Consider the following 121078-nt stretch of genomic DNA (forward strand, 5'->3'; position numbering starts at 1 on the left):
TTAGTATAGAGAGTAATAATAATATATTTCATATAGTGTTTTCCATTGCAAAAGCATCCCAGAGCACTTTTCAAACATACAGAGCCACTGAAATGCAGCTACCTCTGGGATGGAAGATAGCAGTCAGCACACAGCATAATATTGGAGAAGGGTCCATGTTGGCTAAGGACATCAGGGTAAATCCCTTCTCTTAAAAAATAATTTTTTTTAAAAAGTTATGGGTTATCTATAGAAGAGACAAGACATCATTCCAAGGTCTTCTCCACAAAATCCACAAAGAGTAAACTGTCTGGTTATTTATGTATCTACCTTTGGAAGATAAAAGTCTGAATAATAGATTCACAGATTTTAAAGCCAGAAGGGACCATTGTGATAATCTAGTCTGACCTCCTGCATAACACAGCTCAAAATATCTCACCCAGTTATTTCTGAATCAAGGCCATAACTTGGGTTTGAGTCATGGCATATCTTTCAGAAGGGTATATCCAGTCTTGATTTAAAGACTTCAAGTAATAGAGATTTCATGATAGCCCTAGATAAACTGTTCCAATTCTTATTTACCTTCATGGTTTAAGTGTGCCTTATTTCCACTCCGGATTTGTCTAGCTTCAGCTTCCAACCATTGGATCTTGTTATGCCTTTTCCTGCTAAATTAAAGAGCTGTCTATTACTCTTCCTCATGGTACTTTTAGACCATAAGGAAGTCACCTCTTTATCTATGTAGTTTATTCAAGAAAAGGTTGCGCTTCTTTAGTATCTCACTACAAGGCACGCTTTCCAAACTTCAAGTAATTTTCATAGCTCTTTTCTAAACCCAGTGTTGTTGGGATTTGAACATATTATGTCAGGAAGTCTAGCCGGTATTCAACATACTGAAAAAAATTACATTGATAAACAGCCCCTCTCAGACAGACTATAATATCTTTCTCCATTCACTAATTCTCTCTCTCCTATTTGCGACTATGGGCCTAATTATCCTCTATTTACATGAGCAGAAAATTGATGTAAAACCCTTAGATTTCAGTAGTTATTCCTCATCTAGTATTAGGGAGTGGTGAATCAGGATCTGACTCTTGTTTCCTCTTGCTCTTTGACTCTCTGTTTCTCTGTCCCATGAAAACTTTTTTAAAAATTTAAGTTACATTTACAGAATACATTTTTTCCAAACCAAAATTCTTTCTGGCTTGCCATTCAGCTCAGAAAACCAGTACTCGTAAACAGATATATGATGCAGCTACCAGATCATATGCTATTTGTGTGAAGTTTTCATCTCCCTGACACTTGTAACTGCTTGTTGCCCATACACCAACAAATCAGATGTTATTCACACTAATGAAAGCCCTACCACCTGACATTTAAAACAAGATGAACAAAGCACTAATCAGGGACTTCCAAACTTTACCATAACTTAGGCTGTATCTTAATAGAGAGAATGTCACACAAATTACCTCCCCTCCCATTCACAATCACACAGACCACTTAGCTCTCCCATTGTATACAATGTAATTATCATTATGGAATTTCTTAGAGTGCGAAAACAATGTGACTTTCACAAACTGGCTTTATTTGAAATTCAGCAAGAATGAATATCTCAAAACTTAGAACTTAGCATTAAAAAGCATCTTTTGCTTTTACATTCTGTGATGTTTGAATCATTTTGATCATTAAGTTAGCAGTTAGTGCGTCAGTGCAGTTTTGATCACTTTTAGAAAGATTTCCAGTCAACTCATAAATGTCCCATTGAATAAAAGAAACTTTTTGATAATTTATGTAATGAAAACTCTGTAATTCTCTGTTAGAGCTGCCATTAGTAGATTGAATGAAACTGAATTAAAATATTAGACCTTATAGAACAATGTGATTATTACATTATATTTTTTCTCCTAACAGCTATAAGGAATAAAGCACAGAATGAATTTCCTTATCCACACAGACATAAAGGCAATATTCAAGTATTTTATATGGAGTGGAACAGCCTACAGACAGTTTGTGAATGGTGTTAGTCCCAAATAAAATTTATTTGCATCAAATTCACAGATAGTTTCTGGTTGACTGAAACTACATTTTTTGGCAAATAAAATATTCATCTGAAAAATTTCATCTTGCTCTATATGCACAAAACTCCTATTGACATCAGGTTCCAAGTGAACAATTTAGATATTTTAACAGTTCTTATGAGGATGGAAAGAATGTGCTGGTTTGACATGGGACCGTGCAGAAGTCTCAAAAAACACTGCAAGTTTCAACTCACTCAGGTTCCTTCAGATCAGATCTTGAGCTATTTATGGAAAACTAAGATATTCATTAGGAGTCACAGTACTTCCATACAACTCCCTCAGACTCTTGTTCCTCATGGTAGTGCTGATCCCTTTGAAAAGGACAAAAATACATCCTCTTCCCCTCCCCCATGAGGGTGGGATTCCAAAGCTAAGAAGGGGAGCAGAATTAATATTATTCTTTATAAGAAAACTCTTGCAGAAACTTTCCCCTGCCCTCATTTACAACATGGTTCAAACACCTGAGCTGAAATTTCCCCAAGAAAGTTATAAAACTGTGTTTACGCGGGCAATAAATATTTTGTATTATTTATAACACAAGTTCCTCTAGCCAAGGCAGAGAACTGGGTGTTCTCATGTTCATTCTTGTAGTGTAGGTGGACTCTATGCTTTTTTAATATATCAAGCATGTTGTCAGTGTTGAAAAAAATATTAATAATAGATAATAATTCTTGTTTGGAGGAAGAGAGACGAGAAATTACAAGGCATTTTATCTTTACGCAACCCACTGTGGTAATCTGCCTCCCTTCCTTCATCAGGTTGTTACAAAACAATGTCTCATCATTCTCTGAAGTCAGAATTCATACATAGGGTTGAATAAGCAGCAGTGAAAGGAAGTTCTTATCAGATTTAGTTTTTATGAGTTTAGTTTTACTATGGGCTTTACCACACTGTGGGCACCACAGTGGCACAACTAGATGTGTAGATGCTTCCTACTGCAACAGAAGGGGGTTTGCCATCACTGTAGATAAGCCATCGACTTGGCTGCATCTACACCAAGAGCTAGGTTGGCATAGCTACAGCTCTCAGGAATGTGAATTTTTCACACTCCTGAACAACATAGCTATGTTGATCTAAATTAACTGTAGACCAAGCCTGTGACACATAGCTTCCAGAAACTTAATTTTAAAAAACTGATTTACAGGTGGGGACATTTATTTTAATTATCTAATTTTTAACATAGAATTTTACTCTCTTATGAAAAACACTTTTTCTCACCTAAAAATAGAAATTTCAAAGGACCATCCCTCTTCCTTTCTGGATATGAGGGATTGGCTCCAAAAAAATCTTCAGTGTGAGGTTTGGGAATGAGACATTTAGAAAAAGTATGTAATCAGAAAAGAAGCATCGTCTTGTGGTTAAGCTTCTCAGGAGATCTGGGTGCAGTTTCCAGGTTTGCTGTAGACCTCCTGTGTGACCTTGGGAAAACCACTTACGGCCTTTTTCTCCTTTCACTTACACTGGTGAAAATTGGGAATTACTTCACTGAAGGTAATGGAGTGTCACTAGAGTAAAAGTGAGGGGAGAATCAGACCCCCAATCTGTCACATGGAGATAATATTAAATTTATCCCACCTAGAAATATGCAAAAAATTTCAAATATTTTTATAAAAATTTTGTTTCAAATTTCCAAATTTTCATTGATTTTTCATTTTAGAATTTTTTCACAAAAGGTTTAATTTTAAAAAATTGTTTGACAGTTTTCATTTCCCTTTGTACATTTGTTTTTCCAAGTCTTTTTCAAAAATCTTTTTTTAAAATGACTTGGGGGAGAGGAAAAAAAAATAATACAAATTTTGAAAAAAATAAGCGACAAAATTCATTATTTTTTAAAATGAAAAATGAATAATTTTGAATCCTGAGAAACAAAAACAATGTTGAAAGTTTTCACAGTATTGTTTATTTGTTCATTTTTTGACCAGGTCTATTCCCATTCTTTGTTTGGGCTAGTCTCCACTACAGAGGCTTTGTTGGGATAGCTATTCCGGCTTATACATCGGCAAAACGCCCTAGTGGAGATTCAGCTTCTAGTGGCAACAGTTATTTTTGCCTAGACAACAGCAAGGAGCACTTCAACAACAGGGCTCAGCAGGTGCCGAATGACCATTGAATGTGCCTTTGGCCGATTAAAAGGTCGCTGTCGCTGTCTTTTTGGCTGGTTAGACCTCAATGAAAAAAATATTCCGATAGTCATTGCATCCTGCTGTACTCTTCATAATATTTGTGAAACGAAGGGGAAAAAGTTTTCTCCAGGGATGGAGCACTGAGGCTGATTGGCTAGCTGCTGATTTTGAGCATCCAGATACAAGGACAATTAAAGGGGCTCAGCAGGAGGTTATTTGAAACAGGGAGGCTTTCAAGGAGCATTTTGACAATGATTCCCTGTAATGTGTGTTTATGTGATGCGTTCAGCCAGTCAGTGTTTAGTTGCCACCTTGAATTACTCCTGCAGTAGTTGCTTCCTGAGCATTAATTGTACTAAGTAAATATTCCTATCAATAGCCACTCTGTTTGAATGTTAGCACTGACTGACGTGTGTGACACAAATTAAGACTCATTTTATTTCAGACTCAAGTTTTAAAACAAAACAAAGCACACATTTTTGGTCAAACAGAGGACATGACAATAAGAAACAGTCTTGTGGTTAGGGCTCTCACAACTGTGTGTAACTCCAGCAATCGTTGGGATACCAGTCACTGGGCGTGGAGTGCACAAGATGCTGTTTGGGACTGGGAACACATGAGGAATGTGGTGGGGAAGTTTGGGGAGATGTGACACCCTGTGTCTGAGAACAACAATCCCAGAAACTCCATATTGACCAATGTCATGTAATTATGATATGTTCTGTACAAAGTACACCTTGTTTGGTATTATTTTAAAAGTCTTGATCTGCTGAATATTAATACCTTGTCAGATTGTATGTGCTATCACTGTATGTGAAGTTATGAAATATTATTGAACATGCTATTGGAACATGTTGCAAAGAGGGAAAATCCCACAAACTGCCTATCAGGCACAACAATGGAGTGTCCAGAGAGAGTTAATGACTCTCTCTCACTCATTCAAGAATAGATTCCACTAACAGGAATTGTTTACAGTAAAGGCTTCACTGTAGGAAGCATGTTCACAATGGGTTTTGAGTGACCAATGAGGATGCCCCAACAGGTCACAAGCCCGATTGTTCTAGCAAACTGAAACAGACTATAAAAGGAGTGTGACATCTTCACTGAGCTCCATTCCCATTCAACTGAACACCTAAAGGATCATCTGAAAGACAAAAGGACTTTAAAAGGGGAGTCCCAGGCAGGGAAGGTTGTCCAGACTGTGTTTAAGAAACTGCTTGTACCAGCTAACAAAGGTGAGACATTGCTAATTCAAGAGCTTGTTAGTGTGTAGAACTTAGACTGTGATCTTATGTCTATTTCATTTGGTAACTACTTTTAATCTCTTTACACTTGCCACTTATAATCACTTAAATCTATTTTTCTGTAGTTAACAAACTTGTTTAATGTTTTATCTTAACCAGTGTGTCTTTGACTGAAGTATATAGACAAAAGATGGTGCACATTCTTTCCACTTTGAGGGAAGGGCAAACTCAATAATAATTTCCACTGGTCAGGCTTTTTGACCAAAGTAGACAGTATAGTCCTGTGGTCCTGGGCTGAGGAGCCAGCTGGAGTTTCTCTATTGTTGATTCGTGAATAGTTGGAAAGCATACATTGAACTAAGCTGGGTGTGGTCCCTGCCTGTGGAGGGTGTGGAGGGTTGTGTAAGTGCAGTATTTGTCAGAGGTTTGTAACTTTTCACAGCATCACAGTGTGAGAGGGAGCCCAAGCTGGTCAGACAGAGGGCTCAGTGGTATCCCAGCTACCAGGCAGTACCCCAGGGGCCGTGCATACTATCACAAGAGGGCATGGACCAGAGTTCTGTAGTGGCTGCATGGAGAGTTACTACAAGTGGCTAGGGAGGCTATTCTGAATATATTCCACAGGCTAGGGTAATCAAACGCGATATCTCTCTCCTAAGGGTAACCCAGAATGCAATGGTGCATCTCCTGCATGCATGTCAGATCGACTCCGTATGCTGCTTGCCTGTGTGCCACTCTTGTCCCTGCAGAAATAATTGCTGGATGGTGTGGCAAAGTTTCCTAAGTGGTGGGGAGAAACAAAACAGTTCTACCAAGGAACCTTGGGCAGAAGATTGCAGAATACCTACAGGAAAGTTTCCTAAAGATCTCTATGGAGGATTCCCAGGACATCCCCATGTATATTAACAAACTTTTCTGCCATGAGCCCACTGTGCAGATAGACAGGCTCAGTTGTTAATTTCTGTCCTTTATCCCTCCTCTACCATACAACAAAGTACATCAAAGCTCACTGTGCAGTATCAAAGTAAAATGAGCACTTACTGGAACTCCCCTCTCCTGTATCACGTGTGCCAGAACCAGAGTGCTGGGACTGGCTAGACCCCTTTGGTGTGGAAAAGAGGTCCTGACTCGCTGCACCACTGGACAACCCTGCCACATCATCCTCCAGCTCCACTTCCTCATCCACCACCTCTTCATTGGAATTGAGTCCGATGAATGCTGCCTCCAGTCCTGCCAAACAGGGTTGCCACTTAGGATGGCATGCAGCTCTTTATAGAAGCGGCATGTCTTTGACACCGCACCAGAGTGACAGTTGGCCTTTGCTGTTTGACAGTTGCTGTTGCCTCTTTTGAGTGGAGACATGAGTCTCTCCCTTCTGACCAGTGTACTTTCAGCCTAGGGAATCCACTTCACACGTATTGTTCCACAAAGACCTTTGAACTTCCTCATACTTTTCAGAGATTAATTTTGTCTTCTGCGAAAGAAGTTCTATACAGTTTCACAATGATACATAAACATTTGCATTTCCAATAGAATGTACCTCTGACATATTAAAGTTAATTCACTAAGGTTAAACTTAATTCAGAAGGGTTATTCAGGATCTTATAGGATACTGTCAATCTGTCACAACCATCACTAACTATGTGTATGTATAGTGCCTTGCAGAAGAGGGCCCTTAGCTTTATTGGCACCTCAAGCACTATACTAATACATATACACTATTAGAATTCTATTGTTGTTAGTCATGCTAATAATTTCACAGTTGGACAATAAAATGTACAACTTGATGTTAGCCAATGTCTTTAACACCATATTTTTTGTGTTCCTTCTTCTTTTCTTTGCAGACATTACACTATCAAAAAAGGTAGCATTTCATTAGCTTTGCATAATAGCTGGTTTTCCCAAATGTTCAGCAAGTAAGTGCCATGTGTGAACATGCCGTTGATAGTTTGGTACATTTTCCCTCCATCAATTAACATTGTTTGGATTCATTAAGCCATTCCTGAATTTTAGCATTTTTCCTATGGTGTGATCCACAGTGGCCCCAATACTCAGTCAAACTTTCTTTCCTTTTTTAGCATATTATTATTACCCAATAACATACAAACAAAAATGTGACGGATGGAATCATATATATATATATATATATATATATATATATATATATATGTGTGTGTGTGTATATATATATATTCAATATATAGCTTAACATTTGGTAGTATTAGCTGATCTTTTCTCATACCAGATATTGGTACATGGAGAATGTTACATTTATTTTTAAAGGGTTGTCTGAAGTGTTCAGTGTATCATTTAAAGTAAAACTGAATAGGATATTCATTTTGATTACATTAATTCTATCAACCAATGATGGTGTAACTTTCCCCAATATTCTTTTGTTTGCTGCTTCTAATTCAAAGAATGAGAGAGACTGGCTGAGTCTCATTACCAGCAATTTTACTCCAGCAATTACCATTTTCTTTGATATTTCAGGATCAATTTTTCCTCTGTCTCAGTTGAGGACTAATATTTCTGATTTGTCTACGTTGAGTTTTATAATCTGATATTTTGACAAATTCTCTCCAAGTATAAAATCATGGGAAAAGTGGATGGCAGCTATTCCATATATATACTGATATAATAAGTGTATTTGGAGGTGTGATGGGATTTCTCATTGATTGAGATACCTTCTATCATGCACATTTTCTGGGTCAGCAGTTCTTCAAATGTGTGACTAGTAAAGGTGAGTCAGTTTGTAATTTTTAATATTAATGTTGTAGGTCAGATTTTCACAACTGTAAATATCATAATGACTCTGCCTGTGATGGTTTAAATGACTTTAAAGATAGGGGAAGTGAATTAATTGAGTGTGCTAATGAATTGATTAAGAAGCAGGGAAGATTTTAAAAAAGAAACGAAGCTGCCCTTAGCGTGGTTTGGGAATGAAGTCTTTGTTATTATGTTCTCTGCCTGTGTCTTCCCTACAATAAAGTTGTATGAGAATAGCTATCTTGATGTCAAAATGCACATTTTGCAGAGAAGAATATAACCTGTGATAAAAGGTAGAATTTTCTGGGCTGCAAAGCTCTATTTCTGTGGCAGAATTGGGAAATGGAAAGGCTGTAATTCAATGTATAGTATTCCCGAATTTAGGATAGAGCATTATATCTAATTACTTACCAAAAATTGCATTAAAAGAACACTGAGGCTGCAAAGTCAAGCATTCAAAAATTAGGAAATGCCAGAATTAAGTTTGCTTGTTCCAACTTAATTTGGTCTCCTTGTGTGTATGGATGTTGATACAGTCTCTAATTTCCTGATCAGACACTATTTTTTTCGCAGAACCCCTGCCTCATTCAGTGCACAGAATGGATGGTGCTCAGTGAATAAGCTCTTATTCAGTATTCTGTTTTATCCTCATTGTTCATTGTATGGTCTGCGCCTTATTTACTGCATACTATTCAAATCCTGCTCTGAATACAGAATTATTAATTTCCTCAAGGGCTCATCAATATAGCATTGAGTGCTTTACAAATATTAAGTTATCTGCACAAGATCCCTGTGAGATGTGGTATATCCTTCTTTTGCACATGGGCAACTGTGGTACAGAGAATTAGGATCGAAAGTATCCACTAATATTGGGTGCCTAAATAGAGATGGCCTGATTTTTCAGAGAACTTAGCATTTTTGGCACTTTATTTGTACAGAACAGCTTTCCCTGTGACCTCAGTTGCAAGTGAGAATTCTGCAGAACAGACCCAGATGTCTCAAGCCGGACACGCAAAATATGGTTACACCAGATCTATGCTACAGACTTCTGCCGATATAGCTTGTTGTTTGTGTTGTTAAGTGCTGCTGGTTTCTGGAGCTCCTGTATACTCGGCACCAGCAGAGACTGCAGCATGTTGATTCAGCAGACCTCAGTGTTACTCAAAGAAAAACCACAGGCTTGGTTCGGTGGTGAAGGCACTCGTCCAGCACAGTACTGGTGCCCTGGCTCAATGGTTTCAGGTACACTAACATAACACATGTATGCCTGTGACTCAATCAGCATAATATAATGCTGTCCCTTAGACTGGTATAAAGATGTCCCTCCTTCCACTCTTCTTTTATATACTGATACAAATAAGTTGTGTATTACATTCCATATGCTTTTTGTCATGGGCACCTGGTGCATAAGTCCAGGGAAGGCTTAGCCTTCTCTGACAGCCAGGCTGGCCCTGCCCAGACTCTGCCCCTTCCTGCTGTGTCCCAGGGACTTGGCGGCAGTGGCAGGGCACACTTAGCTGGCCTGGCCTCTCTGCTGAAGCGGCGCGGGCTGGTAGCCACTCCAGCAGTGGAGCCGGTTGGCCGGGCCAGTGCTGTAGTGCAGCACGGGCCTGTGGCAGGCCAGGGGTGCTCGGGCTGGTGGCACTCCGGGGGCTGGGGTGGACCGGCCAGCCCGGGGCCAGGGTGGGTCTGCAGGCCAGCTGGCCACAGGCCAGCCTAGGGGAAGGGGGAGGCGGTGCTCAGGTGGGCCGGCACTGTAACGTGGCTTGAGCCTGTGGCACTCTGGGGCTGGGGGCACTTGGGCTGGCGGTGCTCTGGAGGCTGGGGTAAACTGGCCAGCTCAGGGTCGGGGTGAGCAGCGCTAGGGCGCCATCTCTGGGGGCACTCAAGCCACCCACCACTGGTGCTGAAGTGCTCCTGTACTGGGGTCTGGGGCTCCTGTACTGGGGTCTGTGGCCATCCAGCCAGTCTGGCTGGTGCTCTCCGGCCTCCTGGGGCGGGGATCTGACAGGAGAGGGGGCGGAAGGGGCGTGGTTTCAGATGGAAGGAGTGGGACTGGGAGCTAGCCTCCCCGAACTGGCGGTTCACAGGCCGGCCATGCTTTTTGTTATTATCCTGCACCTTGTACCTGCTAATTCGAACAAAATATCCTCATCCATTATCCTGTCATTCCATACTTATCTTGCAAGAGGTTGGTGTGTTCCTGTACCATCTCTTGGGAGTTTGTAGTTACTTGAGAACTCTGGGTGTTCTTGTTCCATCCTCTCAGGTCAGGAATGTGCTTCCTAGGTTAGCTAATATATGGTGCATTACTATTCTGCCACGGCCAGACTTACTTTGATTCATACAATTAACCATGCTTATGGCTCCAACAAGGCCTACATAGCTATGTCAGTAAGGATGTGAAGAAGTGTGATCCCTGACTGACATAGCTGTAGCGGAAGAATTCTGCAGTGCAGATACAGTTATACTGACAAAGCTGTGCTTTTGCTGCCATACCTTGTTTCGCTTATGGGGGTGATCTTATTAAAACAGTACAAAGCATGCTTTTGCCAGTATAGCTGGGGCCTCCTTAGGAATAATCTGCCAATGTACAGGTATTCCTGTACTGGTAGAGTGTTCCTAGTGTAAACATGGCTTTTGTGACCCCCTGTGAAAAGTTTGGTTTAAGTGACTTGGCCAGAATCACATAGAAACTCTGTAGTACAGACAGGGATATAATCCATTCCTCCAGGGACACATTAAACTGCATTAACAGTGAGATAATTGTGACAATCAGAGTCCACATACCCAAGGGGAGAACAGAAGGTTTAAACTTCACAAATAAGCAGTGAAATCAACTGATTGTATACAATGCTATTGTACTGTAAAAATATATTGAGTAAGCTGAAAGCTTGCAATGTTCTAAACTCAGTAATCATTATGAAATATGTATAGAGGCTATGGTTATGAATGTATGTATGTATCTGTGTATATAGAGAACTGTGCTCACAGCATGGCAGTGAGTGATCAGACAGGGAGAGGCACCTCCCAAGCCAGGTATTACACAAAACCGGACTCCAGTAATGGTCCATTGTACAACCCAGATAGTGAAGATAGTGATGGTGTGACTGGGGTTGCTGGAGGGGGGGCACACTAAGATTGCTCAGTCGGAGCACACTGCAAAGAATGGGGCAGATGATCCCCAAAACTGGTGGATATTTTAATAATTAGATTCACCAAGACAGCAACAAAACAGCTTCTACAATACCTTACTGGTTACCCACTAGCTCAAAACACAGCTTCCTTAAAGCAATCCAGCCTTGGGCTCCCACCCAGAAAGCTAAGTCAAACATGGTGAGGATTATTTAAAATCTTATTAACCACATATAAACTTCCACCAGTCCCAAGAGAGTGGACACATTACCCACCGCATCAATGAATATTTCAGATCTTACCCAAATACACACTTTCAGTCAATTCTTATTAATTAAACTAAGATTTATTTTAAAAGAAAAGAAAGAGTATTAATTAAAAGATAATTATGCATACAGACATGAATAAAGTTCTTAGGTCAGTTTCTTAGTAGAGATGGTGAGCTACTGAGTTCCTTCAGAATCAATTCCATAGGTTATAATTCAATAAGCAATCTATATATAGTTTGTTCAATTCTTCCATGAGAATTAGCAGGGTAATCCAGACTGGAGCTGGAGACCTTAGTCTTGCGACTCAAGTTTCTCCTGACCAAGTTTAAACAGATCTGAGAAGACAAGATCAGGGCCCTAGAATTCTTTTGTAGATCTCTGGCAGGCTATCAATAGCCTCCTGACAGCAGGTATTCCTTGGGTGAAGAATAGATAATCACTGTGGCTTCTATTTCCTATGTACACCCAGGTAATTAGTTGCATTCATCTGCATAAGGTAATTATCCATTAAGCAGTTCATAGACAGTTTACTACAAACTTCAAAGAGAAACATAGACAATGATATTAGTACACCAAAGTTTCATGTAAACGTTAATATCTCCTTTTAATCTCTGAATCAATAGAACAGAGTAACAGACAGGAACTGATTGGTTACACTGTTAACCTCTAACAAAATATAGATAAACACAAAGAAATACAATCACTACCTTCTTCCAATTCTCTAGCAATACAAATCTACCTTTCAAAGCTCTAGTCTATCTAACATGGCTTTGTTAGCTATTTATAAGGAACAGCCCTAATTACCACTTATATACTTTTTTAATATGACTGTAAAGGTTGAATTTGGATCATTTAGCCTGCTAGTTGCTTACCCCTTTCTGGCTCTGTGTCAGAGATGGGCCATTAGAGTTAATGGAAAGATATTGAAACAACTGGGAATTTACCCACTTTGAATATCTAGAGTGACTGAAAAAAACCCCTGCAAGCCCTTTTAAAATGGAAGGGGTTTGACATGAAATCTATCCAGAACCTGATGGACAGCTTCTAGCCAAGAAGCTATCTGTGAAACACTGGATCCCCTTTGTAGCCAGGGCGTATACTAAGAAACCGATCAAAGGCAACAGATATTGTATTAGAAGGGATTTTACAGAAGTGAAAAGCCTGAAGTTGTGTCTTTATGTTTATTTTCAGTATATGTTTGCTTTCCCTCACTATTTTATCTTTGAATCTATGATTTTTCTATAAAATAAATTTTTACCCGCAAGCAGGTCTCTAGTGTGCAAACTACGTGGAGTGTGTGTGACATACAGAACTGGTGACTGAAGAACTAGTTTCATGCCTTTGGGGGTGACGAGCCAGAGAGGAATGGGGCAAGAGGGGCAGGAGAGGCAGGGAACAAACAGCAAAAAGGGGAGACCTGTGCTGGGAAGGTGAATACCAAACCATGAGGTGGGGGCGTGGACAAGGCCAGTACCAGACAGCAAGAGAAGGATGCCTGGGTGGGGCAGGGAACAAACAGTGAAGGGGGGGCTCTGGGTAGGGCAGGTGACAAAATAGTAAAGTATGGGGCAGGATGGACAGGCAAATATATTGCAATGGGGGTCTTGGGCAGGGCAGTGGAGGCAGGTAACAAACTGGGGGGGAAAAGGGTAGCAGCAGACTGCAAGGAGAGGGAGAGCACATTGAGATAGGGACAGTGAATTTCATAGGGGGGGATTGTATGAGATTGGAGGGGTTGCAAACCACAAGGGGGAGGGGCTGGTGGGCAGGCTTTTCTATATATACACCCTTGATTTGGAACAAACAGAAATGTGTTTTATTTTGGATAATTAGGAACATGTAAAGGATTTTAGAAATCAGAGAGGAAAGCAGAAATATTTGTTTGGTTAGCGTTTGCTATCTTTGGTGATATTTAGAGCATGGATGCTTATTAAAAGAGCCAACTGTATTCTGTAATTAAGTAATTGGAGTTGTCTTAGTTCTCCCTTTTTTTTTTTTTATTGGTAGGATTTTTTCTTTTTCCTTCCTTGGGCACTTTTAATATATCTTGGATTAGACACAATTTAACAATTGCTTAATGCCTAACTCCCTTTCTCTTTAATGGATACTGTCTATTTTCTTCCTCGCTTTTATTTAGGGGTGGATGCATTTCTGAATGTCTGCTTACTTTCCCAAGGTGTTTGTAGTTCTGTGAATCATGTTTGTATCATAGGGGTGAACTCCTGATTTAAGGCTTGTTATTGCACTGTTGATGTCCAGACTGTTTTGCAACTGACTTCAAGGGGAGCATGATCAGATCTTTTGCATATCCATTTCTGTTACACTAGCTATGCTTTTTATGTAGCCCAATCATCATGGCATCTGAGACCCCCACAAAATTAATAAACTGTAGTTGTAAAACTATATATTCATAGATTTTAAGGGCAAAAGAGCTATTATGGTCATCTAATCTGATCTCCTGCGTAACATAGGCCAATTTCCCCAGTAATTTCTGCACCAAACCTATAACATCTGGTTGAACTACAGCAAATATTTTAAAAAGACATCTAATCTTGATTTAAAGACTTCAAGTGATGGAGAATCCACCAAATCACTAAGTAAATTCTTCCAATGGTTAATTACCCTCACTTCTCTTTGATAAGAAGTTTAATCTATTTAGTTTATGTCTCTTGCAAGGCAGATTTTTTATGCCTTGAATCATTGTTGTGGTTTTTGTTTTTTATCTGAACACTTTACAATTTTTTCAACAAATTCCTTCTCTCTTCCATCAGGGACTGGGCTTTGTTAATTTTGCTTTTCCATGCTGTCAGGATGGCATCACTGTTTAAAAGGCAAAGGAAAGGTCAAAACACTGGATTTTGCAGTTTCTCTAAGGGTGTGAGGAGTGTGATGGTGGCTGCACCTTCCGCAGTCTCGGTCTCCACTTTGAAACCTCTTTGGCTGAAGTGGCAGCTTCACAATAAGCTACAGCCAATCAGACACTCCCAGTTCCAGGATCAGCTCCAGAGTTCTAAAGAGGGGCTGTTGGAGGTCCCAACTGTCACCCCAGTGGATGGTGGAGAATTTAGTTGGCCAGTCCCTGCAATGAAGCAGCCAGGACAAGGCTTCCTGGCCTCCAGCCATCGCCCACTGCCAGCCCTTCACATCCCAGCCGACTGTCACTTGTCACCTACTCTACCTTTCCCACCCAGCCATCGCTGACCACCTACCCTACCGCTCCCACCCAGTGTCAACCATCACCCACCCTCTCCTCCCTGGCCACTGCCTGCTGCTTACCCTGCCCTTCCTGGCTGGCACCTGCCACCCACCTTACCCTAGCCTCCCTTCCCAGCCATCACCCACCCGTTCCCTTCCCTTCCCTTCCTGGCCATCGCCCGACACCTACCTTACCCTTCCCACCCTGGCAGCCATCACCCACCTTTCCTGCCCAGCCATTGCTCATCGCCTATCCTTCCTTTCCCTGCCTGGCCGTCGCCACCACCTACCCTTCCAAGGAGGTAGCAGCCATCAGGTATGTGACAAATATCTGACTCCATATATTCAGTATGAAAGCTGCTTTGGCATTAGTTGCTGCTGGTTCAGGCTGTGCAGCACTTCTGCTCTTCAGACCAGTAGAGACCAACAAGCAGGGAAATATTGTCTAACTTCTTCATTCCAGTTATTGTAATAATCCAACAACTCTCTTCTAGTACCCACTTCATACTTCCCCTTTGCTATCTTCCTGTTGATAAGCAGACAATATGTTCTTCCCACCCCACTCAGCCGTTGAAAGGAGGAGTTAGAAATTCCCACCGCTGGTTAGTAAATATCTGGTAACACTATGAATGAGACCTTGCCTTTAAACATCTGACCTGTGATGAAGATTTTAAAAGCTGCCACAATTGTCCTGTAGTGCTGACTAAGAAAGTAATAACCACTAGATAAGTAACAGAAGGAAGATGGAGTATTACAGAATATTATCTATATACAGTGGAATCCTGTTTATCCGATCTAATTGGGACCAGGGCCAGCTCAGATAATCAAAAATTTGGATAATTAGGAAAATGGGTGAGGCTCAGGCTGTCAGCCTTGGGAGCAGCGGGGCTCATGTGCTGTTAGTCCCACCACCTGAGGCTGAAAGCCAGACCCCTGCCGCCTGGGGCTGACAACCCGAGCGCTGCCACCTGGTTCAGTTAATATGGAGAGCCAGATAATGGAGCTCGGATAAACAGGGTTCTACTGTAATTTTGAGGGTACAAAATGGCAGGTAAATAGAGACAAGGGCCATGTCTACACTAGGTATACCAGTATATTATCCGAGCAAAGTGTGTTTACTGTGGTTACAGTTTATACCAGCAAAACTGCAATTTACCAGCATATTTTACATCCCGCAAGTGAAACAAGTGATACCAACAAAAGTGCAGTCTGCACTACAGATCATACCTCTTCCTAACTGTGATCAACATAGCTAGGCCAGCAGAAGTCTATGTAGTGTAGAAAAGGCCAAAGTGTGATGTTAAACTGAAGCTAGGTCCAGATAACTTACTTCCAAGAATTTTTAAAAAGCTGGCTGAGGAGCTTGCAGGCCCTTTAATGTTGATTTTCAATAACTCTTGGAGCACTGTGAAAGTTCCAGAAGACTGGAAAAAAACTTACGTTGTGTCAATTTTTAAAAAGGGTAAACAGGATGACTTAGATAATTATACAGCCTGATATCAATTCCAGGCAAGATAATGGAGCGACTGATAAGGAACTCAATTAATAAAGAACTAAATGCAAATTAGCATTGTTTAATGGAAAATAGTTCCTGTCAAACTGAGATGATATATTTTTTAATGAGATTACAAGTTTGGATGGCTAAGGTGATAATGTTAGCGTAATAGGCTTCTGTAAGCCATTTGACTTGGCATAACAAAACATTCTATTAAAAAAATAGAACAATATATAATTAACATGGCCCACATTAATGGATTAAAAACTGGGTAACAGATACATCTTAAAATGTAACCGGGGGAATCATCATCAAGCAGGTCTGTTCCCAACAAGGTGCAGTTCTTGGCCCTACACTACTTAATGTCTTTAACAATAACCTGGAAGAAAATATAAAATCATCATTAATAAGGTTTGTGGATGACACAAAAATTCAGGGAGTGATAAATAATGATGACAGGTCACTGATACAGAGTGATTAGGATCACTCGTAAACTAGATGTGAGCAAACAATATGCATTTGATTACAGCTAACTGCAAATGTATACATCTAGGAACAAAGAGTGAAGGCTATACTTACAGGATTGGGGGGAGGGGAGGCTCTATCCTGGGAAGCAGGGACCTGAAGAAAGATTTGGTGGTCATGGTGGATAATCAGCTGAATGTGAATTTCCAGTGTGATGCTGTGATTAAAAGAGCTAATGCAATCCTGGGATGCTAAACAGAGGACTCTTGAGTAGGAGTAGAAAGGTTATTTAACTTCTGTATTTGGCAATGGTGCATCTCATGCTGGAATACTGTGTCCAGTTGCCCACAATTGAAGAAAAATACCAATAAATTAGAGACAGTTCAGAGAAGAACTATAAGAATGATTAAAGGATTAGAAGACGACATGCCTTATAGTGATAGACTCAAGGAACACAGTCTATTTAGCTAAAAGAGAAGGTTAAGGGTGATTTGCTTCCAGGTGATTTGCTGTGTTATACAGGAAGTCAGATTATATGATTACAATGGTCCCTGCTGGCCTTAAAATCTATAGCTCTAGCCTGGCTATATAGAAAGCAGTATTTAATGGCCAGGATTGGGAAATCAGTTGGAGTTCTGAAGTGTTTGGTTTGGGAAAGAAGTGGCTGCTTGCTGAATGGAAGATATATAATATGTACAACAGAACCATTCTACATGTACTACATTATATGGAAATTAACAATACTGAGAATGTAATAGTTCTTTACAAATATTGAATCCCTTTGATTTCCCCTCCCTATGTTTAATAACATTAAATCAATAGGCCATTTATTCATCAGTTCTATGAAGATGAGAACAGCTGGAGTGGGAGGAAAAAAATCTTCCAGTAGTCTACCTAGGGCAGGCTTCCATGCCCCTGGAGGAGCATAATGCTGTCCTCCATTCTAGTGCATATAAACCCAGATACGGTGTGTGAACTATCACCTTCCTGTTCTAGTGAGGTTACTTGCAAATTGGAAGAAGACAAACTGATATGAACAATTTTAAGCTTGTTTCTAAATACCTTGGTAAAAAGCAAAAGTGAGCCATGATTTTTAAAATGAGTGAAGTTCACGATGGCTTTGTTGGGGGACATGCATCCACCCCTAAGAAAGATCTGACCAAAGTCAGAGCAGATTGTAATTACTTAAACCTGGGACATTGCAATAGGCAAAGCCTTAAGGTTCTGTTTCCTGGCAGCAGCACTCAGTGTTTTCTAGGTCAGCTGGTGCTCTGGAGGTGGCAGGCCAAACAGTGAATGCTCCCTGACTTCACCCAGCCCTTCTTCTTTCTGTCCCTTAGCATTAGGCCTTATCTACACTACAAAGATAAGTCGACCTATGTTAGGTCAACTTACAGCTGTGATTGATGTCCACACTACCCTCCTTGGGTTGGTGGTGTGCATCCTCACCAGGTGTGCTTCCATCACCAAAGAGAGGCAGTGTGGGGAACTGAAACCCAGTCTCTCAGCTCTGCTGGCAGCTCCATGCTGGAGCCTGGCTTCCTCACAGGTTCCTGGACTCCTGGCAGGCTGCCCCCTCCCTCTTGTCTCTCCATTCCCAACCAGGACCAAGGCCCAACCACCTGGACTTCTTGCCCTGGCTCCCAGCCTGGAGCGAGGTCTAGCCACCCAGCTCTCCAGAGAAGCAGAGGGTAGCTGTGCTCTAGCTGTCAAGCTTTCTTGTCAATTTCACAGTAAGAAATTGACAAGAATGACAGCCAACAGCCAACATGAGGGATGCAGGGTCTACCTTGAGGCCTTGTCTACACTAGCACTTATGCTGCAAAACTTTTGTTGCTCTTGGGTATGAAAAAACCACACCCCTGAGTGACATAAGTTTTGTTGGCATAAGCACTTGTGTAGCTGCCTTATGCTGATAGGAGAGCACTCTCCTGATGATATAATAAAACCACCTAAACAAGCAGCAGGTCTCAGAGAATTCTCCTGCCGACATAGCACTGTCCACACAAGCACTTATGCTGGCAAAACTTACCTTGGCTCAGGGTTTTTTTTTAACCCTCCGCCCCAGTGACAAAGTTTTGCTAGCATAAGTGCTAGTGTAGACAAAGCTTAATGCTGCATTGCCCTAACTACACCAATATAAGCCCTCTGCTTGAAGTGGTTTTATTATGTGGGCAAAGCAGGGGAGTTACAGGGGCAGGAGGAGCATGTCAGTGTGTACATCTCGGCTGTTTTGTCCACAAAAGCTAACGTTTGTCCACAAAACTCTGTAGCGTGTAAACCAGGCTTCAGTTGCAGCCCTACAGAGTCTGCCACGCTCCCTCCCTCTCCCCCAGTCACGCCGCCAGCCCGCCACCTTCCTTTCCTCCCGAGCCCCATCCCATCACTTGCTCCCGGCTGCTCCTGCCCCTTCGCTTAGCTCCTCCCTCCGCTCACACACTGTCCCAGGGCGCAGCGCAGGGCTGACATCACGCCCGGGGTTTCCATCGGACTGAGGGAGGGGGAGGCTCTCTACTGAGCGGCGAGAGAGCGTGATGGCGGCGGCCGGGAGGACCTAAGCGGTGGCGGCAGCAGCGCGGCGCACCCCTGGTTCTCCTCCCCTCCCGGTTCGGGCTTCATTGTGCGAAGCGCCGCGGGCCAGCCCGCCGTGTGGGTCAGCGAGGGGCCCAGTGCGCCGGCGGGGCAGAAGCGGCCCAGGCCCGGCGACGGCCGGAGCGGAGCAGCCCCCGAGCCCGGGCTGCAGGCAGCACTTTCCTCTCCGCAGGGATAACGCTGCGCGCGGCCCTGGGGAGGCCCGGCCGGGACACGCCGCGCAGGTAGGACGTGGCCTGCCCGGCCTCGTTAGTTTCTCGCAGGTCTGGAGCTGGACTCGCTGCCGGCGGCTCGGCGGCCAGGCCGGGGGCTGAGTGGGAAGGAGCCGGGAGCGGGGCCTGTTTGCCGCTTCCAGGCGGGGCGGCGGTGATGATGAGCGCGAGGGAGCTGGGCTCCGCGGAGGGAACGGCCGGGTTCGCTGGCTCCGTCCTCGAGCGGGGGCCGGCTGGGAGGTGGGAGCGCGGCCCTCGCGCTGCCTTGGCGCTCGTGGGGCGCGGACAGCGGCGGCCCGCGCAGGAGGCTAAGCCCGGCCGGGGAGCCGGGGCCAAGAGCGACGCCAGTGCAGGCCGCGCCGGGAACGGGGAAGCGTCCACGGAAGAGGGAGACCGACCATTGCCGGGAGAGGGCGGTTCTGACCCGGGCGCTCCTGGCGGGCGGCTGGTGATTGGGAAAGGCAGAGGCCGCCGCTGCGGGCGGGGGGAAGCGCTTTGGCCAGGGGGTCGCACAGCACAGCCGGCGGGCGGGGAGGGGGAGCTGCGAGCCGAGTGGGCGAGGGTGAGCAATTTGGCAAACGCTAAAGGCCGAGTGACCACCCGGCCTGGGGGTGCCCCTGAGTGGCTTCGGCATGGCAGGGCCGAGGAGCCCGGCTCGCAGCGGCTGCCAGGCCTCCTAGCGGGCAGCTTTGTTGAACCAGTTAGACCCCACAGGGCTGGGATCGGCAAGGGCGCTCCCACCGCAAGAGCGCCTGGCAATGCTGCGGGAACGGGCCGCTCCGCAGACCCCGTGCGCTTTGGCCCCTCGAGAGCGGCCTGTTTGTCTCTGAGCGGGTTGGGTGGGTTTGTGGCTGGGGCAGGATTATCGGGCTCTTGGTCGCTCGTTCACTCCGCCATGTCCTTTGTGTACTGGCCTGGATGAGAGCAGGCTGTGCTGCGGGAGATGCCTGACTCTCAGAGTAGCAGTAGCCCGAGGAAACTCCCAAGGAGTCCCCAGTTAGATACACTGTGGGCAAAACAGGAGGCATCCAGACTAAATGGGGCGGGTGGGTGAGCTGTGTGTGGGACCCTCGTGTCATTCACACCCATTCCCGGCACTCTTCATTCGCTGATTTGTTAGGAGGGTCATCCTTGCACTTGAACACACACAGCTCTAATTATCGTGGTATGTGAAACCATGATCATTCCAGCTGTGGGATCTTGGTTTAGATTTGTTGCTGGATAACTCTTGACAAGCCTAACTTTTTAAATGTGTGGCAGTTAGGCTGTCTGATAATTAGCTAAAATGTTATGCCTGAACCTGGAAATGTTTGCAGTTTATTTATAGCATTTCTTTACTAACTGGATTATTGTTCCATTAATTGAAATAAAACACTGGTCTTTTAAACCTATACTTCTTGTTTAACGTTTAATGTAGTAGTGTCTAGAGGCCAACTATGTCTAAATCACATTGTTCAGCCCTTGACACATACAGTAAATGACAGTGCCTGCCCTAAAATGTTTAAAAGTAGCACCTCTCACTGTAAATTAGAAAAATACTGTTCTTAATTTTCTGTTTATTTTGGGCTTGTCTCAATACTTTGTAGTCAGTTTTACAATTCCTTTGCCAGTCATATTCTGTTCTTTGTGTGGGCTTTTCGCAGAGAATAGGAAAAAGAGAAATGTTTTTTAAAAACAGGAAAGTGTGATTACAAAACCAAGAACAATTGCAGCGTGTAGTACCAAAAACTACTTTTCACTTTTTAATCGGTTTCATATTTGGTGCTTTTATATGTTATTTTGTTAAATCAGTTATCTTTAGCATCCTTAGAGGTTGTTTGAAACCATGCAATATTTCAAATTATATTCTTAACGCTTTCATATGTCCGACTCTATTTTAGGTCATTTGGGAAAGGATCTTGAATACCTTTGCTGAACAGTTGAACAAACAAGCCACTTGTAAAACACGTGGAATACAAGGGAGACTTTATAGGGGACTTTTAATATCCAGCTCATAAACTGAGTGGACTTATATTTTAAACTTCTGAATATTTTACAATGAATGGGCACAGTGATGAAGAAAGCATAAGAAATAGTAGTGGAGAATCAAGGTAAGCACAGATCATTTCAAGACTCCGCTATATGGGTTTGTTTTAAGTCAGCTTGAATTTATAACTTTATTGTGGATAGCTGAAACTCTTTATCATAGATGCAGTACATAGTTTTGAGGTTTCATTCTGTCCTGTTCAGCTCCTTCTATCGTGTCTGTCACATTGGTATCTTAATACATGTTGTATTATAAGCATACAGATAGGTCAGTCTAAACGCCAATAAACTATCTGACTTGGCAAAAATAACTTGCTTGGCATTATTCATTAAATGTCAGCATTATTTCATAAGAACTGTAGACCTTAATTAATGAAATCATTTTAGTGTGTTAAAATTAGTATTTAGGCAATATAATTGGTCCAAGAGAAGAGCTTTTCTGTTTAAAACCAAATTTTGTCTTGGCTAATTAAATTAAATATGGAAAACTATATTCAGAATATCAAAGTAGAGCTAAGGTATTGGAAATGCAAGCTATGCACTCAGATACCCTGGTGATAGGTGCGGTATAAAAACCCAACCTAACCTACAAGAGGAGGTTGATCTTTGGTTTTGTTACATAATCTGTAGTTTTCCTGAGTTGCTGAGCTACAAAAGCTTTGTGGGCTTCACCAGTTTGACCTAACTAATTCTGATCCAGCTATTGCCTGGAGATCCAGATTGCCTTCTCATGTATGGCCATTGATTCATTGCCATTTTGAATTGTTTAACAAGCTATCATTTAGAAATTACTAGTTTCAAACTTTGTTTTAGTGCTTGAGGACGTATATTGCTTTTAGCTGTTTAGAAGAAGTTTCTCTTGCAATAGGCAGGTATATTTAGTATAATGCAGAACCGTAGTTGTCTTCCAAGCCATGGTAAATAGCCCTCATGGAACCTCAAGGCCTATTTTTTGGTTTTCATGAATTGGAATAGGAAAGATAAAACTGTGTGTAATTTCTGTAACCTGTATATTTAGAATTTTTCTGCATTTCTGATAACCTCCATAGCTGTTTTTATGATAGGAAAATAAACTTTAATCTAAAAGATTATTTGCCTGGTTGCAGAGAAATTTGAGCTAAATTGGTTTTGGTTGGTTGGTTTTTTATCATCTTCAGACTGAAACAGTTATAAAGGAAGTATGAACTGCCCCTTTCTTTCAGTGGGATGTTAACTAGTTCTCATTCAAGCTTCAATGTGTCAACATAACTATTTAACTAATCAATTTAACAGAACCCCTCAGCTAAAGCACTATGGACTGGAATTAAAATTTGTGATCCTATAAATGTGCTTTGTATGACTGTAGGAAGTTCAAAGATTTTCTATTTAAATTAGAGTAGTAATATAATGCATGCTGGCACATGGGAGAGGACAAAGCATGTAAAAATGTATTTACACAGTAAATGTTATCATGCCTCTGTGTAATGAGAACTTCAGTTATACCTAGAATTAATAATGTATGTGCATTTTATGCTATCATCTAAAATGACAAGTTTCAAACTTTTGTTTTAGTGCTTGATGATGATGATTCACTGTAATGTTTATGAAGCTTTACATTATGACTAGACAACTATCATGCTTTCATTGGAAGCAGCAAGGTTGGGGGATTTCTGCTGCAGTTAATACCATAATGTTTCACAAGTTCAGAGCTATGCTTCTTTCCACTTTCTCAGAAAAAAATTGCTGTCAACAAAGCTTGGCCTTTTGGATTTCAAAATGTTGTAAATCAAAAACTGGTTAGCTTGTCTGGAACATAATCAAATGTTTTTGCAAATGTATGGGATTACATTGCCTACCTAAAAAAGAAACCCAGGCCATCCTAATTAAAGATAATGTAGGAAGAGAGATGCCTCATATCAAACTAAAACACTGCACTTGTTGTATAATGTATATAAAATGTCTATGTATGTTTTCTTGTTTAAAAAAGTTACATACATTAAAATATTATTACTAGTAAGTAAGTTGTTTCAAATGTTTCCAATAACCTGATTAAAAGTGAATATCAATCAGAGATTCTAATATACTTAATCAGCTTGATTATTACCTGTGGAGTGAGATTTTATGCTGCATTTAAACATGCTACTAAGTATGCCCAAAATGTATTTTACAGCTTGTCTAAATATATTATTTTAATAACCTGTTAGCCTAATAATGCACCAACAGAGCTTGAAAAATCCACCTGCCTACTTGCAAGTTGCAAGCTTGTGAATACTTGCCCTTTTGAATAGGAGATATTCATTTTCATTTAAAAAAAAAGGTTTTGATCCTAGTTGTGAAGGTAATCTGAACTGAATGTAAATTCTAGCAGTGCTGTCTAGCTAAAATCTAACCAAGGATTATTAAATGTATGGTGCGCCCATGTAATTTAGTTATACTGTGATGCTTTTCAGAGTCTCCAGAACCTAAGCTTTCATTTAAAAAAAAAATCTAACCCTCCTTATTGTAAAGAGAAACTTCCAAATGTTAACTAATGCAGTGATATCTGCATTCAGGCAATAACAGTGACCCAGAGATATGAACTCACGTGTTCCCTTTTAATCTGACTAGAAGATCAGCATTAATGCCCAATGACACTTCAATGTCAACATTAACTGTTTAATCACAGATCATTTTAGTGCATGGAATGGGGGTGGGAATAGGAATGAAGCACACTGGGTAGGAAATTGGGAGTTGCTGCAGGGAAGGAAATGAAGAGAAAAGGACAGAGAAGGTAATGAGAGACCAGGAATGGGGAGAGAAATTGAGAAAAGAGGTTCAGGAAGGAAGAGAAATGAACAAAAATAGCAGTAGGCCCAAAAGGGCCTTTTATCTTAGTGAATGATAATCCAACAAATAAGGCATTGAACAACATTATTAACTAAACATCAACTTACTTTATAAAGAGCATGTTCTTCCCTTGAACTCTGTACAAACCTCGTGACATCACTGTATGTCGCAAGAAATAGCCCGGAGTTTATATCCCAGTCCATGGACCATAATTAAACATAAAAATGATTCCTCTCCGAATGAGTTTGACACTCTTGATTTAGAGTGTTCTTGCAAGTTGGGAAAGTTGAGCAGTGATCAAAGACAGTTGGACCTAAAACAGAGGTTGTAAAGTAGCAGCCAGAAGGCAGGATAGATCATTAGATAACCTCTTTTGCTGTCTATCATAGTAATTCGAAAGCTCTGTAGTGGGAGCAAGAGGAACAGACAGAGTGTGCAGCTTCTTCCGAGTAGTTGGAGAGACTGGGGGAAACATTGGTTGCAGGCTTCAAATTTCACACACCAGCAAGAAGCTGTTGCATAGATGAAGCTCTCAAAGACTGTTCCAGCAACACCCGGGTAATGGAATTCCAGCTATTTACTATTCCCCACAGTTGGTGATGGGGAAGGAAGGAAGCAGGGGTCTTGCTCCTGTAGAGTGCAGATCTCACTTGCTTTTGTGTCCAATCTTCACACCATCCTTCCATCTACAGGCTGATAAATTTCATCGTTTGGCTTTTCAATCCCTGTCCACCTATAGCAGCTGCCAGTTAAGAAAACTTGATTTTTGCCATTTGTGGGGGGGGGATGTAACTTTATGTTTATAGTCCAAGCACTTGCCAAATATTGCATAGGAACCTTGTCTATGCTAGCAGCCTTTGTATTTATAATTTACCACTGATGCTAGCAATGGTGGAAGCTGTAGGGTGGACAAGACTAAACATCCTGTCATCTAACTTTGCTCTTTGTCATCCCAGTGTTCTGTAACATAATTATTATGGAGATTTCTTTTCTTTCTGCTTATTCCACTATGTAAATTCCTCAATCCTGTGGTATTATTGTACATGTCCAGAGCAGTTAACAGTAACATCACAAATATAGTTCCTCTGAGTAAGAAGGAAGCATGAGCAGATAAATTCAGTAACAATAATGCTGTCTTTGTGCAAATCACCTTTGCTATAAAGGAGGAAGGAAACATTGTTTGAGTCAGGTGTTCTTGAAAAAGTTTTCCTTTGAGGATCAGTAGCTCTTTTAGGGGCTCAGTTACAGTTGCCTGCTAGTTAATAGCTAGAAAAGCTTAGTGAGCAAGTTAGGGCAGCCGCTACCGGGAAGTTCAGTACTCCATTCCCTGCTCCTGAATTGCATAAGCAGACAATCAACACTAATGGGCTGAACAGAGGGTTGCTGTGATCTGGATACCATTTTTCTGCTCTTACTACATGCTTCAGGTAGAACAGGGAAGTGAAGCATTTTGTTGATCAACCCTCCCTTTCTCTGGGTGAAGAGTGGGCCACCTCCCATGCATTCCATGGGGTTGGGGGAAAGGAGAAGTGTCGCTCTTCCCACTAGTAGCCAAGAATTGACCATGGCTAGTGTTTTTCCCCCAACCCTCTCTGTGAGCATTGTATACACTTACTAGTCAGAGAACTAATTCTGCTAAATGAGATGCTCTACTTATATTCTACTTTAAAGCAACCCATTCCCCTGACCCAACTGGAAACATACTTTTTTACGGGAGTGGGGGAAACAAAACACCTGTTACTACAGACAAGACATTCTGTGCAGTTCTAACATAAATCAGAAAGCAAAAAAAGCCTGATGGATGAAGCAGTTTGTAGCACCTGTTCATCAAAAGAAGATTTCCTATTTAAAAAACCTCTTAAAGAAGATGTTATCAGTTTTTCATTTTATTACATGGGTTGTCTAAGGGCAACCTCTGGGCTTTATGGATCCTACTGAGTTTCATCATGGTCCTCTACATAGGGGAGAGACTCTTTCCTGCAGCTCTTTCTCCCTTATTTATGTAACATTGGTGTTGGTGAACTGAGTTTAAGATGTGTTGGGGAGAATTGGTACCTCTGTTCAAGGAGCCTCTAAATTTCAAGTGCACTGTCACAAGTTTTGTTTTTACAGCCCACTACAACAAAGCTAAATCAATGAGAAATCCTCCCATGTCATCTAATGCCAGAATACGTTTTTAAAGGTTGGAGAAACTCAGACTGGGCAATTGAGATACAGAAGTTTAAAAGAAAGTGAGTTTTTCCACTTTTGAGGTGGTATTAATGGATGGTGATGCTTATCTCAAACAGCCAAAACTGGCCCTTCCAGTTGTTTAATTATACTGGGTTCAGTAAGGACTGGCACCACTGGCTAGGAGTTAAGTTTAACTACTGCACAGTGTATTCAGCTTCATTTGATCTGATACAAGTATTCTAATCCAGTGTAGGCACGATCTAACGATCCAGCTGTAGATTGTGGTCCATGGGCTTCTGGAGGCTGACTCCATATACTGAAGGCCAGTGAATCTGATCAGACTGTCAAATGGATGGCAAGGAGCCATATAGAGATAGAAGAGTCTGGTGGGTTGGGGGGAGAAGCAGAGGAAGAGAGCCACCTGAGGGTTTTATTTGTTTATGTGGACATTGCTTTGGAATTTCTAAAGTGTGTGGTTAAGAGAAGTAACAAAAGTGGGAGTATCTGTAGGGAGGAGAAACAGAGTTAGTTTTTCTGCATGTGGGCAAAGCAACAGAGGATCAGAACAGAAATTATTAATGCTGCCATATTTATTTTAGAAAAAGTTTTAAGGTTGAACATTCTTATTGGTAACTTCAGAGGAAAATGGCTTAAGGATACTGCTTTTTTTAAGGTAGGAAAATCAAAATTTACACTTAATTTTTTTTTAAAAATTGGAAGTACGCAAGTGCATACTACTGCCTTGTCCTCTGTGCTAGGAAGCTAAATCTTGCATAATGTACTTACACAGAGGAAAGCTAATTTAAAACTTATGAAAAAGTTTCTAGATGAGTTTCCAATTTTTAAGCTGCATATGTCTGCAAAATTTTGTATATGAAATTATGTCAAAGTGGTATACTCACTTTGACCATACTCACGTTACAGATTTCAGTTTAACAGGAATGCAGTAGCAGCTTACTTAGTCTTGCTATGGGAGTCTCCACTCCTTCTGTTTACTCTTCCTGAATTCCCTAATAATAACACAGTTCTTCTCATTCAAGTACATTCTCCTTCTTGGGATTCTAGTTTATTAAAATAATAGTTCAATGTGAATGCAAATCAAAACCTGTTTTTCCCAGACCCTACATTCTTCAGACTCTTGCTGCTTCTTTTAATCTCACTCCTATATAAATTCAGGTTGCTCTTGTATGCGCCGGCAGACCTGGCTCCTAGTCTCATACTCCCATCAGGTGACCATTGCACTGAGTTGTAAACTAAGTCACCAGTGAGGCAGAGTCCAGGATTCTCAAAGGGCGAGCTTCCCTGTGACAAGAAGTTTTAAACATATATTTTGTAAAAATCCCATTGAAATGGCAATTAAAAAAAACCAGTATAAACTGTGAGTACTATTTATTTTTCATTGTAGTTTGATGAAAAATGGATTGATACAGAAGAATAAGTTAAAAAATCTGCCAACTTTTCACTGGATTGTTCTGCTTTTTTTTTTTTTTTTTTTTTTTTTTTTGCACTCCTCTTTTGCAAGAAATCTAAAACACTTTGGGACATGTTCTTTGTTCACACTGTTTCTCCTTATGCTGATTATGAAAATATCTATTATATGTGGGTAATGTTATGAAATGTTCTGTAGATAAACTTTTTCACCATGCATTGTGAACTTGTGCACCAAGCCCAACTCGATGGGCATCTGGTGTGATAGAAATGCTGTTACTCCCTTCAGAGGAGCAGTGGGTGGGAGGAAAAGACTATCCCAAGAAGTATCACTAAACTCCCCCGAAAGATTTATTTCAATTTGCCGCCATGTTAAAACTACACTGTGCCTCATGTAGGCTAAGATTTTTACCTGATGAGTTACTATGTATTAATTAATGTGAGGTAAGAACACAGTGTTTTTCGTGGAGCAAGCTCATCTAGTGCCTGTACAAGCATTGTCGGCTGTCTTGGCAGTTGCTTGGAGCAAGACTTGTCACTTCTCTATCTTGCATCAGGACTGAAAACAATGGCTCTGCAGCTGACCCATTGCTATTTGTCCTCCCTGCATAGTCTCTCAGTGCACCTGTAACCATCCTGTGCATTGCTTATGTCTCCTGTGCTCTTAGTCACGTTTTTGTTTTGAGCTCATGTTTAATAAAGTGCAGTGCATGCATCTGAAGTTTTCCTGTTTTTAAAAAAATAAAGAATATCTTTATCAATAATGTTGCAATTTAATTTTACAGAATAAATGTTTTTATGTATCAAAAATGTTCATTTCCTTGGTTCACATTTTTTAAAAGAAGTTTGTATACCTCTCCAAAGAATTGCAATTTCTGTGAGTCCATACTTTAGGCAACTGGAACAGGCACCTAAAGTGTACTATTACTCAACTGTTGCCCTACAGTGACAACAGATGGTGGCTGCCCACTTCCCACGCAGTTAACATTAACAGTGCCTTCTTCCTATAGTTTAATGTGTCAGTGAAGAACATCAAGAACTTTTGGGGTGGGTGGTCCCACTCCAATATCCCTTTCTTTCCCTGTATGCCTTTGAGTTCTTAGTTTCTCTTGGTGCCTAATGGGATGGGTGTCCGTCTGATGGGGGAGAGTGGAACATGAGGGAAGAGGAAACAAGGAAGATGGAATAAATGAAAGGGCTCTTTAGAGGAGGAAGTGTAATATAAGATAGAGGAAGACAACGTAATGTGGAGATAAAAATGAAATGGCAGAAAAAGAAACAAGAATAAATGAATACTGGGTTGAATGGTAATAAGAAAAAAAAATAGAAGGGGTTGGGGAAGAAAACATACAAGTTCTGGCTCATCACTTTTATTTATGCTACAATGAACTGATACATGCAGTTCCCCCTCTAAGGTTTAATTCACCCGTTGCAAATTTCAAGTGAACACATTTTATTGTCTTATCATTCCTTGAGAGTGCAGCTCTGATACAGAGATTTAACAGAGTACAACTAACTGTTCATTTCAAAATTTAAAAAACTGCTGTATTATATGAACCCCACATAAAACCTACTTTACTGAAATTCAATTCCCACAGAAGAGGATGCTTCACATTTTGCCTATAATCTTTTTAAGTGGTTTCAATAAATGGGACTGACCTACTAACAGGGGTTCTCAAACTGGGGGTCGCAACCTGTCAAGGGGTTGCAAGGTTATTACGTAGGGGTCGTGAGCTGCCCAGCTCTGAAGGCAGTGCCACCATCAGCAGCAGTGCAGAAGTAAGGGTGGTGATGAGGTGCTAAGTCGTCTGTGAAAAGTATTATTGACAGTTTCTTCGCACCTCCCACTATTAAACAGTAACTATTTAAAAAAAAAAAACAGCCTTTCTACTTACAACAATGATTTGATAAAAATGTGTTTTAGTCTTAATTTAAAAGAAGTGAGAAAAGGTAAATTCATTTTAAATGATAGGGTTATCAATTTAGTCTTTAAAATAGTGTTAAATATAAAAAATGTATTTTTAATTTACAAGGGAGGGTCATACTTGCTGTGTAAAAAGGGGTCACCAATACAAAAAGTTTGTTCGTTTCACTCCACTGCTGTTGTGTTTAAGAGCAGCTGAAGCAAAGATACAATCCTTTGCTTTACTGCTGGGAGGGCTCTAAGGTGAGGGGGAGGCAAATGAGCAAACTGCCCATCTAACCTGTTCTTTCACTGCTCCTTCCTCACATAAGAACACTTCCTGCAGCAGCGGAAGATCACAATCCCATAAAGAAAGGGTAGCAGAGTGAAAACTTTAGGTTCAAGTTCATTTCCTGATTTTAAACAGCATGAAACAGATATGATCCTTGGGCAGTAGGACATGAGTTGAACCCAAATATAAATTAAGGAAAGAGGCAAACATAATAGAAAAACGGCATTGGTGACTAGGGCATGTTCATTTGCAGTAGTTCTATCTAGAAATATTTGTCAGACTTGTGTCAGACCAAGTGTCAGATTTGGTCTGTTTGCATGTACTAGAAACAGTGATGACAGCACTTCGGAGCTCCTGGGTGAAGAAGTGTTTCAGTGATCCTTTGAATGATGAGAATGAAGGGGTACAGCTCTGGAACACTAACTCACAAAGAGCAATACCTGTTCAGGTGAGTATTCCCATGGAGTTCCATGGGACTATGCATGAGTAGATGGTATTCATTGTGAGAAAGGGTTGCAGAATTGGGCCCTAACTAGTTGATAACAGTGAGCAGTATCCATCACCCTTCAGCTAAGAAAGGGAGTTGCTGCCATAAAATGCCTTTGGAGAAAGTGGGGAGGGGTAGAAAAAAAGGGAAAAATGAAGAAAGGAGCCCTGCTTCTAAAGCAAAATAAACCTCAGGCAAAGGAACCCTTAAGATATGACTGTATTTGTTTACAGCTGTTAGTTTGGATTCACATCTTAACATTTTTGTCACAAAGGGAGTTGAGGTGCTGTGTACTGTTTCACTAATGTTAACACAACTATCATGTTGTTATGGAGTTCTTCTCCAGTAAAACAATTATTTTAAAGGTCAGGTTTTGATGTTGTGTGAAACACTACCAGTAGTAGTTCAGTTAAAAATGGAAGCTTGTAATGATTCTTGCTTAAAACACATTGATCACTTCCCTTCTAACATCATATCTCTCTTTTTCTACTTGAAGAAAGATTAAACCATTTATGGCACTGTGATACAACTTGGAGAGAGGAGGGTCTTTTAGTTCTGTAAATCCTGCTTGTCCATATTTAAACTTTTTTTCAAACTGATTTAAATTGGGGTGGTTTCCTCTTTCTCTTCTGGAACTAAAAATGTTGGAACAGGAAGTAGTTTAGAAGATAAAGTAAATCTCATCTGCAGCACTAGAAATCTGGGTGTTGAATTTCTTATATCTGTTTTTCTGAGATATATATTTATTAAGAAAGCTTACATGCTAAGGGTCTTCAACCACTCAGCAAACATTTTGAAAATCTGTTAAAAAATTGAATGGATGCACTGCTTTCCAGTCGGCAACGAGATGGATGTGGAATGTTGTCCTGGGCTGATTTGGGGTGGAAAACGCACTGATCTTGACATGCTGTGTCAAGACAGTTGATCGAGTTAGGTTTTGTTCTCTAGGCTCTAAGAAAACTTGAATTTTAAACTCGGATCACTTAACACACACCTACACCTAGCTGTTTCCAGTGGTGTTCAAGTGTCAATAAAAACCTCTCTTTGGATGGGAGTTAGTTCCAATAAAGCCAATGTGCTAGTCTGTGCCAATTAGTCCAAGTGAGAATGCAGAGAATGTTAGTATCAGTGTGAATGTAACAACAGCAACAGTGGGACATTCTCTTAGTGCTATCCTAGAATGCCTTTACTCATTCTTCACTGACAGTTTTGATGGCTCAGACCACTGTCTCTATCATCTGTCAAACTGACTACAGATAGGCATGCAAACCAATCGAACCCAATCTCCCTCTCCCAATTCAATGCTTGCCTGGGAGCAACCAAGATGGAACTCTGCTAAAGCTGGCTCCACATCCCTTCCAGTGATACATCCCAAACTCCATCTTGCAGAGAAACAATGAAGGGCACAAAAACAGCTTGAAGTACAATGTAATTTAAACATGTAATTTTTGTATGCGTATTTTACTCGTGGAATTCAACCTGGAAGCTCTACTCAGGAAATTAGGTTTTAGTCCGAATTACACATAGACTTTCCCCTCTCTCTATTCTTGGGGCTTCTACAACTTTCAAGTCTTTTTGTCAGGACTATATCCTCTATCTGGCTGTGAAAAACAGAACAGAGGCTTTAATGCATATGCACCAGCCTGTCTTAATTCCTCTGTCTCTGACTACAATCTCAGCCTCTCATTTGCCCATTTCCTCTTCTCATCTCTCCTCTCCTTCCCCTGCCCCTCCTCCATCCATGCCTTATGTTACCACCAAAGGCAATGGAGGAACTGGATGGGCTTTCATGGAATGTGGTCAGCAGAGGTTTAGAGAATTCCTGCTTCTCTGCCATGGTACTTGTAGTGAGTGGGAGGGCATAGCTTCTGCCTCTCAGCATCACACGAACCATTCCTGATGCAGGACAGCACCATTCAAGAGTGACGATTAAAACAAAAAAGGATGTGAACAAGTGCAAATATATACACTGTATACACCTGCAAGGTGCAGTGCTGGGAAATGTGGAATAGGTACCCAGAGGGGGGAAGGAGCTGCATCAGTGGACAGAACACTAGTGTGCATGTGAGGCAAAAATGCAAAGAACCTGCAGTTGAAACAGCCTTGCTGATGTGAACACGCTGCATTGTTGGTACTTATGTTGTTGCTGTTCCACTGGTTCAGTTACCAATGTCTCAATTCTCTTTTGTACATGAGAACAGGCACTGGTTGAAGAGAAGGCTCAAAGGCCAGGGGCTGGTGGGAATGGGATCGGACATATGTTCTCAAGTTCTCATCAAACCCTGATGTTCTACTCCAGTCTGACCATCCCAAATCTCCAAAACCTTCCCAGGGCACGCAGGAAAAATCCTTTCTTTCATCCCCTCCTAGACAAACCCTCCAATCAACACTCCACTTTTGTTCCTCCAGGCAAGTCCCTGCAACTTATGAAGACTGTCTGGGTCTTGGAAAACTTATCAGCTCTCCTTTGCCACAAGGGTTATTTCAGAATTAAATTGAATACACCATCAACACCAGTGTTTGTTGACACAAATTACACACTGTTCTCAATCCCTATAAGCCTCTGGAGTGAGAGTCTGGGCTAGAACTATTTCTTGGGAGTGAAATGTGTAGAAATTTACTTTTAACCTTACTAATAATCTTGAATGGTTGGCTTTTCATTAGTGATACTAAACTATGGGAGTCAGGATGAAGTTTTAAAAGTAAATAAAAAAAAAAAATCTCTTGACTTTTGCCAAACGTTCCATCTGAATTCTCTTCCTTTCATTGTTTCTGGTGATATAAATGGATTCTTCTCTCTCCCCCACCCACCTTTTCTTTTCTCCATCATCTTGGTTAGGAAGAACAAATCTCTCAGCAAGTGTGTGAGCTTGAGAAAAATAATTACTGTCATATTTTAGGCAGAAGCTGTGAATTGAAATATGGGTCAAATGTTAAGTTTCCTAAGCTAAATCCTTTCTTCCCCTCCCTCTCTTACATACACATTAAATAATTTTTAACACTTAAACTTTCATAGTACATTCATATCTCAAAGTAGTTTAGAAATGTAATCATGCTTCGTTTGTTAGTGGGGGATAAAAGCTGACTGTTCCTTTCTGGATGTGAAGGATATTCTACCATCAGAAGAGCTTGTGAGAATTCAGTGATCCCATAGAACCCAAGAACAAAAAGAAGTTTTGTTGGGATTGTAGTCTCAATCCAAAGGGATGCTACAGTGGTGCATGTTGGCATAAACTATTTATCAGGTCTTCAATGTACTAGAGCAGTGGTTCCCAACTTTCTTGAATGTGCGGACTTCTTTTCAACCTCCAAACATTTCGCGGATCACCACATGCTACTAGTTTTATTTGAAATTGTACATTTCCTTGGTGAGGATGTTGTTGTCTTTCTTTTCCAGGGACCCCCTGTAGTAGCCTCGCAGACCACCAGGGGTCCGCAGACCACAGGTTGGGAACCGCTGTACTAGAGCACAGTGATCCCTCTCTTAAAGATAAACTGAAATGGGGAAAAAAGGATTTGTCCTTTTTTTTCTGCTTTATGGTGTATTAAAAAAATGTTTTGTTTTGTTTTTTGCATTAGAAACTTAGATCTTGTCTACCCCAGAGGACTGCCTCTATGGTATGTTTTGCCTCACATTTTGCAGCTAGGAAATGACAAGCCCTTGATCAGGGAATGGGGAAGTTTAGGAACAGTCTCAGACCTGGTCTATAATAGAGAGTTTTGTCAACCAAAGTCAGCTTTGGTCAACAAAACAAAGGTCGTGTACACACTGAAATCAACCCTCCGCGGACAAAACTGCCCTGTTCTTTTCAACCAACTTAAACCACATCAATGAGAGGTTTAGGGCTTTTGTCTGCAAAGTGAGGGTGACATAGTGTTAATGTAGACACTGTCCCCTTACATCGGCTGGGGCTGTCATTCTTGTCAATTTCACTGTTGTGCCATGGCTGCTGTTCTCTGCTCTAGGCTGGGAGCCAGGGTGAGAAGTCAAGGGGCTTTTCCACCTTTCCACCCAGGCAGCCTTGTCAATTATATGGCTGAGACATGAAATTGATATGGCTGCCCCAAGGGAGAAGTCCTGTGAGGCTTTCCCTGGCTGCTGGCAGGGAAAGGGGGAGGGGAGAATCTCCTCCCCCCCGCAGCTTCTCCAGGCTCTTGACTGGGACTGGGGAGTGGGAGAGGAGTCCAGGAGCCTGTGGGCTCCGGCAGGGAGCTGAGAGGGCGGTGCTCTCAGTTCCGTCACACTGCCCCTTAAGTCCATGGCAGTGCTCCTGATGAGGACTGGCTGTAAGTTGACCTATATTAGGTCAACTTATTTTTAAGTGTAGACAAGGCCTCAGTGCCCTGCTTTCTTTCCTGGGTAAGGGTGTGGAAGCTCAACAATAGCCAGCTTTTCCACACCCCCACTTCAGGACACTGAGGCCTTGTCTACACCTAAAACTTAGGTCAATCTAGCTACATCTCTCAGAGGTGTGAAAGGACCCATGGCAGTGAATTCAGAGCCTAGGACAACCGACTTAGCTTGCAGGACTCAGGCCACAGTGCTAAAATAAAAATAAATATAAATAAAAATAAAAATAGCACTGTAGACTTTGGGCTCAGGCTGGAGCTCAGGCTCCAAGACCCTCCCATCTCACCAAGTTTGTGTGCCACAACAACATCTGCATTGTTGTTATTAGCCCCGCAGTGTGAGCCCAAGTTGGGCTCTGAGACTCACTGCCATGGGTCTTTTTTTTGCTGTGGAGACATGCGCAATGATCAGTTTATGGAAAGATCTCATTGTTCCTCTAGACAACAGAAAGATTGTTTCTCTCCCAGTGGGCTATACAAGGTGGGAACACTAGTGTAGCTTTTAACATTGTCCTTTAGACTTGCTCTAGGTTTAGAGACCCGTAGAGAGAATGGAACTGTTGGGCTTCACAGCTCGTAATGGGGCAGTTATAGATAATAGGGCACTTACTTTACTCCAGGAGTTCTCAAACTTTTTTTTTCTGGGACCCCCTTTGAGAATATTTCAGGCTGTGATAAACCCTGCCTCCCCTCAAAGTGATGACCTTCCTCCGCCATGCCATCCTTATTGGCATGCATAAGGGGATGACAGCTCGTGACCCCCCGCCCCCATAAATAACCTTGTGACCCTCTGCAGGGTCACAACTCCCAGTTTGAGAACCCCTCCCATAGTATGTATAACAGCTACATCAGGAATACTTTACACTGCACGAGCATGTAGTTGTAGCCATGTCAGTTCCAGCATAGTAGACAAGGTGGGTGAGGTAATATCTTTTATTGGACCAATTCTGTTGGTGAGAGAGACAAGCTTTCAAGCCACACAGAGCTCTTCTTCAGGTCTGGGAAAGATATTCCGAGCATCACAGCAAAATACAAGGTGGAATAGATTGTTTAAAATAAGTAGTTAGCTCATATTCTAAGGGACCATTCAAGGAGAGTGGCCCGTTTACACCTCTGCTGTCATAGGTCAAAAAGAGGGGTTAGTGGGTTACAAATCATTGTAATAAGCCATAAATCCTGATGTACCCCGCCTATGGCATTTTTATCTGAAACTATCAACGTTTTTTGCTAAGGATGGGTATTGTCCCCTTTTAGACATGGAGAAAGTAAAGTGCAGAGGTTAAGGGCCAAATTTTGCATGATTGCCTCAATTTTAAGATGCCCAAATATTAAATGCAGAGATGCTGAGGACTCACAACTCCCATTGACTTATAGCTAATTGTTTGGTGATAATAGTGGATGGATTTTCTCTCAGTTCATATTCGGAAGGCTTTCTTCACAGCCATGAGGGCATGATTTAAAAAAAAAAAAATGCGCTGCTTAGATCACATCCTTTTATTGTAAAAAACATGCTCTAAACAAATATCCATTCAGATTTCAAAGGGTTTTTTTTTTTTTTTAAATATAAAGCTATTGGTTGTCTATAAAATAGATGCTGCATACTTTGTAATCTTATGCATTCATTGATCGCTGATAAAGAGGCGTGCAACTTGCTAAATTGGCTCAAATAATTTTAGCACAAAGGCAAGTTATTTGTTTAAAGTTAGATATGATAAAAGGTTTGTTTTTTTAAAACGTGTGATACAACTGAAAGGCTGTTGAGAGGATGGATTAATTTTTGTAATAGTTGTTTGGTTGTTGGTATTACCTGTAGTTCTTTATGAAGATGCTTGTTTACAGTCCTGGTATACGTTCTTTTAAAATTATTCAACTACTTTGAAGGCAGTATTGTCCCTGTGATGCCTTCCATCAAGATGTCTGTTTAAAAATATTCGAGCTTCTATGTTAGATTAATATTATGGGGGGTTTTCAGTAGCTGAAACTTTAGCACAGGTCAGAGAGAAAATTATTTTGAGAAACCAGGTTTGTTTGTATCTTGAGCAGAGTTCACCATATGTGCATATAAAAATATTGTTGCAAAATTTTATGTACACTAAGGCATCCTTTTTAACCCAAATAAATCATTTGAAGTGTGGTGTAACTAAAGGAGGGAGAACAAGAGAGAAAGAGAAGGAGGCAATCAGCCAGTCTAATCATGACTATGTATAGAGGGCAAGTGACTTGCCGATCGTCACGCAGTAGTTTGGTGGCAGATTCAGGGCTTTTCTAAATGGGGAATTTTACTGGCATAAGATTGTCAACATGGGGAGTTATGTTTGGATATCTGTACCAGTAAAACCATGCAGCAAAATTACCCATATAGATGAGCCCTCAAGAATAGAATCCAAGGGTCCTGATAACCTTTCCTAATAACACTCCCTTTGTATAAATCACCAGGTCCAGATTTACAACACAAGGCATGAAATGTGACCTACAAAGGACTTTGTTTAAGTTGATGATTTACCCTATTTTGGTTTCTTTATGAAATATAAAGAAGGACTGAAATATATGTGGGTTTTAAAACGTTTTGAAGTTTTTTCTTCTGTGTGTTTTTCTTTTTTACTTGAAAAATATTAGGAAAGACAATCTGATCTATCTTGCTTTTGCTGGAAGATCTTTTTGCAGTCTTGAAGCATGCTTATTGTTCTCTCTTTCACCTGAGAAGGTTGGGTGGTATTGAAATTAAATGGATGTTATTTAAAACAAACAAAGGCCATGTCTACACTAGAGAGCTTACAGCAGCACAGCTGAGTGCTGTCCACTCCGGTGTTTCTGTTGGTGTAACTTATGTCACTCAAAGGTATTTTTTCACACCCCTGAGCGACATCAGTTACATTGGCTAAAGTGGCATGTAGACATAGCCAAATAAATAATTGATGTGATGGGTGTGAAATGCAGTGCCCTTCCCAATCCCTGCTTGGACTGTATGCTCTAATCCTGGATGATGTGCCCTATATCAGGGTGCAGTCCCTCGTCCCTGCTTGAAGCACCAACTTTTATACCAGGCTTGACTGATAGCTCTGAGTACATCAGATCCCTTTCTCCTTTTCTGGTGTCTGGCAGTTTGGAAGGAGGAGGAGCTATCTCTCACCTTTTCTTTAATCCCTGTTGTGCTTTGTGCAGTTGTTAATTAATTGCAGGGTAAAAATCATAATATATGTGTCTCTATCCATAACCCATCGTACAATCTGAACTGGACCAGAAAGCTAGAACTACCTGTCCCAAAGGTGAACCTCATGGAAGTTGGATGTATGGCTTTCACAATAGCAGAATGACCACTCTACAATTTCCTTTTATAGGGAATACTAACTTTGAGTTTAACTTTGGCCTGATTTATAAAGATAAGCAAGGCATGTTTGTTTGCCTTGAATGAACGTAAAACTGAACATTTAATCAACTGGCAAAGTCTTTTTCCTCTTTCGTTCTTTGCCAGAAGCTGGGAATGGGCGCTAGGATGGATCACTTAATGGTTACCTGTTCTGTTCATTCCCTCTGAAGCACCTGGCATTGGCCACTGCCGGAAGACAGGATACTAGGCTAGATGGACCATTGGTCTGACACAGTATGGCTGTTTTTATGTTCTATATATGTTCTCTCTCTTTGAAGCTTGGGCAGCAGAGAAGCATAGTCTATGTGCTCCTCTTGTTTGTATATGTTGTTAAATGACCCAGCTTGTGAAGTGCTCGCAGTTATCACAGCATTAGGAGCCCTACAAACGGATGTGGTGTATTATTTAAGACTAGGCTATCTATAGGCATGCTCGACTACTTTAACAATTAATTTTACAGGTGAAGCAAAATTATTTCTAACTTCACTTTGATTTTATTCCACTTCTCAAAATGCTACATAATATTCTTTAAATGTCTAATTACAGCCAGTCGGATGACGATTCTGGTTCAGCATCGGGTTCTGGATCTGGTTCAAGTTCCGGAAGCAGTAGCGATGGAAGTAGCAGCCCATCAGGTAGCAGCGACTCTGACTCTGGTTCAGAGTCAGGCAGTCAGTCAGAATCAGAGTCTGATACATCTAGAGAGAAGAAACAAGTTCAAGCAAAACCACCAAAAGTTGGTGGAGCTGAGGTAAAATACATAAATAAACACTCCAGTGAAAGATATTAGAATTTGCATAGTTATCTCCTATTGCTGTTTTCATAGATAAAAACTGGAATGAAAGGCTTGTAAAACTGTTAGGATTTGAGTTTGGATTGATTAATAAAACATCTGTGTATGGAAAATATTAAGACCAAGATTTTAAAAATGGGTACCTGAAGCTATGCTCCTAAATCCTTAAAAGGGCACATAAATAAATAGCCTGATTATCAAAAACACTGAGCACCCAGCAGCTCCTGTTGATTGTAATAGATTTAGCCCACTTTTGAAGATCAGGTCACTTATTTAGGCACCTACACTACTAAATCCTTTCTTAACTTTTTTCATTTTTGATAATCATGTGTATTATACTTTAGCTTGCTCTTGTCTGATAAACTGTTGAGCAGAAAACTTCAAATTTGCATGTAGTTAGTCTTCCATGAGGAGGAAGTTTGCAAAAATCTAAATTTTCTAGAAAATTGCTTCTGCGCCTATCCAGTGAGCTAAAATTTGCTCTAGTTGTTTCTGTGTGTAATACATAAAGTTGTAAAGTATTATGACTCCCCTTAGATGAAAGAAAGTAAAATAAATATAATACTAATTAACATAATTCTGTTTAAAACTCAGTTTTACTATTCATTCATTTTTTTAAAGTGTTGCAATGCTTCCATATGAAGCAAAATTATTTGACTATTGTATTTTAACTACATTCCTCATTAGAATTATTTGAGTTTTAGCATTTTAAAATTGAAATGTTTTAACAATGGCTATAGCATAGATATTCCTTTGTGTTAATATAATCGTTTAAAAACTTGTCATAGTTCTTACTTAAATGTACTGTAAAGCATGCTACATTTTGCATTAAAATGCTATGACAAATTATAACATTCTCCTCATTCTTTAAATTGAAAGTTGTTTATTTTATTAGTAAAACTTCTGTTAGGCAATTTGATGGTATTAAATCATTGTAAAGTTTCTCTGTATTTGACTGCATGACTCTGCTATTTGAATTCTGTTTCAGTTTTGGAAATCAAATCCAAGTATTCTGGCTGTACAAAGATCAGCAATGCTCAGGAAGCAGCAGCAGCAACAGCAGCAGAAAGCAGCTTCATCAAACAGTGGGTCAGAAGAGGTGAATAGCTTATTTTGAATCAATGTTTTAAATGTAAACGTAGAGGTTTCATTGCTCACTGCATTAAAAGAAAAGTATGTAGAGGCAAATTCTCTCCTCATATGTATGTGTAAAAGTCTGTTTAAAGTCAGTAAGAATGGTGTACACACATCTCAGGAGAGATTTTGGCTCTTCTAGAAAAATGTTGAATCATATTTGGCTAAGTAGTGCAGAAATTAGCCACTTTAGCCAGATTTTCTCAGATTGTGATCCATGGACCAAGCTGGCAGGTTACTTATTACTGGTTCACATCTGTGTTTCCAGCTTCTAAATTGCTATAAGTCTAAAAAATACGTTTAAAATATTACTTTTCCATATAAGCAGTTGCTGTAGTTTTTGAAAGTTTGTTATGCAATAGTGAATGGGAGGAGGAGTGGCTCCATGACAATCCCTGTGATGATTGGTCCATGCTGTTTTAAAAAAAGTTTGAGAACTTCTGAACTCTCTTCCAGGGAATTACTTTCATTTTCTGGTTGTAATGATTTCAGAATTGTTCAGATACACAATAGAAGGTTCTAAAGTCTGAACAGTTGATCTTATCTGAATCTAGGATGCAAGCACATGTTTAAAGGGAATATTATTGAGGTAGAGAGGATGAAAGTTATCTGTTAATCAAAAAAGTTTGTGGACATCTCTCCTCACTTTTAAAGAATCATTAAACAGTATGGTCAGAAGGGTCTTCATTTTCATGAATATCTCCATTTTCTTCTATTACCCTGGACTTCTGATTTTGTATGATACAGTTGTTTTCCTTTTTAACTGTTTGTTAGTTTTATGTTAAATGTATTATGACTACTGCCGGAACACATAGAAAATCTTATAACTATTGCTAAGTGTTTCTTCCAAAAATTTTCTTTTCAGAATTAATTTTTTCCATAACTGTTCTCTGCCTGAGTGAGAATTATTTTAGGAAAGTCTGAGTTAATATGGTTCTTCCATTATTTTGGAGAGTAAAGGCAGTGAAGAATCAGATATATTTTTGCCGTTCTTAAAAAACATTTAAAAAAACTTTTAGAGCCTCAGTGGGAGTGGGTAAAAAGGTAATATTTGGGCTCATCTTTAAACTACAGAGGCCTGTTGGAAGTTCATTTTGATTGACTTATAACAGTTTTTAAAATGTACTCCATGCAAGCACAATAGTTTTTAAAAAGATGAAGGTTTTTGGAATAAACATGTTCTAGCAAAACACTGCCCATGCATGCATAAATCATTGTGAGGGATTTTGAATCATACTAAAATTTGGAAACCCTGGTCATATTCAGTGCACCATTGTGTACAGAAGGAGACAGGGAATCAAACATGAAGACAAAATTTATGCCAGTTCAGGAATGGAAGCCAAATTGCTAACAGTTCCTCTTGTAAAAAATGTTGATGAATTTTATATATTTGTTGCTTTCTCTGCAGGATTCAACTAGTAGTGAAGACACTCTGGATGACTCATCCAGTGAGACCAAGAGGAAAAAACATAAAGAGTAGGATATTTTAAATATAAGAATACTATATAGAAAAATTTCCTTCATGCTTGCATATTTCAGTATTTATATATACTTCATCTCATATATAAAAGTATTTCAGTTCTACTCTGACTTCAAGTTGGTTTTTGGACTTGAGGCTTGATTTTTGTCACTTTTCACTTTTGATTGGAATGTTGGGATATTTTCTAATATATAGATGTTTAGATTCATTATATATTTCAAGTTGAGTCCTAGCATGTAAAATAGGACTTTAAATTCCTCATTTAGTAAAATATCTTGCATCAGGTATACTTGTATTGATCATGTCTGTTCAAAAGCAATGCTTTGTAGAATCTACAGTGGAGCATATTGCAGCATACTTTTCCTGCTGAATATCCTATCCTAAATGTTATCTATGTATGGCTGAGGTAATTCGGAATAGGTTATACAGGTCATTTTATCTCCAGGTCACTAGTTGGAATTAAACAGTTAGTGACAAAGTTGTTACAATTTGACATCTTTTGAAATCTCAAAGGCAAAAATTGACCATCATGTTTAATAACTAATTGGCAGCCTTATTGATCTCAGCACAGCAATCAAGGATTGAGTGGTCTATGGAAATTAAAACTATCCTTTCTCCCCGAGAAGCATTCCCTTCTCCTGGTCAGAGTTGAGGAATGTTAGAGGTGCAGTGTGGGGAAGCTTGTACTGCCATTGCCTGTGTGATATATTTTAATGGGAAAATTAACCACTTCAATTTCTAGGACTGTCAATCTGGCCCTTTTCAGGAACTCTTAAAAAAACCAAAAAAATCTCTTTTAAAATTAATGTATCATTTTTCATATTCAGTTCTTTTTGGTTGTGATTGACAAAAGTTATTTTTTTCTGTCCTTTTTAGTTTAAGAATTCACAGAAATCTATTAGAGCATGGAAAACCAAAAACTGTTGTTGTTTTATATATCTAAATCTAATATAACCAATTATTTTATTTTAATAATATTTTCACAAGTGTTATTTGTTAGTGGTTATCTGACAAAATATGCAGAGACCTCTGTCCATGTTTCTTGAAACAGAATATTGAGCCATAAAAGACAAATTTTCATGCCTGTTGCCTGTTTGTCCAAATAGTTACTTGCCCATCTACATATCAATTTATCAGGATGCCCAAAATCAGTATCCATGGAAGAAGCCCTGATTATAGTAGGCTCATATAATACTATAGCATTAGAAATGCTCGTAACTTCTGAACAAATATCCATCTATTGAAACTCTGAACATTGAAAATATAATCTTTCTTGTTTCTGGAAAAGTTAAAGTGAAGGAAAGTGCTTCTAGCATAATTCCATTACTTCCTGATTTGCAGTTTAATGAAAAGGCATCTAGCATGTTTTTTTTCAAAAATTGGGTGGTATTCATGCAAGTATCCATGTTCATAGCAGTAGAGAGATCAATGAGTTTTCATAACATTTTCTATCCATTCTTAGTAATTTTCTATCCCTTTAATGACACTGAATTAACAACTGCCTTAATGTTATTCCAGTTTCAGGTGTTCATATGCTGTAATGCTGAATATTCTAATTCTTGACTTTTCTGCCTTTCAATATATGCAGTGAAGACTGGCAAATGTCTGGATCAGGATCTGTCTCTGGGACTGGATCAGATTCTGAATCAGAGGAGGATCGAGAGAAAAGCAGTTGTGAAGAGAGTGAATCTGACTATGAGCCAAAAAATAAAGTGAAAAGCAGGAAGCCTCCAAGCAGGTAAGAATTCTGGAATTTAAGATACTTTATGATAAGATTTCTGATGAGAATTTGAATGAGTTTTCTCTGTAAGCTCAAATCCAGATGTAACTGTTGTCAGTAGAGTTCTATATCCCAAGAGTGGAATTTTTTTTTTTTAATTACAAAAGATGTTATCACAGTGAGTCATAGTGAACGTTTTTCCCTACATTGTCTAATTGTGTGTGGTACAGTTGAACAAACACTGTGAAATATTAATACTCTGTAAGAAATGGGAGAACATTTGTGGGTATTTCTGTATTGAAAACATCTTTGTTTTGTCAACTCTTGTTCTTGTTAAGAATTAAACCAAAAAGCGGGAAAAAGAGTGCAGGACAGAAGAAGAGGCAACTTGATTCATCAGATGAGGATGAGGATGATGATTATGATAAAAGAGGGTCTCGTCGCCAGGCAACAGTCAACATTAGTTACAAAGAAGCTGAAGAAACAAAGACAGATTCAGATGACTTGCTGGAAGTCTGTGGAGAGGATGTGCCGCAACCTGAAGAAGATGAATTTGAAACTATAGAAAAGTTTATGGATAGTCGTGTTGGACGAAAAGGAGGTATTTTTACCTAGATTCTCAAAATGTTACAGTGAATCCAAGAACAGTTTTTACAGCTTTTAGGTATTTATGTTGCTCACAAGACATACTCATCTAAACTTTCATTTAAAAACAGTTTCTAGCCTAATAAATGCAAAGATAACATCATAAATTTGAATTCAGAGTAAGTAAATGGAGTATTTTTGCTCATGTGTACGTGCTCGCACACACCCTGTTAATATCATTGGACATTTGCTCTAAAGTCTAATGATAATGCTCTGCATATCCGCGTTAACTGTTGAATTGCTTAGTAGTTTGGGGGGTATAATGGAGGAAGGTGTAGGAATGAAACCGTTGGAGATGGGAATTGGGAGTTGCTTCAGGGAAGAAAATACAAGCATTATCTTCACTAAGAAAAAATGTGCTTTTTTACTGTGTTAACTGGTCAAGGAAAACTCTAGACTCAGCCCTAGAGTTGACCTCAACAAGCTAACATTTTAACTTACAACTTACCCTGTCTATATTAGGATATTAACATGTGTTAATTAACATGTGCTAAAGCACACCATTCTTCCTAGTGTAGATATGGCCAGAGAGAGGAGAAAAGAGGAGAGAGAGGATGAGAAGGGAAGGGTAGAAAGAATGATGGTCATAGAGGTGAGCGTATTTTCTCACTGAGTGATGCTGAATGTGGCAATAAGATGATGGATAAATAAAGATAAAACTAAAGCTTTAGTTAAGATATAAAATACATTGTTTAAACTTCGTTTTTGTGCAATCTTCCCTTTGATATCAGTGGGAATTTCATGTGGATTATGCGGATAGTATTTGGAGTTCAATATTTATGCCCTGTCCCACAGCCATAGCAAAAACTGCAATGTGGGGCCCTGTCCAGAATGACTTTTTGATATCCTGTTTTAAATTCTTTAAAAAACGTTTGTTATAACTTACAGTTAAACAAATAACATTTTTTCGTTTTAAAAATATACAGTGTGCATTTTAATACTGTTTTTCATCTTCCCCCAAAATAATGGTAAACGTACATTAGATTTAAAACATTATGAATTATTTCTCCTTGGTTGTGGAATATTAAGAATTTTGGAAAAACGCAGTTTCATAACTTCATAGAATCTTTTTCTTCTTCAGACTTGACAGGGAAGGGAATTCTGGAGTTTTGGAAAGGGAATTCGCAAGTGCATGTATGTAGTGAATAACTTTGATCCACACCAGAATTTTACCACTGCTACTGTCCCCTTACATTTTAATATATGCTCTTTTATAAATTATTTAAATTATAAATATACAGTAGCATTCCTACTTGGATGAGCCTAAACAAATAAAGAAATAATAAACTTCATAATCAAAGATATACCAAACTTAAGTTCAGATATGAGTCCCATATCTTCCTTTTCAAAGGTCTGTGGCTCATATCTGAATGGATTCTTAATATGGTCTGTTGAAATATTTATTACATTAGATAAAAGTTTTGCACTATTAGTGCTCCTCCCAAACCATATTCAAAACCAACTCAGTCTGTTTTACGTTTTTTTTATGCAGCTCCAGAATAAAATAAAATCTTACTCCAAAGGGAATCATTGATTTAAAATCTATGGTCTAAATGTAATACAAATGCTACATCTGTGAAATATCTTCCACTCTTCTCCTTTATACTAAACATAGGTAAAATATAAACTATAATATGCTAAAATACCCTGATCTGTCCTGTGCAAAGTTTGTAGCTGTGTTGTAGCTGTTTTAGTCCCAGGATATTAGAGTCAAGGGGGTGAGGACGGTAATATCTTCTATTGGGCTAACTTCTGTTTGTGAGAAAGACAAATTTTCTAAGAAAATTTTCGAAGAACTCTTTTTCAGATCTGGAAAAGGTACTCAGACTGTCACAACTAAATGCATTGTTTAGCTGTTCCACTTTGTCATTAGCTGTGACACTCAATGCATTTCCGAAACCTGAAGAAGAGCTCTGTTTTTGGCCAAGTCTATGCTAGGAGTGCTTTGCTGGTATAGGTGTACCATCAAAGCACTCCTAGTGTGGAAGAAGCTTATACTGGCAAAACTGGCAAAAAAACCTGGCAAAACTGGCAAAAAAGTTATAAGTAGTTTCAAGTATTGAACATATCCCTGAGTCCTGTTGTCAATTTTTGTTTTCTATTTTTTTTTAATGTTTTTCATCACCCCCAAACAAAAGGGGAAACAGACTGACTATGCAGGTGAAATAGTGAAATTAACTAGACACAACCGGGTGACAAATGCACATGTGGAATTTTCTTTTATCTCTTTCAGTTATAGGTGGCTTTAGGTGTTACTTGTAACAATGCTAGGTTAAAAGTTTTGTACAGAAAGAGTTTTTAAATGGACAATGCCCTTTCAAACAAACCTCATAGAATTCATTATAGGGAAGCTTCTGTGGACAAGTAATGGGAAGAGAACGAGAGGACAGCTGCTGCGGAAAGGGTAAAGGGGAAGCTAGTTCAATGCCATGCAAATGAGCTCCAGATTGTGTGCTGCACTGTATTAACAGCTAAGTAGCTTCCTACTAACTTAACCCCTATTCAGTAGAACGCAGAAAGTTCACTAAATAGGACGCTTAATCAGTGACCAGTGGGATGATATTGGGAAGTCTGTCTGCACCATTAGGACTATCATGCCACCGATTTCTGACTACACTGACACTGTACTAGTGGAGATTCATATGGTAGAAGACTACAATGTGGTTTGCATTTCTTAAAGCAAGATGTATGCAAATAGTTGTGAGATCAATATGTGTGTGTGCCGAGGTCCTGGGCTTGAATGTATAGTTGAAGCCCACATCACCACATCTTCATTGCCATTTTTAGCCATGTTTGCTAGATCAGAGCTAGCAGGGGTGTTCCTAGCTGAACTACAATCACACCTTCGTTTGCATTGTAGTCATACACTGAGAAGTCAGGGTAGACAAGTAGACATTAGTAAAATGTGACCTTGCCAGCTCTTCCTGGATTACCAGAATATTGAGTTGTCACTGGAATTTTGGTAGTCTGCAGTAGGGTGGTTATGATTGTTGCTCCCTCTTAGCACCTGATGCTGCATAAAAAAGCCCTTTGAGTGATGGGATTGATGTTCTCTTAACATGAGATGTCATGGCAAGCTTGTCAGTTCTTTTTAACAGTTTATTTTAAATATTTGTAAGGTGGTTGTCCACCCCTTCTTTCATCCACTCTCCTCCTCCTGCTTTCACCTTCAGTTAATTTAGATGCTCAGTTTTATTGATTACATTGTCTTATTAAGTCAAATCTTTGAAACTATTTTCTTGACTGGCATATACTTCTACAGCAGAATTATGCAAATAACACTAAGTGGAGGAGAACTGCTGAAGTGGTGGTCATGTGTTAATAAACGCTCATATTATAAAAACATTACCAATTGATTTATTTTAATATCACATTTATTGTTAGGTGATTCCCTGGTATATATGTGCTATTAAAACTTTTTGTTGTGATTTCCTTCTCAGCTACTGGTGCAACAACCACCATCTATGCAGTTGAGGCAGATGGTGATCCAAATGCAGGGTTTGATAAAGCAAAGGAGCCAGGAGAAACACAGTATCTGATTAAATGGAAAGGCTGGTCCCATATCCATAATACATGGGAGACTGAAGAAACTTTGAAGCAGCAGAATGTTAAAGGAATGAAGAAACTGGACAACTACAAGAAAAAGGATCAAGAAACAAAACGATGGTGAATGTTATCTATAGCCATCTTTCATAATACTGATTTTTTTTACCAGCATGTGTGCTCATGTAGTATTGTAATGAGATTGATCTCTGTATGAGAGTATATTTCTATAGTATATATTCAGCAAGAAGATAACACAATCTTTTTATTATTAAAACCACTTATACGTTTTAAGGTGCTGCAAGGTGCACAACATCTTCAACTTTATTCCATTGAGCGTATGAGGATGTGCAGCATCTTGCAGGATTAGGCCCTTAATAAATAGCTAAGCCTGCTTGGAAATTATTTTTCCAAAATGTTTATAATTCACATGTATTATAAAGTATTTACACAATAAACAGTATAAATAATGGCCTACCATTTGCTTTTCTTGACCATTGTACTTGGAGCTGAATTTTTGTAGCAGGTGTTTTTTTCCACTGAGATATCTCCTTGTTCCTTTCTCAAAAAAGCTTTCCCTGCTACTTTCCTCTGGTGCTTATAGTGAAAGCTTTAGGACTGTCAAATTGTCTCAGTTTTAGAACCAAACAATGTGATGAATATTTACATAATTTCCATTTCAGGCTGAAAAATGCTTCTCCAGAAGATGTGGAATATTATAACTGCCAGCAAGAACTTACAGATGATCTGCATAAACAATATCAAATAGTGGAGAGAATAATTGGTAAGTAACAAATTGAAGACTGGAAATAACAATAAGGATAATATACTGTCATTGCTTCTTTTTTCATAGAATCTTAAAAGTCTAGGGCTTGAAGGGACCTCGAAAAGTCATCAGTCCAGCCCTCAGTCCTGGGACAGGACTAAGTAAACCTAGACCATCCCTCAGAAGTATTCATTGAACCTGTTTTTAAAAACCTCCAGTGATGGAGATTCCACAGCCCCCCCCTTGGAAACCTATTCCAGAGCTTAATTACCCTTGAAGTTAGTACGTCTGTCCTAATATCTAATCTAAATCTCCCTTGCTGCAAATTAAGTCCATTACTACTTGTCCTTCCTTCATTGGACATGGAGAACAATTGAAAACTGTCCTCTTTATAAGAGCTCATAACGTATTTGAAGACTTATCAGGTCCCCTCCAGTCTTCTTTTCTCAAGACTCAGTATGCTCAGTTTTTTTGGCCTTTCCTCATGAGTCAGGTTTTCTAAACCTTTTATTATGTTTGTTGTTCTCCACTTTACTCTTTCCTGTTTGTCCCCATCTTTCCTAAAATGTGGGACCAGAATTGGAAACAGTACTTCAGATGAGGCCTCACCAGTGCCAAGTAGAGTGGGATAGTTACCTCCCGTGTCCTATGTATGACACTCCTGTTAATACACTCCAGAATATTAGCCTTTTTTGCCGCTGCGCTGCATTGTTGGCTCATATTCAATTTGTGATCAACTAAAACGCCCAGATCTTCGTTAGCAGTAGTACCATCTAGCCAGGTATTCCCCTTTTTCCTTCCTAAGTGAAATACTTTGGACTTGTCTTTATTGAATTTTATCTGTTGAATTCAGACCAGTTCTCCAAATTTTATTTTTGTGGATAATGAATTTATTAGAAGCCTTAACTATTTTATTTTCAAACTAAAATATTTTGGATATATAAATTAGAATGAACATTAACCACGGGTTCTTCAATTCTGAGCACAGTGTTACTTGATTATGTCACAAAAATGAAGTAAATGTCTCATTAAAATCAAAATTATTGATGACGTATTTCAAATGTATTCTACAGCTCATTCAAATCAGAAGTCAGCAGCAGGTTATCCAGATTATTATTGCAAGTGGCAGGGTCTCCCTTACTCAGAGTGCAGCTGGGAAGATGGTGCTCTCATTGCCAAAAAATTTCAGTCATGCATTGATGAGTATTTTAGCAGAAATCAATCCAAAACCACTCCTTTTAAGGACTGCAAGGTGGGTACAGGTTTAAGATCATTTTCATAGACGTATGAGAATTGAGACAATAAAAATGTTTGTAGGCGACTGTGTTATTCTCGGGATTAGGGACAGTATATAAAGTTTTTCAGATTACAGGATCAATTATTATAATTTCTTAGGTTAGTAATGACTATTGAGGAATATAACATGAATCAGTGATCTTATTAGTTCTTAGTAGACAAATGTCCCCATCGTAATTATTTTCATTCATAAATGAAATTATGTTTACTAGTGTAAAACTTCTAAAAGTTATGTATATAAACATAATTTAAATTATTTTCCATCCTCTCCTGCAATTTAAGTCAAATTATACTTAGAATCTTCAAACGTTCAGTAGTAGGGCTAATGTTCAGTTTCACTTTGATAGGTTTTAAAACAGAGGCCGAGGTTCGTTGCACTGAAGAAGCAACCATCATACATTGGTGGTCATGAAGGCTTAGAGTTAAGAGACTATCAGCTAAATGGACTGAACTGGCTCGCTCATTCTTGGTGCAAGTAAGTACGTTCTGAAAGTCTGTTGCTTTGCTATTATTTGTAAATGATAGAAATTCATAAAACCTTAGCAGAATGGATTATTTTGTCATTGGAGTAGTAAATTGTAAAGTAGAGATCTGACAGGAATTGCTTTCACCTGCAAATACATAAATTTAGCACACAGTTGATTTGTACATGCAAGACTTTTATAGTTTTCCTTTTTTCCTCTGGTGCTTATATATGAAATAAGCACTAGAGGATGTATATTTTTAAAATTCATGCACAAGAATTATTTAAAAGCTTTATATAGAACAAAATGATCTTGGGTGCCCTTTTTACCATTTAATGAAGGATTTCCAGACTGCAGCAATGATAGTAATTAAGATTCTTCTTTGAATGATTTCATATGTCCATTCCATTGTAGGTGTCTATGTGCTCCAGTGCACAGTTGTCGAAGAGTTTTTCCCTTAGTGCTATCCATTGGGCAGCACAAGTGCCCTCTAATGCCTCATACTCCACATGCAGGCATAAAAGGCTGAGCCTTCCCTGACACCCTCAGCCCCCTTCATTTCCTTCCTGCTGCCCATGGCACTTCTTGGAGATCCTTCTCCTAGCTTCTGCAAGTCTGTAGTCAAGCATGTAAATAGTATGTGTTGGAGTCCTGTATTGTTAGTATAGTTTATTAGTCAAAGTAGTAAGTAAGTAAATTAAAAAAAAATAATTAAAAAATTGTGTTTGTGTGGATTTGGCACCCAGTCTGGAAACTCTTGTGGTAAGGCAATGCCTAACAGTGACCCTCATCCCAGCTGCCTTAAGCGCTTGACGAAGGCTCATGTGAGCGACAAATGTGCTGATTGTAAGGGCTTAAAGGCAGGATAATTAGATTGAAATCTGCTGCTGAAATCAACGCTATGTCATCCATCCCAACCATCTACCTCAATCCAGGTAAAAGACACCTCTGTGTCAATCAGTAGCACACCTCCAGCATTTCCGGTACAGAGAGGTAGATTGGCATTGCCATTACCAAGGAAGAGGCACTGTAAATTGGACTTGGTACCGGGATCTTTGAAAGAAGCGAAGAGGTTGAGCTCCTCTAAGGTTCGGGTGAGTGCTCAAAGAGGAGGCACTCCCCAGAGTACACCTCTAAGCAGGGGAGTTCGTTGACTCCAGAGCCCAGCTGAGACCAGTTCTCAAAGCACCATAGAATTGTAGGACTGGAAGGGACATCAAGAGATCTTCTAGTCCAGTCCCCTGTACTTATGGCAGGACTATGTATTATCTAGACCATCGGTGACAGGTGTTTGTCTAGCCTGCTCTTAAATAACTTAAATAAATGATGGAGATTCCACAACCTCCTTAGGCAATTTATTCCAGTGCTTAACTACCGGTCAGGAAGCTTTTCTTAATGTCCAACCTAAACTGTCCTTGCTGCAATTTAAGTCCATTGCTTCTTGTACTATCCTCACAGGTTAATGACAACAATTTTTCTCCCTCTTCCTTGTAACAACCTTTTATGTACTTGAAAACTGTAATCATGTCCTCTTATCTTTTCTTCTCCAGATTAAACAAACCCAGTTTTTTTTTCAATCTTCCCTCATAGGTTCCTAGACCTTAATCATTTTTGTTGCTCTTCTCTGGACTTTCTCCAATTTGTCCACGTCTTTCCTGAAATGTGGTGCCCAGAACTGGACACAATTACTCCAATTGAGGCCTAATCAGCATGGAGTAGAGTGAAAGAATTATTTCACGTGTCTTGCTTACAACACTCCTGCTAATACATCCCAGAATTATTACATTTTTTGCAATAGTCAGTGTTACACTGTTGACTCATATTTATCTGGTGATCCACTGTAATAGGAAATCATTGGAATCACCGTACTCCCTACTACCGGAGAGTGCTTTCCCAGTACCATCTGCTCCTAAGGCATGTGAGGCTGCAAGAGAGTTGTTGAACCTCTTGGTGTTGCTGTTACCCTCAGTTCAGGAGTCTTGTCTGCCACCAGAGCCTGAGATACCGGCATTAGTAGCTTCACCTCTGCACTGGGCAGGTCCAGCTGATTTGGCCATCAGGATACCAATCAAGATAGTACCATCTAGGGGAAAGCCACAAATGATCTCCCCTAGTCTGAACTGTCCTTGCCAGTACTGACGTGTACGGTCCTGCCATGGTCGCAGGAAGAGTATTCTTCATCAGACTTTGAAGTAGAATCCTATGTCTCTAGCTGATTTCACCATCAAGAGAATACCACCTACCTGCCCTGATTTCAACCTCAATTTAATCAAGGAACTTACCAAAGAGACTCTTCAACCACATACAGTGGGGATTGGGGCCATATCAGTGGCCTTAGTGGAAACCATAGGGGTTCCCCCCCTCAAATCGAATGTCGTCCCCATATCCGTCTCAGCTGGCTTCATCTACAGGCCATCAGGATCATTGATGCCACAAACATCCTAGTGTTGGTACCAAGCTCAGCATTGAGTATCCACAAGAGCAGCAGAAACTGGACCGGTCCCTTCTTCCTCTATGCGCTGGAGGCAAGGGGTGGTAGAACCTATTTCTCTGCCTTCTGATGATTTTAAGACTCATGTTGAGGGGGATGGCTATGGCCCTGAACATTCTTCCTGAGGAGATTCAGAAAAAATCTGAGGAGTTGGTGGACATTTTGACGTCTGTGATCCAGCTAGACTCTCACTCCCTATTGATTATGCTGTTTTAGAGCCTACCAAAGGTTTTTTGGCAGTCCCCAGCTTCCCTGCCACTGACTGCAAAAAGACTGGAGATGAGATACTGTGTCCACTGTCAGGGGTTCAAGCACCTCTATAATCATTGCCCTCTGGGCTCACTTCTGTTGGCAGCCAATGAGAGAGAGCAATAGAGTCACCAGGTGTCAACGAAAAATGAAGAGGCCAGAAAACTGGACTTATTTGGGACGAAGCTTTATGCTATAGGCAGGTTACAGCTTCATGCTGCAACCAGCAATCTTTGCTAGGGTGTTACAATTTCATCCCGTGAGATACAGTTCCAAAGTTCAGGGATAAGCTACCAGATGATGCAAAACAAGAGTTCCAGACTTTGATCAAGGAGGACAAATTGCCAGAATGGCTCTGCAGGAGGGTCCGAATGCAGCAAATTCTGCACTCATGGCATGGCCTCTGCCATCACAATGAGTTATTCGTCTTGGTTACACACTTCTGGCCTCCCTCCAGAGGTGCAACAAACAGTGCAGGACCTCCCATATGAAGGGCCATTACTCTTATCACTGCCAATATGATGGGCATGTTTTTGTAAACCAGTCGGGGGAGGGGAAGTTAATCTGCAGGGAAGCAATTCTACTCTGGGACTCCTGTATCAGCAACTCTATACTTCTGAAGGTAGCATAACTCCCTAGGGCTCAGAATACTCTGGGACTCATGTATTAGCAAATCTATACTTCTAAAGGTGGCCTACCTCCTGGAGGCTCAGAATATAGTGGCAGATTGCCTGAGCAGGTTGTTTGTCAGTCACCACGAGTGGTCCCCAGACATAGCAAGATCCATTTTCCAGGTCTGGGTGACTCCCAAAGTGGACCTGTATGTGAAAAAAACCAACAGAAAATGGCATCAGTTTTCCTTCTAAGAGGCCCGCAGTCCAGATTTGTTAATGGACAGTTTCCTACTGCCATGATCAGAGGGTATGCTATATGCTTTTCCCCCCCATCCCTCTTCTGCCCAGAATTCTGTTCAAGATCAAAGAGGATGAAGCCTGTCTTACACTGATTGCCCTGTGTGACTTTCACAGCTCTTAAACCTCTCAATCAGTCCCCCATTGTCACTCCCACTTCACACAGACTTGATTTCACAGAATCATGGCTGCCTCTTCCACCCCAATCTTCAGGCCCTTCACCTAACAGCCTGGAGGTTTCATGGTTAACTTTAGGCGTAGGAGTCCTGCTCTATAGAATTTCAGGACATGCTGCTGAATAGTAGTAACCATCCATTAGAACTAAATGGAACAGGTTTTCCTCCTGGTCCAGACTGAAAGGGCTTTCCTATTCTTGTTTCTGTTCAGCACGTGCTGGTCTATGTTCTGTTCCTGAAACATCAAGGAGTAGTGATTAGCTCGATCTGAGTAAAATATTGCTTGGTTAATATGAAAAGAAATAGTAAGTAGTAAAGGAGAGGAGAGACTGCACACTCTGAATGATAGGAGAGCTTTAGCATTTTATCTGGAATGTACTAAGATTTTCAGGTCTTCCTCCTGACTGTTCATTACATTTGCAGATAGAATGAAGGGCGTTCCTGCGTTCACACAAATAATTTTGTCTGTATTTGACTGTGTTACCAGTTGGTTAATATGAAGCTGCCAGATAGTGTTTTGGGTCATTCAGCTAGGTCCTAAGCAATCTTAGTAACTTTTCTGGCTTGTGTGCCCATATTGGACATTTGCAAAGTGGCAACCTGGTCATCATGTCACATGTTTGCCTCTCACTACTCTATCCCTTAGCAATTTAGAGATGATGCTGAATTTGAACAAGTGATCATCCAGTCCTTATATAATTATACTATGAAACCACATCCAGTTAGGCCTGCTTATGAGTTACCTACAATGGAATGGACATGTTAGTCACTCGAAGAAAAAATGGTCCCTAACTTTTCTGTAACTGTTGTTCTTCAAGAAGTGTTGCACACGTCCATTCCATGACCTGCCTTCCTTCCCGTCTCTATCTGAGACTTTTGGTAAGAGGAAACTGAGGGCAGTTGTGGTGACTCAGCGTTTTTTGTGTGAGGCAACAGAGAGTGCTTGCGCTGCTCTGATGGGTACCACTAAGGGGAAAACTGACATCTGTGGATTGCAACACATAGACACCTACAGTGAAATGGACATGTTTAACCCATCTCAAACAACATCTGCTACAGAAAGGTTTGTAACCATTTTTTTCTGAATTGGTAGTATGAAAACCTTCTTTCTTTGTTTTATTGCTGAATATATGGTTAGAAGCAATGGTCCTCATAATCTATGAGCTAATTAAATTTCCTCATAGGATATATATTTGAAAAATCTTACAAAACATCTTTGAACTTCTGTTTATAAATCCTTAAAAGAATCTAATTTTATACATGTGATTAGCAATATGGTACTATATAAACATTTTAACATCTCTTTCATTTTGCAGAGGGAACAGTTGTATTCTTGCAGATGAAATGGGTCTGGGTAAAACAATACAAACTATTTCTTTTCTGAACTACATGTTTCATGAACATCAGTTATATGGGCCTTTCTTACTGGTAGTGCCACTTTCTACTTTGACATCTTGGCAAAGAGAAATTCAGACATGGGCTCCTCAGATGAATGCTGTGGTTTATTTAGGAGATATCAATAGCAGAAACATGGTGAGTACATTTGTACAGTAATGAAAAACCACAGTGCTAAAAAGGGTTCTTTCAAGCATTTTCCTAGTATTCATCTTTTATGTGTTTGGTTAAAAATTAGAAAATGTGTATTGCCTGAAATACTCACAATATTTAATATGCAAATTTAAAAGCTTAGATTTTGGTATAAAATAATTCCGTATATATGCCCTTTTATTTCCTTCTTAGTCTCTATAGTTGGGGGGGCGGGGGCGGGCGGAGGGAAGGGGTTAAAAAAAAGCTAAACTTCCATTTAAAAAAAAATTGTCTCTAGCCCTTGTGTTTGAGAAGATAAAATTCAAAACTGTGAACAGAATGTAAACAAATACAGTGAAGTTTGTCTGTATATGCAGAGACATGAAACAATAACTCTAATAACTCTAATAACAATAACTCTGTGCAAACTGCCCCTATTCACATCAAGGGATTGTTAACTAAATGTCATAGTTGACTATTTCATTGCTGGTCACAGCAGTTACATAAGATCTGATATGAGTGGAGTTTCAGTTTTTTGAGCTTGGTTTGTGGCCAGAGTTTGGAAGAGTACCAAGTTTTTTTCTCCAGTTCAGCCTCTGAGTTGTGAATTTCTTTCAGAATGGAAGTTTAAAAAACAAAAACCTTTTATTTTTCATGTTAGCTTCTTCATCTCCTCAAAAATTCTTGAAATATTCTGTAAGCAAGCACTGTCCACATATCACCCATTACTTTATCTCCTTTGCAGGCTTTAGACAGTTCTTACTTTACTAAAATAACAACTAAGTGGCCAAATATTGTTCAGCTAGAAACTTGCTTTAGGACATAGACTAATGTTGCATGATGAACACACAATAACTTTTTAAAAATAATTTTTGTAATGTTAGACTAGATTTGTATCATTTCAGGGAAAAGATTTTATAAGTTGATTACTGAAAGTTTATATGAGAAATAAAATCACTTGATGGCCAGTAATGACGTTAAGCTTGTATAGATTCTTATTTTGGAATAAATTGCTAATGTATCTAAAATGTTTTTGTAGAACAAAGTTGGCATGTACTTCAAAATGGAAAATAGTTGACCAACTCTTTCTTCACCTTCCTCCTTCCAGTGCTACTTCTGATTTTAGCAGAGCATCTCCTCTATTATTAGAGTGGTCAAATTACTGTCCTGGTTTTCTTTGATCACTTTATGACAATGCCCCTATACTTAACAAGTTACTTTTGAGTGTTTATCCTGCTTCTAAGTCTAATTCTTTCCTATTAGTGATGCTTTTTTCTTTCTTTTTTTTTTTTTTTTTTTAACTAATCAGATTATTGTATATTATTTAACATTCATGTTCCTGTAGCATTTAAGGTTAATCAGGTTGGGGCTGTATAAACATATAGACAATGAACATCCCAACTTTCTAGCTTAAATTTCTGACAAATGTACAAACTTTCTTTGTAGATAAGAACTCATGAATGGATGCATCTGCAGACCAAACGGTTAAAATTTAATATCCTTTTGACAACTTATGAAATTTTACTAAAGGATAAGGTAAGTCATAATTTTAAGATTGTATTTTCCATTAATAGAGATCATCATTTATCCTGTACCACAACATATAGCGTTGTACTTGCCATTACATTTGTTTTGGTTCCCAGACACCAAGGAGATGTGCACACTTTATTTTATAAATATGATAGATTTTTTATGGCAATTTAGATTGTTCTTTTTTTTAATTTCAGTGATATATTAAGATTTGTTTCTCCAAGCTACTAATGCTTCTACTACCTGCTGCTGCTCTTTCAATTTTGGTACTGAATGTTGAGAAGGTGGCACTAGAGAGCCACAGATACAGCACGATATCCTGAAATTCTATTGCTGCATTTGGTCAATGTGTGATGATGATGTACAGTAATGCCCTGTTTTCATACGTCAATTTCAAGGCACTCCAACTAACCCTGTTGTCTTCAGAGCAAGTAGAATTTCAGAGTTGAGCTGTAAACAGAAAACTAGTTTAGACCTTAATTTTCAATACAATCATCACAAGAGCATGTCAGAGTGCTACAATTATCTTGTAGTTAACTGACAGGGTTTTGTCTCTTTTTATTCTCCCTATCCCTAGCAACAAGTGACACATTCTTTCCCCTCATTATCTGTTTTGTATAATCTGGGAAGATGAGGACCATGGTGATTTCTTTTTGTAGCATATTTTATACTGCCTCGTGTGTAATAGATAACATCCCTGTGAATTCTTACAGAATCAGAGGAAAGCTAATGGGGGCTAATAACTGCTTAAGCCTGAGTTTTGTTGGGATAGGTCATACTGCAGCTAATTATAATGCTTTAGCAATTAAGAACTCTCTTTCTTCTGTTGAGGGATTTGATAGCAGCCTTTAACTACCTGAAAGGGGGTTCCAGGGAGGATGGGGCTAGGCTGCTCTCGGTGGTGGCAGATGACAGAACAAGGAGCAACGATCTCAAGTTGCAGTTGGGGAGGTTTAGGTTGGCCATTAGGAAAAAGTTTTTCACTAGGAGGGTGGTGAAGCATTGGAATGGGTTACCTAGTGAGGTGGTGGAATCTCCATCTTTAGAGGTTTTTAAGCTGAGGCTTGACAAAGCCCTGGCTGGGATGATATAGTTGAGGTTAGTTCTGCTTTGAGCAGGGGGTTGGACTAAATGACCTCCTGAGGTCCCTTCCTACTCTAATATTCTATGATTCTGTGATTCCAATTTAAAAGACATAGTTCAATATTAAAACACACTGGTGTCCATGTACCATTTATTAAAAGGTTTGTTAATGAGCAGCATTATATCCAGTTATTAGTTACTCTGCTTTGTGCTTGGCCTGTGAAAAAGGACTGGCAAAACTAGCAGTCGGTTTTTTAAGATTTGAATTTTATTTATTCATTGTAGAAAAATAATGTAGTATGGCCTTCATGATTCTAACTATGAAATGCTTCCTTTACATAATTTTCTTTCTTTTTTTTTTTTTTTAAAGTCTTTCCTTGGTGGTCTAAATTGGGCATTTATAGGAGTGGATGAAGCTCATCGTTTAAAAAATGATGATTCCCTACTATACAAGACATTAATAGACTTTAAGTCCAACCATCGTCTTCTTATCACTGGAACGCCTCTGCAAAACTCCCTCAAAGAGCTGTGGTCTTTGCTGCACTTCATCATGCCAGAAAAGTAAGTAAGGTTTTACCTACTCTTGTTAATATAGTTATAGTATTCTTAAACAGGAAATTTCACGGTGAAAAAAATACCTTAAAATATCATCCAATATTTAAACGTAGATAGATGCACTTATTTTCATGCCACTTATGATAATTAACTTTGATAATAGTGTAAAACTTTTCTATTTTAGAAAATGGATTGTAATCAGAAACCAGATCCTTAATATGGGTTACAGCCCTGACAGTATTCCTCGCCTTGTATTGGATGATAGTCTCTACACAATTAATTTCAGCATCCTTTCAATCATTATTGTCTTTGAAACAGCTAATAAGGTTACCAATTAGTGTCAGTTATGTTTACACAGCAAAGGCCTCTCTGTCACTTTAATAAAGCTTATCTTTGTCTATAAAATACAATGGACGATACGGTGTCATTGGTTTCTATGCAGAAGGTTGTATTGACTTCAGAATCAGTGATGCTGTATGGCCCATTGTACTAAACTAAACATTGTTGAAAATCATTACTTAAAAAAAATGTAAAACTGCATTTACAGAAAAATGCAAGCAATCTGATTTTCACTATGCTGTTAATATATTTGCATTTATTTCAGAGCTGGTTGGGAGTTTTCCATTGGAAAATGCAGTTTCTGCAAATTCTGCTGGAAAAACTTCTGTTTGATGAAAAATTTTGATTTCCTGGGAGGAAAATCTAAATGAAGTATTTCATTTTGTGTCACCTTAATCCAAATTGGAATAATTAATGTTTTGTTGAACTGATTTGAAACAAAACATTTCTGGTCAATTCAACAAAACGAAACTGCATTTTCCTTTCAGTACATTGCTTAATAGGAGTTAGATCAGCCACCCATTCTCAACTATGGACGGGGCTCCTCAGAGGATTTATGTCTCCCATAATGCAATGTGGATTTGCCTCTGAGCTGCATGATGCATTATAGGAGAAATGTGACTGGATGAAGCATGGGAAATGGAGACTGTCCTGGGAACCTGGCCCATAGGGGAAGACTGGGAACATCAGGCTCTCGTACTACAGTTCCCATGAGGCAATATACCACTATGAGCAAATGCAGTTTATCATTGAACTGACTCAAAACAAAGCATTTTGGGTCAATTCAATCCAAAATGAACTATTTTTGTTTCCAGAATATCAAAATGTTTAATTTCTTAATCAAATATGTCAAAAAGAAATGTTTCAGTGTTTCCTGATCAGAATTTTTTGGAATTTTTTTCCACCAAAATTTGGAAATTTCAATTTTTCATCCCAATTTGGGATTAAAACATATGTTGAAATGTTGGCATTTCCTACAGGAGGAAATTCTAAATTTTGATCCGATCTGCTTTCACTTTGGTTAAACTGGCTAGTCATTTTCTTTTCTCCATATATTCACTTTCTAGTCCATGTCCCTCTCATCCACAATACATCAACGCTTCGTTTTCAAATACTACAGAGGAATAGAAAAACCTGATACTACTGAAATCTTTTACGTTTCCTTGAAGGTTTTCCTCCTGGGAAGATTTTGAAGAGGAGCATGGCAAAGGGAGGGAATTTGGCTATGCAAGTCTTCACAAAGAACTTGAGCCATTTCTGTTACGGAGGGTTAAGAAAGATGTAGAAAAATCTTTACCTGCCAAGGTTGAACAGATTTTGAGAATGGAGATGAGTGCATTGCAGAAGCAATATTACAAGTAAGTGGGCTACCCTGAAATAGCCACAACACCCATCTCCTATAAAATTTCGATTCCCTTATTTTATTGAGTCTTCACATGACACTAACTGTTAAACAGATATTTTTCAGCATGTAATAAAGATTTGTAAAAACTGCTTAGGGTAAAATCCTGACCTGTGGGATTTTTGCCATTGACTTGAGTGGATCCAGAATTTCACCTTTAGTGTATGGACTCTGCTTTTAAGATTTGTTTCGGTGAATTTCATATTAATTTAATTCCTTTCCATCAGTTTGTCTTGTATGGGAAACTTGTGAGTTTTATGTTTGGAGCTTTATTCTTTTCATGCAGTTACTGCATATTTTAATAGCTGCCTGCCACTTTTGTCTCCTCTCTGCTCTCCACTTCCCTCCCAAAATATTTGGTTGAGAATTACACTACATATTCTATATCATAGGTGGATTTTAACCAGGAATTACAAAGCCCTAAGTAAAGGTTCAAAGGGCAGTACCTCAGGCTTTTTGAACATCATGATGGAACTCAAGAAGTGTTGTAACCATTGCTACCTCATTAAACCACCAGATGATAACGAATTCTATAATAAACAAGAGGCCTTACAGGTAAAGACACTTCTTTTATAAAACCATTTGTTCTCTTAGTTTTCTTTTATTTCTGAAATATGCACATAACAGGTTTATACAGTATTTATCTATTTATCAATTATGTTATTGAAGAATACTGTGTAAAGTGTAGACTTGAACTTGTGATGCACATTTTGTATTATAGATATGTAATTGAATTGATTTTGTTTCTTAGTTAGTATTTTATGTTGTAGTTAGTATTGCGATCTATCCTTTATTTCTAAATAAAAATACAGGTGATTTGATTAAATTAAAAGAGAAGTAGTCTCTTTTGGGCTGAGAATTTAGAACCGTATTTTGAAGCAAAGCATAACTTGACAGATTTTAAATCCATCTGAAATAGAACAGATGAAAAGGCCAAGATTCTTCTGTAATAACTGCTTTCTAATGCAGTATAAGTGTAAACCTGTGTGGATTTGTAGCAAAAAATTATTCACTGGATCTTTCCTCATTTTAAATATTTTTTTACAGAAGTACTAAATTCTGCAGTGACAGCTCATGATCCCAACACAATCTGTATTTTAAAGTGGTTCTTAAGAAGGCTTAAAGATAGTTATCTTAAAATTTGACATATTGAGTGTAAATCATACATAAATCATAGGCCATATTTTTCAGAAATACTGCTTCATTCATAATTTTCAAAGATGCATAATATAAATGATAGCTTCCCTGCTTCAATGTAGTAAGATAATGAGTTAATTAGAGTTAGTGAACAACTATATATGATGTATAATGTCCATCTTAATTTTACTGTAGGATATTTCTTATGCCTTTATCCTACACATACTTATACTTGTGCTTAAATGTATGCAGGTGAGTAGTCCCATTGATTTCAGTGAAGCTACTTGCATGCTTATATTTAATCATGTATGTAAATGTTTGCAGTATTAAGACCTTAGCTGATCATACCCATGTGTAAGGTGCCATACATCCATTGTACTGTATAAATATTAATTTCTAATGAATGCATGTAGACTATGTACAGAAGTTAATAGTGGTCAACTCAGTGTGCTACTGTACCTAGGGGACAGCGTGCTTTCTGCAAGAATTCAGGAATACTCCACATTCCCCATAGTCCAACCAGTTGTAGTGTAATTTAAAAAAAAAAAAAAAATTGTAGGGGAAGGAAAGGAAGGGATGTGAGGAGGGAGGGGAAAGAGAAAGTGTAAGAGAAGAAACATTATATTATTTTATTTTGAAGGCACTTGCTTTTATATTGGTTCACATTTCACCATTGTATTGTTTTACTCTTGTTTTTCTTTTAAGGCACTCAGATATCATAGTGTGATGTTCCTAGTATAAAATACCCAGATAAAAATTCCCCCTCCCAGCACCTGAATATCACCTAGGGTAGTAACATATTCCTATAAAAACTGTTTTAGTTACAGAGCTAACTCTGTATAGTCATGATCCTTTGGTTTTTATTTTGTTTAAAATTTTGCAGGAAAATACAGTATTTATTACAAAAAAATTAAAAACTGGTGAAAATTGGTGCCAAATGTTGACTTCATGATTTTCTTGATAAATAGTGGGGTTAATATTGGGGGACAGAAAAAAAGCAACAAATAGAGAAAAATACAAGTATTGAAAGGAAAAACAGGTTAATGCTGTGGTTGTTTATTTAATTAACTGTATTTAGTTACATAATTCCATATTACTGTGCATGTTTCTTCCTGAAAAGAACGTAATCTTGGTCATATCTGGGGTCATATCTGACACTATGCTGCCTTACTTTAACAGACAGCTTCACATTTACACTTACGTTAATTATTATTAACATAAACACATTTACCTAATGTAATTACATTGGAATTTCTTAACAATCAATATTTTCAGGTATTTGAGTGGTCCAAAATTCAGGTGAAAATTGGTAAAAGAAAAAGAATAGTAGCCTTTGTAAAACATGGTCATTTTTTAGTCAAAATCATTAAAAAAAACAAAACTAAAGGGGCCTTATGTTTAGTATACCGAGGTGAAGGAGATCCTTAGTTGTAAGTTCCAGTGAAGTTTGTATTAAAATAACATAAACATTCATTTGGCTACTGCTACTGACTAGGACAGACAGGCAAATTATGTTTTGGGGAGTGAGGAGTCATTTTAGATTAAATGTTTTAGGTATCAAAAAGTTGTCTTCTGGTTGTACTTCATGTATTTTTTGTATCTGCCATCAATATTTTTTTAGTAAGGTGTATGTATAGTGTGAAAGCTCTCATCAGCTGCCTAGCACCCATAGCTCTGACTGCACATCTTTGCCTGCTTTAAGCAGGCCAAATTCATACTATCCTTCTGTTATATTGGGGTGCAATTGAATATAATATCCTGATTATTTTGTTCATTAATGATTCAACTTTTGATTCATGCACACAATATATGTCTACAATATAATTAAAAATGTACTCTTCTGGTCACAGAATACTAATTTATGTAGATTCATTTTGTAATAAAAACTTTTATTATTCCTGCAGCATTTAATCCGTAGCAGCGGGAAATTAATCCTTCTTGACAAGCTACTGATTCGCCTGCGGGAGCGTGGCAACAGAGTTCTTATTTTCTCTCAGATGGTGAGGATGCTGGACATCCTGGCAGAATATTTGAAGTATCGTCAGTTCCCCTTTCAGGTAAGAGTTTGTTCTTGTGCTGGCCAAAGAGATGAGGAGTCTATATTCTCTTTCAGCTTTTAGTGTCTTAATGTCTCCTTCATTTAGCAAAAAATGCCTTGCTAAATTGTCTTTACAATTTTACTTAAGAAAAAAAATCAACAGTGTTATATATTATATATTCTTCTAGAAGAGTGAACAGTAGAGTAAGACAAGTGAAAAAAATCCAAAAATTTATTTTGAAACTGCATTGTTGGATTTAGGGGGAACATGAGGTGGAAGGGTGAGATTTCAAGTTGCCGTATTTTTTATGGCTGTACTTCTGTCAGTTCAGAATTCACAGATTTACTGGTTTATTTAATTAATGGTACATTGTAAGAACTATGCCTTTATATAGACTTGTGTTTTAAGTAGAGTGTTCAATCTTTCTAGAGACTAGATGGATCAATAAAAGGAGAATTGAGGAAGCAAGCACTGGATCATTTTAATGCAGAAGGATCAGAGGTAGGTTGCTGTGTGGTTTTTTTTAGGAAATTTGCTATGTCTTTTTCTATGACTTATATTTTGTTTCTTGCTATAAATAATTATGATAAAAATCATTATAGTAAAAGCCAAGATTTCAGGGCTTAAAAAAAAGGAAATTTAGCATTAAGATTGAAATGTGATCCGTATTTATCTAGAACATAATGTTTACAACTGTTAAGAAATCTTTCTAAATAGAGGTTATTATTGGAAACATTGACAAAACGATTCATCATAGTGCATTGGCCATATCATAATACCTCACACTTTGCCAGCGCTCCCCATCCAAATATTTCAAAGCACTTAACAAACATAAAGAGTTAAACCTTACGTTTGTGGGTATGACTTCTAGTTCTGTGCTTTTGCAATAGGACTATGCATCTTCTTTTACCATAAATTGTGATTCTAATTACTCATGTAAAATAGTACATTCTTCAGCCTTAAGAAAAGTATTCGCTTTTAGACTGGATCTGAAGGATATTAGTTGGGTTATCCTTTTGTTATATAATAGAACACTATAAAATGATTTATATAAAATAGAATTTTTGTTATTTTGAATAGAGCTTATTTCTTTTATTGGATTTTGCTGAGTACATAACAGTCCAAGTTGTGTAGTAAAATTCTGTACTTGGGAAGCTGTTTCCCCCTCAACCCACAAAGGCACCAACAATTACTGACTTTGTCCAGAAAAGTCTATTGCAGTATTGTTCTAATTAGATTTCTAGGAATGTGGCTAAAACTTATTTGTTAAAAACAGTTTGGATCATGAATTTTCTACTGTTTCACATCCATTTGTGTATATATAAAATGCACATGACCATATTATTAGAATAAAATAAGACTCTCAATTAATTTTATCCAAATGGTCCCTAATACTCCGCTTCATAGTTTAACTGTTACACTTATTCTTTCTATTACTGTCTACCTTCTAAAGTTCTGGCTCCTTCATCATCACAAAATTAGGAGATAACCGGCACCAAGAGATGAGTCATCTAAACTTAGCAAGATAGGTTCATCCTCACTTTTGGCAGTAGGGAGTTCTACGTTCTTGGGACATCAATCATCATGAAAATCTATCTTAACATTTACTAAAAAAATATACTTGACATCAATATTTATTAGTTATTAATTATATTGTGGTAGCAGCAGGAGCAATCCCCAGTTATAGACCCAGGATCCTACTGTGCTAGGCACTGTACACACACACAGTCTAAAAGATGCTTCTGCCCCAAAGAACTTACATGATCTAAATTCATTTAAGTTCCAAATTAATTTCTGGCTGGATTTTGGTATTGTGTTTATGATGCATTTCTCCGTTTTATTCTTTCAGGATTTCTGCTTTTTACTGTCTACAAGAGCTGGAGGGCTAGGTATAAACTTGGCATCTGCTGATACTGTAGTGATATTTGATTCTGACTGGAACCCACAGAATGATCTGCAGGCACAGGCTAGAGCTCATAGGATTGGCCAAAAGAAACAGGTGTGTATATTTCAGTTTTAAGCCCCCAAACCTGCAAATGGGGTTCTGCACAGGTGCTGTCAGTAGCATGATTGAGGGTCAAAGTCTGCACTAATTTTAGAGCAATAAATATTGGGTTCATAGACAAGTCAATATATTTGTTTATTTTTATATATAATACATATAAAAATCTATGTAAGTAGGATACTGACTTTAACAACAATAATCATGTTAGTTGCTAAAGAATTTTCATTTTGTAAAATACACATTAGAACAACTAAAGAGACAAGGTGGTGAGGTAATATCTTTTATTGGACCAACTTCTGTTGGGGAGTGAGACAAGCTTTTCTTGTCTCTCTAATATCTTGTGACCAACATGGCTTCATAAACACTGCATATAACATTAGTGCAATGACAGATTTATTGAGAAAATAATTGTGCAAACACATTTTTCTTTTTAGTTAATGCTCATTGTCAAACTAGTAAGTTTGCAATAGTAAATTCATACTGCTGTGCTCCCTGCATCAAATGTAAAGTGAAATTTCTGCTTTGCTAGAGATTAACTGAGTTTTATGTTGACTGAAATAGGACTTTTTCATTGAGCAGCTGGAACTTGCTCTTTCATGGCAATGAATAACAGGTGACAGCTGCAAGTATGGAAGAAGCTATGGGTCTCCCACAAGTGATTTAAGCATAAATTGTGCAAGGGTGTCATTCTAGAAAGTAGCTGAAGCTGTGTGCCTCGTCACTGGAGTTTGATTAAAGGTTCTGGAATTACACTATTTAGGAAACTACTTACGGAGAGCTGAAAGAGCTGGTTTAGACTCTAAACTGAATTTAAATCTGGAAACAGATCAAGATAGTGAAAACAAAGATATGACATCTTTATTTTTTTCTTCCCTTTTTGGTATAAGTGTTTTGTTAATCTTATATTTATTTAAATGTGGTTTTAATGTGTAACTTCCAAATGTTTATGTAAAATTTATATTTTTTGGTACATAGGTTAATATTTATCGGCTAGTCACAAAGAGATCAGTAGAGGAAGATATTCTTGAAAGAGCCAAGAAGAAAATGGTATTAGATCATTTAGTAATTCAGAGAATGGACACTACAGGGAAGACTGTACTACACACAGGTTCTACTCCTTCAAGGTAAATTGATACACAATCCAGAAAGGGGATGATACATTTTTAATATAGTGACATCTAATAAAAGTAATTTTACTTTTTAGATGTTGAGTGAGGAAGTGTATCTAGTGACACTTGTATAAGTAAAATTTAAAGAATTCTTAATTCTGATTCAAAATTACATTTGCTACCTTCAAAAACCTTTTTTTTTTTTTTTTTCATTTTGCATGTTAGATGCAACTTTTTCTAACAATGTATTGAGAAGAAAACTTGCTTGAATCATGATGGAGAAATTTGTCACATTAATATAAAGTTAAGGTGTTTTCTGTAAACTGAAAATGAAAGTTAATTTCCTGTATTTTCAGCTCTACTCCTTTTAATAAGGAAGAGTTGTCAGCAATTTTAAAGTTTGGTGCTGAGGAACTTTTTAAGGAACCTGAAGGAGAAGAGCAGGAGCCACAGGTAAGCAGGGCTAACTTTCTACTTATGATGGACACATTTTCTTTTCTTGTTTTAATGGTAAAGAGAAATGTTATTTTTTCAGGAAATGGATATAGATGAAATCTTGAAGAGGGCTGAAACACGGGAAAATGAGCCAGGCCCATTAACTGTAGGAGATGAGTTACTTTCCCAGTTTAAGGTACTGCTTTCTATTTTTTTCTGTCAATGACAGTTTCCTTTACGATACTTGTTAATTTACAGAAAGACCTTAAATATCCGTATTATCTTTATTCATATGTAAGAACAGTTTTTCAAAAATGTATTTTCACATGCATAAGGTGTTTGTTTCCAACATGAGCTTTAAAAAAACCCTAAGCTTGATTTATTTTGCCTGATCAGTAAAACATCAAGTAATTCACCTGTCCCTTACTGTGATTTCTATAAATTATTCATGTCAAGATTTTCATATACATCTAACATTAAAAGGGTAGGTCTAAGCTCTTTCATAATAATGGAAGCTAGTAGTATCCTCTAAATTTAGGTTGCTTATACTTTCATTTTTAAAAGCTTCTTAAGGTGGTTTGTTTGGAGAAGCTTTAACACCTTCATTGCTTGCAGCAGGCCTTTGAAAGTTGTCATGGAGAAAGCTCTTGTGCTAGAGAAGTATCTTTTCTTTGTCCAGTGAAATGCCACTCAGTTTAGCTGAATTATAAACTGTTAAAATAACCATTTGCCACTCTTGGTTGCATTCCTGAGAAAAATTTTGGCAGTGTGTCAGAATAATTCCTGAGGAAAAAGTTCCATCAAAATGTAGTTAGGTTTGAGAATATCTATCAGTTGTTTAAAGATACAAGACATTACGGAGGAGTTGTAATTATTCCCAAACCAAGCATTACAAATCTAGAAAACCAAGCATTACAAATCTAGAAAATCTAGAAAACCAAGCATTACAAATCTAGAAAATAGAGTCAAAGAGCACTTAAACAAAGTTCAAATATATCAAGATAAGAAATGTACAACCGAGGCACCCAAACAACCTTGACTCTGCCTCGTAGTGATATCATGCAATAACCATATGACTATGATTAAGGCATTTTAGTATTTGTACTCCATATTTTCTTCACGCCCCTCCCCAACCACCCAGTATCACTATAAAACAAGATGTTGCTTGTCATGCATGCACATGTGAAAAAACAGTACATAATATGTACATTACACCTAGGCATAATTGGAGTGAGTTGTAGATAGAAAAGTATGCCTATGTTGTCATGAATATGTGAACCATATTTTCCTAAAATTATAGTTCAAGATGTAGATTTTCCTATACTTATTGGCAAAAATAAATGTGTTCTATGTTTTACAAGGTGGCCAATTTTTCCAATATGGATGAAGATGATATTGAGTTGGAGCCTGAACGAAATTCAAGGAACTGGGAAGAAATCATTCCAGAGCTCCAAAGGCGTAGATTAGAAGAGGAGGAAAGACAGAAGGAGCTTGAAGAAATTTATATGCTTCCAAGAATGCGAAACTGTGCAAAACAGGTATCTTTGGGTTTTGACAAACTTTCCCCCCTTTCTTTTCTTTTCTTTTCTTTTCTTTTCTTTTCTTTTCTTTTCTTTTCTTTTCTTTTCTTTTCTTTTTTTTTCGAATTACACTATGTTTTAGATAATCTGAGAAACATTTTATTATGAATTTTGGTTATATAACTGTATAACTTTTTTCAAAATTCCAGATCAGCTTCAATGGAAGCGAAGGGAGACGTAGTAGGAATAGAAGGTACTCTGGTTCTGATAGTGATTCTATCTCTGAAAGGAAACGACCCAAAAAACGAGGAAGGCCACGTACAATTCCACGAGAGAATATTAAAGGATTTAGTGATGCAGAGATTAGGCGGTAAGATGGGAAAAGACCTGCTTTTTTTATAGTTGTAAAATGAAATTTAATCAGATTATAATTTAAAACTATGGAAGAAAGTTAATTTTTACTGCATTTGGATTGAGAATTTTTATTCTAGGCTTTTAATTCTTCTCCTAAAAGTATTTATATGGTGCTGACATAATGGACTATTAATGTGTACACAGTGAGGTCCCATTCCAATATGATATGCTATTAAGTTGAGTAAAGACTTGTTTCATAGTGTACAGCCCCTAATCCCTGCATTCCCCTTAATACTGCACTTTCAAAAACCAGTTGTTACAATGGTGAGAAATTTTAATAAAATATATATGCGTAGGCTAAATATTTTCTTTTTCGTAGTTTTATATAAAACCGTAGGTGGAGAAAGAGCCTGCACATCTTTGTGGGGATACCTACAAGAAGTTGAGTGATTTTTGGTTTGAATTTCTCACCATTGTAATTAAATTCCTGTGATATGGTACACATTTGTTTTTTGGGTTTTTTTCATGTTTTTAAAACTATTAGAAATCACTTAAGATAAGTGATCTTTCGGTGTAAATTATATGGCACGATCCCTTCAAATATTTGGTGTGGGAAACAATGTTTGGCATGAAAGATTACATATTTTATCTTACCTTTTCAACACTTTGTAAAAACGCTAGTTTGTTTCTGTAATTTATCTCTTTTAAAACCATTATAACATTAGAATATTTTGGGTTATAAACATGATTTTAAACTTTAAGATCCTCATTCTCTCCATTTCATCTAGCAACATTAATGGATTGCTGCTTTTTTTCAAGGGTTCATTTGTGACTGCAGTAGTAACTCGGATTCTGATCATGTGTGAAAAGGAAATTGAGCTGCTTTGCTTCCCTTCTTTATCTTGGATATTTCATATTTCTTACCAACCCACCATCCACATGTGGTTCTTTTAATTGCAATAATATCACTTACTCCTTTCTGCCATGTAATTTTAAATCCTACTTGAAATCATCTGTCTTGAATCACTACTCCTTCTTCTTGACTACATGGGGAATCTCTGAATTCATTATTTACTGTAAATCCACATTTGATATTATGACTAAACTCATCTAGTTGCTTTGAATATCTGTTGTGAAACTAATAAAGTAATTTCTGAAATAAATTGTAGCTTCTATTGTTTTATTTATATTACCTAGTAAACTTAATGGAGCACTTGTTTTTAAATGTGGATTATCTTGATTCATTAAACTGCCCTCGTGATTTTTCTTTTTAGCATTATCCATATAACTTGGTTTTTACATTGCAATAAGTATACTATTCACTATAGTTTCTAACCGTAATTAGTTAAGCTAAACAGTGAAATTATTTTCTGTTGTTAGGTTTATCAAGAGTTACAAGAAATTTGGTGGCCCTCTGGAAAGGTAAACCTATTTGATTATAGTTATTTAGCAACTTGGAATCTTATCAGATTACATTTCAAAACAGTATACCAAGAAAAGAGAACACTGTGCTAGTCTGTTACCTTAATAATATTAAATTATTCAAATATTCTTTATTTTTCTTTTTTCATATATACTGAATACCAAAAGGACACATAAAGTCATTTAATCTGACCCTTTGCATTTTGCAGAACTGTTCACTGTTCCTTCCAAGTACTATCTTACCTAGCATGTTGTTAAGTCATCTTCAGTGATGGTTACTCAGCCGCCTCACTTTGTAGGCTATCATAGAGCCTGTTCAATGCCTAGAGAAGTTTATGGAGAGACTCACAATGGTCAGGCCCCAGTTGCCCAGTTAGTCTTACTGTTAAGACTGTTTTTTCCTAATGTCAGTCCTCATTTTTCTTCTTAAGATGTGTTACTCCATATTATGTGAGCAATTCTTCCTTTTTTTCTGTCTTTCTTTCTTAGACTGTGGGATCATATTACCAACTATTATCAGTGTGGGTGTGTCTGTCTCTCTCTGAAACATACACATTCCAATACTGTATAAGTAAAATTAGTTCCCTTATTGTTCCCATTTGTCTTGTTTTCTGATCTCTAGATCACTTTTACTGACATTTTTACATTTTCTCTGGTTTTTCTATAACCTTCCTAAGCTGTATTGGTCAGAACTGCACACATACCAGATGTGGATGCAGTAGGGTGAATGCAGACTGAAACTACCTCTCTAGTTTCACATTTTAAAGGAGTCATTCACAAAGTGTCCAAGCTTTATAAATGTAAGAAGAAATTGTGCTTTATTACAGGTTAGATGCTATAGCTAGAGATGCTGAATTAGTTGATAAATCTGAGACAGACCTTAGGCGACTGGGGGAGCTGGTACACAATGGATGCATTAAGGCTTTAAAGGACAATTCCCCTGGACAAGAAAGAGCAGGTACAATATGTTTGAGCAAAATAAAATTGAATCAAAATAATTTATCAGAATAAATTATGTAAAGCTGTTAAGTATGCTATCAGAGTTATTAATCTTATTCTAACTAACTAGAAACATAAAATAGGTGGATTAGACAATTAATACCAAAGAATGTAAAGATTTTTTTTGTGGATGAATTATAAGGGTGTACAGTCTACAGTACATTTTCACTTTATTCAAAAGTTTAAATTAAATCTGGGTATCAGTAAGTGGCAATATTTGAGATTCTGGAGTTTGACTGGAAACCAAAATTAATTTGAATGTGGTAGTAGATGGATAAAATGTTACGGTGCACCACTGCCTGATGGACATTTAGGATCCGAATCTGGCTATTTTCTTTAAATTTGCCAGTAGGTAAAATACAGAATTCATCCATTTCATATACAAAATATGTAACATAGTTATGGTTCTTGATTCAAGGGGGCAGACTTGGAAAAGTTAAAGGCCCAACATTCCGAATATCAGGAGTACAAGTAAATGCAAAGCTAGTCATCTCTCATGAGGAAGAGTTGGCACCATTGCACAAATCTATTCCTTCAGATCCAGAAGAAAGGAAACGGTGAGTAATAGTAATTGTTTTTAATATTTAAAAAAGAAGCTATTTTCTGTTAACTTATTAAATTAAAGTCTTTGTATACTGACAGATACCAACATTTTTAGCACTAGGGCTTGATTAAAGCAATTTGGACTTTAGGCATACCGTGACCTGGTGGTTAGGGGTGCCAACCCTCCAGGATTGTCCTGGAGTCTCCAGGAATTAAAGATAAATCTTTATTTAAAGGTTATGTCGTGATGAAACCTCCAGGAATACACCCAGCCAAAATTGGCAACCCTACCTTGGAGGCTCCCCTGTGTTTCCCTGCCCTCTATTTAGAATGATGGTGGTGAGTCCCATCTTTTCCCTTCCAGGAGTAACAACAGGGGCCCTTCTCTTTCCCTCATCTCTCTCCCATCACTGAAAAAGCATGCGGTGGGGCAGTACTTACCTGGCTACTGGAATATATCTACTTGGATGGTTGAGAGGGGCACTTATCTCCAGAAGCCTCTGCTGGGGTGATAATGACAGGGCCTCCCAAAGCATGGGGCCTTTGGGTTAACTCATTGAGATTCACACCTCTTACAGCTATTGTTTTAGGCTGTCTGTATACACTGCAGTGATTACATTTGGGTCACATTTTCAAGCTTTTATTTACAACTATCTGAGGTTAGAAACTTTTTTAAATGACTGCTGAGAATGTAATGCATCACATGACTCCAGGAATCATGGTCCTAGACACTGGCCTTATAGGGCCTCTATAATAATCTTAGCCTGTTTAGCACCAGATCACAGCACTAATTTAATTAAACAGAATTTTTGTAAAATATTTAAGAAAACCTTAGAAAATGCACCTGTTACTTTCTCAGCAAGTCAAAACCTAACCTCTTCCCGCCTTTTTAGTTTTCAGAAATAAGAATAGTTTATTTGGCTTTCTAATTTCTTCCCTCTAGGTATGCCGTCCCATGCCACACTAAGGCAGCTCATTTTGATATAGATTGGGGCAAAGAGGATGACTCCAATCTTTTAATAGGCATCTATGAATATGGGTATGGCAGTTGGGAAATGATAAAAATGGATCCTGATCTCAGTTTGACACACAAGGTATGTCCTGTCATCCATCTGGTAAGCATATTTTAAATTCATTTTCTTTAGTTGTTAAGGTTACTAAGGAGGAGCCATTGAAACTGCTAAGTTTTTGGTACTTTGAAATCTCACAAAAAATATATGTCAACTCTGCTTTATTGGAACCCCTCTTGTGGTAGATACCATGGCCATCTTTATCCCATAGTGCCATGTCCTGATTGATGACTGTGTCTTCCTTTTTCAGTCTATTAACACTCTCCTCCCTTATTCTTTCTCCTCCCCTTCCCTTTTTGGCTGTTTGCATTCATTTTTTCTCTTGTTCTTTTGCTCCCCATCCCTGTTTGCATAGCTGACCCATTTCCCACTCAGTAGAAGCAAGTACGCTATTTGAGGTGGAAGTTCCATCCATCAATGACCATGCGATGCAGGAGCCCAGGTTCTTCTAGCTGAATTATGTATTAGGAGAACAGAAACACAAAGCTAGGGCTGGTAACTCTTGTGTTGGCGAGTTGTTTTTGAGCCTTCCTATGTTAGTGAACGTTGTGAGAGGGAGCAAAACGTTGAAGATGGGTTTCAAGAAATGTTCCACTCCTTCAGGCACACTAGCACATTTACAGTGTAGAGTCAGAGTGGATCTAGAATCGTGCAGCTTTTTCCCACCTCCAGTGCTCTTCTGTGTATATCCACTGCTCCAGCCTGCAGCTACTTCTTCTCCAGTCTGGTACCTTCCAGATTGGAAATACTGGTGTTCAGCGTTGATGTGATTTATTCTTCTCTCAGATTCTACCGGATGATCCAGATAAGAAACCCCAGGCCAAGCAGTTGCAGACCCGTGCAGACTACCTCATCAAATTACTCAATAAAGATCTTGCAAGGAAGGAGGCACAAAGACTTTCTGGTGCAGTAAGTGAAATTTCAGATCTTTAACAATAGGATAAAGTAGTAATGTGCTTGTCTGCTTGTTAGTGGATCCTCTTCCCCCACCCCCATCAGTTGTTCTCCACACTGTTAACTGTTTAATTAGAGAACATAGGAATGGCCATACTGGGTCAGACCCAATGGTCTACCTAGCCCAGTATCCTGTTTTCCAACAGTGGCCAAGGCCAGGTGCTTCAGAGGGAATGAATAGAACAGATAATCATCAAGTGCATGCCTGGCTAGCTAAAATAATAATTTATAAGATCAGATCATGTCTCTAGTTTGTATGTGCTCCATTTCCGGTCAAACAAGGTAACTTGTGTATCTGAATGTCATTTAATTATAGAAACAAATCTTTCTGTATGGCTTGTGGCAATGAGACATGTCTGTCCATTGACAGAATAAATGTGTTTTTGTTTTCAGGGAAACTCAAAGAGGAGGAAGACAAGAGCTAAAAAGAATAAAGTGATAAAACCTGCAAAAGTCAAGGAGGAGATAAAAAGTGATTCTTCTCCACTGCCCTCAGAAAAATCTGATGAAGAGGAAGAGGAGGATAACAAGGTGAGTATTTTTAAATGTTTTCTGTTAAAAGGAAATATATCTATAGTTCAGTTTGTTCCATCACAATAAAATATTGCTTTTACACAAAATAGTTAGAATGCATTCTCATAGGAAAATTTGTTTAACATTTGAGTTCTTTATATTTTCTGTGGTAGCTGTTAATCTTACATCAGTTAAACATTATGGAGGACGATTAATCCCTTTTAGTTTAATTATAAAGAAAACTGCAGCTGTGGCAGTATTGATGTGATTCTGAATTCTTACATAATTCGGTGTGATTATAGTCTAAAAATGACATAGTTTGTTTTCAAGGATTTTTCCCCCAATGACTTCAGGGTCAAATTTGCTAGAAATGCTTATCCAGCATTGGAGCTAAACATAGAGCTGTACTGTTTTGTTTCTTAAGGCATCGTTACTGGTTGTACTGATTCTTCAAGTGGAACTTTATTAACAATTACGTTGGTGCATGAAGCAAACCTCAAAGATAGCCAATAATATTATCATAATAATAATAATAGTGCTTAGCACTTTAAGCATTTTTTGTCAGTGTATCTTAAAATGTTTAAATGAGAGTGAGTAATGCTGTCTCCGTTTATCAGTTGGAAAAAGTGAGGCACAGCGAGGTTAGGTAACTTCTTTCGCACATATGTTCATTGCCTCCTAAGCTCCAGGCTTCCTTACTATCATTTGTTGTGTTTGTTTTTAATGTATCATGTAAACCAATAAAAAAGATCAAATATATTTAAAGTCTAAGGCCTTGTTGCAGCTGTTTAATTAAAGATGTGATTTTTAAACCAATATTGAGATAAACTGGTGTAAACCCTGTAGGGGAGGCACTCTTATTTTGCTTTGAGTTAGCCTTATTTTGATTTAATTTAAATAGATTAAGAATTGTTTTAAACTAAACTGAAATAAGAGTATCCACATAAGGGTTTCTAGGAATTAAACTAAGCTGGTTTAAAAAAATAATAATTTAAGTTTAAATTGTACAACTCTCTTATGTGGACCAGGACTACATATAAAAACCACAAAAATAGAACCAGATGTAAAGAAAACCAAGATAAATTATAAGACTCAATCATTTTAATTTTAGTTAAGAATTCCTGTATGTACTCCCTTTTAATTATAAACGATCACTAAGATCATGTGAAAAGCTTCTTTTTCTCCTTTTCCAATTAGCATTGATATTTTAGAGTACAGTCACATTATTAAGTAGCCTCAGCAGCTTGACCTGCTAAATTATGTTCTGGGAGGAACAGTTGAATTCTAAAGCTAAATAATGACTCTTCAGTCCGCTCACCAGATGAGCCTCTTCACCTGCACTCCAAGCAAAGGATCCTCTGAGACAGCCCAACTGATTTTTCTATTCCCTTCTCAAGAAAATTTCTAGAATGTGATCTGCTTGTGTTTCCATAACAGCTGTATTGGCCAATGCAACATTTTCTGGGACATGCCTGTTAAACTTCACAAGTGTGATTGTTACATAGTCACTTTGTGATTTAACTGCACTTTATAGGTATTAAAGTTTTAAAATATAACACTTAGATGAAGAATGGTATATTTTTAATTTGACTGCTGTAAAATGTGTAAAGCTAGGAATTGAGTTTGCAATGTGATGTATATGCTTAAATATTGCAGGACGAGATCGCTTCAGTGAAACATCCAAATAAAAAAATAAAAGCAGAAAATGATGAAAAATCTGAGCCAGATATTGGTATAAAGAAGGAGGTTGAAGAAAAGAGAGAAACAAAAGAAAAGGAAAATAAGAGGGAGCTGAAAAGGGAGAAAAAAGAAAAAGAGGATAAGAAAGAATTAAAGGAAAAAGACATGAAAGAAAAGAGAGAAAGCAAAGTAAAAGAGTCTACACAGAAAGAAAAAGAAGTAAAGGAAGAGAAGGTAATTAGGCTTTAATTATATTAATATACTTTTATTTAAAAAAAAAAAAAAGCATCGAGATTTATTTTGAGATAGAAAGGCATTTCACATCATTTAATGCTCTGTTATAGTTACAACAAAAGTTTTGCCTTTACTGGTATTTTGTTTTCATCACTTCCAAACAGAAGGGAAAGCAAATGATTGTGGTACCCAGACCTTTACGGCCACGTACCTTAGCTGGTTGAAAGTGCAAGTGTCATAAAGAAACTTGCGCACTTCTTTTCCCTCTCTTCCCGCATCCATAGGCAAAAAAAAGGAAAGAAAAAATTAAATATGTCAATGGTCAATATGTGTAGTGAGGTTAATTCTTTTGGTATCCACAAACCACAATATTGATGCTGCTGATGTAATTAGTAGTGTAACTCTAGACCTAAAATGCAATTCCCTTTTCAGATCTATTTGCATATTTTATTTATAGATAAATGAAGTGAAATCTGACAACAAAGACAAAACCAAGAAAGCAACATCAGCAGATACTCCAGTTCATATTACTGCAAGTAGTGAGCCAGTTCCTATATCTGAAGAATCTGAAGAATTGGATCAGAAAACATTCAGTGTAGTAAGTTCCTTATTGCTATCTTAATCCTGATATTTAACACAAAAGGAGTGACGTTCTGAATTAAATCTGCTTTTATGTGCTCAGTTCACGCCACTGTGCTTAGGCATTGTGGCACTTGGCCCATTGCCAGTGAGGTCTCAGCGAAGGTGTGGGCAAGGTACATATATTATTAAAGATTAAGTTCTGTCTTCATGCAGACAAACAATACAATATTTCTGGAAAAAATCCACTGTGCACAAGCCCAGAAGCAGCTTTTTCAGATGTGTGCTTGCACGTCTTAATTACATATTGAACGTGCACTCTCCTTTTTAGTGATATCCTATAAAATATTATGACAGTGATCTCCCAATGATATCATGCCCTGATATCCTCACAGGTCATTTTGCTATATATATGTCCTGCAACATATAAAAATCTAAAATCCTGAGATTTGTGTACTTCACAGACAAGATAGGTTAGATTCAGTTTGGATCGTTGTAGGTCTATATGAGGATCCTTGTGGTAGCTTTATGTGAGGAATGGACAAATGTAATATTTCATCTTCTGCTTCATCTTGTCTTGATCGTTGAGGTTCTGCGCATGCTGAGGGAGCTTTGTCCTGCAACCTATATGATGGGCCTGTTTATGTTCAGGAGGGAGGGATGTGCTGGGCCCATTGTTTGGCCGTAACACAGGCATACTGACACCCGGGATGCCATGTTCATTCAAACCAGCAGTCAGGTTCATGCTCAAGAAGCGTTTCTTAACAGTGACAGTCGTGCTGACTATCACTCTGTTTCTCATCTTACCCTAATAGAAAATGTTAATGGGGAAGGTTGTGACAGATTATCTTTGGTGCAGCATGGAGTTCTCAGACTGCCTAGATTCATTTGTCAGTTGAATTTTCAGTCTGGGTATAGCACAACATGCCAGATTCAGAAATGATTTACACCTTTTTCTGCCCTCACTGTATGTATTGCACCAATGTAGACTTTGATTTATTAACATCCATATCCAGTTACCAACATGTAATTTACACCCACTTTTACATTCCACTTGAATTGGGCCCACTGAATCTAAAGGAGCCTAGATTGGTTTAACTCATACTTGGGAGCCATAAGAGAGCTAGGTAACAAGCAAAAGCAAGTCACTCCTCGGTCTTTTTTTTCTCAAGACTAATCATATACCAAGTTTTTTCAACCTTTCCCCATAGGTCAGATTTTCTAAACCTTTATCATTTTTGCTACTCTCCTCTGGCATCTCTCCAGTTTGTTTCGCATCTTTCTTAAAGTGGAACTGGACACTCAGCTGCAGTTGAGACCTCACCAGTGCCAAGTGGCATGGGATAATTATTTCTTGTGTCTTAAATGTGACACTTCTGCTAATACACAGCAGAATTATATCAGCTTTTTTCACATTTGCTCATATTCAATTTGTAATCCAGTATACTTCCCAGATCCTTTTCAACAGTGCTATCCTCCAGTCTGTTATTTCCCACTGTGTATTTGTCTATTTGGTTTTTTTCCCGTGTAAGTATATTGCAAGAGATTCCACTTAATAGCAACCTGGATATTAACAACTTCCAGTTAATGCCAAGAACCAATCCCGTCCCATTCATTTTAATGTTAATGGGCTTTAGATATTGGCGTCAGCATGTGTCTTATTAACAACATTTTTTGGAAGAGGAGCACCAGCTGCAGCCAGGGGAGAAAGTGCTAGGCCATGCTTTCCCTGACTGCAGCCACACTAAGCAGCCTGTGACCAGGGCTCAACATTCCCAGTGCTTCTTTCTGGGTCTGCAGCCCCACAAACCTGCTTGCGCACAGGGACCTGCAGGAGTTAATGGCTATGAGCTGAGAAGGGAGGCTGTGGGCAGGGCAGTAGCAAGTCTCCGGCCTGGGCTGTGCCCTGTCAGGTGACTGCACACAGGGAAGGAAGTGTTGGGACATGCTAAGCTCCAATCCCTGGACAGCATACGGAAAGATACCACACAATTCTGTGTCCTCAGCATCCTCTCTTCTTGTAGAAAGCCCCAGCATCTGGGCTGCAGGCCCCTTCCTCTCTGGCTGCCCTATCTGCAAGAAGATTTGCAGGGCTACAGCCAGAGAAGAGATGTCCCAGCACTTTCTTCCCTGGCTGCAGCCTGGTATACCTGCCTTCCACTTATTGGCAATGGCCAGATAATGGCAACTTTTTGCTGGCAATGGAGGGGTTTTTGATAAGCAAAATCTACTGTACTTCGCACTTCTCTTTATTGAATTTCATCTTGTTGATTTCAGATCAATTCTCCAATTTGTCAAGGTCGTTTTGAATTCTAATCCTATCCTCCAAAGTGGTTGCAATCTTTCCCAATCTGGTGTCATCCACAAATGTTATAAGCACACCCTCAACTCCATTATCTAAGTCATTAAGGCAGATATTGAATAGTACCAGATTCAGGACTGATCCCTATGGGGTCCCAGTAAATACATCCTGTTGGACCGGGAACCATTGATAACTACTCTTTGAGTGCAGCCTTTCAATCAGTTTTGCCGCCATCTAATAATAATTTCATGCAGACCACATTGCCCTATTTTGTTTAGGGGAATATCATATGGGACTATGTCAAAAGCCTTATAAAGACAAGATATACCACATCTTTCTCCATCCACTAGGCCAGTAATCCTGTCAAACAAGAGACTTAGATTGATTAGGCACAATTCGTTCTTGACAATTCTGTGCTGGCTTTTGCTTATTACCCTACTTCTCTGTGGGTACTTAGAAAATGATTGTTGAAAAAGAGCATCTGGTGAATGTTCTGGGTGTGTGACAGTTTTTAAAAAAAAACCACTTTTCTGCATATTCTTCATAATAAGAAAAATATAGAGAGAGTAGTCCAAGTCCTTTTAGAGCTCAAGACGCTGAACAGGTGATGAAGGAGACAAAGCTATGATGGAGATCATAGCACTTTTGCTGCAGTCCAGAAGACCTTCTAACATCAATGGAGCAGGCAGGAGTGTATCTACATAAGCCAGTCAGGCCCTGCTGTTGGCAACTTCTCCCATTCACCTACTGAAAGCATCACTACCAATATAAGATGTTACGGTTCACTCTGTTCTCTCCCCTTCCCCTCTTCCCCCCATCTTTCCTTTACTTAGAGAGTCAAGATAGATACAAGGAGAGCCAAATATCCCCTTGTTCCCACTTTTTCTCACTGGTTCATGAAGAAATGGGGGTTTGGTAGGGCTGGTTATAGGACAAGGAGAGCCAGCCTCTTCCACTCTTTCTCATACAAGGAAAGATTGAACTGAATTTCATCTTTCTGTCTGTATCAGCATCTCCTGGGTTGTCTTAGCTGTATTCATAGGGATCAATCCACTGGCAAGATTGTCTGAGAGAGAGCTTCAGGGATTTTTCTGAAGGGTACGGAACCACATTCCCAACAAGAGAGCAAAAGGAATGCAGATCCTCTCCTGAGTCACTTTGCCTCTGGGCTCCAGCAGTTTCAGGATTCATCTGTTCTAGATTTATCAAATACTTTCATTTATGGTCTTGGCACTGAATTTGTATATAAGTTTCTAGAAAATAACACAAGTCTTATATTGTGCATTTGTGCTGAAAGTTTAAAAAAGTCACTACAGATTTGTGTTATAGTACTTAGAGTCATAGCATCTGTTTGTAATATCCTTTTTCTGAGAAAATCTTACCAGTTAAATTAGTATTTTCTTAAATCTTAAATACAATCTAATGCTTTCATATAGGAGCTAATTTCACAGTGATTTAAATTATTATTTTTCCAAAGGAAACCTGTAGTAAAACAGAATTTTAAGAGCTGTGAGCCAGAGGCTTAGTGTTTCATTTGGCTTAGAGAAGCACTGTCTTTGCCTGTATAAATATCACAGTAGTAAGGGTGGGTCATGCTTTAGAATTTAGCTTTTTTTCCCCTCCCTCCTGATTTATATATTCCCTTTTTCCACTTTACAGTGCAAAGAAAGAATGAGGCCTGTCAAAGCAGCGCTGAAACAGCTGGATAGACCAGAAAAAGGTCTTTCAGAAAGAGAACAGCTGGAGCATACTAGACAGTGTCTGATCAAAATTGGGGATCACATCACTGAATGTCTAAAAGAGTACACAAATCCTGAACAAATTAAGCAGTGGAGGAAGTAAGTAATCCTACATTTTTCATGAGTGAAAGGGAAAAATCCATCACAGCTACTGTTAAATAGAGTAATTTCTATCCATTTTTGTTGGTTTGCAACTCTCAGATTCTTGTATCTATTAACGGATGTTATAAAATGCCATATGAGGACCTATAAAGAAAAAAATGTAAATTGTGAAATGGATTTTTGAAGCCAAATTCATGTTCTTCCACATGCTGAACTGTTCATCGTAGTGTAATTTGTACTTTGTCCACTATGTGGAATCTCCTCCCTTTTTAAAAAAAGGACTGAAAATGAGCAAAACATAAGTTCCTGAGTAATTGAAAAGTAACTTTTAGTGGCAAAGAACTTTTATCTGTAAAGAAGGAAGATAGCATCTATAATCTTTATTATTTTATTCAATGTGTTTTCATAGTGAACACTAATGAAGTTTGCCTATGCACATTTGCTAAAGCCTCCATTCTAGAAAAATATTAAAATATATTGTGAAACTAGATTGCTTGTCCACCTATGGTTTTACAATGAAATATTAACTTTGGCATCATCTGGTAAATATGTTTTTACAAGTATTAGCTTTAAAATTTCAAACATAACAGCAAGAGAGGATCACAAAGATTCTCTGAATATGTTTTTGTACTCAATTATTAACCGATGACTTCACTTTACATAGATTATACTTTAAAGTAAAAAGTTAGGGTGAAATTTTTTAGCATTTCACCCAATTCTAAATAAATAAAAAAATCCTAAATACTCAGGGAAGACTCAGTCATTAATTATGATTAGGGGGAAAAAATATCCTGAACTTCCTGAAATATCACTTAATTGAATGCTGTAATCTCTTGAAGGACAACATTTTAGTCTAGGAATGCTGCTCTGCTTTTACTCTATTATTTTATTCCAACATTGTGTTAAACACTTTAGACAAGCATGAAAGCAAGATCCATGCCCCAAAGACCATACAATCTAAATAGACAATTATATTCTATTTTTAGGGAAAAAATAAAAAAACATTCACACTTAAGATCATCCATGCTACCTGGTCTCTGCCCGTATATCACTGCTATAATAACCACTGACAAATGTTAAAAATCTTACCTATCCATCACATGCAGGGTATTCATATTAGATTACTTTATATTTAATCATACAGTGACTGTGCAAACTCTGACTTTCTTTTTGGGCATACATATGACAATAAAAGACAAACAACACCAATATCTAATTAGACAAACAGCACTCTAAAGGCTGTCATTCCCTACACTTCTCAAAGATTCCATGTACAACCAGTTATACAAGTTTCATTAAATACAGCTATTGCATGTAGTTAAACAAACCTCTGAGGCCAAGGCAGTAATAATCACTTGAAAGGAAAGAGCAAAGTTTAGTGTACTGAAGAAACAGCAAACTATGCACTGAAGATGTGTTTCTGAACCCAATGAGAATATCAGTGACTGCTCTGTGCTTTGTGTTTTCAACACTACACCTGCAAATGTCACAAATCCATTGTCTTCTCCAGATCTGATATCTGCGACCATAGGAGCAAACCCCTTTTTTAAAAAGGATTCTGGGATGATATAGCTGAGGTTAGTCTTGCTTTGAGCAGGGGGTTGGACTAGATGACCTCCTGAGGTCCCTTCCAACTCTAATATTCTATGATTCTATGATTCTCCACAGCCCCAGAACATGGGCTGCACCTCATTACTTCCTCCAAATAGCTTAGATAGTTGAGAATAGTTCCAGGCTTAGTCTTGCCACTGCCGTTCTCTCTTTCAAATTTCTCTTTCAGCAGCGAATCTCAAAGTGCCATTAAATGATTCTACATTCTATATAGCAATTCTGCCTTTTAAAGTTGATATGAGGGGCAGCATCAAGGAAATTCCTCTTACCCTAGAATTCCCTCTTACACTCTCTAGAATCAATAAGGGCTCAAATGTCAATGACTTTGTTCCCCACATGGGACCTCCAAGTAAACAGTTTTATCACCAATTGTTCCCTCCCAGTCTGGACAAGCTTTCAGAGAATGAATTAGGACTCATTTCCACTGGTATCTTTGAGTACTCATTTGTGCATTCATCTGGTTTGAAGGCAGTAGACATATGATCAACCCTTGGAATCATATAGACACATCTGCTCTGGGTCTGCTATTTTCAGGAAATTAGGCACATAGCGCAAAAGTCTTGCACTGGGAGAGAAATCAGTCTTGGAAGTTAGATCACTGAGTAACATAATTTCCATTTTAGAGTGGGATTTTGGAAAAAAGGCTTTTTGACATCGAAGAAGAGATCTATGTAGCTCAAAAGCTTGTCTCTTTCACCAACAGTTGGTCCAATAAAAGATATTACCTCACCCATCTTGTTTCTCTTAAGGGAATTGAGCACTGAACTCCTATTATATGTCAACTCCTTCCTACCCTTAACTAGCAGAGTTCTCATTAATGTCAATTACTTCTTCATGGTCATATCTGCACTAGGACCTCATTATTATAAACCTCACACAACGGTACATAAAAAGAGAGGAATTAATAATGCATGTGTAGCATTTAGCACTTTATATCTTCAGAGAATTATGCAAGATTGTTTGTTGTGCTGCTAGATATGTTACCTCCTCTTGTGATGGGACCTGATTCACCACTGCATTATAATGTCATTGACTTCAGTGTAGTTAAACCAGTGTGGCACTGTAGTATCACATTAGTGAATCAAGTCCATTGTCTACAGAGTGGCATAAGGGAAATCCAGTGTATACAGGAAGGCTAACCTATCTTTTTTATTTTCCTTTCTCTAGAAATCTGTGGATTTTTGTTTCAAAGTTTACAGAATTTGATGCCAGAAAGCTGCACAAACTTTATAAACATGCAATTAAAAAACGCCAGGAATCTCAGGTAATATATCTTTTATATTTAGAAACATTCTGAAAAGATTTTTTTTAAATATTAAAACTTGTTTTATGAGAGTAAAGTCTTCATGGCTTCTGAATTTACCTTATACAAATGAAAGTGTTGTCTGACTTAAGGAATATATTTTTGTGTGTTAATAATGACGTTCATCACTTTTTTTGATCAGATGGAATGTTTTAGCACTTAGTATTTATAATTTTGAGATTTAGCATTGCCAACTGTTGTATTTATTTCTTTTAGCAACACCATGACCAGAATATCAGCAGCAATGTGAATACACACGTGATCAGAAATCCGGGTAAGAAGTTCTGCATATTGTTGTTGTGTTGGAGTGTTTTGGAGGAGGGTATATGAAATAAACTTCAGTAACTCTGAAACCTTCTAAAATTTCCCCTAGCATTAAGTGAAATTGTCCCTACAGAGAGAGAGATTCACTTAGTGAACCCATCATATGTACTTTTGCTGGTGAAACTAAGTCAAGCACAATCCCAACTCCAACTAGTGTTTTTTAACAATAATTTGCTATTTGGCAATTCTTTTTATTAAAACTCATTGGAAGATACACTTTTGTGTTTAATCATTTTAAGAGAGAGAGACGCTTCATGCCTCTAGGCTATTCCCAGACTCCCAGCATTTTTGGGGCGGAGTGTTTTGTTGCTGTTGTAATCACCATTATCATCATGGATTCTAAGGCCTTCATTTAAAGCAGGAACCAGCAATCTATAGTGTAGGATGCAATATCCCAGTTGTCACTGATAGAGATATTATTCTCCCAGTTTCATGAGTTTGCAGTTGCAATGTAATATTTGACTTTTTTGTTTCCTCATTCACTATATCCAGTCACTTGTGAAGTACTGGTTCTACTTCCTCTGAATTTCACTAAAATGCCTTTTTTTTCATTAGTTGCACAACTAAAACGTTTGTCCATTCCTTGGAAATTTCTCATCTTGAATACTATAACTTTCTCTGCTCCCCCTACCACTGTTCAAAATTCCACTGCTAAAGGCAACATTGCCCTCATTGACCTCTCATTGAAAGAGGAAACTTAGTTGTGTTCCTGTCCTTTAATTAATCCAACTGAACTTCTCATTCATTCATTCTAGATCTTACGTAATCTCTATTTCACCACCTCTATGTTCCACCTCTGCATTTCTACTTTTATTTCCTCCTATTCATCCCTCACATTTCTCTCAATTCACACATTTTTGCTACCATTGTCAGCTTCTGTTGCAAATCTTGTATTTCTGTCATACAGTTAAATCTGACAGGTTGAAGTGCTGTCCTGTACAATAATCCTTTAATATTTTTCAACTAGAAATTTTGTAGTTTATGAAATCCCCATACACGGAAATGCACAATTCAGCATAGCTTTCTACTTTTTTAAGCAGATGTGGAAAGACTGAAAGAGAATACAAACCATGATGACAGTAGCAGGGACAGTTATTCCTCTGACAGACATTTGTCACAATACCATGATCATCACAAAGACAGACATCAGGGAGATGCTTACAAAAAAAGTGATTCTAGAAAAAGGCCCTATTCTGCCTTCAGCAATGGAAAAGATCACAGGGATTGGGATCACTACAAACAGGACAGCAGGTGAGTTTTGTTAATATAGGGTAATCCATAGAAATCTGGAAATGGCATGTTTTGGTTTTTGTTTTTGAATATTTAATTGCATTCCAGTTAAGTAGGTGGTTCATAGCGAAAAAAGTTGCCAGTTGGTTAAGTCATTGTAGATTCTTATCCAACATGTTTTCACATAAAAATATTTCAGAAATTTAGTGAAACTCAAACTCAGTTGATTAGAATACTGTGCTATAATTAAAATGTGCCTTCTTCCACACTTACCCAATAAAGTAATGCCCCTCCTGAGTTCATCCACAAGACTACCTATCTTCTCTGCATTTAAATCCATCTTGAAGATTGTTTGATTTACTGTGTATATGTGTGAGAGAGAGAGATGAGAGAGATTAACCTTATTTTGCCAAGATGCAGCTAAACCCCATTTTGAAACTCTAGTTATTTCTGGATCAAACCCATAAACTGGACTCCTCCATCCCCCTATGCATCCACATAGAAAAATCATCTCCTTCTGTATTACTTCCCCTAACCTCTGTCTCTTAGATGGTGAGCTCCTTTTGTCAAGGATTTTGTTGTCTTTTCTTTTGGAAAAACACCTAGCACATTATGAGTTCTACTATAAACTTACCATAAATAGTAATATATATAAGTTTTAAAGTCAGTTCAAGGAACAGAAAGTTCTGATAGAGTGAATATTCTGACCCTAAAAAAGAAAAGCAGAAGATAACAACATAAGACAGGATTGCTGACGATGGAGATCAGGCAATCAAAATAAAGGAATTTGCGGGAGGGGGTGCGGGGGCGGAATGGATACTCTGATATTAGAGGTAGACATATTTTGGTAACAATGGACATGTAAGACATCAGTGGTGATATATTGAGGCATGAGTGCATGGAATAAAACATGGTTACCAGGCTCACTGGAACCTCTTCATTTTATGAGCACTTTCACCTTTTCTAATTGAGTTTGACAAAGTATATATCTCATCTATTTTTTGATATCCATGCTTCCTCTGACAAACACAAGAAAATCCAAGTTTCTGAGCACTGAAACTTCATTTTTGTGTATAGAGTAGAATTTAAAAGGAAATGAGTTCTTGATGTAATTCTGCTAGATTGACACCAGTTTAACCCTTGTTTTTATTACTGTTACAAAACAACAATTTATTTTATCTTTCAGATACTACAGTGATAGTAAACATAGAAAGCTGGATGACCACAGGAGTAGAGATCACAGGTCAAGCCTGGAAGGAAATTTAAAAGACAGTCGGTCTCATTCAGATCACCGTTCCCATTCAGACCACCGGATACACTCAGATCACCGATCCAGTTCAGAGTACAGCCATCATAAATCTTCCAGGGACTATAGGTACCACTCAGACTGGCAAATGGACCACAGAGCTTCCAGTAGTGGCCCTAGATCACCATTAGATCAGAGGTCTCCTTATGGCTCAAGGTCTCCCTTAGGACACAGATCTCCATTTGAACACTCAGCAGATCACAAAAGTACACCTGAACATACATGGAGTAGCCGGAAAACATAACAAAGACTAACATTTTCTGGACCTTCTTTTAGCCATATACAGTAAACTAACACAGTAATTGCCTTACATGACTTGAAAGACATGGACTGGATATTCTATCAGTAGCAGTATTGTTACTTCTTTCCAGGATGCAAGGTCTATTATCCCAACAGAAGAAAAAAATATTTTTGTATTTCAAGTTTATGCTGCACTGTGCTGCAAATGTTGTGGCACTTTTTTTAAGAAATGGAAGATGTTTACTTTTACAGGGACCTCAACACTGCCCCATTCAGACTGGATCTTATTATAAAACTCTTCATGTCAAAGTGGTTTTAGGCTGAACACAGTTTAAATTATGTTTGTAACTGAACTTTTACACACTGACCTGTGATCGTGTTTCAGGAAGGAATGAGGCAGTTGGGTTTTGTTTTGTTTAATTTTTCTTAGTAAAGAACTCTCAAGGACCTTGTTCACTTTCCAAAGCTACTTGTTTACATTGTACACTGCGACCACCTTGCCGCTTTTCATCACAAGCTTGAATATTTAAATTCTGTACCTAGAACTGTAAAATAGCCAGGATTTCTCCTGTTTGTGATCAATTGTAATGCCTTTTTACAAAAAACAGCTGTAAATTATTGTAAATTAATTAAATGAGCTTTTTCCCCTCAGGCTTTCTTTGACTATTCCTTTCCCCACCAACTCAGGCCTTCTTGTCACAGGTATGAAACAAAATTAGTGTATTACACTTTTGCATAAAATATCTTGATGGAATCACTGTTCAGAATGTAAAACTGGGGAAAGGGAACATTTTTCCATTTAGTGCTCCTTTTTTATTGGATACTGTATGAGATACATGGGGCTTTTTTTATTAAACTGTCCGTGTTGTGATTGTTGTAATGAAATGGTGCGAAATACACAATTAAATTGGGCTCTGAAAACAATTTTTAGGTGCATTTGTTTTAAAAGGAGAAGAAGAGTTCAGTATATGAACTCTTCAGAATCCATATCCGCCAAAATTTGTTGTAAATCCATTTGTTTTCCCTTTTCAGTATAGGCAATAATGTCAAATGTGCTATGCAGCCAATATATTTTAGAATATTTGGGTGACCTTATTAATAGAATTTGTTACAGTGCACACTGATTGTAAATAGATAACTTCTGTCTGACAAATTAAATTTAACTAAAGGATATGTGGGCTCTTGTAGTTTTCTGATGCAGTTTTCGTATGGTGTACCTCCCTTATAACGTAAACATTATTAAAATGTTTAATCCCTTAAATGTATATTAATTTTAGTGATTATATCAAATTTGAGAATATTGTAGGAAAAATCATATATTTTAAAATGGTAGGAGGAATAATTTAATAAGGTTAAAAATCTACTGACTTGATGCAATACTTCAAATTATATTTTTAGGCTGCTTAGATAATATTTTTGTGTTTATTTTCCATGGTGTTTCTTTAGGCCATATGACTAAAACCAGCATCTCTGTTTAGTTAATTTTACTTCATGTTCTACATTCCCTGCTTACAATTTGTCTCTGTGGTTTTTTTGGTTTTGGTTTTGTTTTTGATATCATCATCATCATTATCTTAACAGCAGTTATCTGTGATATCACAAATAAGAGGATTATGAGTCAAGAGGAATAATAAACAGATGCAATCTAAGAAAATATCTTGGATGCTTATATGAATGTCCCTAATAAAATGGGGAAGACAAATTACAGAAAATGGTGCACAGGCAGAATTTTTTTCGAAGTTGAATTTTTTCCCCAAAGTTTTTCCTGATGCTGACAGCTACTCATTTTCTTCTGTTAAAATATGCCTACAAAAATCCAATATATTTAGACACAAAGTGAACGAATTGAGGTTGAGATCTTGGCAAAATATGTATAAAAAAGAGAAATGTAACTTCTCATTTGAAACAATGGAAAAAATATTGATAGCTGCTCTTTTATGTCAGCTGCCTGTGTTGGAACACAATGACTCTAGAAAAATAAACTTTTCCCTAAATAATTTTTGCTTATTTATAGTTAGAAAGAGAATAAAATTGTAAAATAAAATACCTCAGAACTGGTGTATGACATAGAACTTATACCTAAATTTCAGACTAATGTCAGATCAATTATCACCCAGATTTCTCATTCTGATTTCTAATTGTATAAAATAAAACTTTCTAATGTATGAAAAGATAAAAGTTGAAATGAAGATTCTTCAAGCGTTGGTCCACATAGTCATTGTAGGTTTTTGCACTTTGTGCATTCAAAATTGGCATCTTTTAGCCAGCAGTCTTGGGGCCCCAAGTGTCCCCTACACACCCTCATGCCCCTAGCAGCGAGGGTACAAAAAGCAGAGCAGGTCCAGCCACCGTTCAGTTCCTTCTCACTGTCTGTGGTAGAAGCTTTATTTTTAAAGCCTATCTAGAAAAGGTATGCAGAAAGGTGAAAGCAAGGGCTCGCCTTGTCTGAAAACGTAGGTACAATATGGGATGTTAATGTCTACATACTTCAAACACTGAGTAGAGCACTGGTATACTTCGACTGCCGAACATTGCGCATCAGTCTGGGTGGGCAACGTACATACCAAATCTCTGGATGTTCAGCTTAATGCTGCCGTGAGAATCAACTGGAACATTAAAATCAACACCTATTCAATGGTTGGCCACATACACACATACCCCAACCCAAAATCTGGAGAAACACACATACAGGCATGTGAGTAGAGTCGAACCTGAACTTAACCAATTCATGAGGACCTGTAGAACCTTCCAAAGACACATCTGAAATCTTGCAAGCCTTTTTGGGATGGGTCTAAAGCTCTTAAAGCATCCTCGTTCAACCCTGAGGCACAGTGGAAAGAAGTCTGGGATAATGCTCATGTCCAAACAAGCACCCGACTGCCAACCCCATAAAAGAACTTTCAGGCTTCAACCTACCCCACCAACAATGGTCCATATTAAACTGTTTTAGAACATTGCATGGAAGATTTTGTCATTTTTATATCTTTAGAAGATAAGAGAAAATGCACAATGAAACTGTGGACGCCAGTCACAAACTATGTACCAAACTAAATCAGTGCTCGGTTTGATCATTTGCAAGTGGCATCTCAGACTTACATCAAGCTGTTCATGAAGCTGCCCACTGACTCGCTAATCTGGACTTGGTTATTTGAATGTTGCTATAACCACTTCTCTTGCCAAATGTAAAAAAAAAAAAAAAAGGAGGTGGAGCCTATGTGTCCTACTTGCTTTGTAGCTTAGAGAGTTTTATTTGCAATTAGTGTAGGGTTTGATAATTTTTTATTTATTTATTTTGATAAATATTTAAGCATGTTGGGTATTGAATGTTTTTACTTTGAGTCTCACCATGGCACAGAGAGTTCAAAGATGGAGACCAGGTCTACAAGCTTTAAAATCTGCCCTGCCTGAGAGATTGCTATTCCTGCTTAGTAATGAACATTCTATATGCTTATTTTGTTCAGGGGAGTCTCATATCCCCTGTAAGTATACCGTGTCGATCTTTTTCTAAGCACACAGAGGGCTTCTGATGCCCATTTAAAATTGTTCCTAATGGATAAACTTACATCAGGGGTAGTCAACAGGTGGACCACAGGCCAAATCCGGACCGCCAGATGCTTTTGAACAGACCCCGAAATCTTTTTATTCACTTGTTATTGTTATTTTTATTATTATTATTTTCTCTGTAGTCTGGACCTTTACTATAACTTGACCAAGAAATTTGGACCTCAGCAAAAAATAATTGACTCTCCCTGGTTTATGTGGAATGTGTCTGACTCAGAGGTACCCCCTGAGCAGCAGTCTCTTCCTGCTTCAAAGCAAGTTTCATTGAATGCTTTAGCTACAAGAGATGCCACACTAAGAAATAAGAATCTGCTGGCTCTCAGACACCTCATGCAGCTAGCAAACACTGTGTTGTTTCATCACTGACCTTTTCAGGTCAGTCAATGGCTCCTGCTCCCCAAAGCAAGGAAGATCTAAGATCTCTAAGCACGGCTCAATACCATTTACTGTCCTGGTCACAGCTGAGAAGGATAAGAGTCTTCATGATGGTTATTCTAAACATCCTTCTGAGAAACCACATCACTATCCATGAGTCTTCCAAGGCTGGGGGATTGCATTCCTTAGAGTCAGTACCATTCCCTACACCTTCTGATGGACATAACTTTCTCATTATCTTTGTCATCAGTTCAGTGTACCTGAGACTTATCAGTACCACATCTGGACAAGACTGTTTCTGGGATTTTAGTTATCAGTACGAATTATCTAGGTACCATTGTTGTTGGTACCGTCTCTGTATGGGGAGATTTTGATAGACCAGTAAATGGGCCAGGGACCACTTGATAGTGTATATTGATTATCATATTTGTTGCTAACAGCAGCCATACTTAGTGGGCCTTTCTGCAGGCCTGTGCAGCTTTGGCGTAACTAAGCCAGGAGGGGAGAGGAGCCTCTTGCTCAACTTTTGGATGTGCTCTGGTGGATGTGCTGGATCTGTGATGCTCTGGATCTGTGTTTCAGGAAAAGACCAATACGTTTATTTATATATGCCCTCTGGGAGATGTTTATCTGGGCCTCAAGACATCAGATTCTGTAGGAATACATCTAGTTTCCTCTTTCTTGACATGTTATTGTCTACTAATAAGGATAAATGGGGGAGAGAGGCTTGGCCTCTTTGGAGAGCTCTTCTTGGACACAGCTTCAGGGTCCTCCAATGAGAGTTGGAAGATGAGGCCAATTGGAAAGCCGTCGCTGTTCCCACTCGAAAGCTCCCCCAGACTTCGGTAATTATTGAGGGTTGGGGTGTTTTACTAACCTGTTATGGACATGTTGTGCTTGAGCCTAAGTAAGATATAGCTTTAAAGTAAGAGCACTCTCGTGTTGTGTTTAAGCCTATGTAAAGTATAGCTTTGAAGTAAGAGCACTTTTGTGTGATATTGTTTCTAGCAGTCCATCTATTGGCTAGACGGCCGTGTCTCCATTTGGCTTATTTCCTGACACCACCTCTCACAAAGTAAAGTTACAATGAGCTTTGGGTTGGCAGAACCCCCGGTAACATCTGCTTCATCCACTAAGTCTTCTTTCACATCTCCTGAAGACCTTTTGATTATTCCAGAACTGGCGTCCCATTCTACTAGCTCTATCCATTACCGGCTGCATCCAGAGCTTTGTAAGTACTGGAGCTGAAGGTATTGAAGATGAAAATTTCTACCCACCCTCAGTCAGTGGTACCAGTGCCACAAGAGGCTTGGATTAGTTCTAGAGGATCTTTACACCCTCTCCCCTCCTTTTGTCATTTGCCTTTTCTTTTTTTGCATATGCCTGGAATGCCATTACCACTTATGGGTATTAAAAATTGCATGCAAAGGATACTTAATTCAATTTTACTCTGCCTACTCCACACCCTCCTACCCCTACCTAGTCCCTCTTCAGGGACCCCCTTCAAAACACCCTGCTGTATTTGGAGGTAAACTCTCTTCTTCAGATGGATGTTATTCACACTGCTTCCTCATCCTGAAGAAGAAAGGGGATTAGAGAGAGATTTTAGGAGTCAGACATCTCAACAAGTTTATCCATCACTTCAAATTTTGGATAGTCACCCTTAATTCTATAATCCCTTCTCTAGATCATATGAACTGGTTTGCAACTTTCAACTTGCAGTATGCCACTTCATGTATGAATATATCCATTTTACAGGAAGTATCTGCATTTTGTGGTCAGCTATCTTTGCAATCAATTCAGAGTCCTACATTTGTCCTTTCTACATCTCCAAGGGTATTTATCAAATGCCTGGCAGTGGTAGTATCTCTCCAAAGGAGACAGGGCCTACATGTATACCCATATCTGAACAATTGACTGATTTCAGGATCAGTCAGATCAGTAAGTCAACTGGGACTTTTGTATAGTTCTACAACTTCTGGGCCTCAGAATCAACCAAGACAAGTCTGCTCTCATCCCTACTTGATTGATCATATTCACAGAGATAATCTTAGATTCCAATTCAGCAATGGTGTACCTTCCTTGAGAGTTTTTTCCCGCAATGAATCACTTCCTCTCTTGTCTTTCATTTCGCTCAAGAACCAAGGTGAGTGTGCGCCTCATCTCATTAACCATGTCTCTGTGAATTGTTACACCTTCAACCCCTCCGAGATTGACTGAGGACTATTTACCAACCAAGTAGATATAGCATGGACTACCTGTACAAGTTTCTCTAAAAGTACTCTCATTTCTCCTCTGGTAGACAGTCACTGTGAATATCTTCTAGGGTGTTTTTGTTTCATCAACTACCACCTTCAAATCTTCTGGTGACAGTTGCATTAAGGTTGAGCTGCGGTGTTTGTTGGGGCTCTCTTCGGATCCAAGGCATGTGATTCTGAGAAAAGTCTTAGTGGTAGATCTATTTGCTACAAATATGAACATGAAGCATCCAGTGTTCCATTTCTGGGCAGGAGTAAGCATGTGGGTGCATTTCTAATTCAGTGGGAAATAATCTGATTTATGTTCCTCTCCCATCCCTCCCCCATTCTGTTAATCCCAAGAGTCCTAATGCAGATTAATCAAGACAGAACTCTGGTAATTTAAATAATTCCAGAATGGGTTAATCAATTTTGATACTCAGTTTTGATGCATCTATCAAGCAGTCCATTTCTTCCATTTCTGAGCCTACAAGACATCATCTTGCAGAGCCAGGGTATTTCACTTAGCCCCAGAGTCCCTCCATTTGACAGAATGGAGGTTGAGTTCTGTGGACAGAAGCTGTTCAACATACAAGAGGTTTGGTACAGAGAGGAAGGAGTCAACCAGAAAAATATATCTAGTCAAGTGGAAGTATTTCTCTTTGTGGTCTACCCAGAATCATATTTGGCCTTTGGAGTCATTTGTTTCAAATATTTTTTACTACTTATTGTCATTGAAACAAGCAAGGCTTTCAGTTAGCTCAGTGAGATTCTGTCTGGTCACTATATTCAGTATATCATCCATCTGTTGATTGCCACTTGATGTTTTTCCCCCCACCTTATGGATTCTAGCTTTTTAAAGGGTCTAAAAGGGTTCCAATTAAGGAACTATTCTGTACCTTGGACTTGAATGTGGTACTCACATCTTTGATGGACCCTACTTTTGAGTCTATGGTATCGTGTTCTGCGCAACACCTTTCTATTAAAACAGTGTTTTTTAGTCAACATCACCTCAACTTGTAGGATGGGTGAAGTTAAACTCTCATGGTTGAACTGCCTTATGTGGTATTTCATAAGGACAGCGTAACACTCATACCACACAGAATTTCTTCTGAAAATAGTCTGACTTTCATATAAACCAATTTATCAATCTATCAATACTTTTTCCTAAGCCTCATGATTCCCCTACAAGGGCCAACTCCACATGCTAGCTATTCTTAGAGCTATGTCCTTTTATCTTTCCAAAACAAAGTCTTTCTGTAAATCATCTCAGCCTTTTGTATGAAGAGTAAAGGACAGGCCATTACATCACAAAGGCTATCTCAATGGCTAAAAGACTATTAAAATGTCCTGCTCATTGAAAAAAACTGATAGTTCCCTCTCATGTGAAGGCAAATTCCACTAGGGCCCAATTATCCCCCTGTGGCTTGTTTAAGAGGGTTCCCTATCAGCTACCAGAGGTTCATACATTCACCAATCATTACGCTAGTGTCACAGCATCTAGATATGATGCTCAGATTGGCATGGCTGTTCTACAGTCATTATTTAGATAGGGACTCCAGTTACTCACCTCCTTGGAGGGAAGCTGCTAGCCTGTCACCTACAGTGGGATGCGTGTGGAAAAATGCTTGAAAAAGAAAGCTTACTTACCTTACAGCACTGATGGTCTTCAAGATGCTTTTGTCCCCATGTATCCCATGGCCCTGCCACCTTCTACCCCCTCTGGAGCCCTTACCTGGATTTCTATGTTAGTGAAGGAACTGAGTGGCAGCTGGGACTGCTCCACTTTTTATACCCTTGCAGTAAGGGACACAAGCATTCACAAGGTGCACGTACATCCCCAACAGACACTGCTGGCTAAGAGATTCTGAGCTTGCATGCACAAAGCATGTACACCTTCATTCAGTGTGATCCATGTGGGCAAAAGCATCTAGAAGAACTCCGGTTACTGTAAGGTAAATATCCTCTTTTCATTTCCTAGGTTAAATAAGTAATCCAGTCTCCAAATATACTATATGCTGAACTGTAGTTAAGATTTTAAGTAGGCAACTTTTACTAACTTTTTAAATTGCAAAATCTGTAGGCATCTCTTTTTGAGATAGAAATTGTTCTTTTCTGAGTTATAAATCCTGATAATATGAATGAAATTCTAGAAGTGTCATGCTGACAATTAAATTATTGATTATTATAATTATTAATGTGCACAGAAATATTCAATTAAGCAAGAAAGGTGGAGAGAGCCATTAACTTGTTATATAAAATCAGTAGTTCACGAGGTCATTAGTAACTGAGGGTGATGAGACATCTTTCTTCTCTGAACAATAACATATTACAAATTTTCTATAACATTACTTCACAAACTTATTATGAAGACTGCATGTTGTAATATTCAAGCCTGAGAGTGTGTTAGGATTGTTTTGTACACTACTATACCAGTAAAACCTGCACTTAAAATATGCTGTGCATTAAATAAGTTAAGATTTTTATAAAAGTAATAGCCTATATTCTAGATAATTCTCTTTGTATTAAAATTTAGGATTTTTGTTTATTATTATTTGTATTACTGCAGCACCTAGGAGCCCCAGTCATTGACTAGGAACCTGTGTTTGTTTATTTTTTGAAGAAATTGTAGAGGCTGGTTAAGAAGCTACGCTGAATGGTTAAACCTCAGATTTCAGTTCATTCCAAAGCTTTGTCATTGAATGCAGGTGTATGTGAACTGAATAAAATAGAAGCATAGAATTCTTCATGCAAAATTACCATGATGAATACACAGCAGTAACTATTTCTATTAGTACATATATAAAGTAATGGTAGTTTGTTTGCAAGCATGCTGAAGGTTTTTTTCTTTGTACTTCACTTAAACTTACTTAGTAGATGTACGCAATATTGAGGAGATATTTCTGACTTGTTTTCTTCCAATGTATAATACAGTGACATATACAAGAAGCTCAAAGCCCTTTATAGACAGTAAGCCTTGCAACCAAGGTAGGTAATTTTTATCTCCATCTTGTATATGGAGCTGCTTAATCATAATCATATATTGAGTCAATGGCAGAGATGGAATTAGAACCCCGAATGCTTATATCCCAGTGTGATAGTCTAATCGTAGACTACACTTCCTCTCTTTTGTTTTGTTTAATTACAGGGGAAAATATTGTAACTGCATGTTTTACAGTAATAACATAAAGGTATATTTGATGTAGCCACTTTCTGAGACCTGGTTAGCTCCTGTTTTGTCACCTTAAGAAAATGCATCCAGCTATACCTAGTCTAGTTAAAACTGAACTGCAAACTTCTGATGCAGCATGTACCTTTTTGTGTAGAGTTTTCACATTAAAGCCAATGCAAATATATATCAATAATTAAAATCTATATGAAATATTATTCTGTTTAGGATTTCCTGCCAAAATATTAATCCCCAAATTTGAGTGAATTAGTATAACTAATGCAAAATCTGGAAATTATCATAATTGACATCTCCCAGGACATGGTTTGGTATCCTCAGGCCATAATTAAATGAAGTCTTGAGTACTAATTTTCTTAATATCAGGTATGGCCACACCTCCTTGTACAATACTGGAGGTTGTTTAAATAGCTACTATGTGGATTACAGAAAGGTAAAACTCGGTCATTTTAAATGTATTTAGTGTGAAAGTGAGCCTCTTATGAAAAGCTTTTGACAATGAGTTGTAGGTTACAAAACACATTTAAAGGCTTATATTAAAGTCTCTTTTAATATCTTGCTTTAATACAAGTTTTGTGTCAGATAGAAAAGCTTTTTAGATTTAGGTGAGTCCACACACTGAAAACTGTAGAGCAAAGGATATGTGTATTTTGTTTTGCTGGGAGTGATCTTATTCTTTAAGGTTAAATACTCAACAAACTCAGGTTTTGAGTCAGTCTGCTCTAAAGATAAACATCCTGAGGTGATGTCAGTTACTGTAACAGAAAACCACATATCATTGATCTGAGATAAGGAATGAACCGGGGCTGCTTTTGTTCCTCATTTGTTTCTGTACCCCAACTGATGCTAAACTGACACAAATTTCATACACTGGAGTAATCTGGAGCACCTGCTTTGAAACCAGAAGCACTGAGGTTTGAAAAACACTTTTGCCCCCTTACGTAAAGTAAGCTAGTGCTTTGGATAGCATTAACTTTGGCAATGTATCTTTGGTAGACAATGCAATTGGCATTAATAAATGATTCTTTAGGATTGGTTATAAACCATCAGGGATGCAATGAGATCTTTGAAGCATTTGATGGATGTTAAATGCCTTATTGTTTTAGAATTAAAGTAGGAGATTATTAGACAGGTGAAAAAAATTATCCTTCATGAATCCATCTGTGCTGATGATGATCAATATATTAGTCACATGCTATGGCTTTTGAATCCTAGAACCATTAAATACATTAATCATGAAGTCACATATGCATCTACCATGGCACTGAGCAAGAGTATGCCCTTCGGTTCCTTTTCTTCTTCTCGGTCCTGGAACCAATCCCCTCTTCAGTTTCTGGTATCATTACAGTAAGGAAGTTGTCAATCTCTCTCTCTCTCCCCAGTATGGTGAAGCAAAAGGGATCAGGCTTTAAAAAATTTGCAATAGTATAGGGGGTGATCCTGCCCAATTGAAGTTAATCAAAACTCCTTTTGAATTTGGTGATGCAGGGTCTGACCTAAAATGTCCTTTTAGGAACAGCAGATTTAAGATTCTGGAAAGAGGAGGGCATTCTCCTTAGGACTCCTTGGTCCATGTTGCTTTATTCCTTGGGAAGTAAACAAGGTATGAGACTTACATGTATCCTCAAGAGGTCATGAGGACTCACTCAGCCCAGCCAATTTTCCTGTAATTGGATTTGCAGAGTAAGGATCCAATCTACCATAAACCTTATTTGAGCAGAAATTAATTGGGAATAGACTGTTTTACTAGCAATTCCAATGAAGCAAAAAAGACCCTCAAAGCACACTTCATCTTCTGAAACTTTTCTTTAAAGCCATATTATTTCTCTCAAGCACATTATATTGAGACAATCTCTAGCTAATAATGGAAAAAAGATCTCTGATCAGGGTATGCACCAGTGTCATTGGGCTACTAGAAGTTGAATAAGTACTCTGTAGGCCTTCCTCTATTCCTCCATGTTCAGATCAAATTGTTGATGGGTGAATTCTCAATCTATCCAATCAGCTATTGTGTAGTCTTCAATTCCAAATGCCTCAGCCTTTAGTTCAAATTGAGGAAACTCTTTATAAAATGCATGATATGTTTCACAGTTGGAAAGCATTTGGACGTGTCCTGGATTCAGGGGCAAAGACATGAAAGCAGACAGATAGGAAATCATCTTCATCTCTCTTTTCTCTGGAATGGACCAGTTATAAATGTTACCAGATTTGCCCGTCACCTGGGGGTTTGCTCATTTATTAGGGTTACCTTCCTGGAAGGGGGTGTGTGATTCTATTAATGTACTGCTTGTGTTACTTGTGTGTTCATATGGCTACAAGTCCCCTCCCAGTGGAGCTATCCTGTAGGACCTAAGGTTTTCATACACACACACACATTCCAGATTAATCAAGTGTGTCTGAGTGGACCAGGCTATCAGCACTTTCAGCTGACCCCGTATATGTCCCTGAACTCAGCAGGCAGGGTGACACAGCACTTTCAGTGGCCACCCTTATATGCCCCTTTGCACCGCACCAGATAGAGCACACTTCTGAGCAGGCTGGGTCCAAACAGCACTTCTCAGCTGCCCCCCCTTATTTGCCCCTGGACTCAATCAGACTGGGTCAAACAGCACTTTCAGCTGCCACCCTTATATACCCCTGGACTCCATAGGCTAGGCAGAGCAGCACTTCTCAGCTGCCTCCCCCCTCACTCTACAATTGTTCTAGTAGTAACCCCCTTGATGAGCAAACCCCAAGGATTTTTGGGCACTCCAGGGATCTTTGGCTTAGGTAAAAGAAGCGTTGCTGCAGAGCAAGATAGGGAAGCCAAGAACAGAAAGGAGTAAATGAAGTTTGGAGAGAGAGATTGGCAACCAGCGTGATTATAACAGTTAGTTTATTGCCAGGTATATAAAACTTATGATACTAATAGTAACACCATACAAGGAGAGAAAAACCATCAAACGCTTACAATACTACACAATTACAGTTGGGGTATTGGAGAAAGCTAACCCAGGTTTGATTACAAAAGTAGAAAGTTATACCTGGACTGAGAGAGAGAGTGTGTGTTGGGGAAAGAGTTGGGGTCTCACCGCTCCGTGCAGCTCAAAGGTTGCCAGGAGACAGGCTGTTCAGCTTAGGGTCCGGAGTGATTGAGACAGCTGGAGCCCCCCAACACGATCAGTCAGGAAAAGGGGAAGTCCCAGTGGAGCTGACGCAGCATTTGGATCCAGACATTAGAACCAGAGGTTTGAACTTGGGTAGGGGTTTTTGTAGGGAAGAAACAATGGTTCAAGGGAGAACACTAGAACTCAAGAGAGTATACCAGCGTGGTTTTCTTTATACTGGACAATAGGAGCTGATCATTCCTGGCTATGGGCAGTGTTCCTTCGAGGGAGCTCACAATGCAACCAGGCAGATTCAGTGTTTTGGAGATCAATAACTAGAATGGTCTGATAACTGCAAAGCAAGCTGGGTGTGTGCAGGTGTGGTTTCATTAACATCAGGAGCAGAGATCTCCCATCATGCAGTGCGTCCCTGCTTTGCCAATCCCAGAGTTCAGTGCGGTTCCTGCTTTGGAGCTTGGTTCTCCATTCAGTATGCTAATTCTTGTTCCATCTTTGATGTAGATGAGGCTTCTGTTCTCCATTCGATGTGCTAATCGAGATGCCTCCTTTTTACATCTCTGATGTAGATGAGGCTAGGGGAGTTACCTTAATCCTATCACCCTTGTTTGGAAGGGTTTAGGTGTGTCTCCCACTGCCTTTTCATTGCTTTTGGTTTCTGGTTCAAGCAGAGGTCGGGGGGGGAGGGAGGAATTCAAATGAGTCAGAGAGAGTAGGGGTTTTGCGCCCTGGTTCCCCAAGAACACAGACCTGACAGGTAACATAAAGCTATTATAGTTTGAGATCATTTCCACGTCTGAAGTGCATTTTACCTTTTTGAAGGTTGAAGCATTAGTCTTAAGATCACAAAGATGTTTGCTATAACTAGAACTGCTATAACTACAGTAGAACCTCGGGAATGGAGGTTGTTCATAACTCTGAAATGTTCGTAACGCTGAACAAAACATTATGGCTTTTCTTCCAAGAGTTTACAACTGAACATTGACTTATTATTGCTTTGAAATTTTGCTGTGCAGAAGAAAAATGCTGCTTTTCCTTTATTTTTTAACGTAGTACTGTACTGTATTTGCTTTTTTTTTTTCTTTTGTCTTTGCTGCTGATTGCATACTTCTGGTTCCAAATGAGGTGTGTGGTTGACTGATCAGTTCATAACTCTGGTGTTTGTAACTCTGAGGTTCTACTGTATAAACTTCAACGGAAAGTTTCTATGAGCTACACTTCATATTCTTTACTGTAATGGAAAGATCAAAAGTGAAAGCATTTTGCTACATCCCAAGTTAAGAAACAGAATTGAAAATGTTACCTGATCACATCCTTTCTGTGACCCATGTGCTAGTTCATACCACCCAGAAAAAGTGATGTAGTAATTGAGTAAGAGCAATTTCGTTGTGGGTGATCATTACAAGTTTCTTTATAAGTAGAAGTAAAGCTGTTGAATTTTCACTGATGACCAAATTTGAGAAGTTATTTATACAGCTTTACAAACATTTGAGGCAGCCATTGGAAGAGGCATAATGAAGCAAATGGATTGTTAGACTGAGTTTAACCACCTTTGGATCCTATTCCTAAGAAGACCACCTAGGTTAGTGGTCATCTAAATTAAATTATCAAGTAACACATTTTCTGCTCTACCTATCTGCTGATCAAGGACATCACTGCTGAAAATGCAGAAAAAGCCATACATAAAATACTATTGGAGCTGGACGTTCTAAGATCCCTAAATATTGAGGGGCTATCAGGAGTGCAGGAATTACTGGTGCTGGGGGTGTGGCGGCAGCAGCAGCTCCTGGCTTGAAGTGGTTTCCATCCTATACAGGATTTACAGTTTTGTTCAATGGCCTTCAGCACCCCCACAATACAAACTGTTTCAATGCCACTGAGGGCTATCAACCACTCTGAAGCACCTGAGCTTCACTCCCATTGTTGCCAGTGGGAGGAGGTGGCCATTTTTAAATAGGGCATCTTTGCTAAGGGAGCTTTTAGTCTTATTCCCCCTGGAAACAATAGAAGGTGGCAACCATTTTGAAAGAGAGCAGTTCTTTGTGAAGTTCTCTGAGAAAAAACATTATTTGTCAGTTTGTGCTGAAGAAGACATTTTCCATTATGAAGACTAATGGCAAAAAACGAATGTTAATCCTAAACAAAATTCTTCAGGTGTGGCCAGTGTACTAGATTTCAATGTGTTTTAACTTTATGGAAGAGTTTGCATTATTTGGTTATTACAATCATTCAGAACAAAAATGGGTCTGATACACAGTGCTCAATTTCTTAAAGTATCAATTTTAATTCAAGCTAATTGATTGACTTGTACATTTTTGGAGAGGTCCTTCTGTACTCAGAATAAATTATGTAATTTTGGGAAAGATTCACTGCATTCTTCCCACATAGCAAAGAGACTGAATCCCTGCTTTAAGTGCAAAACTCAACTCAACCTTAACCATGCATCTGCAAGTACATCCAGTACTTCCATAATTAAAGAAACAAAATGCATTACAATTATTAATTTTAACTTTGCCACTTTAATAATGAATCATGTTGTTTTTGAATTCATAACTGAGCAGTTTATCATATAGTGAAAGTTTGCAATGACATAAAATTAACAGATATGCTGCCAGCCTGTGAATTTCAAATAGAATACCTTCAGAAAATTGTATATATTAAATATTCAGAGTTAAGGAAGAAACCATCTACAGTGTTTTGTAGTATTTAAAAGAACTTTTACAGCAATCCCTCACTAGCTAGCACTTTCGTGCACCACAGGGCTGAACATTCGCAATAATATATTATGTTAAGAACACAAAGCATGAACAATTTAGGAAATACCAGATTTTAAGGTTGTTTGTGCAACCTTAATTCAGCCCCCTTGTGTGTATTCACTGTGATAGTTTTCATTACATGGCCACGTACTATTTTTCACATGGAGCCCAGCTTCATTCACTAGGGTGCACAGTGCTTACCGAATGGGTATCCATTCAGTATTCCCTTTTATTTTCATCATTCAGTGTATGAACCCCCAGCGTGCACACTCTCAAAACTCTGCACTCAATACAGAATTATTAATTTTCTCTTGAGTATTTCTATACCATATCTAAAGTGTATTTCTATATAGTAGCTGTGTGTTTTATAAATATTAATGAATTCATCTTCCCTGTGAGATGGGATGATGGTATTATCCCCATTTTACAATTGAGGAACTGAGGCACAAAGAGGTTAAGGCCAAAATCGTCAGGGTCCACTAACTTTGTGTACCCACAAAGACTTTTAAAAGAAGACATTTATTCATGCAATTTCTTTATCCTCCCTGGGTCCTCGCCTTATTGTAGGTCTTCCAAGACTCACCTGGTGCATCAAGGGATCAGAGTCCATTTGGTGTCTCCCAGTAGGTCCCATAATACCTTCTTTCAACCATCAGGATTGCTTCAAAATGCTTGACCTTTGAGTTGCATACTTCTACAACTCATCGTCTGTGTCTTACAGGAACTACTTTAGGTTCAAGCGGGGAAGCAAACATCATCTATGCCAAGTGCTCGTGTCTGAGCTAGTTGGGAGGCCAGGAGGTGGCTCATTCTCCTTTCTCTTGTCAGGAGACGGTATGTCTATGGGAAAGCTGCTTCATCTGAGAGTGCTTGCTCATGTCCATTCCTCCACAGGTGTGTATACACCTCTTGCACAGTTGTCAGAGAACTTTTTCCCTCAACAGTACCCATCGGGATGCTTTGATCACACTCTGTTGTCACACACCACTCTGTGCTGGTATAAGAGGGCCAAGGTGACCCCAACTCCCCTCATGTCCTTCTTACTGCCAATGACAGTTGTTGAAGCACTCTCAAACTTGTCATAAGCTTCTCTCACTCTTTTGTATATATACCCTGTTATTGTTAGGAAGTAGTTAGTTAAATTTAAGTTAGTTTTAGCTAAGTGTAATGATATATATTTAGTCTTAGATCTTTTTGGATTAGTTTTCATCTTTTGATACTGGGATCAGTAGTGGAATGATGCCATATGCACCAGACTTTTAGTCCTGCCACACTTGCGCTAAACCTGTGATGGTCAGTGACCCACACCCGGCCTGTTTGAACTGTTCAAGAGCATCCCAAATAAATAACAAATGGAAGGGATTTAAACCCTGTTCGAAGAAAGATAAGAGCAGCGAGGCTCAAATGTTTGCTCATGGAGGTAGCACTTCAGCCCACCATGGTACAGAGCACACCAGAGATATCTGCAGTTCCCTGGTCCCATTTGCCTATACAAAAGAAAAGGCTTAGACCCTCCTCAGGCTCAGTTCAGGGGTGTCAGTGCCAAAACCTAGTAAAGGCAGAGACTCTAAAAGACATTTGGGGGAGAATCTCTCACTGGAACACTATTCAGCTAAGAAGAAGGGAAGAAGGGATCGTTGCTATTGGAGCCGATGCCAAGATCATCCAGGGCATCCCCTGAAAGATCTCTGCAGTAGAGTCATCAGTCATTGCCACCCCCAACTATCCTGAGGGATCTGCTTAGCCTCTTGGTGCTGCTATCCCCAGTGGTGCAAGAAGTTGGTACCTGATACCCTTCTCCTCCTCCTCCCCTACCCCCGACATCAGACGTTTCAGATTCTTCCTCTTTGGACACAGAGGTGCATTCATTTGTGTCCCATCCATCCATCAGAGAGTTGGGAACCATGGGTCATGCACAGTCACAGCATTGGCCTCCTCCTCCTAAGGGACAATGGCTCAGTCAAGGTTGAGTCCCAGGCCCATATCAGGGGCTGTTCTGGACACCATTGAGCATCTCTCTTGCTGCTAGGACCCCCCGCAACTGTCTCATTCTTTGTCATCAAGACCACTCCGAGTACATCCGCTCTGAGAGCATCGTTCTCTAGATCGGTACTGAGCAGCGAGAAGCCACGCAGGCAGCTTCCCCACCAACAAGTCACAGAATCCTACGGTGTCCTGTTCCTTGTCACCAGATGAGGCTGTTCAGGTGACAAGAGATTCAACACTGCCAGAGACCCACAGGGCTCATCAAGATCTATTGAGAAGGGTGTCTCTGTTCTTGACATTCAGGCAGAAGAGATGCATGAACGTTCACAAGTTGGTGGACACCGTGTTATCAGTGGCCCCTGCCAGGGTGGTTCTGCTAATTAATGAAGCCATTACGGAGCTGGTCAAGGTGCTGTGGCAGACACCGTCCACCTTACCTCTATAGCAAAGCTAGCTGAAAGCAGGTGCTATGTCACCTCTAAGGTGCTATGTACTCTCCCTCTCCTCCAGGTTCCTTGGTGGTGGTACCTGTTAACTAACGGGAGAGACAAGGACACCAAGCAGCAATGCCGAAAGGCAAACATGTGAAGAGGCTAGATGTGTGTGGATGCAAACTTTAGTCTGCTGCTCAAGATCACAAACCAACAGACACTCCTGAAACTCTATGACTTCACCTTTTGGGAGAACATTATAAAATTTAAAGACAAGCTACCAGAAGACTATGGACAGGAGTACACTGTAATGATAGATGAGGGCAAGCTAATTGCCAGAACTGCTTTCCAGGACAGTTTGGATGGCACAGATGCAGTGGCTCAAACCTGGTATGTTTGGGGTTACAGTCATCTGGATTCCCCTCCAGAAGTCCAGCAGACCATCCAGGACCGCCTTTTCAAAGGTCCCTCTTTGTTTTCAGATAAGACGGACGATAGGCTCCATAGCCTAAAAGATTCCAGGGAAACAATGAAATATTTTGGAATCTATATTTTGGTAACAAAAAAGGAAACACTTCCATACTCAAGAGCCATACAGACACCAGGGTTTTCCTCCCTGGCCTCAAGGTCCACTGAGGTGAAAGGGAAGGAGTTATAGGAGATGACATCCGCTGCTCTCCTCTTCAGCATCAGTGGGTTCATCCCATCCAGCCGCTTCACTCAAACAGATGTTCTGATGTGTTGGTCAAGGGTAGTGTACCCATATTTCAATCTGTTTCACACCTTTTGTTTACAAATTGCTTATATCACTTCCTAAGACTTCGGACCCACATAATATTGGATCCGTTGGGTCTTAAGCATGGTAGAACTGAGATATGCCCTCTTGTTAATTTCTATCCCTCCTCTTCCCTCACCTTCCTATCCTTTATGGGCCATTCTCACAAAATTATCCTTCAGCAGGAGATCTGGTTGCTTCTTTACACGGGGGCCATAGAGGAAGTCCCACTGGGCCTCACGGGGAAAGGCTTCTATTCCTGCTACCTCCTGATCCCCAGAGTAAAAGGTGGTCTCAGGCCTATTTTGTATATAAGAGAGTTGAACAAATTCCTGAAGAAAATAAAATTCCACCTGGTTACCCTAGTCTTGATTATTCCCACCCTGCTGGTACACTCCCCTCACCTTAAAGGATGCTTACTTCCATGTTGTAATAAAACACAACCATTTTCTCAGATTTCATGACCAATAGGTCCCATTATCAGTTCACAGTTCATAGAAGATAGTCCAATATGAGGTTCAGGGGGGCATACTCTGGAGTATGCCTTTCTGCCAGGATCAAATGGAGAAGTGCTTCCATTTAGCCAGGTAAGTGCCTCTAGTTGAGAGTTTTCTTCTATCCAGAAGTCGATGTTATTAATCCACCCCCGCAAGTGGCGTACCGCTGCGTTGACGGGAACGCGATTCTTGTCGGTGCAGTGCAGTGAAAACGGCGCACAGAAAAGAAGCACAGCAGTCGACGGGAGTTACACAAGTTCTTTGCATACTTTGTGTAACTCCCATCGATTGCTGCCGAATCGCGGAGGTGAGTGTAGACCAAGTCTCAGCCTTCCATTCCTCAGTGGATAGTAGATCACTTTTCTCCAGCCTCATTGTTACCAGATTTCTAAAAGGCTTGATCAGATTGTACCCATGTGCAAGGCTTATCCCTCCATGAGATCTGAATTTGGTCCTAGCAAAGTTAATGAGACCTCCATTTGAACCCCTTGCAACTTGTTCTTTGCTCCACCTCTCTATGAAGGTAGCATTTTTAGCTGCCTTTACCTCAGCTAGAAACATGGGCAAGTTGAGAACTCTAATGTCAGAGCCATTTTTCCATAATGAAAACTCATGAAGGTAGTTTCTAATTTTCATGTTAACCAGGCAATCTCTTTGCTGATGTTTTTCTCAAAACCTAGGTGCAGGAGACACTTAATTCATTGGCTGTGAGGTGAGCTGTAGCTTTCCACCTGGAGTGTACTAAGTCCTTTAGATCCTCCATGCAGTTGTTCATTGCAGTTGTGGACAGGGCCAAGGGCCAACCAGTTTCCACTCAGAGAATCTCATCCAGGATCTCTTTATGCATTCAATTATGCCACCAGTTGGGTAATATAGCCCCGTCAGCTAGAGTATTAGTGGAATGGACATGAGCAATCACTCGAAGAAGAAATATATATATTTTTTTTCTACCAATAAATTTAAAGGACCAGTGCAAACCACTAGAGGGTAGTATACCTTCAGTTACTATGCTGAATAATAGCCTGACTTAAGCATATATCATAGAAAACACAGATCTGTATCCTGTTTTTTAAAGACTATTCTGAAAAAATGCCTAAATGGTAAGAAATAAAAATTCCAGGGATAAGATACTAACTTTTTCTTATATAGTTATGCCTGTATAGTAAATACTGATTTTTAAAATGAGTTTACTTGTAATGGGCAATAATTGCAAAAACTGTGCTACTGTGAATTTATTTAATATTGATGATTTCTCCTGAAAAGTTGAGGATATGCAATGATTTGTCAGATAGTGAAATATTGAAGATTAACCATAATCTTCCTTGTTTATTACAAGCCCAGTGGATGTTCCAGTTACAACAGGGAAGATTTTTTATGCTCAATGTCTTCCATGCTAGTGTCTATTTGCTCTTGATCCTAATTCATATGTAAAGGAAATTTAATTTAATCACACTTTGGATTCCAGAGCATAGAGATCATCTTGATAATGCACCAGAATTTTGAATTTTGAAGATGATATAGTCAATATGTTCAGCTAGAATCATAAATAGAAAGAGAAACGTGAGTTTCATACTGAAAAACAAATAATACATTGAAATGATCTCTGCAGCACAAATAGAGAGGAGGTCAGTTATGTCTGTGGCTGAAGTAATTTACATGTTTATAATTCTAGGAAATCTATCACTGCATAGCATTAGAAATTTCAAATATTAGATTGTAGAAGAACTGCAGAAATTAGAGATGGAAAAGGCCTGCTGGATCACTTAGTACAGTGCTTCACAGCTGACGAGCATGATTGTAAGGTAGGCTGTAAACAGGCACCCACTGGTAGAGTGTGACCCAGAGGGGAGAGGGGTTACACCACACCAGTTGAGGGGAAAAAAAGTGGCAGAATCCTACTCAAGTGCTAAGGCCCCATGGAAGCCAAGGAAAGGAGCGATTTGTTTCCTACCTCCTCCTCCTGCTGTTGCAGTTGCTTCCCTGCCCTTCTTGCTCCATACCCAATCACAGTGGAGCTCTCATCTCTCAGCTCCTAGACAGGAATTAGCGAACTTCTTCACACTGTGGAGCTGTGATACTCAGACCTCAGTGGTTCAGGAGCAAAATTAGCAATCAACATTACCCAAAAGAGCCACAGTAGTGTGAATTCATTGTTTCATTTGCTATCGTACTGTGTATTCATATTTAAACAGTATGACGGGGAAATATTTCATTTTTATGTATATATATATATATATATATATTATTCTCACAGCAAAATGGCTGATCAAATATTATTACTTTATCAATTACAATTGGTTAATAACATAGGAAAAGCAGCCCGATTGCCTGATTTAATTATTAACCTAAGTTATTAACCAGGGTTTTAATATCATGTGCTGCAAAGAGCCACAGGAGACGTAGTAAAGAGCCACTCGTGGCTCGGGAGCCGCAGTTTGAGTATCGCTGCTGTAGAGTCTCTTGGAATAGCACTGCCCTAGAGCTGAGCACTGTCAGTGCAAAGGATTGAATGGGAAAGAAAAGCAGCACCTCCAGCCGTGATCCAGATTCTAATCTATCCAGCAGCAAATGCAGATTTGTTGCTCGTACTTCAGCCACTCAAATTTCCCAGTACTTGAGTGACAGAGCTTCCTCCCCTCTCTTGGAAGGTTATTATTTATAACATCATTTTTATTGTTATTTACTACTTTCTTTTTTAATGCACAGCACAATGTGCTTCATTCAGCATCTTACAACAAATATAGATAGATTAATTCCCTGCGTTGAAGATCTTGCGTTCGAATGAGGGACACAGCGAACAAAAGCTACACTTTTCCTAAAGTGAACAGGACCTGCTTTAGTCCTTCCCCTCTAATCTGCTGTCCTTCAAGCCCCCTTACCACCACAAGCCCACCGGCTTCCCAACATGATAGTTTCGTTGAAGTTCACAAGATTCAAACCAGCTCTCCAAAGCTGCATTAAGATCGACCTACATGTAGCGGCAGTGTCCCCTCTGTTTGTAGCACTCCCTCAGAAAGTCTGCGGCAGATCCAGCTCAGTTAAGAAGTTGAGATTTTTAATGAATTAAATGTGAAAAGAAATAATCCAAACAGTGCAATGGTCCTTGTTTCTTTTACTATCAATTTAATTCACTTTATGCTGCGCCCAGGCTTTCAGTGTGCTGCTGGTTTTTGTATCTTAAAGTAGGACTGTCATTTAGAAAGTGCCTGGGGAAAGGTGGGCAGGAGTAGCTTGGGCTTTTGGTTCTCAGAAACTGTGGCATTGAGGTTTGCTCCAGAAGCCATTGAGGCTTCTATTATCATAGGGGATGCCTTTCCTCTTTCCCTTTCCCTTTCCCTTTTGAGCAGGGGCTGAGGTGACTTTAAATTCACACGTTGGAGGGTGAGGGCTTTCAATTCTTCATTCCCCTGACACAGAACATAGATTCCAAACTGTGCACCTTGCCCGGATATCTGCTGCTACAGCCAGCAGAGAGCTACACTGCTGCTGATGTCAGACTCTTTTTTTGTTCCTTTTCAGGTTTGCATTGTCCCTTATTTGAATACACTGGAAATAGATGCAAGGGTTTAAAGTAGCAGTCCCCTTTTTCAAGCATACTGGTGTATTACTTTCTGATCTTTTATCCATGTTTAGTTGCTATTTCGAGTTTAATGTTTACAGTGTGTCCCTGTATTTCTGAATACATCATTAAGCTATTAATATTTAAACTGATGGTAAAATCATTGTAATTTGAGAAACGTTGTTTTTTAAAAAACTTTTTACCATAACTGGAAATGGAAGAAAATAATTAGGGCAATATATATGCCTGTCGTCTTGTCATTCGCCAGTCGTCAAACCTCGCCAGCAATCAGGGGCCTCAGACCACCAATGGGGTGGTACTGGACTCCTCATTATTGCTGGACAGATTACAGCAGTGGCAAGAAACATGTTTTTCAATCTTCTGTTGAACAGAAGACTGCATCCTTTGCTCTCAGACAAGGATCAACCCCCTGTGATCAATGCTTTAATCACTTTTAAGTTAGACTGTTACAGCTTATTCTGTGAGACTGAACATAATTGCCATATGGAGGCTGCATTTCAGGCAACACTTAGCAGCCTATATCCTAAGCAACAAAGGTGGGTATGAGCACATCACAATATGGCTTAGTGATGTCCCCCGATCCCCATTGTTTCAGGAGTACATTCCATAAGTGCCATTAGACTTGAGGATCAATAGCTGTTTACATTTCAAACTTCATTTTTCATGAACTTACATAATATGATCTGCCATTTTGGTTTGTGTCTGCTTAAAATGTGTTATTTGTTTTAGGCTGGATTGCATAACTTGTATCCTTCCCAAAATAGGTAATCGCATTTAAAGGATGTGATGGTGTTTAAAAATGATTAGTTCTAAATATTTTCTGTGATCCATTCTTTAAATGGATTTTTAAAATTTGCAGTGTTATAGGCACCTACAACTTCAGTGGAGACTGGTGACCCTTTTGTATTAGAAAGCAACATTAAAATGGTAGCACCAAAGTATTTGCCCTCTAAAAGGACAAAGGTACAAAGGGATCCACAAAGGTACATGTCCCATTTTTAGGCACTACAACAATCCACAAGTGATCCTGCTTGGCAGCTGCCAAACCTTGTAGGCACTTAAACTTACTTGGCACCTAAGTTTTGCCTCTGAGCATTTGCACTGCAGCCTCACTCTAGGCACCCAGGTTGTATCTCCTGCCCTGCCTAGTGATTCACAAACAGAGGGAGATAGGTGTTCAGCTGTCTATTTGTGTACAGGGGTCTGATCCAGTGAGTGGCTTCTGAGCATTCCTACTGGATTGGGTCCCTCTGACGAGTTCACACAAAACAGCCAGTGTCTGATCATGTGCACCCTAATGAAGTCAAATGAGTATCATACAGTGGGTGAATCATAATTACTTCATCAGCTTCACAATGGATATGAATGAACCACAGGTTAACAGGCTATTCATGGAAGTGTGTTTTCTTCAAATGACCATTCCAATGTTAGGCAATTGTGAACCAGATCCTCAGTTGGTACAAACCAGCCTTGCTTCTGGCTCTGTTTATATTTTTCTATTCAATTCACATCTTCTAATATTTAGTTGATTTATTTTGTTACCTTATATCTGCCACCAACCCAGTGTCCCATTTCCCCCTCCCAAAAAGCAAAGCATTGTGGTAAGGAACACAATATGGGCACACAGAAAAGCAAAGAAATTCAGGGCTAAAGCTCTGACTGTTTAATTGATGGTGGTGTACCTAATAGCTATTGTATTGCAGCACTCATTGAGACACTTGTAATATCGAGGCACAACAGAGTGAGTTATAGACAAATTAGCAGCTATCGGCCTGAATTTCCTTGCTTTTGATATCTATTAGACCTGTACAATATGTGTTTGGCAGTATTTTACAGACAATCCCTGGACTATTAGCAAAGTCAATAAATCTGTAGCTTTTAAAGGTGGCTTTTGGGACATGAGGTAAAACTCTAGGTGGAAATTCAGAGAAACAAATAACTGAGACTGCTTCCTGCATTATTCCAACAGCATTAATTAACAAGGTTTCAATCCTTCAATACACTGAACTTGACTACCGTGAGTAGAGCCATTTCAGTCAACGATGCTATTCTCAGTAGTAAACTTACACATGCTATTTTCAGGAGTGCTATTACACATGCTATTTCCAGTTCTGTAATTAGCAGGAACTTTTGAAACAAATTGGAAAGACACCTTCCCAAGAATACTTGTGCCAAGTGCAATCAACATTATGCTATCTGCTCTTTCTTTATGCTGCACATTGTAGTCAGCAGAGTAAACCAGAGTATTTGTCAAGCGTGTGTGTTCGTGCGTGTGCATGTGTGTGTGTGTGTGACAGAGATGGTTTTGTTTTTTAATCCTTTGAAAATAACCAATCTGTTTTCTGCTTTTGTCACTGAAGATTTGTTCCTTTGTTCCTGATCAACTCCCATATGCTCTTCCAGGAGATGGCAGCAAACAAGCTGTAATAAATGTATCCTTCCTGTGGCATAAAATTGGACTTGATTAGGTTATTACCATGTCAGGCTTGTTAATTTAATTTCTTTTAGGATTTCTGCAGAACTCATAAATAAAAATGTTTAAATTGGGGTCATGAGTATCCAAAGGTTGTGACCTCATCAATAGAACCACCTGAGCCTAGTGTTTCCCACCTCCTTTAACCCCTGTGGGCAATCGATTCAAAGTGCTGTAATTTTTTCAGCATCACTGTCATCCAGAGAGATACTGACAATGGGCCTCAGTGGCACAAATCCATTCTTTTCCTCTAGAGATGGCAACTTGGCATGAAACCCTGGTAGCAGGTGGACTTAAAGCCAGGTTGCAGGCTTCCTCTGTGCCAACCAAATTAGTTTCAACTGGGGCAGAAAAGAAACTATGCAATCATACCTCTCTAGAGAAGCTTTTTGCCTGGCTAATTTAAACTGCTTTCATTAGGACAAGCCTAAAGAAAAAACTGAGTTTCTAAAAGTTTGGATCAATGATAGTGTACATTAATGAAAAGACCGCTGTATGGAAAGGAGCAGGCCGTATATTGATAATGTCCAGGGCAAATATGTGTCCAGTGAACAATCTTTTGCTTTATAATCCCATCACTAGCAGGCTTGGTGCTTCCATCTTCCTCCCTTTGTTTGGCAAGATGATTATTTACATAGCATGAATAATGTGGCAGGCACTGTAGCTGTGTAGAAGGCATTGTTCACATTCTGATTTGCTTACTAGCTACGTAGACAATATGCAGATATGAGGAAGCGAGGCTACAAAAAGCTGCCTCAATGAGCAGTAAAGTGTGGCACATTTCTTGTGGGTTTCATATTTGTTGTTTGTTTAAATTGGGTTTTAAATTTTGCAGTGGGGGAGAGAGGATTATACCTGCTTTCCTGAGCTGAATATATAGCAACATCACCTTCTAGAAGTTCCCTGAAATGATTGCTCTGGGTAAGCAATGTAATAAATTAGTATTTTGAATCTCTGACTGACGATGTCATTCATGGTGTTTTGACAAGAAGCGCTTGTGAAAGAGATGGAGGAGGACAGGGAAAATATCCTAGTTAGAGTTAATAACGCAGGGTCAAGGTTTGATTTTTCCTGAGCCCTCTCCTGCTTAGGTGCCCCATATCCTGGCCGCTGAAACTCTTTCTCTTTCACTCTCACTCACCCCATGTTTCCATGTGACCTGGCTCTCTTGTGCAAGTGCTGTACTGCCCATCCCCCCCCATCTGTGGCCTGCATCTGGCCCTCCTGAGGAATCTGACAGGTATCAGGTCATGTGTGCTCAGAGCACAGACACAGTAGCGGGACCTGTTGATGAGATACATGTTCTCCCACCTAGTTTGAGAATCCCTCCTCAGAGCCTCTGGAGCTTCAGCGAGTGCCATCCTCACCTAGAGAATTAAGCCTTAGCTGGGACTTGCTTTCCTACTTATGGTTTGCTCTGATGGATCCCACTTATTAAACACCAGACTGAGCATTATTAAGCCATATTTTCATGCTTGGTGCTTTTTACGTGAAAAACACGGAGCTTGGGCTTAGAGCTGCTCATTAGCTGAGGGTAGTGTCAGGACTTGGACGGCTTGTGAATGCCAACCACCAGGAATGTAGTGGCCTAGAGGGTTAGGGGCAGCTAAGTGGCAGTTTTGAAAATGTCAGGGGTGCCTAAATGATAAATGTAGACACCTAAAGAGACAGATAGGCACCTCAATACCTTTGAGGGTCTGGGCCCCATGTGCTTTTGAAAATTTTACCCTGAATCTAAAATCAAGCAGCCACTCTATCCACTTGACAGACAGATCCTTAACACTGAATTACTGAGAACCAGGCTGGAGGCTAGATGACCCAAAATGAAACCTAAATAATTATTCAGGGTAGGTCTCCATAGTATATGTCAGTTTTGCTAACTAGACAAGACAGACAACAGGTTGGAGTGGAAACAGGCAAGCAGTGGTGAAGAGACTCAACTGAAGTCACACTGCAGGTTGGGCAATGTTGAGAATACACCAGATCTCCTGTCCTCATCTGGTTCTCTGTCCTCTGGACCACAACATGAACTTCTTTATACTACATTGAGAATGTTCCTCTGCTGGCTGTAATTTTACCCACTGGTTCCCTTGCAAAACAAGTTGCTTGAGTAAGAAAACAAAGAGCTGTCACAACATGTGAATTTTTACGTTATTGAATGAATCCTCTATTTAGCACTGCCAGCCCAATGGCCTTCTTCCAGCCTTAAAAGGGTCAAAACATCACAGCTGAACAAAGGTCCATTCAGTTCATATTTTGTAATTGTAAAATTAGATATTTTACCATCTAACCTAAGCCCAGCTGTAGAAAGTGTCTTCACTTTTTTAAAGCACTCTATTCCCTATGTGAAGTAGGAACACCAAAGGAACATCAAGCTTGTTTGAGTGGATCAAAAAAATTAAATGGTGAAGCCACCGTGAAAACCAAATGTTGAGCCACAACCCCTGATGGCTGTTTCATGCTCTTTTTACAGTTTCTTCTATATCAGTGAATAAGCAAGTTTTTTAGCAGGAACCTTTGAATGACTTAAAATAATTCTGTAAAGAGGGACATCAATGATGGACACAATGCACCTTATTAAGATTAGAATATTCAGTACTGTGTGCTTGCTGAAAGAATACGACTAGTTCAGCATGTGCGTGTGTGTGTGTGTGTAATTACCAGTCATCCAAGGCATGGTGGACAGCTTTTGTCTCCTGCTATGGATATTTACTTATCTCTTTAAATACACACCAACGCAGGCGGACTGAATTCCCAGAAGAGGTAACCCTTGCAGTGTTTTATTAGGCATAAGAAGTGATGGTATTTTAGAAGTGGTGGTCATCGAGACGCTCTTATGCATGGTACCTGCAACCCACTGTGTGATTGCCCAGTGTCTTGTTTTATATGTTTTCTGATATGACCTCTAAATATTTTTACAATATCTGGAATTGGACCAATTTCTTTTGATGAGAGAGAGAGAGAGAGAGAGAGAGAGACGCTTTTGAGCTTACACAGAGCGCTTCTTCAGGTCTGGGAAACAAACGCAGGCCATGTCTACACTACACACCTATGTCGGTATAACTAGGTCACTCGGGTGTGAAAAATCCACACCTGTCCAATCATAGCGGGAAAAAGAACAATGGGGAGTGGGAGGAAAAGGCATCGGGGGGGAGGGGGGGGGAGGGGAGGGAATTTTGGTAGATTATAGTGTTGTAATAAACCATAAATCCAGTATCTTTATTCAGTCCATGATTTTTAGTGTCTAGTAAAATTATGAATTTAAGCTCCCAGGCTCGTCTTTTGAAGGTGTTGTACAGATTTCCTTTGAGAATGAGGACTGAGCGGTCAGCTGTAGAGTGATTGCTTTGTGAAATGTGTTTACCCATAGGTGATGTGGTGTTTTTGTCTTTTATCATTTTTCTGTGTGAGTTCGAGAGCATAGTGATTGTCTGGTTTCAGCCCGCTAGTTGTTATTGGGGCATTTAGTGCACTAGATGAGGTACACCACATGTTGTGATAGGCATGTGTAGGACCATGGATCTTGAAAGGTATGTTGTGGGGGTTACTGATCATCATAGAAGTGGATATGTGGCTACTGGTGCTGCTTAGAGTCAGGGTGTCCTGTTCTGTGGAGAGCGTGTGTCTGATGATGAGCTTGGACATGCTGGGGCGGGTTATTTGAAGGCCAGAAGAGGGGGTTCAGGAAAGATTTCTTTCAGGATGTGGTCCACATCAAGTATAGGTTGTAATTGTTTGATGATACCCCACATGGGTTCCAGAGTGATAACCAGGGATGTGTGATTGGAGAGGGTTTTATTTCCATGTTGAAGCAGGTTCTCTCAAGTGAACCCAGGCAGATTCATCATATCTGGCACTCTTAGTGAAGGAATATTGGGACTCATAGAAACCATCCTCAAACTACTCAACACACAAAGGACCAACTTCTTCCAGGACACTATCAACTTCCTCCAAAAACCCTGCAACATTAACAACCTCCCTTGGAACACCATCTTTGCCATGGCTACAACACCACTTCATACAAATGTCTGGAATGGAATTTTTTAAATCTGTTTCAACCTATCAATACCTAGCATAATTCAGTATTGATACAAGAAACTAACTCAGGCATCCTTTTGGCAAGCATGCAGTGCTGACTATTTTTATAAGTAGTATTGTGTCTATCAATTTTATCCCTCTTTTTTTTTTTTGGCAGGGGAGGGTGGGCTGGAGACGAATAGGAATTGGCTGAGGGAGCAACTCCCTTAGGCCTTGTCTACACTAGAAAGTTTGGTCGACAAAAGTTTTGCTGGCATACAGCCACCGCTGTAATTAAATTGCTGTTGCGTGTCTTCCCTGTCTCCTTCTGTCAGTGGAGTGCATTCACACTATCTCCTCTTTTGTTGACAAAGAGGGCAGTGCACTGTGGGTACTATTCCACTGTGCAACTGCACACATGGTACTTTAGGAAGGGTTTGCAGTGCTTCACGGGACAGGCCCAGCGTCACATGATGGTTTCTGAATCCTATCATTCCATGGGCATCCTCCTAGTTTGACAGCTGCTTTTAAACTGACACTGCTGATCACAAACACAAGAAACCCACAAAAGCAGGAGGACAGGGGAGAGAGTGAGTGAATGAGTGAAAGTGTGGGTGTGAGACACACACACAGAGCCAAGACAGACAGACAGAGTGCGTGTTGGGGAACAGTGTGTGTCTGCACTCATTCTGTCTCTTTAAATTCAGACTGCAGCAGCTGGAAGCAACTAATCCCTAGTCAGAAACTGCTACACAGACAGCTCATAGTTGGTTTCCCCACCCCACCTCAGCAGGGGCAGGGGCAGGGAAAGGGACACAGCCCCCACCTGCCTCTGCACAGGACATCAGGAGTTACACCCCTCCCCTATAGTTTAGGGCAGGCAGGATGGGACTGCTTTGTGGAGTGAGCTCTCCAGGGTGAGTTAAACTTCCTGGGGCTTTGAAAGGGGAGGGGTAGAGGCGGATGAGCTCAAAATGCTTAGCAGAGCAGCACTCATGATGATAGCATGCTGGAATGATCAGGAGGCTATTTTCAGCGATATAAGCTAACGGTAGTGTCTACACATATGCTTTTTCACGAAAACTTTGCTGAAAAAGGCTCTATGCCTCTTGTCGAGGTGGTTTTATTTTGTCAACAAAAAGGTCATTGCAGTGTGTATACCAGAATTGTTTTGTCGACAAAAGTCATCAGAAGTTGACAAAACACTCTAGGGTAGACCAGGCCTTAGTTTCACATATCATAGAATATTTATCCTTCAAACTATATTGGGCTTCCCCTGCAGTAACAGTTTTAAAGAAAGGATTCCTCTTCAGAGTATTTTGATGTTTTTTCTTTCCTTTCTCTTCTTTTTCTTTCTTCACACCACTTTTATTTTCTTCCAGCTGTGGCTGGTCCCTTTTTGAGTCGGTTTTCCCTTAGATTAAATCAGTGTATTGTGCACATATTAGTAACAGGTAAACATAAACACCACAAAACCCAGCAACTTTCATCCCTCCAGAACAATTCCTCTCCCTCCCCCATTTTACGGATGCTTTTCTCTTCAGCTGCTCATGCACTCTAATTATTATTATTAGTTTTCCTCTATACCTCTGCTTCATTCAGTGCACAGGCTGGACACACAAAAGGACAGAAGTAAAACTGCACGGGCACCTCTGGCATTTCCTAACTTTTGAGTGTTTGTCTTGCAATCTAAATCACCTTCTTTTCACACAATTGTTTGACACTAATTCCCTAGATACCCTAAAAAGCTAAAAATATATTATACTGTGTGCAAATATAATACCCTCCCCCCCCAATCATGCATCACCATCAGAATTTGAATCCTGAACCTTCATTATCGTAGCAGTCATCTTACCTACCCCTTGAGTTAGAGAACTAACTATTATCAGCTAGCACCAGGAGAAGGATGTTGAGCTGCTGGGGCCAGGTGCTGAGGGTTGTGGGGAAGCACAGCCTGATTCACTTTCCTCCCACCAGCTCCTTGGTAATTTAAGGGAGCTTCTGCCCAATATGGTAGCTCCCAGGCTTGGGAACAGTCAGACTCTATACCAGTACCTCTCTGAATCTGCTGCTTTGGGCCACAGAATCGTATTTTACCATTTTTTAAATTAAGGATCTAGCTGTTATGCTTATGAAGAAAACTTCAAAAATGTGAACAAAAAGGATCTAATCTAGAGATGGTGCTGTGAGTCTGCAGAGAGCCTGGAAGAACAGCTCTGAAAGGTATGACCAGTCCAGTTCATCTCAGTGAAGTTTTAGGCACCTAAACCACCTGACTCTAGAAGACAGTTCCTGATTGGGGCTCACATGCAGTGATAGCTGCCTTCCCTGCAGCCCAGACTAAGGTGCCTAACTCCATGAAGGGTGGGTCTTAGGACATGCCTTTCTCATCATCTCCCATTGGCAAGCTTAGGTGGCTCCCTACCTAGCAAGCTCGCTTTTTGGAGGTGGTGGGTGCCCCATTCTTTGGCCCCCATCTCTCCCCATAAATTGTATTGGGTGCCTAGGCACCTAACTCAGGCTCTGGGTTTAGCTTAGTGTTGTTCCACTGATTATCTAGTAGGCATTGCAATCCTTATGTCTCATTAGGGTTCCAGATCATAAATTAACAGGGTGCTTTAAAAACCTCAGCACCAAGCCCACCCTGAGAACTAGGCAGGCCCATCCCTGCACTTAGCTAGCTCTCAGTGCAAACTTAGACCCCCTAGATCTTGCCTTCTTTGAACAGTTTATAATCTAAAGCTGATGAACAGATGAGAGGTTGTAGGAATTAAAAAAGGGAGCAGGAATGGATATATGAGGTTGGTTTGGAGAGATGGATATTTGTTTCAAGGGCAGCATGATGGGTGACACAAAAGAGGGAGGCATACTTGACAAAGAAAGCGAAGTGTAATATGCGGTGAGATACCATGTTGCATCTTATGCCAAAGTATTAAACCTACCTCCTGCACCTTACTCCCTACCTCGTCCATTCCTCTCAGCCCTGGCCTGTACTTGTGGCAAAATTCAGCAGCAATCAACAGGAGATACATAGAGTATCTCCCATCGACTTCCTAAATTCTAATTAGCGCGGCTTCCCCCCTGTGCCCTTCTATCGACGCATTAATCTTTTTGCAGGGGTGGATTGAGTCGACTTCCAGATCGATTGAGCGAGTCTCCACTTCCGCTCAATTGATCCTGTGGCACCAAAGGTGCCGCCGTGAGTGAAGACATACCCTCAGTCTCACTTCTCCCTACAATAACGTTTCCACCTCTTTCCCTCTTCTCTAGCTTGCCCTGCTCCCACTGCCCCTTCTCCTCCATCAAGAAGCCTCCAGGGTGGTAAGATAGAGACCACTACTGCCCCAGACAACATAAAATGAATCCCCTTCATCACCTACCGTCCATGGCTGCTGCCCTGTTTTGCAGTTCATTCTGCCAGGCTAGTGCTGTTCTGAGGTGGTGGATGGTACATACAGAAAAATGGCATATCCCACACAAAAACCCAGAAATGTGTCAACATGACAACAAATATCAATCTTCCTTTTAAGTAGGTTCTTTACAGTGTTTGTATACAAAAAAAATGTAATAAGTTGTATTAATGATAAAAAAATCACTGAGAGCAACAGGTCTTAAAATTGCATACCCTGAAGTTTCTTTTATACGTGGTTAATGGCTGTAGGGCTTGTCCCTCTGTATATCCACAGACTGTAATCAATCGTACCTATCCCCAGTTGATTCACTAATGAGCAGCTTTTAATCTCAAAGTAATTTACAACTGAGTTGAATCAGAGCAGATGTCATTTTCTGCCACCATTACAATAAACATCTGCATAATTTTAGCTCACTGAGTCTGGGTCTGTATCATACAAATTATCCTTGAGAGTAAATTAGGTGGAGGGAACCTAGCAGCAAAACATTAAGAAAACTCATCAAACAAACACCACAACAGCTAAAAATCAAGTCATGAACATGCATCTCTGAGCATTAGAGAGAGTAGTTGCAGCCATATTAGACCGAGGATATTAGAGACAGGGTTGGGAGGTAACATCTTCAATTGGACTACCTTCTGTTGGTAAAAGAGACAAGCTTTTGGGCTACACAGAGCTCCCAAAGGCCCCCCACCCAATCTATTGCAGAAGGTGCTGAATGTAGAGTTAAGGCACTGGACTAGGACTAATCTTGAGTTCTCTGCTTGTGTGGCTTATGAAAAGTCACTCTGTGCCTCAGTTTCCCCATTTGTAAAATGGAGATAGTGCTTCTCTCCCAAAGATAAATCAGCATAGGTTTGGGAGATCTTATGGTGACAAGTGCTACAGAAAAGCCTATTTTTACTATTTAATCCTATGAATAAACCATAGCATCCAAGACATCTGATAAACATTTTGAAAAACCCAAGTGCAAATGAAAAAAAGCAGCTACCTTCAGTGTAATGAAGCATTGTACAAGTTCAACTGCTGAGGTTGTGGTTATTTATGATCTACAAATCTAGCAGTGGTAGATCATGCACAGTTGCAACTAAACTCCAGTGATGTCCCTGTTCTCCAACTGTACACAATAATGGCACATGTCCATCACTAGAGTTTAGTTGCAACTGTGCTTCCAGGAACATTTAGCAAATCATATTTCCCCATGAACTTATGTAGAATCCAGACCTGTACATGTTTAATGGTGGATTTTCTACATCTTTCAAAGGTTCTCCTGATTCGGGAGACATTGCATAGCCGCAGTATAGGAAATATGGCTGGAATTTATAATCCTTCTCAAAACAGAAGCAGCAAAAGGAGACCACTAGGCTTACACTTTGCCAAATGTCTCCACAAATAGTGCAGGGGAACAATATATAAGTGAGATGTTGAGTGGCTGTTTCCGGAGATCAGCTGC

At 39.1% G+C, this 121078-nt stretch overlaps 1 protein-coding gene across 2 annotated transcripts; it reads left to right on the forward strand.

Annotated features, from left to right (window-relative positions):
• Positions 1 to 19254: 19254 nt before the first annotated feature.
• On the forward strand, positions 19255 to 87887 carry CHD1 (chromodomain helicase DNA binding protein 1). 2 transcript variants are annotated; one of them, XM_067569149.1, is made up of 37 exons: positions 19255 to 19565; positions 21434 to 21643; positions 38929 to 39133; positions 40164 to 40274; positions 41718 to 41785; positions 43378 to 43527; positions 43848 to 44110; positions 47595 to 47820; positions 48381 to 48481; positions 49537 to 49715; positions 50107 to 50234; positions 55367 to 55583; positions 57024 to 57113; positions 58561 to 58751; positions 60254 to 60442; positions 60879 to 61041; positions 63528 to 63680; positions 64092 to 64163; positions 65512 to 65661; positions 66643 to 66791; positions 67133 to 67229; positions 67312 to 67407; positions 68573 to 68749; positions 68941 to 69101; positions 70466 to 70507; positions 71335 to 71465; positions 71925 to 72063; positions 72993 to 73143; positions 73906 to 74028; positions 74467 to 74604; positions 76243 to 76500; positions 76958 to 77098; positions 81041 to 81219; positions 84001 to 84097; positions 84353 to 84410; positions 85498 to 85711; positions 86877 to 87887. In XM_067569149.1, exons 2-37 carry the CDS (start codon positions 21591 to 21593, stop codon positions 87238 to 87240), a joined length of 5424 nt encoding a protein of 1807 aa, XP_067425250.1. In that variant the 5' UTR covers positions 19255 to 19565; positions 21434 to 21590; the 3' UTR covers positions 87241 to 87887. The 2 variants fall into 2 exon arrangements, with proteins under 2 accessions (XP_067425250.1, XP_067425251.1); XM_067569150.1 differs by having other exon boundaries at positions 85501 to 85711.
• Positions 87888 to 121078: the final 33191 nt, after the last annotated feature.

The sequence above is a fragment of the Emydura macquarii genome, unplaced genomic scaffold (genome assembly GCF_026122565.2).
Source record: "Emydura macquarii macquarii isolate MOO-44397 ecotype Brisbane River unplaced genomic scaffold, CSIRO-AGI_Emac_v2 contig_2897, whole genome shotgun sequence".
Classification (NCBI taxonomy): domain Eukaryota; kingdom Metazoa; phylum Chordata; order Testudines; family Chelidae; genus Emydura; species Emydura macquarii.

Coding starts and splice junctions, on each gene's coding strand:
- CHD1 (XM_067569149.1), top strand. CDS start 21,591: ATGAATGGGCACAGTGATGAAGAAAGCATAAGAAATAGTAGTGGAGAA. Junction 47,821..48,380: donor GATCAAGAAACAAAACGATG/GTGAATGTTATC, acceptor TTTCCATTTCAG/GCTGAAAAATGCTTCTCCAG. Junction 55,584..57,023: donor ATATCAATAGCAGAAACATG/GTGAGTACATTT, acceptor CTTTCTTTGTAG/ATAAGAACTCATGAATGGAT.